The sequence below is a fragment of the Cherax quadricarinatus genome, unplaced genomic scaffold, assembly GCF_038502225.1.
Source record: "Cherax quadricarinatus isolate ZL_2023a unplaced genomic scaffold, ASM3850222v1 Contig172, whole genome shotgun sequence".
In the NCBI taxonomy this organism is placed as follows: domain Eukaryota; kingdom Metazoa; phylum Arthropoda; class Malacostraca; order Decapoda; family Parastacidae; genus Cherax; species Cherax quadricarinatus.
The window spans coordinates 142,518-284,175 of NW_027195198.1; the positions used below are offsets into that span (position 1 = coordinate 142,518).

Here is a 141,658-nt window from a genome sequence, read left to right on the forward strand (position 1 = left end):
AAGGAGAAAGATCTTGGGGTGAGTATAACACCGAGCATGTCTCCGGAAGCACACATCAATCAGATAACTGCTGCAGCAAATGGGCGCCTGGCAAACCTGAGAACAGCATTCCGATACCTTAATAAGGAATCGTTCAAGACACTGTACACCGTGAATGTCAGGCCCATACTGGAGTATGCAGCACCTGTTTGGAACCCACACTTGATAAAGCACGTCAAGAAACTAGAGAAAGTACAAAGGTTTGCGACAAGGTTAGTTCCAGAGCTAAGGGGAATGTCCTATGAAGAAAGATTAAGGGAAATCGGCCTGACGACACCGGAGGGCAGGAGGGTCAGGGGAGACATGATAACGACATATAAAATTCTGCGTGGAATAGACAAGGTGGACAAAGACAGGATGTTCCAGGGAGGGGACACAGAAACAAGAGGCCACAATTGGAAGTTGAAGACACAAATGAGTCAGAGAGATATTAGGAAGTATTTCTTCAGTCATAGAGTTGTCAGGCAGTGGAACAGCCTAGAAAATGGCGTAGTGGAGGCAGGAACCATACACAGTTTTAAGACGAGGTTTGATAAAGCTCATGGAGCGGGGAGAGAGAGGGCCCAGTAGCAACCGGTGAAGAGGCGGGGCCAGGAGCTAAGACTCGACCCCTGCAACCACAAATAGGTGAGTACAAATAGGTTAGTACACAGATACATACACACACACACACACACACACGCACACACACACGCACACACACACACACGCACACACACACACACACACACACATACACACATATATAAAGTAGCTTCGGTGAGAACCTAGAGTTTTCTCTGAGGGTCGTTTATTGTCTTCTCTGAAGATGAGAGTCCCCAGTAAAGTTCTAGAGATGGTACCTCTAGAACTTTCTAGTGGTTGTTTTACATTATATATATATATATATATATATATATATATATATATATATATATATATATATATATATATATATATATATATATATATATATATATATATATATATATATATATATATTTATATATATATATATATATATATATATATATATATATATATATATATATATATGCAAAACAACCACTGTGAAAGAATAGAGAATTCCAAGCGCTTTCGTGACTACTTACATTATCAAGGAACACTGAAAGTAATGCATCAAGGGAAGATATAAAGGGTCTAGCCCACACCTCACTATCACATCCCACAACAAAGCAACACCTGATGCACAACTCATAAGAAATGGAACACTGCAGCAGGCCCGCTGGCCTAACTAGACAGGTCCTTCACACAACCCACCAACAAACTGTTCTACCCAAGAATTAAGAATTTTAAAATTTATTATTTTTCCAATGTATTATTAAATTCTTCCCAAATTCTATTAATTATAAATGGATCTAATTTATATAAACCAAAGGAAATATTCATATTATTGTCAAAACTGCTTTTTATGAAGCAAGATTTAATTATATTCCTGTCAACCATGGACTTGCTTGATACAACTTTCTCAACTTTATCAAAAATCAATTGGATGGTTATAATCTCTCACATGAATAAATAAAGCATTGGAATCTTGTCCAGTTATAATGTTATATTTATGATGTTTTAATCTTCGAGATTTTTACCAGTTTGACCGTAATAAACTTTATCGCAAATTTTACAAGGAATCTTATAGACACATCCGTCAGCATTTTGGGGGGAATTCTTTATCAAAAATTTTTTTACTATATTAAGATTTTTAATTACAACTTTGATATTGAAAGTTAAGACACATGTGCAACATCTGGATATCTTTATTGTAGACGTTTCGCCAACCAGTGGCTTTATCAATACAGATTCTAGGACATAATAGGAAGACAGTAGAACTATATACAAAAGATGAGGTAATCAGTCCCTCGGCCTTGGAGTTAGTGTTCACAGCATCGTGGTGGAGGAGAATCTGGAGAAAAGGATCAGGATCGGACTCACAGGTAAGGACCCACGAGGGGCGAGGGGCAAGTGGGGACAGTGCGAAGAATAGACGGTGAGAGGAATGTCTTGAGTCGAAGAGAGAAGAGTCAGGACTAAACCCAACTGCTAAGCTTGAATGACGATGATGGAAGACGATGTAGACAACAGGAACTCTGCAGGAGCTGACTGCAACTTGCTGGATGGAAGATTTCTGCTTCTTGATGGTGATTGGTGGCTGCAGGCGACAAGGGAGGAGCTCAATGTTGATTGGTCATTTCATAATGGCTTGGTGATTATCTAGACTTGTGGTGTTTTTTTCTGTTTTTCGAAATAACTGAGTGGTGTTCCATTTTCAATACGTCTAAATTGTTGGAGAGGAGTTCTTGAGAGACGAGTTAACGAGTGTCGATATTTAGGGTTTTCGATTAATTTTTCAGCATGCTTAATAAGGTGTGAAAGTTCATTTCCACAAGCAGCTTCAGTTCCACAAGTAGCTTTGGTATCTTCAACAAACTTGACTGTTTTTTGGATGAGGTGAGATTTGAGTTCAGCTGGCTCCATGAATTGAGGATTATTTTCTGTGGTACAGAAAAATATCCCATGCCAATCAAGTAAATCGTCTTCGGGTAGTAGTGTTGGTGCTGGTGAAGGTATATTTTCCACTTCAACTTCTTCTTCTTCTTCTTCTTCATCTTCAATGGACGAATCAGAGTCTCTTTCTGGTGGAAAGGCTTCTGATTGGTCAGTTTCGTTGAGGAGTGGAGGCGATGGAGACTTCTCATTGGACGTTGTTGGAGTGACGTCACTAGTTGTTGATGGTGTTGGAGCTGCAGGTGTAGAGGTGTTGATTAAGTCCTTGGTGAATTTGAGTATTTCTTCCGAAGGTGGAGATGCTGGGAATATGAATGATGGCATATTATTTAGTGCAAATAACTCGTTGATGGTCGAGTTAAAAGATCCAGGTACAGCCATATTCTGCATGTGAGCGTATATGAGACAGTAGTGGATCTTGGTTACGTCACAAGCTGGAGGAGTGATGATGGTGGAGGCTGGCTGAGTAGTAGCTTGAAGTAATTTTGTAGTGTTAGCTTGGATCTTTGCAATTGCTGCATACGTTGGTGTGTTGCTAGTAGGTTTTTTCTTTGCTGCTTCTTGTGTTTTCTTCACAATATCCTTACGTGTAGGACATTTTGCTGCCAGTGTATGGTGGTCGTTGCTCTTACAGTTTAAACACGATGGTTGTGGTGGAGTAGCAATGGTGCAGGAACTGAAGGTGTGTCCCTCACTACCACATGTAGTGCAGAACTTCTTGTCTTTTACTGGACATGCTTTGGTGGTGTGATGGTAAGAATAACAGTTCCAGCAGTGTTGGATGTACTGATATCTCTCTGCTTCGATGTAAGTTGGACTGATGAAGTAGTAGTAAACAGCAAGACCTTCGTTCAGAGCAGTGGCAGCCATGTTAACGTCGGTGAAGGTGACCTTGAGCATGGACGATGCATTCGGGATTTTTGTGATGCTGTCAACAGTAGCCCAAGTATTTTGCGTCTCGATGGATGTCTTGAGTTCTGCAGGTGATTGAGATGTCAGAATCTTGTCTAGTTTTTTAAGGAATACTGATTTCCTGGCCTTGAGGGCAGGAGATGACATAACAGTAAACCCTTGAGCAGTAAGTGTAGTGGTGGCATCTGAAGTGAGTAGCTTCTCTGCTTCAGCATCATCGTGACACACAACAATGAATGCTTCTTTCAGAGACAAAATGGTGTTGAATTTAACTTTCAGTGTTCCTTGAACAACAGTTGCAAGAGCAATCTTCGTTGAATCATCAACGGTACCACTTGTTGGCTTGATCTTGACACGATTTGCGTAGCTCATCGTGCAAGTCAAGGTGAAGACAACGCTGGTAAAGGTTCCCCTCCCCAACGGGGATCGTAGGGAGACAGAGTAAGTAAGGAGAGCTGCTATGACCTGCCAGGGCAAGAGTCAAGAGCAGAATGTCTAAAAACTAAAAAGTCTGGAGAAAAGGCAAGAAGACTGGCGGTTATATACGCGTCAGTGGATAGCGACGGGCAGCAGACGAGGGCAGTCACTGGTAGGCGGGATTCCCCAGTGGAAGTAGGTCCTTCCCAAAGAGATGGGTTAGTTGCAGAAGCCGTGAAGAAGGTCTTGTAGATGTCCTCTGAACCAAGATTCCATGATGTTGCAGTGTCTGACAAGTTGTGCAAGAAAGGTATAAAATACCGACAATATGAAAGTTAAGACACATGTGCAACATCTGGATATCTTTATTGTAGACGTTTCGCCAACCAGTGGCTTTATCAATACAGATTCTAGGACATAATAGGAAGACAGTAGAACTATATACAAAAGATGAGGTAATCAGTCCCTCGGCCTTGGAGTTAGTGTTCACAGCATCGTGGTGGAGGAGAATCTGGAGAAAAGGCAAGAAGACTGGCGGTTATATACGCGTCAGTGGATAGCGACGGGCAGCAGACGAGGGCAGTCACTGGTAGGCGGGATTCCCCAGTGGAAGTAGGTCCTTCCCAAAGAGATGGGAAGGACCTACTTCCACTGGGGAATCCCGCCTACCAGTGACTGCCCTCGTCTGCTGCCCGTCGCTATCCACTGACGCGTATATAACCGCCAGTCTTCTTGCCTTTTCTCCAGATTCTCCTCCACCACGATGCTGTGAACACTAACTCCAAGGCCGAGGGACTGATTACCTCATCTTTTGTATATAGTTCTACTGTCTTCCTATTATGTCCTAGAATCTGTATTGATAAAGCCACTGGTTGGCGAAACGTCTACAATAAAGATATCCAGATGTTGCACATGTGTCTTAACTTTCATATTGTCGGTATTTTATACCTTTCTTGCACAACTTGTCAGACACTGCAACATCATGGAATCTTGGTTCAGAGGACATCTACAAGACCTTCTTCACGGCTTCTGCAACTAACCCATCTCTTTGGGAAGGACCTACTTCCACTGGGGAATCCCGCCTACCAGTGACTGCCCTCGTCTGCTGCCCGTCGCTATCCACTGACGCGTATATAACCGCCAGTCTTCTTGCCTTTTCTCCAGATTCTCCTCCACCACGATGCTGTGAACACTAACTCCAAGGCCGAGGGACTGATTACCTCATCTTTTGTATATAGTTCTACTGTCTTCCTATTATGTCCTAGAATCTGTATTGATAAAGCCACTGGTTGGCGAAACGTCTACAATAAAGATATCCAGATGTTGCACATGTGTCTTAACTTTCATATTGTCGGTATTTTATACCTTTCTTGCACAACTTTGATATTAAAAGTCTTAAGAAGAAAAGGCATATCAACCAAGTTTTCATGGTAAGGGAGAACCAACATATAAGATTGGGACAAGATAGACTGACTTTAGAGTAACTCTGGTCAGATCACTGACAGTGATAAAGATATGTGTAAAATTTTCTATGCCTGCTTCCTCTCAGTTTTTACCCAGGAAAATACTGGGTAAAAATGGTGGCAACGTTTCGCTCTCCATTAGCTTTGTCAAGCTGTTACAAGGAATACAGAGACACAGAGAGTTGAATATAGGAACAGAGTGAGCTGTAAATCATAATATATTTGATGTAGGTAGTAGTAGTACTTGTGATAGAAGTTGTAGTACTTGTGGTAGTAGAACTTGTAGTACTTGTGGTAGTAGTAGTTATAGTTCTTGTGGTAGTAGTAGTTGTTGTTCTTGTGGTAGTAGTAGTTGTAGTATTGTGGTAGAAGTAGTTGTAGTACTTGTGGTAGTAGTAGTTGTACGTTGCCTGGTATACACGGTATACCAGGCAACGTGTATGTCAGAACTGTGACTGACACAGTATACCAGGCAACGTGTATGTCAGAACTGTGACTAACACGGTATACTAGGCAACGTGTATGTCAGAACTGTGACTGACACAGTATACCAGGTAACGTGTATGTCAGAACTGTGACTGACACAGTATACCAGGTAACGTGTATGTCAGAACTGTGACTGACACAGTATACCAGGTAACGTGTATGTCAGAACTGTGACTGACACAGTATACCAGGTAACGTGTATGTCAGAACTGTGACTGACACAGTATACCAGGTAACGTGTATGTCAGAACTGTGACTGACACAGTATACCAGGCAACGTGTATGTCAGAACTGTGACTGACACAGTATACCAGGCAACGTGTATGTCAAAACTGTGACTGACACAGTATACCAGGCAACGTGTATGTCAGAACTGTGACTGACAGAGTGATGTGAAACACGAAGTTTAAAAGATGAAGACCAGACAGAAACTAACAAGGGCAGAGGATATACGGATCAACATAACTTAGCACAAGTAATACATACAAAAGAAGCGAATTTTTGAAAGAGAATACTTTTTCTGGATGAATGGTTCAGACAACCGACACGTTGATAATAATTTATCAGTACATTTTCTGTTTCTAAGGTTGCAACTGTCCGGTATATCAGCAGGTAAGTGCATAAAACTGTCCGGTATATCAGCAGGTAAGTGCATAAAACTGTCCGGTATATCAGCAGGTAAGTGCATAAAACTGTCCGGTATATCAGCAGGTAAGTGCATAAAACTGTCCGGTATATCAGCAGGTAAGTGCATAAAACTGTCCGGCATATCAGCAGGTAAGTGCATAAAACTGCAACATAAGAGGCATATGTAATGAGGTGAATTTGCGAGGTTGTAGGATCAGCTAGTGATTTTTTATGTCAAAAGAGCGAGACTACCATGATGGTCGACTACCATGATGGTCGACTACCATGATGGTCGACTACCATGATGGTCGACTACCATGATGGTCGACTACCATGATGGTCGACTACCATGATGGTCGACTACCATGATGGTTCGACAACCATCATGTGTAAATCTTGTGTGATGGCAAATGTGATACCTATTTTCAAAACAGGTGACAGGTCCTTAGCTTCGAACTATAGACCAATAAGCCTAACCTCCATAGTGGGAAAATTTATGGAATCAATAATTGCCGAGGCAGTTCGTAGCCACCTTGAAAAGCATAAATTAATCAACGAATCTCAGCATGGTTTTACAAAGGGGCGTTCCTGCCTTACGAATTTATTAACTTTTTTCACTAAGGTATTTGAGGAGGTAGATCATGGTAATGAATATGATATTGTGTATATGGACTTCAGTAAGGCTTTTGACAGGGTCCCACATCAGAGACTATTGAGGAAAATTAAAGCACATGGAATAGGAGGAGAAATTTTTTCCTGGATAGAGGCATGGTTGACAAATAGGCAGCAGAGAGTTTGCATAAATGGGGAGAAATCAGAGTGGGGAAGTGTCACGAGCGGTGTTCCACAGGGGTCAGTGTTGGGCCCCCTGCTGTTCACAATCTACATAAACGACATAGATGAGGGCATAAAGAGCGACATCGGCAAGTTTGCCGATGACACCAAAATAGGCCGTCGAATTCATTCTGACGAGGACATTCGAGCACTCCAGGAAGATTTGAATAGACTGATGCAGTGGTCGGAGAAGTGGCAGATGCAGTTTAATATAGACAAATGCAAAGTTCTAAATGTTGGACAGGACAATAACCATGCCACATATAAACTAAATAATGTAGATCTTAATATTACGGATTGCGAAAGGGATTTAGGAGTTCTGGTTAGCAGTAATCTGAAACCAAGACAACAGTGCATAAGTGTTCGCAATAAAGCTAATAGAATCCTTGGCTTCATATCAAGAAGCATAAATAATAGGAGTCCTCAGGTTGTTCTTCAACTCTATACATCCTTGGTTAGGCCTCATTTAGATTATGCTGCACAGTTTTGGTCACCTTATTACAGAATGGATATAAATTCTCTGGAAAATGTACAAAGGAGGATGACAAAGTTGATCCCATGTATCAGAAACCTTCCCTATGAGGATAGACTAAGGGCCCTGAATCTGCACTCTCTAGAAAGACGTAGAATTAGGGGGGATATGATTGAGGTGTATAAATGGAAGACAGGAATAAATAAAGGGGATGTAAATAGTGTGCTGAAAATATCTAGCCTAGACAGGACTCGCAGCAATGGTTTTAAGTTGGAAAAATTCAGATTCAGGAAGGATATAGGAAAGTACTGGTTTGGTAATAGAGTTGTGGATGAGTGGAACAAACTCCCAAGTACCGTTATAGAGGCCAGAACGTTGTGTAGCTTTAAAAATAGGTTGGATAAATACATGAGTAGATGTGGGTGGGTGTGAGTTAGACCTGATAGCTTGTGCTACCAGGTCGGTTGCCGTGTTCCTCCCTTAAGTCAATGTGACCTGACCTGACTAGGTTGGGTGCATTGGCTTAAGCCGGTAGGAGACTTGGACCTGCCTCGCATGGGCCAGTAGGCCTTCTGCAGTGTTCCTTCGTTCTTATGTTCTTATGTTCTTATGTATCAACTTTTCTGTACTTGAACTGAAGAAGCCTACTGTGTAGGCGAAACGTTTCATAATAAAGATACCTAACTGTTGCATATGTGTCTTACCTAACATTGTATACCATTCTTGTACAATGCAATTCTTAGAAAAATGAGTACCCTTGCAGAAAAGACAATCTCTCTTTTCTCTGACTGGTTTCTTATTAACTGTGCTACTCTTAGGAGGGTATTTATTCTTCTTACCTTGTGGAGAATCATTATTTCTGATTTCTGCTACTTGATATGCACCTATGCAACTATTTTTAGGAAATGAATTTTGATTATTACCATTGGGATAATTTTTTCCTTTGTGAAACTTGACAGATACCTCAGAGTTGTTAGGTAAGACACATATGCAACAGTTAGACAACTTTATTCCGAAACGTTTCGCCTACACAGTAGGCTTCTTCAGTCGAATACAGAAAGTAGGCAGGAACAGTAGAGATGTGAAGACGATGTAATCAGTCCATCACCCTTGAAGTCGTAGAATTTGAGGTTGTCAGTCCCTCAGTCTGGAGCAGTTCAGTTCCATAGTCAGGAACTATCTGAAGATCAGGATCAGGATCGGACTCACAGGTAAGTACCCACAAGGGGCGAGGGGCAAGTGGGGACAGTGCGAAGAATAGACGGGGAGAGGAATGTCTTGAGTCGAAGAGAGAAGAGTCAGGACTAAACCCAACTGCTAAGCCTGGATAACAATGACGAAAGACGATGTAGAGACAACAGGAACTCTGTAGGAGCTGACTGCAACTTGCTGGATGGAAGATTACTGCTTCTAGATGGTGATTGGTGGCTGCAGGCGACAAGGGAGGAGCTCAACGTTGATTGGTCTTTTCATAATGGCTTGGTGGTTATCTGGAATTGTGGCGTTTTTTTACGAAGTAATTTTCCGTGGTAAGTGGTGTTCCATTTTCAAGACGTTTAAATTGTTGGAGAGGAATTATCATGAGACGAGTTAACAAGTGTCGATATCGAGGGTGTTTGATTAATTTTTCAGTATGCTTTATAAGTTTTGAAAGTTCAGTTTTACAATCAGTGGCTGCATGTTCAACAAACTTGACTGTTTTTTGGATGAGGTGAGATTTGAGTTCATCTGGCTCCATGTCTTGAGGATAATTTGCTGTGGTACAGAAGGATATTCCACCCCAATCAATATACTTGTCGGCATCTTCATCTGGTACAGTATTGAATCTTGGGTCTTGGGATGGTAGTTTTGGAGCTGGTGAATGTACATTTTCTATTTCTATTTCATCTTCAATGGACGAATGGGAGGATGTTTCTGGTGGAAAGGCTTCTGATTGGTCGGTTTCGTTGAGGAGTGGAGGTGATGGAGGCTTCTCATTGGAAGTTGTTGGAGTGACGTCACTAGTTGTTGATGGTGTTGGAGCTGCAGGCGTAGAGGTGTTGATTAAGTCCTTGGTGAATTTTAGTATTTCTTCCGAAGGTGGAGATGCTGGGAATATAAATGATGGCATATTATTTAGTGCAAATAACTCGTTGATGGTCGAGTTAAAAGATCCAGGTACAGCCATATTTTGCATGTGAGCGTATATGCTGAAGATCAAGCGACAGTGCAGAGACTTAAATACTGTCGGAAGGAGAGGTGCAGAGAGGTAGTAGTAGTGAAAATGTAGCCAGTGAGAGGTCATGTCCCTCTCAGATCCAACCCTTTTTCACTTGAAAAGCTTGTCCAAGGTGTTTTCTGTACCAAGATGCCATGTGTTGCAGTGTCTGACAGGATGAACATCAAAATGGTATACAATACCGACAGGTTGTTAGGTAAGACACATATGCAACAGTTAGACAACTTTATTCCGAAACGTTTCGCCTACACAGTAGGCTTCTTCAGTCGAATACAGAAAGTAGGCAGGAACAGTAGAGATGTGAAGACGATGTAATCAGTCCATCACCCTTGAAGTCGTAGAATTTGAGGTTGTCAGTCCCTCAGTCTGGAGCAGTTCAGTTCCATAGTCAGGAACTATCTGAAGATCAAGCGACAGTGCAGAGACTTAAATACTGTCGGAAGGAGAGGTGCAGAGAGGTAGTAGTAGTGAAAATGTAGCCAGTGAGAGGTCATGTCCCTCTCAGATCCAACCCTTTTTCACTTGAAAAGCTTGTCCAAGGTGTTTTCTGTACCAAGATGCCATGTGTTGCAGTGTCTGGCGAAACGTTTCGGAATAAAGTTGTCTAACTGTTGCATATGTGTCTTACCTAACAACCTGTCGGTATTGTATACCATTTTGATGTTCATCCTGTCAGACACTGCAACACATGGCATCTTGGTACAGAAAACACCTTGGAAAAGCCTTTCAAGTGAAAAAGGGTTGGATCTGAGAGGGACATGACCTCTCACTGGCTACATTTTCACTACTACTACCTCTCTGCACCTCTCCTTCCGACAGTATTTAAGTCTCTGCACTGTCGCTTGATCTTCAGATAGTTCCTGACTATGGAACTGAACTGCTCCAGACTGAGGGACTGACAACCTCAAATTCTACGACTTCAAGGGTGATGGACTGATTACATCGTCTTCACATCTCTACTGTTCCTGCCTACTTTCTGTATTCGACTGAAGAAGCCTACTGTGTAGGCGAAACGTTTCGGAATAAAGTTGTCTAACTGTTGCATATGTGTCTTACCTAACAACCTGTCGGTATTGTATACCATTTTGATGTTCACCTCAGAGTTATTATGTGTTGCTTCTTTAAAATGAGTTGGTTGGCTGGTCTGCAACTGAACAATTAATTCTTGTAGACCTAGTCTTATTTCCTCCAGACCAAAATAAGAACATAAGAATGGAGGAACACTGCAGAAGGCCTACTGGCCCATGCGAGGCAGGTCCTTATCAAAACGACTACTGTTAGGTAAGACACATATGCAACAGTTAGGTATCTTTATTATGAAACGTTTCGCCTACACAGTACGCTTCTTCAGTCGAGTACAGAAAAGTTGATAGAAGCAGAAGATACTTGAAGACGATGTAATCAGTCCATCACCCTTAAAGTTTTGAGGTGGTCAGTCCCTCAGTCTGGAAAAGAGCATTGTTCCATAGCATGAAACAATATGGAGATGAAGTGACAGGATGGAGCTTTATATAGCGCCAAGAGGTGAGACGTAGGTCACTAGAAGAGGTAAGAACTCAGATGTTGAGAGGTCAGGTCCCTCTCAAATCCAGCCGCTCTCACTAGTGGAAGTTGTTGAAGTTGATTGCAGGTCTGTACCAAGATACCCTTGTGTTGCAGTGTCTGACAGATTGAACATTAAAATGGTATAAAATACCGACAGGTTGTTAGGTAAGACACATGCAACAGTTAGGTATCTTTATTATGAAACGTTTCGCCTACACAGTAGGCTTCTTCAGTCGAGTACAGAAAAGTTGATAGAAGCAGAAGATACTTGAAGACGATGTAATCAGTCCATCACCCTTAAAGTTTTGAGGTGGTCAGTCCCTCAGTCTGGAAAAGAGCATTGTTCCATAGTATGAAACAATATGGAGATGAAGTGACAGGATGGAGCTTTATATAGCGCCAAGAGGTGAGACGTAGGTCACTAGAAGAGGTAAGAACTCAGATGTTGAGAGGTCAGGTCCCTCTCAAATCCAGCCGCTCTCACTAGTGGAAGTTGTCGAAGTTGATTGCAGGTCTGTACCAAGATACCCTTGTGTTGCAGTGTCTGACAGATTGAACATTAAAATGGTATAAAATACCGACAGGTTGTTAGGTAAGACACATGCAACAGTTAGGTATCTTTATTATGAAACGTTTCGCCTACACAGTAGGCTTCTTCAGTCGAGTACAGAAAAGTTGATAGAAGCAGAAGATACTTGAAGACGATGTAATCAGTCCATCACCCTTAAAGTTTTGAGGTGGTCAGTCCCTCAGTCTGGAAAAGAGCATTGTTCCATAGTATGAAACAATATGGAGATGAAGTGACAGGATGGAGCTTTATATAGCGCCAAGAGGTGAGACGTAGGTCACTAGAAGAGGTAAGAACTCAGATGTTGAGAGGTCAGGTCCCTCTCAAATCCAGCCGCTCTCACTAGTGGAAGTTGTCGAAGTTGATTGCAGGTCTGTACCAAGATACCCTTGTGTTGCAGTGTCTGACAGATTGAACATTAAAATGGTATAAAATACCGACAGGTTGTTAGGTAAGACACATATGCAACAGTTAGGTATCTTTATTATGAAACGTTTCGCCTACACAGTAGGCTTCTTCAGTCGAGTACAGAAAAGTTGATAGAAGCAGAAGATACTTGAAGACGATGTAATCAGTCCATCACCCATCATCCATCGCCTACTGTGTAGGCGAAACGTTTCATAATAAAGATACCTAACTTTTGTAGATGAATGGTTCAGAGAACCGACATGTTGATAAATTAGACACATGTGCAACTCTTGGGTATCTTTATTGAGGAAACGTTTCGCCACACAGTGGCTTCATCAGTCCATACATAGGAGAAACTTGAAGAACAGGAGGAGAATGAGGTAATCAGTCCCTCAACCTTGAGTCGATGTGTTCAGTCCATCAATCTTGAGTAGAATACGGCAGATGAGCGGAGAAGCAGCTTATAAACCTCTCCTGCCATACGGTTTATAAGCTGCTTCTCCGCTCATCTGCCGTATTCTACTCAAGATTGATGGACTGAACACATCGACTCAAGGTTGAGGGACTGATTACCTCATTCTCCTCCTGTTCTTCAAGTTTCTCCTATGTATGGACTGATGAAGCCACTGTGTGGCGATACGTTTCCTCAATAAAGATACCCAAGAGTTGCACATGTGTCTAATTTATCAAAGATACCTAACTGTTGCATGTGTGTCTTACCTAACAACCTGTCGGTATTTTATACCATTTTAATGTTCAATCTGTCAGACACTGCAACACAAGGGTATCTTGGTACAGACCTGCAATCAACTTCGACAACTTCCACTAGTGAGAGCGGCTGGATTTGAGAGGGACCTGACCTCTCAACATCTGAGTTCTTACCTCTTCTAGTGACCTACGTCTCACCTCTTGGCGCTATATAAAGCTCCATCCTGTCACTTCATCTCCATATTGTTTCATACTATGGAACAATGCTCTTTTCCAGACTGAGGGACTGACCACCTCAAAACTTTAAGGGTGATGGACTGATTACATCGTCTTCAAGTATCTTCTGCTTCTATCAACTTTTCTGTACTCGACTGAAGAAGCCTACTGTGTAGGCGAAACGTTTCATAATAAAGATACCTAACTGTTGCATATGTGTCTTACCTAACAACCTGTCGGTATTTTATACCATTTTAATGTTCAAAACGACTACTACCTAAAGCTACTCAAGAAATAACTCCCGTACCCAATGACACCAATCAAACCCAGCCCCTCCCACTCATATATTTGTCCAGTCTCTTCTTAAAGCTACCCAAGGTCCTAGCCTCTATCACCCCACTGGGAAGACTTTTCCACGCATCTACAACTCTGTTAGAAAACCAGTACTTACCTATGTCCTTTCTAAATCTAAATTTATCCAATTTAAATCCATTATTCCTGGTTCTTACCTGGTTCGACACCCTCAGTACTTTATTAATATCTCCCTTGTTTATGCCCGTCATCCACTTATACACTTCAATGATATCTCCCCTCATTCTACGCCTCTCCAGAGAGTGGAGATTTAAGGCTTTGAGTCTATCTTCATACGGGAGGTTCCTTACACAGTAAATCATTTTAGTTATTCTTCTCTGTATGTTCTCTAATGAGTCTATATCCATCCTGTAGTGATATTTGTTTGAGAACCATTCAAGTGTTTTACAGCTCAATATATTCTGTACCATGGCACTCAATAACCAGTCTGATTCCTTCAGATTATATTTATTACTTAAAGTGTCTCAATCTTCATACATAACAGTAAATGAACATAGATAATTATTATTTATCAGTTTGACAAGTAGGAATTTGGGACACCTAGGTCGCAAAAAAATGTCCCCCTTCGATACCTACCACTGTCATATCCACAAGTTGTTCTGGACCTATTAATTAAATGAATTATACATCACCAGGAATGTTGGTATATGTATAAATTTGTGGACTGTATATTAAAATTAAAAAATGGTTATAGATACACATATACCTGGAGTTTACCTGGAGAGAGTTCCGGGGGTCAACGCCCCCGCGGCCCGGTCTGAGACCAGGCCTCCTGGTGGATCAGAGCCTGATCAACCAGGCTGTTGCTGCTGGCTGCACGCAAACCAACATACGAGCCACAGTCCGGCTGATCCGGAACTGACTTTAGGTGCTTGTCCAGTGCCAGCTTGAAGACTGCCAGGGGTCTGTTGGTAATCCCCCTTATGTGTGCTGGGAGGCAGTTGAACAGTCTCGGGCCCCTGACACTTATTGTATGGTCTCTTAACGTGCTAGTGACACCCCTGCTTTTCATTGGGGGGATGGTGCATCGTCTGCCAAGTCTTTTGCTTTCGTAATGAGTGATTTTCGTGTGCAAGTTCGGTACTAGTCCCTCTAGGATTTTCCAGGTGTATATAATCATGTATCTCTCCCTCCTGCGTTCCAGGGAATACAGGTTTAGGAACCTCAAGCGCTCCCAATAATTGAGGTGTTTTATCTCCGTTATGCGCGCCGTGAAAGTTCTCTGTACATTTTCTAGGTCGGCAATTTCACCTGCCTTGAAAGGTGCTGTTAGTGTGCAGCAATATTCCAGCCTAGATAGAACAAGTGACCTGAAGAGTGTCATCATGGGCTTGGCCTCCCTAGTTTTGAAGGTTCTCATTATCCATCCTGTCATTTTTCTAGCAGATGCGATTGATACAATGTTATGGTCCTTGAAGGTGAGATCCTCCGACATGATCACTCCCAGGTCTTTGACGTTGGTGTTTCGCTCTATTTTGTGGCCAGAATTTGTTTTGTACTCTGATGAAGATTTAATTTCCTCATGTTTACCATATCTGAGTAATTGAAATTTCTCATCGTTGAACTTCATATTGTTTTCTGCAGCCCACTGAAAGATTTGGTTGATGTCTGCCTGGAGCTTTGCAGTGTCTGCAATGGAAGACACTGTCATGCAGATTCGGGTGTCATCTGCAAAGGAAGACACGGTGCTGTGGCTGACATCCTTGTCTATGTCGGATATAAGGATGAGGAACAAGATGGGAGCGAGTACTGTGCCTTGTGGAACAGAGCTTTTCACCGTAGCTGCCTCGGACTTTACTCTGTTGACGACTACTCTCTGTGTTCTGTTAGTGAGGAAATTATAGATCCATCGACCGACTTTTCCTGTTATTCCTTTAGCACGCATTTTGTGCGCTATTACGCCATGGTCACACTTGTCGAAGGCTTTTGCAAAGTCTGTATATATTACATCTGCATTCTTTTTGTCTTCTAGTGCATTTAGGACCTTGTCGTAGTGGTCCATAGCAGAAAGATAATATCTTATTATCACTCACCAATTTGACTGGAGATTAATGTGTATCATACTCAGAAAACCTCACTCTAACTAAATCTATGAAAATAATGCTGGCCAGAATTATACACAATCTAGAGAGCTTATCTGATGAAGCCACTGTGTGGCGAAACGTTTCCTGAATAAAGATTTCCATATGCTGCATAAGTGTCTCAATCTTCAACTTATCTGAGGTTAAACATCAAAATGGTATGTGATGAATGGTTTGAAAAACCGACAAGTTGAAGATTGAGACACTTATGCAGCATATGAGAATCTTTATTCAGGAAACGTTTCGCCACACAGTGGCTTCATCAGTCCAATACAAAGAGGAAGGCGTAAGGAGAGGAGGAGTATGAGGTAATCAGTCCCTCAGCCTGGAGTCGATGTGTTCAGTCCATCAATCTTGTAGAATGTACAGCATAGGGCCGTAGACGTGGCTTATATACTGTAGTGAGGTGAGGTGAAGCAGGCGGAGGCCCTATGCTGTACATTCTACAAGATTGATGGACTGAACACATCGACTCCAGGCTGAGGGACTGATTACCTCATACTCCTCCTCTCCTTACGCCTTCCTCTTTGTATTGGACTGATGAAGCCACTGTGTGGCGAAACGTTTCCTGAATAAAGATTCCCATATGCTGCATAAGTGTCTCAATCTTCATCAAAATGGTATACAATACCGACAGGTTGTTAGGTAAGACACATATGCAACAGTTAGACAACTTTATTCCGAAACGTTTCGCCTACACAGTAGGCTTCTTCAGTCGAATACAGAAAGTAGGCAGGGACAGTAGAGATGTGAAGACGATGTAATCAGTCCATCACCCTTGAAGTCGTAGAATTTGAGGTTGTCAGTCCCTCGGCCTGGAGAAGTTCAGTTCCATGACTATGGAACTGAACTTCTCCAGTGGAAGTAGGTCGTGCCCTAATTCTTGGGCACGACCTACTTCCACATTGAACAAATGTGACACCACCTATGACTGCTGTACCTCTCCTGCCATACGGTTTATAAGCTGCTTCTCTGCTCATATGCCGTATTCTATTCAAGATTGATGGACTGAACACATCGACTCAAGGTTGAGGGACTGATTACCTCATTCTCCTCCTGTTCTTCAAGTTTCTCCTACGTATGGACTGATGAAGCCACTGTGTGGCGAAACGTTTCCTCAATAAAGATACCCAAGAGTTGCACATGTGTCTAATTTATCAAGACTAGGTCTAGCAAATTATTACCCCTGGTAGGCTCTGTTACGCTCTGCTTCAGAAAACAGTCCTGGACTGTTTCCATAAAGTCACTGGACTCTAGATTACCTGTCAAAGAATTCCAGTCAATTTGACTAAAGTTAAAGTCCCCTACTATGACTATGTTATTGTGTCTAGAAGTCCTAACAATTTCGTCCCAAAGAAGTCTCCCTCTATCGTGATCCAAGCCTGGAGGTCGGTATATTACACCTAGAATTAGTTTTTCTTGACCCTCTACGAACTCTACCCAAACAGATTCTGTTACTGCTCCATCTATTTTTATACCTGTTTTTATGCAACAATTAATATTTTCTCGAACATATAATGCAACTCCTCCCCCCTTCCCATTACATCTATCCACATTGAACAACTTAAATCCCTGAATATTACACTCAGCAGTCATATCCCGACTCTTTAAATCATACCACGTTTCAGTTAATGCAATGATATCAAAGTTCCCAGCACATGCTACCAAACGTAGTTCATTAATTTTATTTCTTGCACTTCGACTGTTAGCATAAAATACCATCATATGTTTTTTCTTCTGCACATTTTTCCTATTCATCTTTGTTTTTACACAATTTCTGAAATTATCAATACCCAGAGTTACTCCATGACAGCAGGAATAGGGTGGGAAAAACCAAACTACAAAAGGGGGAACTACTCAGGCTTGAGGAACTTCCTTCAAGACATTCAGTGGGAAAGGGAACTGACAGGAAAACCAGTACAAGAAATGATGGACTACATGGCAACAAAATGCAAGGAGGCTGAGGAGAGGTTTGTTCCCAAGGGAAACAGAAATAATGGGAAGAACAGAACGAGTCCTTGGTTCACCCAAAGGTGTAGGGAGGCAAAAACTAGGTGTACTAGAGAATGGAAAAGGTACAGAAGACAGAGAACTCAGGAAAATAAAGAGATTAGCCAAAGAGCCAGAAACGAATATGCACAGATAAGAAGGGAGGCTCAGCGACAATATGAAAATGACATAGCATCGAAAGTCAAGACTGAGCCGAAGCTGTTATACAGCCACATCAGGAGGAAAACAACAGTCAAGGACCAGGTAATCAGACTGAGGAAGGGTGATGGGGAATTCACAAGAAACGACCGAGAGGTATGTCAGGAGCTCAACACGAGATTTAAAGAAGTATTTACAGTGGAAACCAGAAGGACTCCAGGAAATCAGAACAGGGGGGTACACCAGCAAGTGCTGGATGAGGTACATATAACCAAGGAGGAGGTGAAGAAGCTGCTGTGCGAACTTGACACCTCAAAGGCGGTGGGACCAGACAACATCTCTCCGTGGGTCCTTAAAGAGGGAGCAGAGATATTGTGTGTGCCATTAACAAAGATCTTCAACACATCATTTGAAACTGGGCAACTCCCCGAGGTATGGAAGATGGCAAATGTAGTCCCAATTTTTAAAAAGGGAGACAGACATGAGGCACTAAACTACAGACCTGTATCACTAACGTGTATAGTATGCAAGGTCATGGAGAAGATCATCAGGAGGAGAGTGGTGGAGCACCTGGAAAGAAACAAGTGTATAATTGACAACCAGCACGGTTTCAAGGAAGGAAAATCCTGTGTCACAAACCTACTAGAGTTTTATGACAAGGTGACAGAAGTAAGACAAGAGAGAGAGGGGTGGAAGTATTTCTTCAGTCATAGAGTAGTCAGGCCGTGGAATAGCCTAGAAAGTGACGTAGTGGAGGCGGGAACCATACATAGTTTTAAGGCGAGGTATGATAAAGCTCATGGGGCAGGGAGAGAGAGGACCTAGTAGCAATCAGCGAAGAGGCGTGGCCAGGAGCTATGACTCGACCCCTGCAACCACAAATAGGTGAGTACAAATAGGTGAGTACACACACACACACACACACACACACACACACACACACACACACACATGTGGTAATGCATTATGTACAGCTAGCAAAGTCAGGGTATTTCTCCAGAATGGTCTGTAATATACCACTGTGGATGAAATACCTTGCCATTTCTTGAACATTTCTGAGTGAGTTGTCTCTAAATTCATTAATTTGATCACACTCCAGTACATAATGACGCAGAGTGTGACAATAGTCCATCTGGCAAAGTTTACATTTCGTTTGGTCTACATCTGGTGGTGGTGATTTAAGCTGCCATAGATACTTGTAACCCAGCCAGAGCCGGGCGGTAGTGACATCATGTTGGATGCACCATAGACATGTGGCTCCTCCTGCATGGTGGAATGATGATAGATGGACTGACTTGTGTCAATCTCCCTGAGTCTTAAGTCAATAAAGTTCAATTGAAGTTCTTTTCGTATTATTGGACAAGAACTCACACACACACGAGCTTTTAAATCTCTGCACAAAATTCAATTTAAACCAGCAAATAATAGAGCCTACTAGACTGGAGAATACAATAGACCTCATCTTCACTAACAATGATGATCTGATACGAAACGTCACCATATCAAAAACAATATACTCAGATCACAACATAATCGAGGTTCAGACATGTATGCGCGGAGCCCCAGACCGACATAATGAGATTAGTCACAAGGGAGCCTTCACCAAATTAAACTTCAATAACAAGAACATAAAGTGGGACCAAGTAAACCAAGTCCTAAACGATATAAGCTGGGAAGATAGACTAAGCAACACAGACATCAACTCATGCCTAGAACAGATTAACTCGGTGGCACTCGATGTATGCTCAAGGCTTATTCCTCTAAGAAAAAGGAGGAGTAGATGTAAAATAGAAAGAGACAGGCGCTCCCTTTACAGGCGATGGAAAAGAATAACAGAGCGGCTAAAAGAGGCCAATATATCTGAAATGCGTAGGGAGTCACTGGTCAGAGAAATAGCAAACATCGAACTTCTTAAGTTAAAGGATTCTTATAGGAGTCAGGAATCGCGGGAAGAACTAAAAGCCATAAATGAAATCGAAAGAAGCCCAAAGTATTTCTTTTCTTATGCCAAATCAAAGTCGAGAACAACATCCAGCATTGGGCCCCTACTTAAACAAGATGGGTCCTACACAGATGACAGCAAGGAAATGAGTGAGCTACTCAAGTCCCAATATGACTCAGTTTTTAGCAAGCTGCTTACCAGACTGAGAGTCGAAGATCAAAATTAATTTTTTATGAGAGACCCACAGAATTTGGTTAACACAAGCCTATCTGATGTTATCCTGATGCCAAATGACTTTGAACAGGTGATAAATGACATGCCCATGCACTCTGCCCCAGGGCCAGACTCATGGAACTCCGTGTTCATCAAGAACTGCAAGAAGCCCCTATCACGAGCTTTTACCATCCTATGGAGAGGGAGCATGGACACGGGGGTCGTCCCACAGTTACTAAAAACAACAGACATAGCCCCACTCCACAAAGGGGGCAGTAAAGCAATAGCAAAGAACTACAGACCGATAGCACTAACATCCCATATCATAAAACGCTTTGAAAGAGTCCTAAGAAGCAAGATCGCCACCCATCTAGAAACCCATCAGTTACACAACCCAGGGCAACATGGGTTTAGAGCAGGTGGCTCCTGTCTGTCTCAGCTACTGGATCACTACGACAAGGTCCTAGATGCACTAGAAGACAAAAAGAATGCAGATGTAATATATACAGACTTTGCAAAAGCCTTCGACAAGTGTGACCATGGCGTAATAGCGCACAAAATGCGCGATAAAGGAATAACAGGAAAAGTTGGTAGATGGATCTACAATTTCCTCACAAACAGAACACAAAGAGTAGTAGTCAACAGAGTAAAGTCTGAGGCGGCTACGGTGAAAAGCTCTGTTCCACAAGGCACAGTACTCGCTCCCGTCTTGTTTCTCATCCTCATATCTGACATAGACAAGGATGTCAGCCACAGCACCGTGTCTTCCTTTGCAGATGACACCCGAATCTGCATGACAGTGTCTTCCATTGCAGACACTGCACGGCTCCAGGCGGACATCAACCAAATCTTTCAATGGGCTGCAGAAAACAATATGAAATTCAACGATGAGGAAATTAAAACTTCATCAGAGTACAAAATAAATTCCAGCCACAAAATAGAGCGAAAAACCAATGTCAAAGGCCTGGGAGTGATCATGTCGGAGGATCTCACCTTCAAGAACCATAACATTGTATCAATCGCATCTGCTAGAAAAATGACAAGATGGATAATGAGAACCTTCAAAACTAGGGAGGCCAAGTCCATGATGACACTCTTCAGGTCGCTTGTTCTATCTAGGCTGGAATATTGCTGCACACTAACAGCACCTTTCAAGGCAGGTGAAATTGCTGACCTAGAAAATGTACAGAGAACCTTCACGGCGCACATAACGGAGATAAAACACCTCAATTCCTGGGAGCACTTGAAGTTCCTGAACCTGTATTCCCTGGAGCGCAGACAGGAGAGATACATGATTATATACACCTGGAAAATCCTAGAGGGACTAGTACCGAACTTGCGCACGAAAATCACTCACTACGAAAGCAAAAGACTTGGCAGATGATGCAACATCCCCCCAATGAAAAGCAGGGGTGTCACTAGCACGTTAAGAGACCATACAATAAGTGTCAGGGGCCCGAGACTGTTCAACTGCTTCCCAGCATACATAAGGGGGATTATCAATAGACCCCTGGCAGTCTTCAAGCTGGCACTGGACAAGCACCTAAAGTCGGTACCTGACCAGCCGGGCTGTGGCTCGTACGTTGGTTTGCGTGCAGCCAGCAGTAACAGCCTGGTTGATCAGGCTCTGATCCACCAGGAGGCCTGGTCACAGACCAGGCCGCGGGGGCGTTGATCCCCGGAACTCTCCTCAGGTAAACTCCAAGTGGTGGAGGGGTAGGGATTTAATGTTTGGAGAGGCTATGTTGCGAGCTTTACTGGCGGTGAGGGATCCGGATCGGCTTAAATTGAGGGTTCTTGAGAGGGTGGGGGGTGGGTCTGTGGTGGCGGCATTTGAGGGGGCATACCCTATGTATGCATGGGGGAATATATGGAAATGTCTTCAGCAACTACGTGTAAAACCAGGTGTTAGGGAGGTTATGTTTAGGTTTTTACATGGGATCTTGCCGTCTGGTGTTGTGTTATTTAATAGGAGATTAAGGGAGGGTGGGGAGTGCAAAGCGTGTGGATGTCCGGAAACTATATTTCATGCAGTGTACTTTTGTACTTATTTAGAAGATGTGAGGGTATGGTTAAGTAGGATAGCTAGGTTGGTGGGTGAGGAAGGGTTACAGGTGTTGAGGGTGTTAAGTTTAGATATAGGTGGGTGGAGTCAGATGGTGGTGAATGCGGTTGTGTATGTGGTTACTGATTTTATTTATTCATCTTGGGCCATGAGGGAGGTGGGTGTAGGGGAAAGGATAAAAGTGTTAGGGGCTACAATATATAGAACTAAGTGTCGCAATAGGGATCTTTATGGGGGAAGATGGGAGACAGCATTTACTGAAGGTTATCGTAGATTCAGGTTGAAGGATTTAAGAGATTTAAGTATAAAGTAAGGGGTAGCGGCGGGCTAGTTTCTTGAGTGTGGAAGTGTGTTTAGGTGTTAGCGCGTGAGGTATGTTTGGTAATATAACAAATATGCTTCTTTTGTGGTGTGAGTGTGGTCTGGGTGGTTGTGTAAAATATGTTTTTCACATTGTTTTTAGACGGTTTTGAATAAAATATGTAAGTAGTGTTGTTGCACTACATTATTGTGTGTATAAGGTGTGTGAGGTTGTTTTGTTTATTTAAGTTGCAATAATAAACATGTCTGCTTTTGTATGATTAGTTATCCATTATAGTGTTGTGGATTCTCTATTGAACGGTATGCTTTACATGTATTGCGTTCCACTTAACGTACTTTGCTTATGTTGTTGTCCTGTACACCCGGGGATACCTGGGTTTTGTAGAGGACTCTGTTATTGTGGAAACCAATTTTCCACAGTTATTTTTTATTTTTTATTAACACACTGGCTGATTCCCACCAAGGCAGGGTGGCCCGTAAAAGAAAAACTTTCACCATCATTCACTCCATCACTGTCTTGCCAGAAGGATGCTTTACACTACAGTTTTTAAACTGCAACATTAACACCCCTCCTTCAGAGTGCAGGCACTGTACTACCCATCTCCAGGACTCAAGTCCGGCCTGCCGGTTTCCCTGAATCCCTTCATAAATGTTACTTTGCTCACACTCCAACAGCACGTCAAGTATTAAAACCATTTGTCTCCATTCACTCCTATCAAACACGCTCATGCATGCCTGCTGGAAGTCCAAGCCCCTCGCACACAAAACTTTCTTTACCCCCTCCCTCCAACCTTTCCTAGGCCGACCCCTACCCCGCCTTCCTTCCACTACAGACTGATACACTCTTGAAGTCATTCTGTTTCGCTCCATTCTCTCTACATGTCCGAACCACCTCAACAACCCTTCCTCAGCCCTCTGGACAACAGTTTTCGTAATCCCGCACCTCCTCCTAACTTCCAAACTACGAAGGAGTAGTTACTCCTTCATGATAAAGTTGATATGTTAGCCAAGAAGAGTACCCAGAAGGAGAATGTAGAATATAACTTTGGTATAACTGTGTCTAGCATTAGGAATAATATTAGGAGAGAAGTAAATAATGAAAATGATTGTTATAGGAATGCAGTTAGAAGCTTGAGTAGATCTATAACCCACTATGATAACATGAAAGTAGATAAGTATGTTTATGGAGCAACTTGCAATGTGAAAAGACTGACTGATGTTGTAGTGGCCAGGCTTAGGCTTGGTTACAAATACTTATGGCAGTTTGGGAGACACACAGATGATGATCAAACTAAATGTAAATTATGTGATCAGGCATATGGTCACTGTCTTGAACACTATGTGCTTAATTGTCCACTTATTGAGGAATACAGAGACAGACAGTATAATAACCTATGTGACATGTCAAGATATCTTATTAATGAAAATAAGATACCAGATATACTAAGCAAATTTCCTAAATTTGCTTGTAACAGATAAGTGAACTATAGATATGTAGATATAAATCCATATGTATTCCTGTTAACCCTTTGGGGCCTAGTTCCTGGGCCTTTTGTGTATCCATATGCTCTTGCGCTACCGTCCACATGATGGATATGGGGTGCACAATAAACTAGCAACTTCGGTGGCAAAATCTAAAATCTAATCAAACTACGAATTCTCTGCATTATATTCACACCACACATTGCCTTCTCCTCGCTGCAACATTCATCACCCATGCTTCACACCCATATAAGAGCGTTGGTAAAACTATACTCTCATACATTCCCCTCTTTGCCTCCAAGGACAAAGTTATTTGTCTCCACAGACTCCTAAGTGCACCGCTCACCCTTTTCCCCTCATCAATTCTATGATTCACCTCATCTTTCATAGACCCATCCGCTGACACGTCCACTCCCAAATATCTGAATACATTCACCTCCTCCATACTCTCTCCCTCCAATCTGATATCCAATCTTTCATCACCTAATCTTTTTGTTATCCTCATAACCTTACTCTTTCCTGTATTCAATTTTAATTTTCTTCTTTTGCATACCCTACCAAATTCATCCACCAATCTCTGCAACTTCTCTTCAGAATCTCTCAAGAGCACAGTGTCATCAGCAAAGAGCAGCTGTGACAACTCCCACTTTGTGTGTGATTCTTTATCTTTTAACTCCACGCCTCTTGCCAAGACCCTCGCATTTACTTCTCTTACAACCCCATCTATAAATATATTAAACAACCACGGTGACATCACACATCCTTGTCTAAGGCCTACTTTTACTGGGAAATAATCTCCCTTTTTCCTACATACTCTAACTTGAGCCTCACTATCCTCGTAAAAACTCTTCACTGCTTTCAGTAACCTACCTCCTACACCATACACCTGCAACATCTGCCACATTGTTCCCCTATCCACCCTGTCATACGCCTTTTCCAAATCCATAAATGCCACAAAAACCTCTTTAGCCTTATCTAAATACTGTTCACTTATATGTTTCACTGTAAACACCTGGTCCACACACCCCTACCTTTCCTAAAGCCTCCTTGTTCATCTGCTATCCTATTCTCCGTCTTACTCTTAATTCTTTCAATAATAACTCTACCATACACTTTACCAGGTATACTCAACAGACTTATAACCCTATAATTTTTGCACTCTCTCTTGTCCCCTTTGCCTTTATACAAAGGAACTATGAATGCTCTCTGCCAATCCCTAGGTACCTTACCCTCTTCCATACATTAATTAACCCTTTGAATTTATGTTGTGAGGATATCTGAAGGTTGTCACTGTTATATGTTATGTATAATAAAGTACTGCTTTAAATGCACTATAACGTTTTGGTGGAGTTTTCCCTCATATATATGTGACCTAAAATAGAGCTGTTTTGGTCATTTTATGTAAAGTGTTAGGGTGTGTTTGAATCATGACGAACATTGTAAGTCAGTTCAACAATAAACACACAAGCCACCGACTGTAGCTATGTCCCATTCCCTATCCACCTTTCACATATGTGCTTTCCTACATATTGTTAGTTGTACATGTTTAGGTATACGTGTGTGTTCAGTGTATATGTAGGAAAGCATATATGTGAAAGGTGGATAGGGGATGGGACATGGCTACAGTCGGTGGCTTGTTTACCTGGAGTTTACATGGAGAGAGTTCCGGGGGTCAACGCCCCCGCGGCCCGGTCTGTGACCAGGCCTCCTGGTGGATCAGAGCCTGATCAACCAGGCTGTTACTGCTGGCTGCACGCAAACCAACGTACGAGTCACAGCCCGGCTGATCAGGAACCGACTTTATTGTTGAACTGTTATGTATTTGGTATTGCATTTTGAACTGTTATGACTGTTGGTGTCTTGGCTCCAGTGAACTTATGTATAGCACAATGTATATGCTGTAAATATATAAAAATATATAAAAAAAAAAACCTGCTGTCCTTGTTTAACTAGCAGTAAGCAGGTACCTGGGTGTTAGTCAGCGTACACCTGCTATCCTTGTTCACCTTTCAAGGCAGGTGTAATTGCTGACCTAGAAAATGTACTGAGAACCTTCACGGCGTGCATAACGGAGATAAAACACCTCAATTACTGGGAGCGCTTGAGGTTCCTAAACCTGTATTCCCTGGAACGCAGGAGGGAGAGATACATGATTATATACACCTGGAAAATCAGAGGGACTAGTACCGAACTTGCACACGAAAATCACTCACAATGAAAGCAAAAGACTTGGCAGACGATGCAACATCCCCCCTCCGGATGCAACTACAAGCCTCCGGATGCAACATCCCAGCAATTCCAGGAACAGCTGTTAAAAATTGACCACTGTCTGGAAAATCTTCCAGCTCCTGCACCCAACATCTTGCTCCTGGGGGATTTCAACTTAAGGCACCTAAAATGGAGAGAGATAAGATAAGATAAGATAAGATTTCGTTCGGATTTTTAACCCCGGAGGGTTAGCCACCCAGGATAACCCAAGAAAGTCAGTGCGTCATCGAGGACTGTCTAACTTATTTCCATTGGGGTCCTTAATCTTGTCCCCCAGGATGCGACCCACACCAGTCGACTAACACCCAGGTACCTATTTGCTGCTAGGTGAACAGGACAATAGGTGTAAGGAAACGTGTCGGAATTTCCACCCACCGGGAATCGAACCCGGGCCCTCCGTGTGTGAAGCGGGAGCTTTAGCCACCAGACCACAGGGCCATAATATTGCAGTAATAACACCAGGAGGCAGCTCTGATGAAAACTCACACTCATGCGAGCTTTTAAATCTCTGCACAAAATTCAATTTAAACCAGCAAATAATAGAGCCTACTAGACTGGAGAATACACTAGACCTCATCTTCACTAACAATGATGATCTGATAAGAAATGTCACCATATCAAAAACAATATACTCAGATCACAACATAATTGAGGTTCAGACATGTATGCGTGGAGCCCCAGACCGACAAAATGAGACTAGTCACGAGGGAGCATTCACCAAATTCAACTTCAATAACAAAAACATAAAGTGGGACCAAGTAAACCAAGTCCTAACCGATATAAGCTGGGAAGATATACTAAGCAACACAGACCCCAACTTATATGCCTAGAACAGATTAACTCGGTGGCACTCGATGTATGCACAAGGCTTATTCCTCTAAGAAAAAGGAGGAGTAGATGTAAAATAGAAAGAGACAGGCGCTCCCTTTACAGGCGACGGAAAAGAATAACAGAGCGGCTAAAAGAGGTCAATATATCTGAAATGCGTAGGGAGACACTGGTCAGAGAAATAACAAGCATCGAACTTAAGCTAAAAGAATCCTTTAGGAGTCAGGAATCGCGGGAAGAACTAAAAGCCATAAATGAAATCGAAAGAAACCCAAAGTATTTCTTTTCCTATGCCAAATCAAAATCGAGAACAACGTCCAGTATTGGGCCCCTACTTAAACAAGATGGGTCCTACACAGATGACAGCAAGGAAATGAGTGAGCTACTCAAGTCCCAATATGACTCAGTTTTTAGCAAGCCGCTAACCAGACTGAGAGTCGAAGATCAAAATGAATTTTTATGAGAGAGCCACAAAATTTGATTAATACAAGCCTATCCGATGTTATCCTGACGCCAAATGACTTCGAACAGGCGATAAATGACATGCCCATGCACTCTGCCCCAGGGCCAGACTCATGGAACTCTGTGTTCATCAAGAACTGCAAGAAGCCCCTATCACGAGCCTTTTCCATCCTATGGAGAGGGAGCATGGACACGGGGGTCGTCCCTCAGTTACTAAAAACAACAGACATAGCCCCACTCCACAAAGGGGGCAGTAAAGCAACAGCAAAGAACTACAAACCAATAGCACTAACATCCCATATCATAAAAATCTTTGAAAGGGTCCTAAGAAGCAAGATCACCACCCATCTAGAAACCCATCAGTTACACAACCCAGGGCAACATGGGTTTAGAACAGGTCGCTCCTGTCTGTCTCAACTATTGGATCACTACGACAAGGTCCTAAATGCACTAGAAGACAAAAAGAATGCAGATGTAATATATACAGACTTTGCAAAAGCCTTCGACAAGTGTGACCATGGCGTAATAGCGCACAAAATGCGTGCTAAAGGAATAACAGGAAAAGTCGGTCGATGGATCTATAATTTCCTCACTAACAGAACACAGAGAGTAGTCGTCAACAGAGTAAAGTCCGAGGCAGCTACGGTGAAAAGCTCTGTTCCACAAGGCACAGTACTAGCTCCCATCTTGTTCCTCATCCTCATATCCGACATAGACAAGGATGTCAGCCACAGCACCGTGTCTTCCTTTGCAGATGACACCCGAATCTGCATGACAGTGTCTTCCATTGCAGACACTGCAAAGCTCCAGGCGGACATCAACCAAATCTTTCAGTGGGCTGCAGAAAACAATATGAAGTTCAACGATGAGAAATTTCAATTACTCAGATATGGTAAACATGAGGAAATTAAATCTTCATCAGAGTACAAAACAAATTCTGGCCACAAAATAGAGCGAAACACCAACGTCAAAGACCTGGGAGTGATTATGTCGGAGGATCTCACCTTCAAGGACCATAACATTGTATCAATCGCATCTGCTAGAAAAATGACAGGATGGATAATGAGAACCTTCAAAACTAGGGAGGCCATGCCCATGATGACACTCTTCAGGTCACTTGTTCTATCTAGGCTGGAATATTGCTGCACTCTAACAGCACCTTTCAAGGCAGGTGAAATTGCCGACCTAGAAAATGTACAGAGAACTTTCACGGCGCGCATAACGGAGATAAAACACCTCAATTACTGGGAGCGCTTGAGGTTTCTAAACCTGTATTCCCTGGAACGCAGGAGGGAGAGATACGTGATTATATACACCCGGAAAATCCTAGAGGGACTAGTACCGAACTTGCACACGAAAATCACTCACTACGAAAGCAAAAGACTTGGCAGACGATGCACCATCCCCCCAATGAAAAGCAGGGGTGTCACTAGCACGTTAAGAGACCATACAATAAGTGTCAGGGGCCCGAGACTGTTCAACTGCCTCCCAGCACACATAAGGGGGATTACCAACAGACCCCTGGCAGTCTTCAAGCTGGCACTGGACAAGCACCTAAAGTCAGTTCCTGATCAGCCGGGCTGTGGCTCGTATGTTGGTTTGCGTGCAGCCAGCAGCAACAGCCTGGTTGATCAGGCGCTGATCCACCAGGAGGCCTGGTCACAGACCGGGCCGCGGGGGCGTTGACCCCCGAAACTCTCTCCAGGTAAACTCCAGGTAATGAAAAGCAGGGGTGTCACTAGCATGTTAAGAGACCATACAATAAGTGTCAGGGGACCGAGACTGTTCAACTGCCTCCCAGCATACATAAGGGGGATTACCAATAGACCACTGACAGTCTTCAAGCTGGCACTGGACAAGCACCTAAAATCGGTACCTGACCAGCCAGGCTGTGGCTCGTACTTTGGATTGCGTGCAGCCAGCAGTAACAGCCTGGTTGATCAGACTCTGATCCACCAGGAGGCCTGGTCACAGACCGGGCCGCGGGGGCGCTGACCCCCGGAACTCTCTCCAGTTAAACTCCAGTTAAACCTAGTAGTAAGTAGGTACCTGGATCTTAGTCGCCATACACCTGCTGTCCATGTTTAACTAGCAATAAGTAGGTACCTGGGTGTTAGTCACCGTACACCTGCTATCCTTGTTCACCTAGTAGTAAGTATGTACCTGGGCGTTAGTCACCGTACGCCTGCTATCCTTGTTTAACTAGCAGTAAGTAGGTACCTGGGTGTTAGTCACCATACACCTGCTATCCTTGTTTAACTAGCAGTAAGTAGGTACCTGGGTGTTAGTCACCGTACACCTGCTGTCCTTGTTCACCTAGTAGTAAGTAGGTACCTGGGTGTTAGCTACCGTACACCTGTTGTCCTTGTTCACCTAGCAGTAAGTAGGTGCTGGGTGTTAGTCACCATACACCTGCTATCCTTGTTCACCTAGTAGTAAGCAGGTACCTGGGTGTAAGTCACCATACACCTGGTATCCTTGTTCACCTAGTAGTAAGCAGGTACCTGGGTGTTAGTCACCATACACCTGGTACCCTTGTTCACCTAGTAGTAAGTAGGTACCTGGGTGTTAGTCACTGTACACCTGCTATCCTTGTTTACCTAGTAGTAAGTAGGTACCTGGGTGTTAGTCACCATACACCTGCTATCCTTGTTCACCTAGTAGTAAGTAGGTACCTGGATCTTAGTCACCATACACCTGCTGTCCTTGTTTAACTAGCAGTAAGTAGGTACCTGGGTGTTAGTAACGGTACACCTGTTGTCCTTGTTCACCTAGTAGTAAGTAGGTACCTGGATGTTAGCCAACTTACACCTGCTGTCCCTGAATTTGTTGGTAAATGATTATTGTGGAAGATGTTTGTGATAAATGTTCATTGATCAGTGAAACTGGTTCATTTGTAAGTGAAAATAATATGTCAAATATTGAAAATAACTCATTGATTAGTGAATGTATTAATATATTTAGCAGTGACATAAATTATCATAGCACGTCTCTGTTAGTTAACACTGAGTGTTGAGTCGTGTCAGTGGCAGCACAGTGTCAGTCAACACTGAGTGTTGAGTCGTGTCAGTGGCAGCACAGTGTCAGTCAACACTGAGTGTTGAGTCGTGTCAGTGGCAGGTCAGTGTCAGTCAACACTGAGTGTTGAGTCGTGTCAGTGGCAGGTCAGTGTCAGTCATCACTGAGTGTTGAGTCGTGTCAGTGGCAGCACAATGTCAGTCAACACTGAGTGTTGAGTCGTGTCAGTGGCAGCACAGTGTCAATCAACACTGAGTGTTGAGTCGTGTCAGTGGCAGCACAGTGTCAGTCAACACTGAGTGTTGAGTCGTGTCAGTGGCAGGTCAGTGTCAACACTGAGTGTTGAGTCGTGTCAGTGGCAGCACAGTGTCAGTCAACACTGAGTGTTGAGTCGTGTCAGTGGCAGCACAGTGTCAGTCAACACTGAGTGTTGAGTCGTGTCAGTGGCAGCACAGTGTCAGTCAACACTGAGTGTTGAGTCGTGTCAGTGGCAGCACAGTGTCAGTCAACACTGAGTGTTGAGTCGTGTCAGTGGCAGCACAGTGTCAGTCAACACTGAGTGTTGAGTCGTGTCAGTGGCAGCACAGTGTCAGTCAACACTGAGTGTTGAGTCGTGTCAGTGGCAGCACAGTGTCAGTCAACACTGAGTGTTGAGTCGTGTCAGTGGCAGCACAGTGTCAGTCAACACTGAGTGTTGAGTCGTGTCAGTGGCAGCACAGTGTCAGTCAACACTGAGTGTTGAGTCGTGTCAGTGGCAGCACAGTGTCAGTCAACACTGAGTGTTGAGTCGTGTCAGTGGCAGCACAGTGTCAGTCAACACTGAGTGTTGAGTCGTGTCAGTGGCAGCACAGTGTCAGTCAACACTGAGTGTTGAGTCGTGTCAGTGGCAGCACAGTGTCAGTCAACACTGAGTGTTGAGTCGTGTCAGTGGCAGCACAGTGTCAGTCAACACTGAGTGTTGAGTCGTGTCAGTGGCAGCACAGTGTCAGTCAACACTGAGTGTTGACTCGTGTCAGTGGCAGCACAGTGTCAGTCAACACTGAGTGTTGACTCGTGTCAGTGGCAGCACAGTGTCAGTCAACACTAGACTGTTGTAAGTTTATATAGGTACAGCTACGCAAGTATAATTATCATAACTTAGTAATGTATAAATTACCTACCAGGATAACTTAGGAATAACATCAAGTTATTTTAGCTTAGGTGGGTTTGCTAGGTTTGGTTAATTTTTTGTTTTTTTCTTATCATTGACACAACAAAACATTTTAACCTGAAAACCAGCATGATGGAGGTCAGTTATTATATTATTTCTGGGCCAGGAGCTGTAACTATTACCAACTAGTCACAATAAATATCCATAACACTGTGAAAAACACTTTATCTGTTATGTAAAGTTTTCTCTACCAACTTATTTACCACTGCAGTAATACTATTAATAGTAATAGTAGTTGTAGTAATAATAGTAATGATAATGAAGCAGTGACCCAGTATGTGGGTGGCTGTCTTGCTAGTATACTATCCCCACCATTACCCTCTACTATCCCCACCATCACCCTCTACTATCCCCACCATCACCCTCTACTATCCCCACCATCACCCTCTACTATCCCCACCATCACCCTCTACTATCCCCACCATCACCCTCTACTATCCCCACCATCACCCTCTACTGTCCCCACCATCACCCTCTACTGTCCCCACCATCACCCTCTACTATCCCCACCATAACCCTCTACTATCTCCACCATAACCCTCTACTATCTCCACCATAACCCTCTACTATCCCCACCATCACCCTCTACTATCCCCACCATCACCCTCTACTATCCCCACCATCACCCTCTACTATCCCCACCGTTACCCTCTACTATCTTCACAATCACCCTCTACTATCCTCACCATCACCTTCTATCGCCACCATTACCCACTACTGTCCCCACCATCACCTACTATCCTCACCATCACGTTCTACTGTCCCCACCATCACCCTGTACTATCCCCACCATCACCATCTATTATCCCCACCATCACCCTCTACTATCCCCACCATCACCCTCTACTATCTACTGTCCCCACCATCACCATCTATTATCCCCACCATCATCCTCTACTATCCCCACCATCACCCTCTACTATCCCCACCATCACACCCTGTACTAATTACTATCTCCATTACCCTCTACAATCTACTATGTTCACCATCACCCTTTACTATTCCCACCATCACCCACTACTATCTACTATGTCCACCATCACCCTCTACTATCCCCACCATCACCCTGTACTATCTACTATCTCCACCATCACCCTGTACTATCTACTATCCCCACCATCACCCTGTACAATCTACTATCTCCACCATCACCCTCTACAATCTACTATGTCCACCATCACCCCTTACTATCCCCACCATCACCCTTTACTATCCCCACCATCACCCTCTACTATCTACTATGTCCTACTGATCCACCAGGAGGCCTGGTCACAGACCGGGCTGTGGGGGCATTGACCCCCGGAACTCTCTTCAGGTAAACTCCAGGTAAACATCATTTGAGGCATTTAGCAGTTCTGTGCAAACAAGTGACTCTGCAATGTACAGGCCAACCCCCCCCCCCCCCCCAATTTGCCTGTTCACTCTGTCGCATCTGTGTAGGTTGTAACCTGGGATCCATATTTCGTTGTCCAAGTGATCCTTTATGTGGGTCTCGGTGAAAGCCGCGAACATTGCCTTTGCCTCTGCAAGCAGTCCACGGATGAAAGGTATTTTGTTATTTGTTGCTGGCTTTAGACCCTGTATATTTGCAAAGAAGAATGTCATCGGACTGGTGGTAATGTTGGTACTGGGGGGGGGGGGATTTTTTTTCCGGCATTAGTATCTGTATCTGTTGGTTTGGAGTGGAGGCCATCGACTGTGGTTCCACTCCAGGAATGACTGGATTTGGTGTACGATTTCTGCCATTTCCTGCCAGTTTTTTTTCCTTCCTGGCACTAAAAAACCTCTCCCTCTTGAGTGGCTGTGTCTACCCAGGTTTTCCCATGGCCTGGATGTTTTGTATCTTTTTGTCCCCTTTAGATGGTATGCCTGGCAATTTAAGTTATAGCACAGTCTTTCCTGTACTGAAGAGGTACACATTTCAGGGTGAAAAAGCTTACAGGAAGGGAGTTTGCATTTTCCTGTTTGTCATATGGGCACGGCATTTTCTAGGGTGGTCATAGTTGCACGTCCCATCTGTTTTTCCAGATTTCCCATGCCTGCAGATACCAAGTGCATAGTATGTGCACAGGCTTGGTTTCCGTTTGCCTTGGATTTTTGACTGTATTCTCTGTTGGTGCATGTTTACCTGTCTTATTCCTATCCTCCCTAGCACCAACAATGGAACTCCCACCAATTGTTTTTGGTAATATATCCTCACTATTGCTAGTGGAGTCCTCTTGTTTGCTATTTCCTGTGGTATTTCTAGTTTGCAATGTTGGTTTTATCTTATCTTTGACTACACTTGATTCCCCACTACGGCTCCTGTCTCCCATGAGGTCATTTATATGCATTCCTTCCTGCGTATAATTCCCGACTACCTGGACAAAATCTCCAGCTTCACCATTACTTTCTCCTAGGACAGCACTATCAGCCCCACATTTACTGACTACCAGGACATCACCTCCAGCCTTACAGTTTCTGACTACATGGCCAGCATCAAGGGCAGTACCATTCAGCCCAGACTTTTTATGTTCCCATCTGTTGTAGAAAGCTTCCAGGTTGTCTATGAAAGCAGCTTTGATGTTATCCTCTTTTAATACCATGTGATTTTAGTCCATAGATTTATCTCATTTGGGCATACCCAAAAACACTTCCCTGTTTTAATACTGCTTGTAGCTAGTTCTTGGATATCTGCACAAGGGGCGTGACACCAATTTCCACAAAAATGGCAATTTGTTAGGTTAAGTTCATTATAAAATATGTTAAGTTTATTGTACAGTATGTTAGGTATTATACAGTATGTTAGGTATTATACAGTGTGTTAGGTTAAGTTCCTTATACAGTATGTTAGGTATTATACGGTGTGTTAGGTTAAGTTCCTTATACAGTATGTTAGGTTAAGTTTATTATACAGTTTGTTTGGTTAAGTTTATTATACAGTATGTTAGGTAAAGTTTATTATACAGTATGGTTAGTTAAGGTCATTAACAGTATGTTAGGTTAAGTTTGTTATACAGTATGTTAGGTAAAGTTTCTCATACATTATGTAAGGTTAAACTCATTATACGTAGAGTGTTAGGGTAAGTTCATGATGCAGTATTTTTTTCTTTTTTATATTTTATTTATAACATACAATATATTAACAAAAGCATACAGTATGAGAGCATCGACAGACAATATAAATTCATCAATTTCTATACACTGCAATATGCAGTAATATGTCATGCAGCTGATAGGTGAATACTGCCATATACATAATTCATTACTACAAAATATAACTATTCAAGTAATACAAAATAAAGAATCCTCTTACTCCTTCCCGACTGCTAATTTCAATATTCACACACAATAATTACATGCCGCAAAAATGCAAGCAGTATAACCCCCCCCCCCCCTATTTACCGCAGCTCACCAAAATGTACAGCATTTCACCGTTGTTTATTTAACTCATAAACTAACCATACTAAATTAAACTTAAGAACATATTATATTGAAAACAATAACAACTCTACAGTAGTGAAAACGCCAGCTGCTGTCCTAATATTATTTATATATACTATACATTAGAAACTGAATTAGTTTACAATGGGAGTCAAATCCTATCTTTATTGCTGTCCCATGCAGCATTCTCAGACTTCTACTTTTATACTCTACTACGATAGCCTTCAGCAGAAGGCATTAATTAACAATATTAAATAACTACTAAGAATGCATGAACTCAGCACTCCCATGCACATCCCAATTACACACAATCGTTCTCTCTTGCACTTATCACTCACCCAGGCACATGCACACCAAACCAACATCTTTCGTTTGGCAAGCCCGTTTGGTACCCCCCGTTTTTTTATCGAATGCTTTACACAACAATCTAAACCCACTTCCCCCCCCCCCTCACAACTCTAGCAACTCCCCAACAGTTATGGACCTGTAACCCTCAGTGAAAGCTCCCTCCCATCTCCTCCCATAAATTTCCCGATTCCTATTCATTGTCCTACAAAAAATCCTCGCTAAAACTCGTTTCCTCGTCTCCCCATTATCCACCCCTCTCATTCCCCACGATATGTACACGAAATCCACCACGATATAAGCTACTCCCCGTGCCACATTCTCCCCCACCCCCCCTATATCAAGACTCAGCGCTTTCAACACTGACACCCAAGTTCCTCCTATCCTCCTGACCACTTTCCCCAGCCATTCCCTCACACTCCCCAAATAATCGCAAAAGTATACCACGTGATAGGCTGTTTCCAACTCCCCACATAACCCACACCAACCCTCCTCTACCACACGTCTGTTTCTGAGGACTGATCCAGTAGGCAGAATCCCGTGTAAAAATTTAAACATGATCTCTCGCACCCTGGGCCCTAGCTTTAGTTTACCGAACAGACTCCATATAGCTCCCCATGCATACATCGGGAACAGCCCCTCAACTGGGGCCGTCTCCTCTACCCTCAATATTCGATATAAATCCCTCACCTTTAATTTGTCTGGCTCGCGCGCCCACAAAAGTGCCCTCAACAAAATCTCACACTCCCTCCATTCCCCACCCACATACATTCCCCTCAAAATATCATGTAACCTTTGCATGCATGTCCCCCTCTGTCCCCCTAATCTTTTCCACTCCCACCTGACGAAAATGCATTTCACCCTCCTTCCCAGGTCCAACAAACCTAAACCTCCCTTCCTCACCGGCAAAGTCACCACCTCCCTCTTCATCCATTCACATCCTGAGCCCCATAAGAACCTAAAAACACTTCTAAGGATACGAGTAATCTCAGCCCTCAGCAATGGAAAAACTGCTGCTACATACCATACCTTACTGTACAGCAATACGTTAATAACAATCGCCCGTTGCAACAATGTCAAGTGATAAGGCCGTAACATCCCCAACCGATGTTCCACGCGTTCCACCATTCTCAACGAATTCGCCTCCCTAGCCTCCCGTATGGTCGCTCTATACGAAATGCCACATATTAATAACTGCCCTTCCTGCCTTCTCACCACATCACAGTCCCAATCAACTCTGTCTCTCCACTCCCCTAGCCCCATGATCTTTGTTTTCTCAACGTTTACCGTCATGCCTGTCGCCCCTCCAAACATGCCAACCACCCCTCCCAACTCTCTCAATCTTGTTCCCTTCCGGACTAGGAGTGTCGTGTCATCCACGTAACCTACCACATGATGCCTAATCAAGCCCTCCCTCGACCCCTCCCCACCACACACTCTGGTCTCAACCAACCTATAAAATGGATCTTGCACACATGCAAATAATAACTGTGATAGCGGGCAACCCTGCCTCAAGCCCCTATCCATGTTCACCACACCTCCCACACGTCCATTGATCTGAATTCTCGCTTTTGCCCCTTTATACAACGTTTCAACCCACCCCACAATCTCATCCCCAAAACCTTGTTTGCTAAGGATCTGTCTTAAACCCTCCCTTTCCACCTGATCATAAGCACCCTGCCAATCAATCGCCACCATACCCCCTCCTTCCTGCGTCCCCTCAAAACTCTCAACAAACCCCTTTAGAATTCCGTGCCCCATGACCATCGACCGTCCTGGCAACCCTAGTTGACCTTTTGAAACTACACGTCCCACTACACATTTTAACCTATTCCCCAAAATCTTCGCGAACAATTTATAGTCCGCACACATGAGAGTAATCGCCCTGTAATCCTTAAGTGTACTCTGCCCCTTACCCTTGGGCACAAGCACTACGACCCCTGTACTTTGCTTCTCGCCCAATTCTCCCCCATCTTTCATTCTATTGAACAGCGTTACTAAAAAACCCCTTAACAGATCCCAATGTTTTAAGTAAAATTCACTTGGTAGTCCATCAATACCTGGTGCTTTGCCTCTGCACATGTCTACAAGCGCTCTCCATATCTCCCCCTCTTCAATCTCACCACCCAAAGCTTCCCTGTCCTTACTCCCCAGAGCTACGGGCTCTACAGCACACACCCCATCAAGATCCTCCCTATTAACTCCTTTACTTTTCCAATAATGCCCATACCACGCATCCGCGAACATACTCATCACCTCCGTTGTTTTTAACACCTGCCCCTCCCTAAACCCTTTCACCTCAGTGTGCACTTCCAAATCTGCTATTGTGGTCGCTGTCCTCCTCTGCTGTTGTCTCCTCAACACACATGCCGATGGCTTGTCCCCCCAAAGCACTTCCTCCACACCCGCCTGCACCCGCACCGCATGAAATCTCTCCTCCTGCACCTCTCTTATCCTGCTCTTCAGATCATCTATTGCCTCTGTTTGGAATACCCCTCCCACTACTCCTTGTTCATGATAGTATCCTATTCTACTTTCCAAATAATTTGTTAATCCATACTTCAGTCGATTTATCCGCTTCCCCTCACCCACGTAAAACCTACGAATCCTCTCCTTGGCCACACTGTCCCACCAACGTACAACATTATCAACCCTTTTTGCCTCCTCACTTAGCTTCCTCCACAGCGAAGCAAACCCCTCCTCCACTTCCTCATCCTCAAGGAGTCGCGTGTTTAATTTCCAGTAGCTTTCAAACCGTTTCACTAACGAGTCCCATGCTACCCCCACCACCACTGCCCTGTGATCTGAATAAATTGCTTCTATAGTGTTAAAAGACTCCACTGAAACCCCTTGCGTTATATAGATCCTATCCAGTCTAGCTGCGTATTCCCTCCTTACATACGTATGTTGCACTTCACCTATTCCACCCCAAAATGCATCTCGTACCCCAATATCTCTACACAGGTCTCGCAACACGTTTGAAAAATATCCCGCCCCCGCTGGCATCACATCAAATCTCCGTATTATACAATTCCAATCTCCCCCAATCAATGCAACCCTGGGCAGTGCTCTCAAGAAATACACCAGATCATCCCTTACAAATGCCGATTTTACCCTCGCATCGTTCTCCGCCGGAGCATACACTCCAACAAAGGACACGCGTTCACGCATCCACCACCCGTCCACTCTCATTATTCTTCCCTCGCCCCCCCCTCAAACCTTTGCAAAACAAACGGGCTTGCCTCACGAATTAAAACACCTACTCCACCTTTTAAACGTGTCGTTGGAGTTACAAAAGCCCTATATCCATCCACCTCCAGCAATTTTCCTATTTTCAAGTTATGCTCTTGTATAAAGGCAACATCTACCTTGTAACGATACAGCAGTCCTCGCAACCATACACACTTACCACTCTTACATAAACCATTAACATTAATTGTCATACACCTTAGGCCTGCTTACGTTTTCCACCCACTTTTCCCCACCACATTTTTCCGCTGTCCAGTAGCCTCATACACACCGTCCTTGGCACTCACCCCATCCCCTCCACTCCTAACCCCTTGCTGGCGTTTCTTTTTCTCTGTGCCTCTACACACACCTTCAATCCCCGCCTTTTTCCCTGGTCTTTGTGCTGGAGTGAGGACGTCATCCGAGTCAGACGTGACAGCTGCCCGCTTCCTCGACACTTCCTCTTCCGCCATGCTAGTCTCCTGACCTTCCTCATTGTGCACCTCCACCTCTATCACCTCATTCCCCTTCTCACTACTTGGCCAAGCCGACATTACATTCCTTTCTTCAGACCCGCATGCTTCCCCTTGTCCCTGTACCTGGTCTCCCGTCGTTACCTCTGTCAAGGCTTCCTCCAATTTAGGGAACATCTCCTGCAAAACTGTCTCAAGCACTACGTCAATTTCTACGTCATTTGGTACGTCCTTGTCCGCCTCGTGCATCACATCCTCTGCAGACGCACTCAGTTGCTGCACTGCACCCTCATGCTCCACCTCACGTTGCATTTCCTCCACTTCCTCACTCCACAACCGACCACGCCTACGTCCATCCTGGCGGTTCTGATCTGTCACTGTAGGTCCTCGCCTCGTAATGTCACTCCTTGGTATTCCCTGGCCAGTCCTCCGCCGCACACATTCAGCCGCTATGTGATCATAACCATCACACAGTCTACAAGTTCTACGTTGGCCAGCGTAAGTTACGAGTATTTGTGTCCTAAATTCCTCTAAGAACACATACGAAGGTATAGGTTGCCTCAGAGTCATCTTTAGGCTAAAACTACCTTCTGGATAACCCACATAAGCCCCTGCCGTCCACTTGCCTTGTTGAGCTACGTGTACAGTTCCAAACTTCCCGAACACACTACGTAGGTCAGCTTCATTTGCCTCGAAAGGCACATTACGTAACTTTACATACGTAAATTGACTCGAAACATCGACCATCTTTACCAGGATGCCCTCGTTAACCTCGATAGCAACATCCTGATATTGAGCAAGTAGATCCTCATACACGTGTGATGACAGCAGTTTCACGAACATTCGGTAGTTTCCATTTAAGGCTACACCGTAAAGGTCGCAATCCTCAATCCCATATGTCTCTCGAATAATCAGAGGCAACAACGTCAACGCCGAATCTTGATTAATTGTACCTCTCAGTAATTCTATGCCGACAGTGTTAATTCTGCGTCGCACCCCAACCACCATTGTGACAGCCTGGCTAGCACTTGCGCCTGTCAGAGAGGAGTAGCAAAACGTCCACCCTCACCGGCAGCTGGGCGAGGAATAGGCCTGGAGGTTGATCCCACAGTACGGCTGGGAAACACTGACAAGTTTCCTTAAAATGCATGCTTTCCATGTTCACCCATCAGTAAAATGGGTACCTGGGTGTTAGTCAACTGGTGTGGGTCACATCCTGGGCTGAAATTGACCTAATTTTTCCTGAATGCTTCGCATAGCAAGAGGCTTTTTGTGTAGTAATATGTCATTGATGTCAGCTAGGCCTGTATACCTTGTACATGTACTTGTAGAAATAAAGATATTATTATTTTATTATTATTATTATTATTATTATTATTATTATTATTATTATTATTATTTTTATTATTATTTTTATTTCATAAGTTTATTATACAGTACGTAAGGTTGGGATACTTATTTTTTTTTTTACATTTTCACAAAAGCTGCTGTTTTAGACATCCCATATGCATTGTGTGGGTAGTAGTCAAAAGATTGCAGAAGCACATATGTCCAGGGACTGTGTTTCAACATTCAGAAGCACATAATGGGTCCAGAGACTGTGCCTCAACATTACAGAAGCACATAATGGGTCCAGGGACTGTACCTTAACATTACAGAAGCATGTAATTTTATTTCTTTGCATAGTTTACAATGTGTAATTACAATTTTGATTTGCTAAGTACAAAGAAAGCCACTATCGTACCGGGGCATTTTGGGCAGACTAAACCTAATGCTTGTCAGGCTACTTAATACCAGGCATATATATCATAGTTGGTTTGACTTGAACATCATTTTTTATATTTCAACAGAGGTAGTTAGTGGTTTAGTAGTAATTGACTTAACGATTGAAATGAATTGATTAATAGGTTACAGCATTATATTTTGGCACATTTTGCATAATGAAATTGAAACCATTTTAATTTTGAAGTAATCTTAAAATATTTAGGAATTTTTGAATCGGTGGTGGTGATAATATATAGTATTTGTGTGGTTAATTTTGGGAGATGAGGTGATTTCTAAGCAGAGCCTTGAATTGGCGTGCAGGCAGGGGCCCTTTTGTATGCTCAGGCAATGAATTCCAGATCTTAGGGCCCTTTATGCGCATAGCATTTTTGCTTAGGGAGAGATGGATACCAGGGATATCGAAGAGTGCATTCTGTTGTAGTTCTCAAGAAGGAGTTTGAGAGGAGGGTTAATATTGAATAATGTTCTGTGTATGTAGTAGGCACAATAATATAAGAACATAAGAACGAAGGAACACTGCAGAAGGCCTACTGGCCCATGTGAGGCAGGTCCAAGTCTCCTACCGGCTTAAGCCAATGCACCCAACCTAGTCAGGTCAGGTCACATTGACTTAAGGGAGGAACACGGCAACCGACCTGGTAGCACAAGCTATCAGGTCCAACTCACACCCACCCACATCCACTCATGTATTTATCCAACCTATTTTTAAAGCTACACAACGTTCTGGCCTCTATAACTGTACTCGGGAGTTTGTTCCACTCATCCACAACTCTATTACCAAACCAGTACTTTCCTATATCCTTCCTGAATCTGAATTTTTCCAACTTAAAACCATTGCTGCGAGTCCTATCTAGGCTAGATATTTTCAGCACACTATTTACATCCCCTTTATTTATTCCTGTCTTCCATTTATACACCTCAATCATATCCCCCCTAATTCTACGTCTTTCTAGAGAGTGCAGATTCAGGGCCCTTAGTCTATCCTCATAGGGAAGGTTTCTGATACATGGGATCAACTTTGTCATCCTCCTTTGTACATTTTCCAGAGAATTTATATCCATTCTGTAATACGGTGACCAAAACTGTGCAGCATAATCTAAATGAGGCCTAACCAAGGATGTATAGAGTTGAAGAACAACCTGAGGACTCCTATTATTTATGTTTCTTGATATGAAGCCAAGGATTCTATTAGCTTTATTGCAAACACTTATGCACTGTTGTCTTGGTTTCAGATTACTGCTAACCAGAACTCCTAAATCTTTTTTGTATGTTAAGCAAGTTCAAGCTCTTAAATAGTGGTGGGGTGTGTTGCCTGGCACAGGAGTTTGTAATCAATCTTTCAGCAGCTTTTTCTTGGATTATTAACCCTTTGACTGTTTCAGGCCCCTCTCTGAAACTGTCATTCTATGTCGCTCAATTTTTGAAAAAAAAAAAATTATTTTTTCTTATGAAATGATAGAGAATCTTTTCCCGATGGTAATGACACCAAAAGTTCGAAATTTGGTCGAAAACTCGTGGAATTATGATCCCGCGAAGTTAGCGGTCTCGGCGACATATGCGTATCGGCGATTTCGCCGACTTTGAGCCCAATTTTCAGCCAATTCCATTGTTCCAGTTGACCAAACTCATAGCTATTTCTTTAGAACTCCATTTTATCTATCAGCTGAGTACAAGAAACCTCCCATTTACTAATTTGGACTACCCAATATGGTGGTCAGAAATTGGCAATTTGGCCAATTTCACGCAAAATAAAAAAGATGCCAATTTCAAAATAGGGTCCAGAATAAACAAGGTAGACATTCGTGGCACTAAAATAACATATGCTCTGTTCATTAGTCACATCTCTAGGCCCCTCTTATATTATTATTGCTTTCTATTTTGATTTTTTATTCATACAAAAAAATACAAAATTTACTGTTATGCAGACGACTGCATTATTGTAAAAATGGTATAAATAATATCAGTGCACTAGTGAAAGAATATTAGACTCCCTAGTTGACGTGTATTGGACGTGTGGTGTGATTTATTTACTCTTCAACATTGGTAAAAATCGAACATTTTCGCTACTTTGAGCTTAGTTTCAAGGTCGTTTTCATCGTAAAAGTAATGAAAATCATCTCTATTTCTGTAATATGTTTTCCATTTTATCACCTAAGACCATGAAAACGCGAATACAATGATAAATACTATACGAAAATACACCTCAAAGTCGGCGTTTTATTCCAAAAAAACGATCAGAGTTTTTTTTTCCTCATTACGCAATGTGTGCTGCAGGATTTTTTTTATGTGGTGCACACTGACCACACAGACCCATTCTCTCACATGTGGGCCTACCAGCTTTCTCCCACTTGATTTGAAGCCGCTAGAATTATTGAGTATATATACGTCAGAAACATTGGCTCGTAAGACGTATTTATACGTCGAAAACAGTCAAAGGGTTAAAGGTTTAAGTGATTTGCTCTGGTTAAACCCCATGCACAAACACCATAGGTGAGGTAAGGGTTGATGAGATAGTGGTAAAGAGCAAGAAGTACCGTTAGGGGTACATAGTATTGTATCTAAGAAAGGATGCCTACTGTTTTGGAGATTTTTTTTTGGAAATATGCTGTATGTGGGTCTGAAATTTAAGACAGCAGTCAGTGTGGAGCCCTAGAAATTTGCCATCAGTCTGTCTTGAAATGGGGGAACCATTTATCGATATGTTTAGCTGAATATTTGCATCTGTTTCCAAACAGTATGAAGTAGGTTTTGTCAATATTGAGACTAGGTTTGTTGGTCGTCATCCAAGTGGATATTTTTAGTAGCTCATCATTTATAGTGTTTCTAAGTATGGTTTGGTTTGGGTGAGAGAAAATATTGGGGAAGTTACTGATGTAAATGAGAAAGAGTAGTGGTCCAAAAACACTGCCCTGGGGGACTCCAACAAGAACAAGTTCTGATAAATTAGTCACATGTGCAACTCTTGGGTATCTTTATTGAGGATACGTTTCACCACACAGTGGCTTCATCAGTCCATACAAAGGAGAAACATGAAGAACAGGAGGAGAATGAGGTAATCAGTCCCTCAGCCTTGAGTCGATGTGATCAGTCCATCAATCTTGAATAGAATACAGCATATCTGCGGAGAAGTAGCTTATATACCATAGGCAGGAGAGGTGCAGCAGTCGTAGGTGGTGTGACATTTGTCCAGTGTGGAAGTAGGTCATGCCCAAGGGTTAGGCAAGCGAAGAATTCCCAAGTATTAAGATCCCAAGAAGTTGCAGTGTCTGACAGGATTGTAGATGAATGGTTCAGAGAACCGACATGTTGATAAATTAGACACATGTGCAATTCTTGGGTGTCTTTATTGAGGAAATGTTTCGCCACACAGTGGCTTCATCAGTTCATACAAAGGAAAACGTGAAGAACAGGAGGAGAATGAAGTAATCAGTCCCTCAACCTTGAGTCGATGTGGTCAGTCCGTCAATCTTGAATAGAATATAGCATGTCTGCGGAGAAGTAGCTTATATACCGTAGGCAGGAGAGGTGCAGCAGTCGTAGGTGGTGTGACATTTGTCCAATGTGGAAGTAGGTCATGCCCAAGGGTTAGGCAAACGAAGAATTCCCAAGTATTAAGATCCCAAGAAGTTGCAGTGTCTGACAGAATTGTAGATGAATGGTTCGGAAAACCGACATGTTGATAAATTAGACACATGTGCAACTCTTAGGTATACAGTGAACCCCCTGCCTTACAAACACATCACGTTATGTTAAATCCGCCATACGAAGCATTTGAACGCAAAAATTTTGCCTCGCCTCACGATAAAATACTCAACTTGCGTGATTCATCCGTGACGCATCCCACGTGTGGCCTCAGCTGCCCCGTGGGTGCCAGTGTTTACAAGCCAACCAGTGCGGTCGCATCTAAGCATACATTCTGTACATTTCATATTATCAGTGTTTTTAGTGCTTATAACTGCAAAATAAGTCACCATGGGCCCCAAGAAAGCTTCTAGTGCCAGCCCTGTGGTAAAAAGGGTGAAAATTACTATGGAAATGAAGAAAGAGATAATTGCTAAGTACGAAAGTGGAGTGCGTGTCTCGGAGCTGGCCAGGTTGTATAAGAAACCCCAATCAACCATCGCTACTATCTTGGCCAACAAAATGGCAATCAAGGAAGCTGTTCTTGCAAAAGATGCAAGTTTGTTTTCGAAACAGAGATCGCAAGTGATCGAAGATGTTGAGAGACTGTTATTGGTGTGGATAAACGAAAAACAGATAGCAGGAGATAGCATCTCTCAAGCGATCATATGTGAAAAGACTAGGAAGTTGCATGACTATTTAATTAGAAAAATGCCTGCAACTAATGGTGATGTGAGTGAATTTAAGGGCAGCAAAGGTTGGTTTGAGAGATTTAAGAATCGTAGTGGCATACATAGTGTGATAAGGCATGGTGAGGCTGCCAGTTCAGACCAAAAAGCAGCTGAAAAATATGTGAAGGAATTCAAGGAGTACATAGACATTGAAGAATTGAAACCTGAGCAAGTGTTTAATTTTGACGAAACAGGCCTGTTTTGGAAGAAAATGCCAAGCAAGGCCTACATTACTCAGGAGGAAAAGGCACTCCCAGGACATAAGCCTATGAAAGACAGGCTTACTCTTTTTATGTGTGCTAATGCTAGTGGTGATTGCAAATCAAGCCTTTATTGGTGTATCACTCTGAAACTCCCAGAGCGTTCAGGCAAAACAATGTCCTCAAGGCTAATTTGTGTGTGCTGTGGAGGGCAAACAGTAAGGCATGGGTCACTAGGTACTTTTTCTATGACTGGTTACACCATGCATTTGCCCCCACTGAAAAATTACCTAATGGAAAAGAAATTGGACCTTAAGTGCCTCCTGGTATTAGACAGTGCTACTGGTCATCCTTCAGACTTGGCAGAGTGACTTTCTGGGGACATGAGCTTCATTAAGGTCAAGTTTTTGCCTTCTAATACCACTCCTTTCCTGCAGCCCATGGACCAGCAGCTCATTTCAAACTTCAAAAAACTCTACACAAAAGCTATGTTTCAAAAGTGCTTTGAAGTGACCTCAGACACTTGATTGACTCTAAGAGAGTTTTGGAAAGATCACTTTAGTATCCTCACTTGTGTAAACCTTATAGGTAAGGCTTGGGAGGGAGTGACTAAGAGGACCTTGAATTCTGCTTGGAAAAATCTGTGGCCACAATGTGTAAAAGAAAAGGGTTTTGAAGGGTTTGGGGCTAACCTTGAGAAGCGTATGCCAGTTGTGGAATCCATTGTGGCATTGGGGAAGTCCTTGGGGTTGGAGGTTAGTGGGGAGGATGTGGAAAAGTTGATGGAGGAGGACAATGAAGAACTAACCACTGATGAGCTGCAAGATCATCTTCAACAGCAAGAGGCCAGACCTGAGGAAACTGCTTCAGAAGAAGGGAGAGAGAAATTGAGGAAGTTGCCTACTTCAAAGATTAAGGAAATGTGTGCAAAGTGGGTTGAACTGCAAACCTTTACAGATGAAAATCACCCTGACACAGCTACTGAAAGCCATGTTGGCAATCTGTACAATGACAATGTGGTCGCCCATTTTAGGAAAGTCTTAACGGAATGGGAGGTACAGAGCTCTATGGACAAATATGTTGTGCGACAGAAGTCCTAGTGGGTTTCCCGTTCTAAACAATAACTTGCACACACTCCGCTCCTCCCATCCCATCAATCATCACCAGATCTTCAATAAAGGTAAGTGTCATGTATTCTAATCTTAGTAGAGTAGTAATTGTGCATGTCTTCTTCAGTTTGTGTGTATTAAAATTGATATTTCATGTGGTAAATTTTTTTTTCCATGCTTTGGGGTGTCAAGAATGGATTAATTTGATTTCCATTATTTCTTATGGGGAAAATTAATTCGGCTAATGATAATTTCGGCTTACGATGAGCTCTCAGGAACAGATTAATATCGTAAGGCGGGGGTCCACTGTATAAGCTACTTCTCCGCAGATATGCTGTATTCTATTCGAGAGATGGACTGACCACATTGATTCAAGGTTGAGGGACTGATTACCTCATTCTCCTCCTGTTCTTCACATTTCTCCTTTATATGGACTAATGAAGCCACTGTGTGGCAAAATGTTTCCTCAATAATGATACCCAAGAGTTGCACATGTGTCTAATATATCAATGTGTCGGTTCTCTGAACCATTTATCTACAAGAACAAGTTCTGTGGTGGAGGCAACACCATTTGTGTATTCAGCCTCTCCTCACTTACTGACGACTCAGACTTACGACGGGCTCTCTGATCAGTATGCATACCTAAATAATGTATATAAGAGCTGATTTCTTTTGTTATGTTTATTGTATATACAGTGGTCCCTCGATAATCATCGGGCTCGATAGTCGTCCTTTTCGGAAATTGTCGCGTTATTTTTGTCCAAACATTGGCTCGCAACTGGTCGGTTGACTCGCTAATCGTCGTTCGTCCTGGATGCGTACTCACAGCTCTGAGCCGCCTCGGCCTCCCTTCCCAGCCAGTGTACCATTGTTTATCAGTGAGTGACGGTCCCCTCACTTGTTCATATGAAATATTTCATAATATTCCATTCATTTTAGTGCTTGCAAGTGCTAACTAAGCTACCATGGCTCCAAAGAAAGCTCCTTTGGTAAAGAAGGTGAAAAATACATTTGAATTTAAGAAAAACATCATTGAACAATATGAAAGTGCTATACGTGTGGTCGAACTGGCCAGGATGTATAACAAATCCCGTACAACCATATCTTCCATTGTGGCCAAAAAAAGGAAATCAAGGATGCTGTTGTTGCAAATGGGGTAAATATCCTGACAAAAATGAGATCAGTACTCAAAGAGGTTGAGAAGTTATTATTGGTGTAGATAAACGAGAAACAATTAGCAGGAGATACTCTTATGACTTCGATTATTTGTGAAAAGGCTAGGCAGTTGCATGACGATCTGGTAAAGAAATTACCTGCAACGAATACTGATATTTGTGAATTTAAGGCCAGCAAAGGTTGGTTTGAGAGATTTAAGAACCATAGTGGCATACTCAGTGTGATAAGGCATGGTGAGGCTGACAGTTTGGACAAAATTGCAGCTGCAAAATTCGTAAGTGAATTCAAGGAGTACATAGAGGCTGAAGGACTGAAACCTGAACAAGTGTTCAAGTGTGACGAAACAGGCCTCTTTTGGAAGAAATTGCCAAAGAGGACCTACATTACTCAGGAGGAAAAGGGACTGCCAGGACACAAGCCTATGAAAGATAGGCTGATGCTCATGTTTTGTGCTAATGATAGTGGGGATTTCAAAGTGAAGCCGTTACTAGTGTACCATTCTGAAAATCCCAGAGTGTTCAAGAAAAACAATGTTATGAAGAGTAAATTGTGTGTGTTTTGGAGATCATGGGTCACGAGGGAAATTTTCGTTGAGTGGTTCAATGTGAAGAGTTATCTCCTGGAAAAGAAATTGGATCTCAAGTGCCTCCTAGTAATGGACAATGCACCTGCTCATCCTCCAAACTTGGATGACCTAATTCTGCAGGAGTTTGGGTTCATCACAGTAAAGTTCTTGCCCTCGAATACCACTCCTCTCCTCCAGCCCATGGACCAGCAGGTCATTTCAAACTTTAAAAAACTCTACACCAAAGCAATGTTTCAAAGGTGCTTTAATGTGACCTCAGACACTCACTTGACCCTAAGAGAGTTTTGAAAAGAACACTTCAGTATCCTCCATTGCATAAGCCTTATAGGTAAGGCTTGGGAGGAAGTGACTACCAGGACTTTGAACTCTGTTTGGAGAAAATTGTGGCCAGATTGTGTCCACAAGAGGGATTTTGAAGGGTTTGTGGCTGACCCTGATGAGCCTATGTCAGTTGTGAACTCCATTGTGGCATTGGGGAGTTCCATGTGGTTGGATGTGAGTTTGGAGGATGTGGAAGAGTTGGTGGAGGACCACAACGAAGAGCTAACCGCTGAGGAGCTGCAAGAGCTTCAGCAGGAACAGCAACAGATCGCAGCTCAGAATCTTGCTGCAGAGGAGGAGGAAGAGAGATGGAAGAAGGTTCTTTCTTCAGAAATTAAGGAGATTTTTGAAATGTGGGGTAGGATGGAAAGATTTATGGAGAAACATCACCCTGAGAAGGATGTTGCAAGCCATATTGGCAACTTGTACAGTGACAGAGTCTTGGCCTATTTTAGGGAAGTTTTAAAGAGATGCCAGAAACAGAGCTCTCTGGACACCTTTTTTTGCAAGACAGGACTCCAGTGACTCTCAAGCTGGTCCTAGTGGCATTAAGAAACAGAGAAGTAACCCCAGAAAAGGACTTGGTACCTGAGGTGTTGATGGAAGGGGATTCCCCTTCCAAACAGTAACTAATCCAATCTCTCTCCTCCTCCAGTCTTCCATACACTAAGAAGAATCGCCAATAAAGGTAAGTGTTATGCTGTTAATGTTTCATTCATCATGTCCCATTGTATTATTTATGTACTACATCTATATTTCATGTAAAAAATGTTTTTGTTTTAATACTTCTTGGTGTCAGGAACGGATTAATTGTATTTACATTATTTCTTATGGGGAAAATTGATTTAAAAATCGTCTATTTCGATAATTGTCGCACTTCCAGGAACGGATTAACGACGATAAATGAGGGACCACTGTATATTGGTAGAATTACCGATAATATGTAAAGTAAAAGTACACAAGTGCAACTAATGTCCATGTGTTGTTTGTAATGAGTTGACAAAGCTCCTGGAGAGCAAAACATTGCCACAATGAAATGTCACATTAGTTGCACTTGTGTCCTTTTACTTTACATTCTGTTTATTACAATATACAGTACACTACTTATAAACATTTAAAAATATACCAGAAATGTTATAAATGTCATAGTCTTAATTGTGTTTAACATCTACAGAATCTGTCTCCTTTTTTTACAACTTACTACATCACTGTTCTATCTTATTTTATTATAACCTAACCATAACTTGTCCTCAATAATTGTACCTCACTTTAAGAAATACTCAATTGCCCAATTTTATTCTAAAATCCCTATTATTGCCCAATTTTGCTTTAAACTATATTGACCAAACTTATTGTAAACTTCTTTTTTTGCCCATTTTTATTCTATACTTTTTTAAACTAGTATTTTCAACTACAACTTTTATATTATCCTGTCTACCATCTTACTAGCATATTATAACCAAGTCATTGCCATTTTTATTTTTATAATTTTTTTCATTATTCTTTTGCTACCTTAACTTGTGTATTTTATCTTGTCAGTTTAAATCTAGTTATACTCTAATTCTTGTAAACAACTTATATAAGACCTTAGTGCAATTACAATTGAGAGTCTTGTGCCTTATTTATATAATTTGATTAAACTCAGTTGTACTATGGCTCATTCTAGCTCAATACATAGTCAATACCAAATTCACTATATTAGACCATAGTGCAATTACTAGTGAGAGACTGGTGCTATTTTTAATTTGTATTTTTATATTATTAGATTAAACCTAGTTGTACTATAGCTCATTCTAGCTCAAAACAGACTACACAAAAGTCATTATATTAGACCCTAGTGCAATTACAAGTGAGAGTCTTGTTCTATTTTTAATTTGTTTTTTTATACTATTAGTTTCTACCTAGTTGTACTTTAGTTCATTCCAGCACAACACATAAACAACATCAACTTCATTATGTGTATTAGTGACTATACTCTATATGACCAAAATACTCTAGCTATATACTTGTCCAAACTTCCCACCACTACAGATATCAGTACTAGAACTCAACATACAACTCAGGATATAAATAACCATAATTCAAACCTAGAAGATGATTGATCATGTTGACCCTGATCTAAACCTCCATAATCTGACACCCAATCAAAACCTATTGGAAAGTAACTGCCTTTATTACACAGCATCACAAGCCAGCACTATCCTAAACAATGCTAAAAGTCTATCAGTACTTAACTACAACATCAGGTCCTTAAGCAAACACTATGATGACCTCCTGGCACTCCTTGAATCACTAAAGACACCCTTCTCCTGCATTATTCTTACTGAGACCTGGCTTAAGCAGGACACAATAGATATCTACCCTCTACCAGGATACACAGCAATTCAGAACTGCAGACCAAACCAAGTTGGGGTGGTATTGCAATCTATTACTCTAACCAATTATCTTGTATTAGCACCATTTGCTTTAGTGATGAATATGGGGAATACATTTTTGCTAATTTTACTGTAAAAAACCTTAAGACACCTATAACAATCGGTGCCATTTACTGGATACCCCACACAAACATCCCAAATTTCAGTGAGAAATTAAAGTCACAAATAACAAACAGACAAATGAATAAGCACCACCTTCTCTTAGCTGGAGACTTCAACATCAACCTTGGCTTACTAGATGATCAGCCTGTAACTGATTTCATCAACAATATGAACAACACACTTCTCATACCAACAATAACTAAACCAACCAGGCTCACTGAGACAAGTGCAACCATAATAGACCACATATGGACCAATATACTAGCCCCCCTTAAATCAGGGATAATCACAGACAGCACTACAGACCACTAATCTACCTTCCTCTTGACAAACATACGTAAACCACCACTTGAATACAACAAAGTCTCATTTAGACTCCATGACGAGGCCTCAATAAGGAAGTTCACAGCTGACCTAGAGAATGTTGACTGGCCTACAGAATTCTCCGTCAGTGGTATTGATGACTGGACAGACATTTTTCTTAACAAATTACTTAAACTATACAACAAACATTGTCCTTTAAAAACGAAACAGATCACAAACAAACGGCTTGGTTGCCCATGGCTAACCAGCACCATTCTGAAATCCATTGATAAGAAACACCAATATGAAAAGCAATATAGACAGGGCTTAATACACAAAGATATTCTTAAACACTATTCATCAGTTCTCACCAAAGTAATAAAGAAAGCCAAACAACTATACTACTCCAGTAGATTCACAGACACTAGAGGAGATATAAAAAAGACCTGGAAAACACTCAGATTCTAGGGACCCACAAACTGAAAAAAAACAAGAATATTGTCCTAACTAAACCTAATGAGACACCACTACATCCCACTGACACAGCTAACAAGATAAACGACTTCTTCTCAACCATAGGATCTAATCTCGTCAGTAAAATCCCACATACCAATGCCCATGCCGGGGACTACCTTGATGGGAATTTCCCAAATTCCTTCTATCTTGCATCAACTGAGCCCACGGAAGTCACCGAGATTATAAAGTCACTTAAAAATAACTCAGGGAATCTGTCTCATGTCCCACCATTATTGTACAAGCGAGCGGCCCATGTCCTTTCGCATGCTATTTCATTACTTTTTAACAAGTCACTAGAAACTAGCACCTTCCTGAAACTACTCAAGATGGCAAGGGTTACACCAATACATAAAGGTGGTGACCCTACAGACTTAAACAACTATAGGCCAATATCAAACTTGCCATTGCTATCCAAAATCTTTGAGAAACTCGTGCACAGGAGACTATATTAATTTATAATGGCACAAAACATACTCAACCCCTGCCAATTTGGATTCAAGAAAAATAAAAGCACTAATGATACAATCATAAAAATGCTAGATCTGCTTTTCACAGCATTGGAAAATAAGGAATATCCACTAGGAATTTTTATTGACCTAAGAAAAGCTTTTGACACAGTTGACCACGGCATCCTACTCCACAAACTTGACCATTACGGTATAAGAGGCCATGCGCTTGCATATCTCAAATCTTGCCTTACTAATAGGTATCAGTATGTCACCATTAAAGACACAGCATCAACAACACGGCCACTTGATACTGGAGTTCCACAGGGAAGTGTCCTTGGTCCCCTGCTCTTCCTCATATACATCAGTGATCTTCCAAACGTATCCCAACACCTGAAACCCATTCTCTTTGCTGACGACACGACTTATGTCATCTCTCACCCTAATCTTGCCACCCTCAACATCATTGTTAACGAGGAGCTGATCAAAATATCGACTTGAATGACAGCCAATAAACTTAAGCTTAACACTGACAAAACCTACTATATTATGTTTGGTAGCAGAGCAGGAGATGCACAAATTAAAATTAAGATTGACAACACTCTAATTACCAGGCATAATGAGGGCAAATTCCTAGGCCTATACCTTGACAACAACCTGAATTTCAGCACCCATATCCAACACATAACCAAAAAAGTATCCAAAACGGTTGGGATCCTCTCCAAGATACGATACTACGTGCCACAAAATGCCCTTCTCACACTATACCACTCACTTATTTATTCATACCTCACCTATGCTATTTGTGCTTGGGGATCAACTGCAGCAACACACCTAAAGCCAATAATAACCCAACAAAAAGCCTCAGTAAGAATAATCACTAAATCCCATCCCTGGCAACACACCCCCCACTCTTCATAGATCTAAACTTACTCCCTGTTCAGTACATCCACACTTACTACTGTGCAATCTACATCTACAGGACCTTAAATTCCAATATTAACCTTGACCTAAAACTCTTTCTTGATAGTTGTGACAGAACCCACAGGCATAACACCAGACACAAACATCTCTACGACATTTCCCGTGTCCGACTAAACCTTTACAAAAATTCAATGTATGTCAAAGGCCCTAAAATCTGGAACACCTTACCTGAAAACTCTAGAACTGCAGACACATTCATCACCTTCAAAACTACCATTAGAAAATATCTTATCTCCCTGATACACCCCGTCAACTAACTACACGAATACCACCTGGTGGTTCACACTTTCACTCACCCATTTGACCATAAACAGAAATATTAATCTCAATCTTAAAATAATGAATCCTAACTAGTCATAAGTTGGCCTGTGATACTCCAATACTGAAACTATGTACTGTGCCAAAACAAAAGCATTCACATTGCTAAACCCACAAACTAGTATTTAGTCACTTTAGCCATAATACCAACTTTCCTCATAATTTGTAATATTTTAAAATTAAGAATTGAACTAAGTCTGCCTGAAATGCCTAGCCATGCTAGTTGTTCTAGTGGCCCCCTCTGTAATTATTATTTTACTACATGTAAACCACACAATAACCAAATTATGTAAACTCAGCATTGTAATCCTTATTGAGAATAAACTTTGAATTTGAATTGAATTGAATTGAATTGAATAAAATATATAAGGTGGTTGACACATACCCACTACCATTATAGTATGCTCCTCACTTAGTGACGAATTTGTGTACCGACGTCTTAGGAATGGAACTCCATCGTTAAGTGAGGAGAGGCTGTACATACTTTTGTCTATTGCTATGATATGATTTTAGGTAATCGAGTGAGTGTCCTCTGACCATAGGCAGTGTGCCTCATTGTGCTCCGTGTTTTCTCATGTTTTCACGGTCTTGCTTACGTGCTAGAACTTTAAATTGTGCCAGCGATTTTATATGATACATCCCTCCAGAGTGTGGAACCAATCTTGGGGAGAAAATAGTATATACCAACTCAAAAAAGGAGAATTATTGTGCAATACCTAGCAGAGTATACTCCCAAAGGGGAACTATAGGCCTAGTGTGCCATGTGCAAAATAATAATAGAACTTTTCTTTGTCAGAGGAAAGAAAGTCTCGCTGATAATATTGTGTATACGTAGTGTTATAGTGTATACCACAGTGGCACCATAGTATATAGATAATAAATACTAAAGTGTCATTTAAAACAGGTGTAATTGTAACTGAAGCGATAGGCTTAACCCCTTGACTGTCGCAACCCCCAATCCTGAGGTGTCTCCTGGTGTCACAAAATTTAAAAAAAAAAAAATTATTTTTTTCTTATGAAATGATAGAGAATCTTTTCACGATTGTAATGACACCAAAAAATCGAAATTTGATGGAAAACTGACGGAATTATGCTCTCACAAAGTTAGTGACCTCGGCGATATTTACAAATCGGCGATTTCGCCCAGTTTGAGCCCTATTTTTGGCTAATTCCGTTGTTCCAGTCGACCAAACTCATAGCTATTTCTTTAGACCTCCATTTTTTTATCGATTGAGTACAAGAAACTGCCCATTTACCGATTTCAGCTACCCAATATCATGGTCAGAAATTTACAATTTGGCCAATTTCATGAAAATTAAAGAATATGACAATTTCAAAATAAGGTCTAGAATGAACAATGCAGACATTCCTGGCTCTAAAATAACATTTTCTTTGTTCATCAGTCATATCTCCAGGCCTCTGATATTACTCTTGCTTTCTATTTTGAATTTTTATTCAAACAAAAAATAGAAGATTTACTGTTATGCAGACTACTGCAATATTGTAATAATTGTACAAATAATGTCAACCCATTCATGACTGCATATTAGAATAGCTAGTTGGACATTTATTGGACAATGACATCATTTGTTTACTTTTGAACATAGCAAAAATCAAACATTTCCTCTACTTTGAGCTCCATTTCCAGGTTCTTTTTATAGTAAAACCAATCAAAATCACCTCTATTCCTATAATATGTTTTCCATTCTATCAAACAAGACCAAGAAAACGAGAATAGACCAATAAATACTATACGAAAATAGACCACAGATTTGTTATTTTAATTAAAAAAAAGGTCGGATTTTTTTTCTCTTTATGCACTGCATGCTCCAGGACTTTTTTTATATGGTGCACACATAGACCCATTCCCTCACATGTGGGCCTACCAGCTTTCTCCTGCTGATTTGAAGCTGCTAGAATTTATGAGTATATATACGTTAAACACTGTACCTCGTAAGACGTATATATACGACCAAAACAGTCAAAGGGTTAAAGAGGCAGGTGCCAGCAGTCACCAGAAACCTACCACACAGGTCAGCTGTTTTAATAATCTTCCTAGCCTGCTAGTGTACCTCGCCTGTAATCTAGTGATACTATCGGGGAAAATTTTCCTCTAAATTACGATAAGTTGCAAAATCTTGAGGAAATACGAAACGTGTACAGTTTTGTAAAAATATGATATCAGTGAAGGTTTACAACAATAAGACCATTTATCATCCACAGTGGTGTAGTAGCAAATAACCAGTAACAATATGGTTCTTAGTGGAGTGGAGTGACCATCATTAGTTTTTTCTTCATTCTTGAAATACAGTGGACCCCCGCTTAACGATCACCTCCCAATGCGACCAATTATGTAAGTGTATTTATGTAAGTGCGTTTGTATGTGTATGTTTGGGGGTCTGAAATGGACTAATCTACTTCACAATATTCCTTATGGGAACAAATTCGGTCAGTACTGGCACCTGAACATGTTTCTGGAATGAAAAAATATCGTTAACCGGGGGTCCACTGTACTAGACATATACAGTGGAAATTCATATAACCTGTAGTTAGCAGCAGTTGCAATATACACAACGAAAAGCAAATATTACTCCAGCAAAAGCGACTTTCCTCCAATAATCTTCACCAGCCAACTATATTGATAACATAGCATCTGTTGTGGTGGAGATGGAAAAAATCTAGAAAAGCTAAATACACTGATTTATAAACCTTCAGGCTGTAAATAAGGGTTGAGGTTGACCGTTCATCATTGTAGGAGCTGCCAGCAGTCACCGGTTCTCCAACACGCAAGTTATACTTTTGTATCAAACTAATCACATATTACTTGGTTAAATAATTTCCAGTAGTTCCTTCATGTGTTAACCCAAATCACCGACCAGATATATTTTAATAAGTGATCCACTGATCAGATCTGACTGGTTCCGAACCCTTGACCGGTTTCAAATGGATTCGTTGGATAATAAAATGGACTGTAAACAGATGGGGTTTTAGGTGCCCTTATCAGACACACAAACAACTATAAAGCAGTAACTTAGAGCAGTAAGCTTGTCCAACTATACAAGTACAGTTAGAAATAGAAATACAAATACGTGTAGACAGATCTTCACTTTAAGGAGGTTATTAGTAGAATTACAGCAAATCAACCATTAAAATCACATTATGAAATCCTGTGTAGTCTGCAACAAATCAAACAAATGGGCTTCCACATGGATTACATGCCACTTTTGTGGAAATTGGTGTCATGCCCCTTGTGCAGATATCCAAGAATTATCTACAAGTGGTATTAAATCAGGGAAGTGCTTTTGGGTATGCCCAAATGAGATCAATCTGTGGACTAAAATCACATTGGTATTAAGATAAGATAAGATAAGATTTCGTTCGGATTTTTAACCCCGGAGGGATAGCCACCCAGGATAACCCAAGAAAGTCAGTGCGTCATCGAGGACTGTCTAACTTATTTCCATTGGGGTCCTTAATCTTGTCCCCCAGGATGCGACCCACACCAGTCGACTAACACCCAGGTACCTATTTGCTGCTAGGTGAACAGGACAACAGGTGTAAGGAAACGTGTCGAAATGTTTCCACCCGCCGGGAATCAAACCCGGGCCCTCCGTGTGTGAAGCGGGAGCTTTAGCCACCAGGCCACCGGGCCACCAAAGAGGATAACATCAAAGCAGCCTTCATAGAAAACCTGGAAGCATTCTATAACAGTTGGGAAAATAAAAAATCTGGGCTGGATGGTGCTATCGCCCTTGGTGCGGATGCTGTCCTGGCCGACAGTAACTGTATGACTGGAGGTGCTGGCCATGTAGTCAGAAACTGTGAGGCTGGAAGTACTGTCCTGGTAAGCAGTAACGGTGAGGCTGGAGGTACTGTCATGGTAGACAGTAACTGTATGCATGAGGGAATGCACACTAACCCTTTCAGAGTGTGTGCCATAGGTCTACGGCTTTACGTTCAGGGTCCAAGCCGTAGATCTACGCCATGAGCTCAGCTCATTCTGATAAGATGTGAGCAGTAAATTTGTGCCTAGATATGAGAGAATACATCTATGTGGTATGTGTACACCCCATAAAACAAATCCTGCAGCACACAGTGCATAATGAGAAAAAAAAAACGCTGTAATTTTCAATTAAAATAGCGACTTTACAGTGTTTTTTTGTATGTTTTTTATAGTTGTATTTGCAATTTCTTGGTCTCATTTGATAGAATGGAAGATATACTACAGAAATAGAGATGATTTTGATTAGTTTTAGTACTGGAAATGGCTTGCAACTGAGCTCATAGTAGCAGAAATGTTAAATTTTTGCTGATGTTCAAGAGTAAATAAATGACCTCACAAGTCTAATACATGACAGCTGGTGGGTCTAATATACATTCACAAATGTGGTGGTATTATTTATACAATTATTACAGTATTGCATAACAGTAAATCTTCTATATTTTGGTTTGAATAAAAAATCATTATGTGAATAAAAAATATAAGTGGAATTCATTTGTGAAGCCTGAAAACATAACTAATGAACAGAGGAAATGTTAGTTTAGTTTCAGGAATGCCTGCATTGTTTATTCTGGACCCTATATTGAAATTGGAATATTTTGAACTTTGCATTAAATTGACCAAATTACCAATTTCCAGTCACTTTATTTTGTTGTTGAAACAGTTGACTTGGTGATTTCTTGTGCTCAATCAATAGAATAGAAGTAATGCTAGTGAAATAGCTAGGTATTTGGTTGACTGGAATAATGTAATTGGCCTAAAATGGGAGTCAAAGTTGGCAAAATCGCCAATGCGTAAATATCGCCGACACATCAAAATTCGCAAGAGCATAATTTTGTCAATTTTCCATAAAATTTCATACTTTTTGTTTTATTACCTTCAGAAAATATTCTCTACCATTTCATAACAATTATTTTTTGAAAATTCTTGGATCGTGGTGCACACTTTAAAATTTGCCCTCTGGACCCTGAAAGGGTTAATGGTCTCTAGTGAGACAGGAGCTGTAGTTGGGAAACAAGTGTAGTCAAGGACAAGATAAAGCCAATATTACAAACTAGTAATACCACAGGAGATAACAAACAAGGGGACTCCACTAGTAATAGTGAGGATATTTTACCAGAAACAACTGGTGAGAGCTCCATTGTTAGTACTAGTGAGGATAGGAATGAGACAGGAAAACATGCACCAATAGGGAATACAGTCATAAAACTCCAAGGCAAATGGAAACCAAGCCTGTGCACATACTATGCACTTGGTATCTGCAGGCATGGGATATCTAGAAAAACAGATGGGACGTGCAACTTTGACCACCCTAGAAATGCCGTGCCCATATGACAACAGGAAAATGCAAACTCACTCCCTGTAAGCTTTTTCTCCCTGAAATGTGTCCCTCTTCAGGACAGGAAAGACAGTGCTATAACTTAAATTGCCAGGCATACCATCTAAAGGGGACAAAAAGATACAAAACATCCAGACCATGGGGAAAACCTGGGTAGCCACAGATCACTCAAAAGGGAGGTTTTTTAGTGCCAGGAAGGAAAGAAAAATGGCAGGAAATGGCAGAAATCGTACACCAAATCCAGTCATTTCTGGGGTGGAATCACAGTCGATGGCCTCCATTCCAAACCAACAGATACAGATATTAGTGCTGAAAAAAAAAAGTCCTCCCCAGTACCACCAATACCGCCAATCCAATGACATTCTTCTTTGCAAATACACCTACCATCCGACTTACGACCTGCTCGACATACGTCCACTCGACTTACGACCGTGCATCTGGCAGCTGGGCTGGGCCGGCTGATGCACACCTTCGCTTCTTTCGCTTCTGATGACCAGAGCTTTGGTAAGATGGGTAAGGAAGAAGGATGGGTAAGGATGGAAATATTGGAAAAGGGTGGGAGGGGGGGGAGAGGTAGGATATAAAAGGTAAGTGGCCCAACCACTTTGGTGCAATTTAAAAGTGTATGTGAATTGATAAGATATTCTTTAAGGGGTATAATACTAACCCATCATAGTCACATAGATATAATAGGTATATAACTACATGACTCTGAATTGGTAGTAGTTATACAAGTTGCAATTGCTTTTTTTTTTTTTTTTTTCGCGATTGCACAACGGATATTTATACGACAGGAAAGGCAATAATTTTCTGGCCAGTTTATAAGTTCGTGACAATAGCTTCTTAATGGTGGTGTCCAACAATAGTCAATAGCATAATTTTACATTAGAAAGTTATTTAAGATGTCTCCCTAATTGGGGGCGATGATTTTCAGTATACATAGAAGGGTTCTGGTGGTATCCAATCTTCTTCATCAGGTAAGTTGCTCAAAATCATGGGTCGAGGGTAATCATCTTTATGAATAAAACGACGAACCCTCTGTGGGAGAGTCATTCTTTGAGTCCTGTGAGGCGAAGTATTGATGGTGTAATCGGTGGTATTTATCGCTTGTATAGGATGTTCTCTATCTGGCATGTATAGTTCTTGCATTGTATAAAGTTGTTTCTTTTTTAGGGTGTCAAGGCGTACATTTATGGCAGTAATATTTGTTGTGTGTGTAAATCTGCCATTTTAACTCTGTCTCTCCTCCTGGTATCAGTAATAAAGCGAAGAGCTCTATTCTGGACCCTTTGTAACCGTAGCATGTTGGTCTTTGTTGTTAATGACATTGGGACACAAGGGTATTCGAGTATAGGTCTTATTATCATTTTATACAGATGTTTTTTGACATGTTGAGGGGCTTGATTGAATCGAAAGAGTCTGCTAAGACCGGCTTTGGCTGTGTTGATCTTTTTAGTTACATGAGATGTTGAGTGGAGCAGCCTGTCTATTTCATATCCCAAGATCTTGTTAGGGTTTCTAATGGCTACAGGTGTACCTCTGATGGAGATACCCCCTTTATCTTCGATGGTTGATGCAAAACATCCTATCGTGCTAACAAGGACCTTGTCAGGATTAGTCGTAATTCTCCATTTCTTCTCCCAATTAAATGTTCGACGAAGTTCAATATTCATTTTTTTTATGACTCTCTCGTACTTGTATTTTCCTGTTACTGGAGTTGATGAGACAACATGAATAACATCATCTGCAAACTGTGTCACAATTGTGTCATTAAACTCTGGTTGAGGAAGGTCATTCACATAAATGTTAAACAGAAGTGGACTGAGACAAGAACCTTGTGGGACACCAGCCGTTGGTATAAAAGGTTCTGTTGACTTGCCATGAAAGGTGGGAATGATTTTTCTTTGAGTTAAGAAATTATAAATTACTCTGAGAAAAGTCCAGTTATGGTCTGGTAGGTCAATGAGTTTGTATATAAGGCCATCGTGCCATAAGCTATCAAAAGCTTTATGAACATCTCTGGTGGCAATTAAGGCAAGATTGCCCTGCTGTTTTAGACTTGCTACAGTGTCAAAAATAACATTTATTGCATGATTGGTACTTCTATGTGTTCTAAAGCCAAATTGTTTTTCAGTAAACAAGTGATTAAACTCCATATAGTAATTCAATCTGTTGGAAATGACTTTCTCAAGAACTTTTCCAGTGACTTCAAGTAAAGATATAGGTCTATAGTTCCCAGGTTGGTGGATGTCTTTATTGGGCTTAGCAAGAAAGATCATCCTAGCAGTCTTAAAAACAACTGGAAAATGTCCTGAGGCCAAGATGGCATTAAAGATATTTACCAAGGACTGTTTGCAATTTCTAGGTAGGTACTTTATTTGTTTCATTGTTATTCCAGAGAGGCCAGGGGCTCTATTTCTCATTCTTCCAATAACCTGACTTATCTCTAGTAATGTAATAGGTCTATTAAGCGGGTGGGTATCTTCAAGAGTTGATGTATCGATGGTAGATAGTGGTTGTAGATCATCAAAGTTCTCATCTCTCCATTCATTTACTAACTGATAATGATTATTATTAAATTGGCGACTGTTATTGTGAGAGAGAATTTTCTCCCATACATCACCCATCAAATTAGCCTGGTCCTGTGGATCGTCAAGTTTAATTTCAACATCTTCATCATCCTCATCAGTGAAGGTATGAACTAGGTAGTTAGGAGCCTTGTGCTTTGCCCCTAAAAGTTGTCGGATCTTACTCCAAAATTTTGCTGGTTCACGTTTATATTGAATAGCTTGAAGAACTAGAAATTTCCATATGTCTCGTTTGTGTTGACTAATCATGTTAATTAATTCGTGCCTTAATCGGTGCAGTGTAGCTGCTGGTGGTTGTCGCGTTTGAAGATGCCTTTGACATTCTGCTTGATAATTTCTTAAAGTGTCTCTAATTTCTCTAGTAGGTTTATATTGTTGATATATCTTTGTGGGAGCTAATTGGCAAGTTGCATTGGTAGCTTCAATTATTCGATTGTGCAGGGACCTGATTGCATCATCAATTGCACTGGAAGGTAGATTTTCCAAAGACACAATTTCATCATCACCCAGATATGCCCTGAAGGGGTCAAATCCTAGGGTGTTAAGATTGGGTTTTGGAGTTACAGGTATTCTAAATGGAGAAGTTTGTAGTTGTATTATAACAGGGATATGGTCAGATCCTACATTTCCACCAGGAGATATACGACAGTGAAAGATGTCACAGTCTCTATTTGTCAGTACTATATCTGGTGTTCCTGGATGAGGTCCAATGTACGATTTGAAGAATGGGCCTTGAAATGACAAGTTTCTAGCTGTCATGATATTAAATAGTTGTTTTCCTTTTAAGTCACCCAGTGGAATACCAGCTCCACCGTTGAACAGGGCAGGGTGATGAGCATTAAAATCACCAGCCAGAATTGTTGGAATATTTCTGCTTAATATCCTATGTAGAGGAATTGACTCTATATATGGCTGTCTTGGGGGAAAATATCCAGTTCCTATCACTATTTGTCCATGTGACGTTGTTAGTTCTATTGCAAGAATGTTATCTTCATCAACATGAATATTTTTAAATGTATATTCTAATTTAACCAAGATGGTTACACCACTAAAGGGTCCTCTCGATTTCTCCACAGTACAGTATCCACGTAATTTAATATGTTGATCAACTCTTGCAGCTGTCTCGTTCAAAAGTATAACATCGGGATTGTAGTTATGTAGTTCAACCTCAAGAAGGTAACGGTTATTAAAGAAATGTTGAACATTAAGTTGGAAAATTGTAATCCCCATTATTGCTTTTTCTTCGCTCGTACACTGCGTTCTGAACGCCTGCAAGTAATGTCATGTGTTGTATCTACACTATCCCTGCTGGACTCGTCAAGGGGAAGAGGGAACTTTTGCGTGGATGCTTGTGTATTAAAAATGCCATCATCTTCACTAGAGGCAGTAATATTAACAGACTCATTAGAATCGTTAGAGTCGTTAGAGTCATCATCATAAAACTGAGGTATGCTATTCTCAGTTTCAGGAAGCAGAGGCTCGTGAGAGTTAATGGGAGACTGTGTAGGCTCCAAGGGAATATTAGATAGGCAAGGTGAGTTACCTTGGGAAAGTTCCTGTTCAACAGGATCAGCTACAATAGCGGGAGAGTAGGCGCCACTTTCTGGGGCATTGTTATGTTCAGGTGTTGACTTATCGGGTTGAGAGGAGTTGACAGCCTGGGTTTGCGGGGAGGGCGATCCCTGGGCCAGGGATGACTTAGGCTTATTTTTAGATGTAGAGTATGGTACATACTTCTTGTTATGAGAAGGCTGGGTCATAATAGCTTTCACATTTTCAGGGATAGTGATGGGAGTGATCCCATTCTCCATTAACAGATCATTTAAAACCTGAGAGCAGAGTTGAATGTCACCACCTGCTATGTCTTTGGCCAACAAGTACATTAGTTGTGCTCTCGTTATATCCCCGTCTGTGGATACCCGAGACATATGAGATGCGACTGAACCTTGTTGTTGTGTCTGTTGTAAGTGAGGGTTAGATTGGGGCGCTCCAAGAGGGGCAGAATTCCAAACATTGGAACCATTGGTAGAGACCTGAGGAATCCCATTTGATCCAGGCAGAGCTGGGAAGGAAGCTTGGGACATGGTTGGCGGTGCCTGGGGAGTGGTCTTCTTAGAAGTGGATAGTTTCTTGGCGTCAAGAATTTTCTGCATTTCCTTTTTTCTTTCAGGACAAATAGCAGAAACAGCATGATGTTTTCCATTACAGAGGACACATTTAGGTGTATTTTTATTGGTACAATCACGATACGAATGTTGGCCAGAGCAAATGCTACAAATTTGCCCTTGTGTACTGCATTTGTTGTTGTTATGACCAAAGGCATAACACTTGAAACATTGTGTCACACTGACAAAGCGTTCCATAGAAATTTGGTCAGATGTACATCTGGTACTGAAACATTTGAAGCCATTTTGACACACAAGTTTGGCCTCCTCAGGTGTCTCGAGTATTAATTTTAAAGTTACCTTATTGTTGTTGGTATTCGAGAATTTATGTGCTTCTACAGCCCTAAGGTCAGAATTCTCGGTATTAATGTTATCAACAATTTCATTAACAGTGCTGTGTTTCATAAAACTGTTGATTCTGGCCACAAACACAGTCCTCTGAGCTTGATAGCTGTCAGGTGCAACTGGGGTAACACCAGAAGTCTTCAGTTTATCCAAGACATCATGCTTTAGTAGTTGAAGTAACTCTTCTTCTGAAGAGAGGAGAAGTACTGCTCCAGCGTGGGTTTGAAAAACATCCACTGGAGCAACAGTTGAGTTCGAGCAAATACATTTGAGAATGTCTTTCATGGACATTTGATTTCCATCAATACGTAATCTTACACGAATCCTCGCCATGATGCCTGGGAAGGTGCATCTGGCAGAGGAGTTGCTTAACAAAAAGGTATCTTTCCTTAATGTTAGCCTAACATCCTATTTCAGCTGACTTATGAAGGTCAGCCCCTAAGATAGCCTACCCTCGAGTAGTGAGGGGAAAGGGCCCAAGGCAAAGATCGGCTGGATTTTAAAAAACCACACGGGCTACCAGATGGTCAAAATGCCTTGTGTTAACTCGCCAAAGCGAAGTTGCCGAAAAAGAAGAAGATAGGACAGTCAGAAGGATAGCAATGTATGTAGTGTGTTAAGTGTGTGGGCCAGTGTTGATGTATGGGTGAGGGGAGGATGGGGAAGGATGGGGGGATGGGGATGAGAGGGGTGAACAAGCAAGCAAGTCACCGCCTTACCCTCTTGATGGGATGGGGCTCGAAGTGACTGCAAGCAAGTCTCCTCTCAGCTCTGGTGAAGAACTACTCAGGATAACCCAAGTAAATTCTCGAGCAACAGTGTTCAGAGTTGCTCAGCTGAAGAGCAGGAACGACGACGTCTTCTCTCCACGGTGGCTGGGCTGCAACTCTCGAATTTCGAATTTGTCATTTGTCGATGCACACCGCTGTACAATATTTGACAATACTCGCGGCGGCAATGTGTCATGCAGGCAGCATCAGTTTGAGTAACCCTGCTCTATCAGCAGCATCATACTGTATTAACTGTACTAACTGGACAGTAAATTTCACCATGGCCCCTAAGATGAAGTCTGAATCTTGCACTGGAGATTGTGGCAAGGAAGGCTCTTACTCTCGAACTCTCTATTTTCCACTGTTGCACATAAACCTGTCTGTATCTGTCTGCCTGTATATCTGTCTGTCGACTAGTGTGTCTGTCTTTCTGTCTACCTGTGTGTCTTTGTCTACCTGTGTGTCTTTATGTCTACCTGTGTGTCTGTCTTTCTGTCTACCTGTGTGTCTTTCTGTCTACCTGTGTCTGTCTTTATGACTACCTGTGTCTGTCTTTATGTCTGCCTGTGTCTGTCTTTATGTCTGCCTGTGTCTGTCTTTATGTCTACCTGTGTCTGTCTTTATGTCTATCTGTGTCTGTGTCTACCTGTGTGTCTGTCTTTCTGTCTACCTGTGTGTCTGTCTTTGTCTACTTGTCTGTCTCAGAGCCACTCATTAAGAGTGTACTTGGTCTTGAAGACACCATATTAATAATGATAATAACACTAATAATCACTGAGGTGCATTAAATGTGAATAAAACGTTAATATAGACATTTTGCTTAATCCATCTATGATTTTTTTTCAAAATTATATAATAAACATGCTACATAACATATAAATTAACAAATATGAGATGTTTTTCTGGTCAGCTTGACTGAACAGGAATCATTCGTGTCCGGGCTGGTAACAACAACAACAACAACAACAACGTTTGTTTACATAACTTGTGAGCATTCTACATTCTCATTCTCTCTCATTTATTCATTTAATCTTGTTTACTCACCTCTCACTCTACATTAAAACTACAGATATTTTAAGGTAAGTAATGAGTGGACACGATTATTATATTGCTTAATAATAATAATAATATTAATATTAGTACATATGTATTATTGTAATAATAATGATTATTAATATTATTATAAATTTAGGGCACTGGAGCACAGATCCACTGTATAGCACTTTGTCTGGATTTTTTGGGTTATCCTAGGTAATTTATAATATGTATGATAACTTGACTTACGTGTACCAGTGAGAGAGAGAGAGAGAGAGAGAGAGAGAGATAGATACAGAGAGAGATACAGATACAGAGAGAGATACAGAGAGAGAGATACAAAGAGACAGCCACATTCGGTCAGCCAGTCAGCCATCTACCCAGCCACCCACCCATCCAGCCACCCAGCCACCCACCCATCCAGCCACCCACCCACCCATCCAGCCACCCACCCACCCATCCAGCCACCCACCCATCCAGCCACCCACCCAGCCATTCAGCCACCCACCCACCCATCCAGCCACCCACCCACCTACCCACTCACCCACCCACCCATCCAGCCAGCCAGCCACCCACCCACCCATCCAGCCAGCCACCCACCCACCCGGCCAACCACAGACCCGGCCACCCAGCCAGCCAGCCGGATACGTATTACACATACTCCAGAGTTGTTTCTCTTTACTTAGGGTATAGGTTACACAACATTCTGGCAGGATGACACTACCAGTGGTATTCTCCCATTCCACTGTGTCGACAATACATAAAGATAATAGTAACATATGATACTGTATGCGATGTAAAATTTACAATACATATCACTACCATGTATACATTATATACAGTACATAAATAATTAAAATACAACAATAGAAGTAAATTATGGTAAAAAGAATGAAATAATGATGGTACATTATATTACAGTATTTTGTAGGTAGTTTATATAGGAAAGTTTTGACATTATGCCCTACCCAATATGTCGGCAATTTTCAAATGTTCGACTTACGTCCATTTTGACTTACGACCGGTTGGTCGGAGCCAAGCTTGGTCGTAAGTCGGATGGTAGGTGTATACAGGGTCTAAAGCCAGCAATGAACAACAAAATACCTTTCATCCGTGGACTGCTTGCAGAGGCAAATGCAATGTTCGTGGCTTTCACAGAAATCCATATTAACCCTTTGAGGGTCGACAGGCCCTCTCCGAAACTCGTTCTCAGGGTCGGCCAAATTTAAAAAAAAAAAAAAATTATTTTCTCTTATGAAAAGATAGAGAATCTTTTCCCGATCATAAAGACACCAAAAGTTTGAAATTTGATAGAAAACTTATGGAATTATGCTCTCGCAAAGTTAACGGTCTCGGCGATGTTTACGCATCGGCGATTTTGCCCACTTTGAGCCCCATTTTCGGCCAATTTCACTGTACTAGTCGACAAAAAACATGAATATTTCGCTAGAACTCCATTTTTTCTATCGAATGGGTGCAAGAAACCACTCATTTATGAAAGTCAACTATCCAATACAGTGGTCAGAATATAGCAATTTTGCCAATTTCACACAAATTTCAAAAGATGCCAATTTCCGAATAGGGTCCAGAATAAACAAGAAAGACATTCCTGGCACTAAAATGACATTTCCTCTAGTCATTAGTCACGTCTCAAGGCCCCTCTTATATTCTTTTGCTTTCCACTTTGAATTTTTATTCTCACAAAAAATTGAAGATTTACTGTTATGCAGACTACTGCATTAGTGTAAGAAATGGTATAAATATTATTGGTGCACTTGTGAAAGAATATTAGACTCACCAGTTGACGTGTATTGCACGCTTGGCACAATTTGTTTACTTTTGAAGTTTGGTAAAAATCGAACATTTCTGCTACTTTGAGCTCAATTTCTAGGCACTTTTCTTTGTAAAACCAGTCAAAATCATCTCAATTTCTGTAATATGTCTTCCATTCTATAAAATGAGACCAAGAAAACTAGAATACAACAATAAATACCATACGAAAATACACTGCAAAGTCGCTGATTTATTAAAAAAAAATGGTCAAAGTTTTTTTTTTCTCATTATGCACTGTGTGCTGCAGGATTTTTTTTAGACTGTGCACACTGACCACATAGACCCATTCTTTCATATGAAGGCCTACCAGCTTTCTCCCACTAGATTTGAGGCTGCTAGAATTTATGAGTACTAGTACGTCAAAAACCCCTACACGTAAGACGTACTAGTACGACGAAAACCCTCAAAGGGTTAAGGATCACTTGGACAACGAAATATAGATCCCAGGTTACAACCCATACAGATGCGACAGAGTGAACAGGCAAAAGGGGAGGGTTGGCCTATATAGTGCAGAGTCACTTATTTGCACAGAACTGCTCAATGCTTCAAATGATGTAGTGGAGGTTTTAGCAGTAAAGATCGAGAACCAAAATCTAGTCATTGTGGTAGTCTACAAGCCTCCAGATGCAACATCCCAACAACTCCAGGAACAGCTGTTGAAAATTGACCACTGTCTGGAAAATCTTCCAGCTCCTGCCCCCAACATCTTGCTCCTGGGGGATATCAACCTAAGGCACCTAAAATGGAGGAATATAGCAAATGTTGTTGCAGTGATAACACCAGGAGGCAGCTAAGACGAGAACTCACACACACACGAGCTTTTAAATCTCTGCACAAAATTCAACTTAAACCAGCAAATAATAGAGCCTACTAGACTGAAGAATTCACTGGACCTCATCTTCACTAACAGTGATGATCTGATATGAAATGTCACCATATCAAAAACAAACAAAAAAATATACTCGGATCACAACATAATTGAGGTTCAGACATGTATGTGCAGAGCTCCGGTCCGACAAAATGAGATCAGTCACGAGGGAGCCTTCACCAAATTCAACTTCAATAACAAGAACATAAAGTAGAACCAAGTAAACCAAGTCTTAAACGATATATGCTGGGAAGATAGACTAAGCAACACAGACCCCCAACTTATGCCTCTGAACAGATTAACTCTGTGGCACTCGATGTATGCTCAAGGCATATTCCTTTAAGAAAAAGGAGATGTAAAATAGAAAGAGACAGGTGCTCCCTTTACAGGTGACGGGAAAGAACAACAGAGCGGCTAAGAGAGGCCAATGTATCTGAAATGCGTAGGGAGACATTGGTCAGAGAAATAGCAAACATCGAATTCAAGCTAATGGAATCTTATAGAAGTCAGGAATCGCGGGAAGAGCTAAAAGCCATAAATGAAATCGAAAGAAACCCAAAATATTTCTTTTCTTATGCCAAATCAAAGTCGAGAACAACATCCAGGATTGGGCCTCTACTTAAACAAGATGGGACCTACATAGATGACAGCAAGGAAGTGAGTTAGCTACTCGAAGTCCCAATATGACTCAGTTTTTAGCGAGCCACTAACCTGACTAAGAGTTGAAGATCTAAATGATTTTTTTATGAGAGAACCACAGAATTTGGTAAACACAAGCCTATCTGATGTTATCCTGATGCTAAATGACTCTGAACAGGCGATAAATGACATGGCCATGCATTCTGCCCCAGGGCCAGACTCATGGAACTCCGTGTTCATCAAGAATTGCAAGAAGCCCCTATCGCATGCTTTTAACATCCTATGGAGAGGAAGCATGGACACTGGGGTCGTCCGACAGTTACTAAAAACAACAGACATAGCCCCACTCCACAAAAGGGGCAGTAAAGCAATAGCAAAGAACTATAGACCGATAGCACTAACATCCCATATCATAAAAATCTTTGAAAGGGTCCTGAGAAGCAAGATCGCCACCCATCTAGATACCCATCAGTTACACAACCCAGGACAACATGGGTTTAGAGCAGGTCGCTCCAGTCTGTCCCAACTACTGAATCACTACGACAAGGTCCAAGATGCACTAGAAGACAAAAAGAATGCAGATGTAATATACACAGACTTTGCAAAAGCCTTCGAGAAGTGTGACCATGGCGTACTAGCGCACAAAATGCATGCTAACGGACTAACAGGGAAAGTTGGTAGATGGATCTATAATTTCCTCACAAACAGAACACAAGAGTAGTAGTCAACAGAGTAAAGTCTAAGGCGGCTACGGTGAAAAGCTCTGTTCCACAAGGCACAATACTCTTTCCCATCTTGTTTCTCATCCTCATATCTGACATAGACAAGGATGTCAGCCATAGCTCCATGTCTTCCTTTGCAGATGACACCCGAATCTGCATGACAGTGTCTTCCATTGCAGACACTTCAAGGCTCCAGGCGGACATCAACAAAATCTTTCAGTGGGCTGCAGAAAACAATATGAAGTTCAACGATGAGAAATTTCATTTACTCCGATATGGTAAGCATGAGGAAATTAAAACTTCATCAGAATATAAAATAAATTCCAGCCACAAAATAGAGTGAAAAACTAATGTCAAAGACCTGGGAGTGATCATGTCGGAGGATCTCACCTTCAAGGACCATAACATTGTATCAATTGCATCTACTAGAAAAATGACAGGATGGATAATGAGAATCTTCAAAACTAGGGATGCCAAGCCCATGATGACACTCTTCAGGTCACTTGTTCTATCTAGGCTGGAATGTTGCTGCACACTAACAGCATCTTTCAAGGCAGGTGAAATTGCTGACCTAGAAAATGTACAGAGAACCTTCACTGCATGCATAACGGAGATAAAACACCTCAGTTACTGGGAGCACTTGAAGTTCTTGAACCTGTACTCCCTGGAATGCAGGTTGGAGAGATACATGAATATATACACCTGGAAAATCCTAGAGGGACTAGTACCAAACTTGCACACGAGAATCACTCACTACGAAAGCAAAAGACTCGGCAGGTGATGCAACATCCCCCCAATGAAATGCAGGGGTGTCACTAGCACATTAAGAGACAATACAATAAGTGTCAGGGGCCCGAGACTGTTCAACTGCCTCCCAGCATACATAAGGGGGATTACCAATAGACCCCTGGCTGTCTTCAAGCAGGCACTGGACAAGCACCTAAAGTCTGTACCTGACCAGCCAGGCTGTGGCTTGTATGTTGGATTGCATGCAGCCAGCAGTAACAGCCTGGTTGATCAGGCCCTGATTCACCATGAGGCCTGGTCACAGACCGGGCCATGGGGGCGTTGACCCCTGGAACTCTCTCCCTGCTTTTCATAGGTTTATGAAGATAAGATTTCATTCGGATTTTTAACCCCGGAGGGTTAGCCACCCAGGATAACTCAAGAAAGTCAGTGCGTCATCGAGAACTGTCTAACGTATTTCCATTGGGGTCCTTAATCTTGTCCCTCAGGATGCGACCCACACCAGTTGACTAACACCCAGGTACCTATCTGCTGCTAGGTGAACAGGACAACAGGTGTAAGGAAACATGTCGAAGTGTTTCCACCCACCGGGAATCGAACCCGGGCTCTCCATGTGTGAAGCGGGAGCTTTAGCCACAAGGCACTGAAGTTACCGGGAGTCCTTATGGAGGGGGATTCCTCTTCCAAACAATAACTTCTCTTCCCTCTCCTTTCCTTCCTGTCTTCCATCCATTAACCCTTAAACAGTCCAAACGTATATATACGTTCACACGCGTAGCGCCCCAAACGTATATATACATTTTCTTTGTCATTCATTCAACATTGCCACAATAAGCCTGAGTCACCTAGACATGAGAGAATGGGGGTGTGCACTCACTGTGTGCCATATTAAAATAATTGGGGATACCTGGGTACCATATGCTCTTTTTTCCTTTTAAAAGAAAAGATTTTTTTTTTCCTCAAAAAATTTGGGGCGCTATGCGAGTGAACGTATATATACGCTTGGACCGTTTAACCCTTTGACTGTTTCAGGCCCCTCTCTGAAACTGTCATTCTATGTCGCCAAATATTCAAAAAAAAAAAATTATTTTTTCTTATGAAAATGTTAAGATTATTTTTCTGAGTGTTTTAGTCCAAAAAAAAAATTTTTGCCATCGGTACTTACCGAGATATAGAGCCGTGAAGTTTGCAGAAAATGAGCCGCGTATGGCAACAGCGGCGACTGCCGCTCACCCGGTAAACTTTAGTTTACTTGTAATTGAAGGTTTTTTGTTTTTTTCACTATTTTATTTTTTCACATAACTTATGTGGCCTATGAGACCAAAGGTGCAATGTATATATATACACTCGTTGTATACAACACAATAAGCACACAAACATAATTATCAATATATTGTTTACAAAACTTGTTTACAAAAACAAACAAAATCATCATCATCATCATCATCATCATCATCATCATCATCATCATCATCATCATCATCATCATCATCATCATCATCATCATCATCATCATCATCATCATCATCATCATCATCATCATCATCATCATCATCATCATCATCATCATCATCATCATCATCATCATCATCATCATCATCATCATCATCATCATCATCATCATCATCATCATCATCATCATCATCATCATCATCATCATCATCATCATCATCATCATCATCATCATCATCATCATCATCATCATCATCATCATCATCATCATCATCATCATCATCATCATCATCATCATCATCATCATCATCATCATCATCATCATCATCATCATCATCATCATCATCATCATCATCATCATCATCATCATCATCATCATCATCATCATCATCATCATCATCATCATCATCATCATCATCTTCATCATCATCATCATCATCATCATCTTCTTCTTCTTCTTCTTCTTCTTCTTCTTCTTCTTCTTCTTCTTCTTCTTCTTCTTCTTCTTCTTCTTCTTCTTCTTCTTCTTCTTCTTCTTCTTCTTCTTCTTCTTCTTCTTCTTCTTCTTCTTCTTCTTCTTCTTCTTCTTCTTCTTCTTCTTCTTCTTCTTCCTCCTTGTCTTGTGTGGGAGTGTGTGGCTTATAATTGTTTTGAGTCAGAAGTCGGCAGCTGTCAAAGTGACATATTGTCTCATTAGTCACTACCCCTACGGCCTGTCAAAACAATGGGGTCGGATGCTGCTTCCCCTCCTCCATTCTATCTAATTATCTTTCTCCCTCATTCTATATCTTTCAATCTGTCTCTCTTTCTATCTGTCTGCCTATCTCTGTCTCACAGGTACACATAAATACAAGTATACATAGTGTAAATTACCTAGGATAACCCAAGAAATCCAGACAAAGTGCTATACTCTGCTTGAAGATGTGAGTAAACGTGATGACACAGTCTTGTGGCTCTCTCTGAGACAGAGAGCTAGATGGACAGACAGGGAGCTTGACAGACAGACAAATAGACAGACAGACAAATGTTTGTGTACCAGCAAAAACAAAGGGAGGGCGATGGTCATGTAATATTACCCTCCTTTACGCTCATCAAAGTCAGCTCTTATCAGATGTTATCTCCCCTTATCTTGTCACTGTCATGGGGTGGACTTTTTTTTTTCTTGCTTCAAGGGAACAATATTATTACATCTTCTTCTTCCTCCTCCTCCTCCTCCTCTTCTCCTCCTCTTCTCCTCCTCCTCCTCCTCCTCCTCCTCCTCCTCCTCTTCCTTTCTTCCCTCCTCCTCCTCCTCCTCCTCCTCCTCCTCTTCCTCCCCTCCTCCCCCTCCTCCTCCTCCATTGCTTTTGGTCTCAAACTCCTCCAAATCATGAAATTGATCTTCACTGACACTTCCATCTGTGTTAGAGCATCACTTGGGAAGAGAAGAGTCCCAGATTTGCTGGGGAATCACATATTTCTTACCGCTAGACATGCTGAAAAAGGACAACTGAAATGGCATTCCCACAATGCACCACTGGCTCCCCGATTTTTTTTATATGGTGCACACTGACCATGGAGACCCATTCTCTCACATGTGGGCCTACCAGCTTTCTCCTGCTTGATTTGAAGCTGCTAGAATTTATGCGTATAAATACGTCAGAAACATTGGCTCGTAAGACGTATTTATATGTCGGAAACAGTCAAAGGGTTAAGGGTTAACAACAGCCTTCAATAAAGGTAAGTGTCATTTGTAATGTTCATTCTTTTGTGCATGTAAATCTATCTAAGGTAAAAAATTTTTTTTTTTGTTGATACTTCTGGGTGTTTACCTGGAGTTTACCTGGAGAGAGTTTCGGGGGTCAACGCCCCCGTGGCCCGGTCTGTGACCAGGCCTCCTGGTGGATCAGAGCCTGATCAACCAGGCTGTTGCTGCTGGCTGCACGCAAACCAACGTACGAGCCACAGCCCGGCTGATCAGGAACTGACTTTAGGTGCTTGTCCAGTGCCAGCTTGAAGACTGCCAGGGGTCTGTTGGTAATCCCCCTTATGTGTGCTGGGAGGCAGTTGAACAGTCTCGGGCCCCTGACACTTATTTTATGGTCTCTTAACGTGCTAGTGACACCCCTGCTTTTCATTGGGGGGATGGTGCATCGTCTGCCAAGTCTTTTGCTTTCGTAGTGAGTGATTTTCGTGTGCAAGTTCGGTACTAGTCCCTCTAGGATTTTCTAGGTGTATATAATCATGTATCTCTCCCTCCTGCGTTCCAGGGAATACAGGTTTAGGAACCTCAAGCGCTCTCAGTAATTGAGGTGTTTTATCTCCGTTATGCGCGCCATGAAAGTTCTCTGTACATTTTCTAGGTCGGCAATTTCACCTGCCTTGAAAGGTGCTGTTAGTGTGCAGCAATATTCCAGCCTAGATAGAACAAGTGACCTGAAGAGTGTCATCATGGGCTTGGCCTCCCTAGTTTTGAAGGTTCTCATTATCCATCCTGTCATTTTTCTAGCAGATGCGATTGATACAATGTTATGGTCCTTGAAGGTGAGATCCTCCGACATGATCACTCCCAGGTCTTTGACGTTGGTGTTTCGCTCTATTTTGTGGCCAGAATTTGTTTTGTACTCTGATGAAGATTTAATTTCCTCATGTTTACCATATCTGAGTAATTGAAATTTCTCATCGTTGAACTTCATATTGTTTTCTGCAGCCCACTGAAAGATTAGGTTGATGTCCGCCTGGAGCCTTGCAGTGTCTGCAATGGAAGACACTGTCATGCAGATTCGGGTGTCATCTGCAAAGGAAGACATGGTGCTGTGGCTGACATCCTTGTCTATGTCGGATATGAGGATGAGGAACAAGATGGGAGCGAGTACTGTGCCTTGTGGAACAGAGCTTTTCACTGGAACAGAGATTTTCACTCTGGAACAGATTAATTCTGTCTGGAACAGATTAATTCATTTACATTATTTCTTATGGGAAAATGGTTTTGGTTATGGTCGATTTCAGTTTTAGCCGATGGCTCTGGAATGAGTTAAACATGAAAACCGAGGGTCCATTGTACATGCTTTCAAATGTAAAAAAAATGTAATCTGTGTTCGGAGCACTAGCTGTGCAAACGTAGATCTACGTTTGGACAGTTTAAGGGTTAAGGTCATATGCTGTCTCTTGTCTAATACCTATTTTCTTCATTAATTCTAAGACTTAAACACTTATACATTTTCTTGCCACTTGCAGCAATACTAGTATTCCTGCTGGGTGCTACGATTACTTGGCATATACAAGATATGGCAATTAGCAGATCAAAACAATTCACAAACACTGCTAGCTTCTAAGACAGTGGAACTGAACACATCAAGGTTGGGATAGGAGTGGTGGGAGTGTCGAGGGTGTCAGCCCCCACAAACAGAACTGTGCTAAGATAATTTTATGAAATGTATAAAATTGTGTCACAATTTTTCAGTAGTGCAGTAACCAAAACGTGACAAATAAATCCGTGTAATATAATGGTCTTCTGTATTCAGATATTTGGGAGTGAACCTGGCAGCAGATGGGTCTATGAGAAACGAGGTGACTCAGAATTGATCAACAGCGGCTCGTAATACCAGTAATACCTATACTACCGTACCACATCAAACTTCTATTTTTAATAATTTTTTTATCTTGTTTCAACAAAATTAAAAATTCACTTATAAATACACAGTACACCATCGTTATGGTCCTGAAAATGCCGTGTTAGGCAAAACCATGTTAGACAAACTGAAGAACTTATGGGAAAAATAGGGTTACATTCCTGGGAGCCCCCAAAAAGCCTAACAACTTTTTTATAGACCAATAGATCTCACAAAAATAAAAGTGAATATGTAATTGTAGTTCATTGTCGTGATATGTTGTTTTTACTACTTAAGATTACAAATGCAACAGGAATAATAGTATTTCTTACCTTAACCCTTAACCCTTTGACTGTTTATGTTGTATAAATACGTCTTATGCGCCACTGTTTCTGACGTATTAATACGCATAAATTCAAGCAGCTTCAAATCAAGCAGGAGAAAGCTGGTAGGCCCACATGTGAGAGAATGGGTCTCCATGGTCAGTGTGCACCATATAAAAAAAATCGGGGAGCCAGTGGTGCATTGTGGGAATGCCATTTCAGTCGTCCTTTTTCAGCATGCTTAGCGGTAAGAAATATGTGACTCCCCAGCAAATTTGGGACTCTTCTCTTCCCAAGTGATGCTCTGTCACAGATGGAAGTGTCAGTGAAGATCAATTTCATTATTTTGAGGAGTTTGAGACCAAAAGTAATGGAGGAGGAGGAAGAGGAAGAGGAGAAAGAGGAGGAGGAGGAAGAGGAGGAGGAAGAGGAGGAGGAAGAGGAGGAGGAAGAGGAGGAGGAGGAGGAGGAGGAAGAGGAGGAGGAGGAAGAGGAGGAGGAGGAAGAGGAAGAAGATGATGATGATGATGATGATGTAATAATATTGAAGCAAGAAAAAAAAAAAGGTCCACCCCATGACAGTGACAAGATAAGAGGAGATAACATCTGATAAGAGCTGATGTTTGATGAGCATAAATGAGAGAGGGAGGTTGCAGCTGATAAGAAAAGATTAGACGACCATCGCCCTCCCTTTGTTTTTGCTGGTACACAAACATTTCTGTCTGTATTTGGCTGTTTGCCAAGCTCCCTGTCTATCTGTCTATCAGTCTAGCTCTCTGTCTCAGAGAGAGCCACAAGACTGTGTCATTATCATGTTTACTCACATCTTCAAGCAGAGTATAGCACTTTGTCTGGATTTTTTGGGTTATCCTAGGTAATTTACACTATGTATACTTGTATTTATGTGTACCTGTGAGACAGAGAGAGAGAGAGATTGAAAGAGATAGAATGAGGGAGAAAGATAATTAGATAGAATGAGGGAGAAAGATAATTAGATAGAATGAGGGAGAAAGATAATTAGATAGAATGAGGGAGAAAGATAATTAGATAGAATGAGGGAGAAAGATAATTAGATAGAATGAGGGAGAAAGATAATTAGATAGAATGGAGGGGAAGCAGCATCCGACCCCATTGTTTTGACAGGCAGTAGGGGGAGTGAGTAATGAGATAATATGTCATTTTGACAGCTGCCGACTCCTGACTCAAAACAGTTATAAGCCACACACTCGCACACAAGACAGGCTTGCTGAATGAAGATAATAGCAGTTATATGAAAGTATCTAGTGACTATATATGTGTATATATATTATAGAAACCAGAAGGAAGGAAGAATGGAAGGCAGGATTGAAGGAAGGACGAGATGAAAGGAAGGAAAAAAGTAAGGAAAGATGAAGGAATGTAGGAGGGAAGGTAGGAAAGGAATGCAGGAAGGTAGGTAGAAAAGGATTGCAGGAAGGTACGAAAGGATTGCAGGAAGGTAGGAAAGGAATGAAGGAAGGAAGGTAGGAAAGGAATGGAGGAAGGTAGGAAAGAAGGTAGGAAGGTAGGAAAGGAATGCAGGAGGGTAGGAAGGAAGGTAGGAAACGTATGCAGGAAGGAAGGAATGATGATACACGACCATTTACCTAGAATAACTACGTAACACAACTGCCTGGTAATACTTTGAAGAAAACTGCTCAGACGAGGTGTTTTGTCTTTGCACATAAAAAAAAAGTCCACAAAAATGCACACACACTGGCTTTATGTGTGAGGAATGTAAAACACCATTGTGTATGAAAACATGTTTCAAAGAGTTCCACAAGCTGCAGAACTTCTAGGAATATGTTCAGTGACTGTACATTGGTATATATATTATAGAACAACAGTAATGAACAATTTTTTGTATTTTGTTTTTGTAAACAAGTTTTGTAAGCAATATATTGATAATTATGTTTGTGTGCTTATTGTGTTGTATACAACGAGTGTATATATGTACATTGCACCTTACTTTGGTCTCACAGGCCACATAAGTTATGTGAAAAAATAAAATAGTGAAAAAAAAACAAACCTTCAAATACAAGTAAACCAAAGTTTACCAGGTGAGCGGCAGTCGCCGCTGTTGCCATATGCGGCTCATTTTCTGCAAACTTCACGCCTCTATACCTTGGTAAGTACTGATGGCAAAAAAGTTTGTTTTGGACTAAAACACTCAGAAAAATAATCTTAACATTTTCATAAGAAAAAATAATTTTTTTTTTTCGAATATTTTGCGACAGAATGACAGTTTCAGAAAGGGGCCTGTGACAGTCAAAGGGTTAAACTGTCCAAACGTAGATCTACATTCACCTGCGTGGCACTCTGAATATTTTGAAAAAAAAAAAATATTTTTTTGTTTTTAACCTGTAAACGGTCCAAACATATACAGTGGTCTCTCGTTTTTCGTAGTTAATCCATTCCTGGAGTTGCTACTATTATCGAAATCTACGATTTTCGAATCGATTTTCCCCATAAGAAATAATGTAAATACGATTAATCCGTTCCTGACACCCAGCAGTATTAAAACAAAAAAAATTTTTACATGAAATATAGATGTAGTACATAAACAATACAATGGGAAATGATGAATGAAACATTAACAGCATAACACTTACCTTTATTGGAGATTCTTCTTAGTGTATGGGAGACTGGAGGAGGAGAGAGATTGGATTGTTTACAGTTTGGAAGGGGAATCCCCTTCCATCAACACCTCGGTTACCAATTGCTTTTCTGGGGTTGCTTCTCTTGTCCATTTCTTAATGCCACTAGGACCACCTTGAGAGTCACTGGAGTCCTGTCTCGCAAAATAACTGTGGAGAGTGCTCTGTTTCTGGCATCTCTTTAACACTTCCCTAAAATGGCCCAAGACTTTGTCACTGTACATGTTGCCAACATGGCTTGCAACAACCTTGTCAGGGTGATGTTTCTCCATATAGCTTTCCATCTTACCCGACATAGCAAAAATCTCTTTAATTTCTGAAGGCACCTTCTTCCATCTCTCTTCCTCCCCCTCTGCAGCAAGATTCTGAGCTGCAATCTGTTGCTGTTCCTGCTGATGTTTTTTTTTTTTAAATTTAATCATATTTCTTACCTTCTTTACCACAGGCTTGGCACTAGGAGCTTTCTTTGGAGCCATGGTAGCTTATTTAGTACTTGCAAGCACTAAAATGAGTGGAATATTATGAAATATTTCGTAGGAGCACGTGAGGGGACCTTCGCTCACTGGTAAACAATGCCAGACTGGCTGAGTAGGGAGGCCGCCCCGGCTCACACCGTGCGTACGCGTCCCGGACGAACCACTTCGCGGGTCAACCTATGATTAGTGAGCCCACGTTTATATGAAAATATCCCTATGATTTCCGAATCTATGATTCCCGAGAACTACGAAAAACGAGGGACCACTGTACATACGTTTTTGCCGCTAGTGCCCCAAACGTATATATACGTTTTATTTTTCCTGCCTTCAAATTTGGCATTATTGGCCTGAGATGCCTTGTCAGCATAGAATGGGTCCTAACACTCAGTGTGCGTGGTATTAATAAAATCTGGGGCCACTTAGTACCTTGTGGGAGCACCAGTTCAAATGAGCGCCAGCTAGAGCAAACAGCGCAGCAATCACCTGGACTTCACTGATGTAATTTAGTATTACCACTCCCATTTTATGAGGAAAGTGATTTTGACCCTGAGTTTGGTGGCTTTGATGTGAATGTGGCCACAAGTGGTCGAGGAGTGAATGACTTGACTTACTGAGTGACTTGACCGACTGAATGACTTAGACACTCCAGTACAACCATCGACTTCAGTATCAGAACCTCTACCATCCACCTCAGCCCAGTAGGGCCAAAGCATAATTCGCCAGTCTCTTCACAATCATCCACAAACACCAGCACCCACAATTTAAGGTAAAAAATACTATTGTATCTGTTACATTTGTAGTCTTAAGCAGTAAAAACAACATAATACATCACAGTGAACTACAACTACATATTACTTTTATTTTCGTAAGATGTGGAGGCCTAAAAAAAATTTGTTTGGCTGTTTGGGGGCTCCCAGGTACATAACCCTATTTTTCCCATAAGTTCTTCAGTTCATCTTACACGATTTTTATACCTAACACGGCATTTTCAGGAACGTAACTACCGTGCTAAATGACAGTCTATTTTAGTAACTTGTAATAATAATTTGTAATAATAATAATAATAATTTGTCAGAGCATCATTCCTTCTAAAAACTGCATGAGAATGGATGTGTCGATCTTTATTCTGCTGCACCACTGTGGAGACAACTTGTACACAATTTTAGGTGTTTGTATGACTGTTTATGAACCATAACCAGACACTTCATCTGTTTGTTTACATGGTGGGGTGGCTGGGCTGGCTTCCCTATACTTCCCTACCTACCATACAACTTTCTACAAATAAATACTTTTCACCTTTCACCTTACATTAAGACTACAAATATAATATGCATTTTATCGCTCTGGGATTCCTAAATGTTATAGAATATTATGTGTAGGTGGGGTGGCCTGGTATGGTAGCCCAGCTGGCTACCATACATACCACACTTGATTTCTTACAATAAATACTACTTGTCTCATCCTAGATTAAGACTACAAATATTTTAAGGTAAGTAATGAGTGTACTATATGTGTATTTTACTTTTTCATTGTTTTTTAATGCCTAGTTGTACTGCTAACCCCAATGAAAATAAGTCACTCTGTCTGACTTTTTTGGATTATCCTAGGTACTTTACACATATGCTGCTATGTATGATAATCTATGTAACTGCATTTGTATATATCTGAATAAACTTACTAACTTAATATATGTTAGTGTAAACTTGTTATCTAGTATTTGTATGCATTTATAAGTGTAAAAAAGAGGTGCTCCACTTTACCGTGATTTCCACTTTACGGCGGTAGCCTGGAACCTAACCTGCCATATAAGTGGGGCCCTACTGTATTACCATGTGGTACAATGTTACTTAATGTATCATTGTACCTTATGGTACCATTGCACCATTTGGTACCATTGCACCATTTGGTATCATTGTACCATATGGTACCTTGTACCATATGGTACATATTGTACATACAGTGGAACCTCAAATTTCGAACATATCGCTTATTGAACTCTTCAAAAATAAAACCCTTTTTTCGAACCAACTTTGTCCCTTTTATCGAACTCGCCCCTATTTTCGAACCGCCGGGTACAGAACCTGTATGGCAGCCCGCTCTGTCCGTGTCCCCACACAGGCGCCATGAGTCAGTCTGGTTTTGTTGCTGCTTGAGTGAACACTAACCTGCGATCTCATTCAAACATTTTACGATTATTTCATTGTTTAGTGCTTGTGGGACTGTGAAATATGCTACAATGGGAGCAATGAAACTTGCTAGTGGTACTCCTAGTGGTACCATAGATGTGAGGAAGGAAATAATACAGAAGTGGTATGATGTCCAAGTGGAATGATGTCCAAATGTTTGTGGTGAAGTACCACCCTGAGCAAGCTGAAACAAGCCATCTTTGCAACAAGTTCAGTGACAGAACCATGTCCTATTTCAGAGAAATCTTGAAGAGGCACCAGAAACAGAGGACTGTGGACAGCTATTTTGTGAGACAGGGGTCCAGTGACTCTCAAGCTGGTCCTAGTGGCATTAAAAGACAGAAGGGAAGTAACCTCAGAGAAGGCTTTGATACCTGAAGTCCTCGTGGAGGAATATTCTCCTCCCAAACACTAACCCCAACTCCCTTTCTCCTTCTCCCTATCTTCCAGATGCCATCATCAATCTTCAGTAAAGGTAAGTAAAAATGTTATTTTATATATTTATTTAAATTTATTAATACATAATTGAACACTATATTTGTTGTGTGCATGTAAAACTATAATTAATCTCTAAAAAATGTATTTTTTTGTGAATATTTTTGGGTTTCTGGAACAGATTAACCCTTTGACTGTTTCCGACGTATAAATACGTCTTACGAGCCAATGTTTCTGACGTATTTATACGCACAAATTCTAGCGGCTTCAAATCAAGCGCCAAAGGCCTGGTAGGCCTACACGGGAGAGAATGGGTCTCAGTGGTCGGTGTGCACCCTGTGAAAAAAATCTGGGACCCAGCGGTGCATTCTGGGAACGCCATGTTGTCAGTCCATTTTCACCATGCCTCTCGGTAAGAAATTCCTCACTCCTCGGCGGATTGGAGGTCTTTTATTCCCAAGTGATAGCTCTAACAGCAATGAAAATGTCAGTGACAGTGAATTCCAGGGTTTTGAAGTGGGTGTTACCGAAAAAAGTGCCCAGGATAACGTAAATAGTGACGAAAACCCAGATGACCCACAACCTTCGACCTCTGGTGCTGTGCTGGCTTGTTCATGTTCACGTTCGCCTGTACCAGGACGAAAGGGGAAACTTTGGTCGTGTACAACACCCAGATGATAGCAGTGATAGTGATAGTGATTTCAAGGTCATTGAAAGCAGTTCTAGTGACAGTGAGAGTGAATATTCCCCAGTGAAGCGCCAGTATGTACGACGTAGCATGCGGTCTGGTAGTGTTTCATATGTTGTTCCAAGGGGAAGGAGAAACTCTGGGAGCACATCCCGTGGCCCTACACCACGACCTGATAGTGAAGATGACGATATTGTAACGATGGGTATGAATGGTGACAGTGAGGGAGGAGGCAGTGGTGGTGATAGTGAGGGTGGCACGGCCCATGTGGCACCATCACCGGGCCACGCTACTACCCACGCGGCTGACTCAGCAGAACAACCAGCCTCACCCTACCCCACACTCCCACAACCTGCACCACCACAACCTGCACAACCACAACCACGGTACAATATCCAGACCCCACCAGCAGACCGCATCTGGGATTGGCAGGACGGTGACAAGTTTGTTCCCAGTCCCCATTACTTTGATGAAACACAAAGTGGAATAAAGCCATCTTGTCCACTTGGGAACAATGCCAGTGAACTGGACTGCTTTGAGTTATTCTTCGATGAACCCCTGATGGACATCATTGTCAGGGAAACAAACACATACTCTGATTACACCATGGCAAATACAATTCTCTCACCAAAATCACGGCTACACAAGTGGAAGGAGACAACTGTGGCAGAGATGTACCTGTTTTTTGCCACAATAATGCTTATGCCACATGTGTATAAGCACACTGTCACCACATACTGGACAACAGATCGCCTGATTTCAACTCTAGGTTTTAGTGACATTATAGGTGTCAATCATTTCCTGATACTGTTACGTATGTTACACTTTTCAGACAAAACCAGGCCTGACAGAAGCGACAGGTTATATAAGATAAGAAATGTGTTTATGTACCTGAAACAAAAGTGCTGCATGTATTTTTATCCCTTCAGGAAGCTTGTTATTGATGAGTCCTTGATTTTATTCAAAGGAAGACTCTCATTCAAGCAATATATACCAAGCAAGAGGAAACGCTTTGGTATAAAGCTATTTGTACTGTGTGATTGCAGAAGTGGTCTTGTTTTAGATATTATTGTGTACACTGGCAGTAATACTTTGAGAGATACCATGAAGTTATTGGGTATCTCTGGTGATGTGGTTCGAACAATGATGGAACCATATCTTGGTAAGGGGCATATGTTATTTACTGATAACTGGTACACAAGCCCCTTACTCAGTGATTTCTTGCGAGTGAACTTGACAGACGTGTGTGGCACAGTGCGTGGTAATCGCAAACATATGCCAAGGTTCGACGCTGGCACTCGCAGAGGTGAGGTGCAAGCCTTTGCTGCCAATGACATCATGGCATTTCGGTGGCATGACAAACGTGATGTCACATTGTTGACATCAGTTCACAGAAACGAAATGGTACCCAGTGGCAGGGACAACAGAGAGACCAATGAACCCATTCTAAAGCCTGCAGCTGTCATGGACTACAACCTCAATATGCGCTTAGTGGACAAATGTGACATGCAGATTGGGTTTGCAGACTGTGTACGCAAGAGTTATAAGTGGTATATCAAACTTTTTTTCCATCTTGTTGATATCTCTATGCTAAATGCTTATAACATATACAAGTTGAAGAGCAACAAAACACCAAAATATGGTGAATTTAGCCTGTCAGTAATCAGACAAATAATTGCAAAGTACCAAGGAGCAACTCCTGCAATAGACCAGCGCCCACAGACGTCATCTCGTATGAGGCCTGGTGATCACTACCCCATACAACTGCCTCCTACTACTGCCAAGAAAAATGCTCAGAAGAGGTGTTATGTATGTATGCATACCACAAAACGCCCACAAACACGCAGAGACACTCATTTTATGTGTGAGGAGTGTGAAGTGCCCCTCTGCATATACCCATGTTTCAAAGAGTTCCACAAGCTGCAGCAGTTCTAGGAACGTGGTTAGTGACTGTACATATGTATATATATTATGGAACAATAGTGATAAACATTGTTTTGTATTGTTTGTTTGTGTAAACAAAGTGTATACACAAACTAATAGTGATAAAGTTTGTTCTGTTATTGTGTTGTAAATAATGAGTGTATATTTGAACAATGCACCTTATATTGGTCTCACACGCCACATAAGTTACCTGGAAAAGAAAAATATTGAAAAATGCAAGAAACCTTTGAATTAGAGTAAATAAAAGAATACCGGGTGGGCGGCAGTCGCCGCTGTTGCCGTATGCACGTCAATTTCTGCAAACTTTGCAGCTCTATATCTCGGTAAGTACTGATGGCAAAAAAATTTTTTTAGGCTTAAAACACTAGTAAAAATATTCCTAACATTTTCATAAGAAATAATAATTTTTATTTTTTTCGAATATTTGGCGACATAGAATGACAGTTTCAGAGAGGGGCCTGAAACAGTCAAAGGGTTAATTGTATTTCCATTATTTCTTATGGGAAATATTGCTTCGCTTTTCAGTCTTTTCGAATTTAGAGCTAACTCCTGGAACGGATTAAGTTTGATATTTGAAGTTCCACTGTATAGTACATATTGTATGTATTGTTTATTGTAAACAAAATAATGATGAAAATATTAGTGTGGTTGTGTTGAGTACAAATAGGAAGTGCTTCTGTCTCTAAGCAGACAGAGGATCAAGCCTCCATGACTTGTTGCTCTTAATGACCTACATGGGTTTAGTGCTTAACATGAAGTACCATATGGTACCATTGCACTCTATGGTACATTGTACCATATGGTACCATTGCACCCTATGGTACCATTGCACCCTATGGTACCATTGTACCATTGCACCCTATGGTACCATTGTACCATATGGTACTATATGGTACTGTTGTACTCAACACAGCCACACTAATATTTTCATCATTATTTTGTTTACAATAAACTTATAAACAAGTTTTGTAAGCAATATAATGATAAACAAATTAGTGCAATTACTGTGTTGAATACAGTAAGTGTACAATTATACATTATATTGGTCTCACAGGCCACAAAAGTTATTGGAAAAAAAATATTAGAAAAGAAAAGAAAAAAGTAACAAAAGCCTAAAATAAAATAATGAGACTTAACAGAAGTCGCTGATGTTACTGCCACCAAGTCATTGAGGGGCAACTTTATGCCCCTATATCTCATTAACTACTGATCAAATTTTTGTTTTGTTTTATTACCTACAGAAAAATTATTATCTTTAATTCTGTAAGATTTTTTTTTTTTTTCAAAATTCTTGGGCCCTGGTGCACCCTTTAAGATTTGGCCTCTGGATCCTGGAAGGGTTAAGCAGTTAAAATGTGTTTAGTAATCCCAGCATACACTTTAGGGTCACTGTATTCATTGGGGTTTTCTTAACTAATGTTTCATGTACACAGAATGAGTACTAGCTTCTGGCCTAATATTCAAGGGATAGTTACTTAGCAGTCATGGCTTTGGCCTGCTCCTAACTGCAAGCTAACTATTCTCATGCTTTCCCCAGTTATTGGTGGCCACCTACATGGGAAAAATACTGAAATGAGTCTCACAAATGGGTCTGGCACAGATATGTCCACTGTCCATCGGGAGACCTCTGTCTATCTTGCTGGCTGCCAGACTGAGTATTTTGTAGACAGCATGGGCTACTGAGCTTGGAGCTCTTTTGAGCTGGTTTCCCGATTGCTGGTGATGTCAGAAGAGGGACTCTGTCATTAGTGAACCCCCATTTCTTCTCGCTTGTACAAAGATGCTGGTTACTGTTGTATGTCTGATCTCCTTACCTTATATAATAATGTATTAGTGTTTAAGGCTACATCATTAATTCTAATATTATTTACTAACAATTAAAGCCTATCTGAATCATTCTTAAAGCCTAAATTTATCAAATAATATATTATTCTTAAAGTTAACTTGTGTATCTAGAGGTGTGTTAGTGGGCTTTAAGTGCTAGATCTGATTCTTACCATCCCAGTGACTATGATCCTAAAATATTTACTAATGAACCTGGCAGTGGGAATTTTGGGTACTATTAAATTTCCACACTTCACATGTTTTTATCAACTGTACATAATGATTTATTTTTTTTGTAGGGGTCAATGTAGCATTTTTTGCTGAGCCAGCACACACCATCATGGCTGAGGCAGCACACCCCAGGGTGACTACTGAGCCACCACACCCCAGGATGAATGAGCCACCACACCCCAGCAACCCTCATGTCCTCAGCACAGATGATGAATCACTGGAACCAGTAAGTTATGCCATGATATATTTTTGAAACTGTAGTAGTGTACCCTCCAGACCGTCAGGAGATCCTTGCTTGTACCTGCACATTCTTGCTGGCTTTAGGGTGCATTGGAGACATGTAATATGCATAGTTATTAGTCAACTTCCTTCCACTTTAGGTTGAGGTCTCTTTTCCGGGCACTGGAAGGCAGGGCTCAATAAAGCATATGTTGTCAGTGGCCTTATAAACCCCAACAACAACAACAACAACAACAACAACAACAACAACAACAACTGCTATAGTGTATAGTACCATATGCAAATTTTGAAGCAGCTGTAATGTATAGTACTGTACAATGCATCTTATTGAAGCTGCTGTAGTGTATAGTACTGAACAGTGTATATTATTGAAGCTGCTGTACTGTATAGTACTGTACAGTACATGTATATTATTGAAGCTGGTCTAGTATATGTATACAGTAGGGCCCCGCTTTATGGCATTTCATTTTATGGTGTTCTCCTAATATGGAGATTTCAATTTATGACCCAAACTTGCTATATTGCTCCCCCCACCTGACTTTCTAATACAGTCACTGCGTCCTACCTGGTTTGTTTGCATTCTCCGTGAGCTTCATGAGCACTGTCTTTCTCCATTATGTCTGGAAACCTTCCAAAATTTCAAGTGTTTTAAAGTTATTTCATGTTTTATATATCTTTTCTTTCTTTCAACACACCGGCCACATCCCACCGAGGCGGGGTGGCCCAAAAGGAAAAACAAATAACTGATTGCCGGACTTGTGATGGCAGACCTGTACTAGTGAAATAGCTAAGAATTTGGTTGACTGGAATAATGTAATTTGCCTAAAATGGGAATCAAAGTTGGCAGAATCGCCCATGCATAAATATTACTGACGTGTCAAAATTTGCGAGGGCATAATTTCGTCATTTTCCATCAAATTTCATACTTTTTGTTTTATTACCTTCAGAAAAAGATTCTCTACCATCTCATAAGAAAAAATTAAATTATTTTCTGAAAATTCTTGGACCCTGGTGCACACTTTGAAATTTGGCCTCTGGACCCTGAAAGGGTTAAGCCTCTCCACTAAGTGGCACCAGTCACTGGATGAAGCCAGGGTCAGCTGTGTAGTAGCATTGGACATTGCTTGTAGTTTCAACTGAGTATGGCACCAGGGACTGTTGGCAAAATTGCAAGCACTAGGAGTCATCAGTTCTGCACTATGCTTCCTCAGTGATTACCTTCAAGGTAGATCTCTAAGTATAGTTCTGAATGGGACAGAGTCAACAAGACACTATTGGTGCAAGTGTTCCATAGGGAAGTGAGATTTGGCCATTGTTATGGAATATCTACTTTAATGACCTCCTTCATCTCGCCCCAAAATCCCAGACATATACAGATGATTGACATTTACTTATCTAAACGAGGAAGTGGCAATTGCTCTAAGTTATGTCATTTACCAGCTTACAGCTATATCAGCCTCAGAAAAGCAATGGCAGGTCACATTTCCTCCGAGAAAACACATATTTACCTGGACCTGGAGAGAGTTTCGGGGGTCAATGCCCCCGCGGCCCGGTCTGTGACCAGGCCTCCTGGTGGATCAGCGCCTGATCAACCAGGCTGTTGCTGCTGGCTGCACGCAAACCAACGTACGAGCCACAGCCCGGCTGATCAGGAACTGACTTTAGGTGCTTGTCCAGTGCCAGCTTGAAGACTGCCAGGGGTCTGTTGGTAATCCCCCTTATGTGTGCTGGGAGGCAGTTGAACAGTCTCGGGCCCCTGACACTTATTGTATGGTCTCTTAACGTGCTAGTGACACCCCTGCTTTTCATTGGGGGGATGGTGCATCGTCTGCCAAGTCTTTTGCTTTCGTAGTGAGTGATTTTCGTGTGCAAGTTCGGTACTAGTCCCTCTAGGATTTTCCAGGTGTATATAATCATGTATCTCTCCCTGCGTTCCAGGTCTCTATGCTCCATGATGGTAATGCTGGAACAATGGTAATAATGAAGTGCATTGGTATCCAGGGATGAGGTTGATATCCTTGGGTGAAATTTGACTCCGAACTGACCATGAAGAACCATGTTGTAAATCTTGCAAAATGGCCAGGAAGTTTACAGTACTTAGACATAACTCACATCTGCTCAAAAGTAGAGGTTGCAAGATTCTGTGTGAGGTAAAAGTACATTCATATCTTGAGTAATCTCCACTTTCTTGGAATGTCTGCCCTCCATCTCATCTGTGACTTCTTGACTGAATAGAGAACAGAGCAAGATAACTCCTCTCTTGCCTGGACCCAGCCTGGATAGATCTGTCATTTCAGCAGAGCCTTCAACACAGGAGGGATGTGCATGGCCTTACTGTTATGTACAAGGCCAGTAGTCAATGTACCACACTTGGCTCCACTCCAAGGGCAGCAAGAAGTGAGCTTCTGCACAACAAGACGGACAGCAAACAGCAACTACACTGTACCCTTCCTAGAATGACTCGAGTCTGGAACATGTTTGTACAGCGTAATGAGATCTCTGAAATAAAGTCAGTTGACCACATGAAATTGGTGGCCCACAGATGGCTCCAACTTCGTCCTGTTCCCTATTTGTTTAACTCCAAACAATGAAAAGTCTTTCAAATGAGCTATTGTAGGTAACAGCTCTTAGCTTGTAAATAAAGTTAGGAACCTTAAACCTAACCTAGTCAAACCCTGTGATAAAAAAAAGATGCATTCTTGCAGTAGTTTTATCTTTGTATGTGTGGCAGTGGTGTCATCAATACAGCAGACAGAATATATTTTATTGGACCTTTGTCTATGTGTAGTAGTTGATTGATTAAGTATACTATGTCCACTTAATTGAAACCTTCAATATAATTGAGTTTTTGGTAAATTGGACCCATCCCCAGTTAGTCTGTTTTATTGAACTTATAATGTATTGTCTTGTAAAAATTTGTGTAAAATACTATAGAGGTAAGTTAGGTATAAGCTTGCCTGAAATGTTCTGCCAAACTTAAAAGGCTTTCCATGTGAGAGATGTATTGTTCTCCAATGTTTAACAAACCAATTATCATGTGGAATTTGATGGATTGATACCAGCTGCAACTATTTGAATAATATAATGAGGTAATTGTTAATGTTTCAGGCAGGTGGTTGTGAGTTTATTGCCCGATCCTACCAGCTGGAACTGTTTGAACAAGCCAAGAAACAAAACTCCATTCTTGTTCTTGGTACAGGTTCTGGCAAGACCTTCATATCTGTTCTTCTTATCAAGGAACTTGCTGAACAGGTAATATTGATTCCATTGTTATGACAACCTTAATGTTCTGTTATTGTTATGACAACCTTAACCCTTTCAGGGTCCAAGGCCAAAATCTGAAGTCACGCACCAGTGTCCAAGAAATTTTGAAAAAAAAAAAAATGATTTTTTCTTACAGAATTAAAGAGCATATTTTTGTGAAGGTAATAAAACAAAAAAAAATTAGAATCTGATCAGTACTTACCGAGATACAGTGCCAAGAAGTTTGTAGAAAATGATGTGGTGGCGGCAACATCGACGAATTCCACATACGCGTATTATATTATTTTGTTGTTTTAGTTGTTTTTTCTTTTCTTTTCCATTTTTTTTCTATTCCTACTAACATTTGGGGCCTGAGAGACCAATACTGTATATAATTGATATATATATACTCACTGTATTGAACACAATAACCGCACTAAAGTTATTATCATATTATTGTTTACCACTGTTGTTTATTACAATAAACATGCACAAATATTGTATAATACTAATGTTCTATCATATATTTACATATTTACAATCACTGGACATGGTTTTAGAACTGCTGGAGCTTGTGGAACTCCTTGAAACAAGGCACCATGCACAGAGGCACCTTACATTCCTCACACATAAACCGAGTGTCTTTGCGTCTTTGTTGCCGTCGTTTTGTTTGTGCACAGACAATGCATCTCTTCTGAGCAAATTTCTTTTGAGTTGAAGGTAGCTGTATTATGAAATGATCACCTTCTCTTCTCAAACGCTTGGGTATATTGTGATGAATTCGAGGACCATGTTGTATTGCAGGTGTTGTTACCTGGTACTTCATTATGAGTTGTCTGACAACAGACAAACAAAATTCACCATACGGTGGTCTGTTACCAGTCTTTATTTGGTACATATTATATGCATTCAGCATTGAAATGTCCATGAGATGGAAGAAAAGTTTCATGTACCACTTGTAACTCTTACGAACACAGTCAACAAAACCAATCTGCATGTCACACTTGTCAACCAAGCGCATGTTTTGTGTATAATCAATCACTGTCACTGGTTTTCGAATACGTTCATTAGTCACTCGATCAACTTTGCCACTGTCTTGCATTTCATTACGGTGAATGGTTGTCAACAATGTGACATCTCGTTTGTCATGCCACCGTAATGCCATGATGTCATTGGCAGTAAACACCTGCACGTCATCACCACGAACACCTGCGTTGAGCCTGGGCATATGTTTACGATTAGAACGCACTGTGCCACACACATCTGTCTTGTTCACTCGCATGAAATCACTGAGTAATGGGCTTGTGTACCAGTTATCGGTATATAATGTATGGCCCTTACCAAGATAAGGTGCCATCATGTTTCTCACTACGTCACCTGATATACCCAATAACATCTTGGTATCTTTCAATGTTTTACTACCCGTGTATACAACAATATCCAACACCAGGCCACTGTCACAATCACAGAGTACAAACAATTTTATACCAAAGCGGTTCCTCTTGCTCAGTATATACTGCTTGAATGACAGTCTACCTTTGAACAAAATCAAAGACTCGTCAATTACAAGATTCTTGAATGGATAAAAGTATATCCTGAACTTTTGTTTGAGATACAGTAGGGCCCCACTTATACGGCGGGTTAGGTTCCAGGCTACCGCCGTAAAGCGGAAATCGCCGTAAAGTGGAACACCCTTTTTTTCCACTTATAAATGCATACAAACACTAGATAACAAGTTTACACTAACATATATTAAGTTAGCAATAGAACCAGGCATCAAAAAACAATAAAAAGGTACAATACACACATAGTGCACTCATTACTTACCTTAAAATATTTATAGTCTTAATCTAGGGTGAGACAAGTAGTATTTATTGTAAGAAATCAAGTGTGGTATGTATTGTAATAGCCTCACCAGGCCACCCCACCCACACATACTATTCTATGATATTTAAGCATCCCAGAGCGATAAAATGTATATACAGTTCACTCATTACTTACCTTAAAATATTTGTAGTCTTAATGTAGGGTCAGGAGTAAGTAAATGAGATAAAACGAATAAATGAGAGAAAGAATGAGTATATGAGAGGGGGCAGGCGCAGTTATGTAAACAAACCAGGGGAAGGTAAGTTTTGTAAACAAACGAAATGTACACATCTGGTTTGTGTACAAGTTACATTGTGTACAGGTTGTCTCTACATTGATACGGTAGAATTAATAAAGAAGAACACTCCCATTCTCATGTAACATCATTTTGAGAAGAAATGAAGCTCTGAGTGAAGGCAATGGAAATAAGTCACACTGACTTTTTTGGGTTATCCTAGGTTCTCTACACGTATGTTGTTATGTATGATAATCTATGTAACTGTATTTGTGTATACCTGAATAAACTTACTTACATACATACGAAAGGAATAATTTTCTACAGTTACCCCCAGTAACACATTTACTCTTATGTTAGATTAGAGAAAATGTTATTCTTGCCGTCACTTGTACAAGTTATGTGGCTCCCACATCTTATATTTATGTTTATTTATTCTATTGTGGGGTGTATTTATCATCTTTTTATGTTATGTATCGTGTTTATTATATAATTTTGAAAAAAATATCATGGATGGATTAATGAAAATGTGTATATTACCGTAATATACGACATTTAATGAGACTCGGTATTGTTATTATCACCACTTGTGCAAGTCGTCTGCTACGACATCTCACATTTGTTTATTTATTCTACTGTGGGGTGTATTTATCTTATTTATATGTTATGTATCGTGTTTATTATATAATTTTGAAAAAAATATCATGGATGGATTAATGAAAATGTGTATATTACCGTAATATACGACATTTAATGAGACTCGGTATTGTTATTATCACCACTTGTGCAAGTCGTCTGCTACGACATCTCACATTTGTTTATTTATTCTACTGTGGGGTGTATTTATCTTATTTATATGTTATGCATCGTGTTTATTATATAATTTTGAAAAAAATATCATGGATGGATTAATGAAAATGTGTATATTACCGTAATATACGACATTTAATGAGACTCAGTATTGTTATTATCACCACTTGTGGAAGCGTCTGCTACACAGCTCACATTTATGTTTATTTATTCTACTGTGGGGTGTATTTATCTTATTTATATGTTATGCATCGTGTTTATTATATAATTTTGAAAAAAATATCATGGATAGATTAATGAAAATGTGTATATTAACGTAATATACGACATTTAAATGACTCGATGTATGTAAGTTTATTTAGGTACAGGTATACATAAGTATAATTATCAGAGTATATATAAAATATGAAATAACTTTTAAAAACATTTGAAATTTTGGAGTTTCCAGACAAAATGGAGAGACTTAGTGCTTACTGAGCTCATGGAGAATGTAAACAAACAGGGTGGGGCACGGTGACCGTATTAGAAAGTCAGGTGGGGGGAGCCGTATAGTGAGTTTTGGTCATAATTTGAAATGTCCGTATTAGCGGAACGCCGTAAAGCGGAACGCCGTAAAGCGGGGCCCTCCTGTACATGAAAACATTTCTAATCTTGTATAACCTGTCACTTCTGTCAGGCCTGGTTTTGTCAGAGAAGTGCAACATACGTAACAGTAAGATAAACCTGTTCACTGGTATTATTTCACTGAAGGATGGGGTACAAATTAGCCGATCTGTGGACCAGTATGCTTTTATATTATGCTTATAGACGTGAGGCATAAGCATTATTGTTGCAAAAAGCAAATACATTTCTGCAACAGTCGTCTCTTTCCACCTGTGTAGTCTTGACTGTGGTGATAAGATCGTATTTGCCATGGTGTACTGAAAATACTTATTACTTTCCCTGACAATAATTTCCATCAATGGCTGGTCAAAGAATAATTCAAAGAATTCCAGTTCATTGGCCGTGGTTCCAAGGGGACAGGTAGGTAGAATTCCACTTTGAGAGTCATCAAAGTGGTGAGGGCTGGGAACAAAATTGGGATTTTGCTGCCAATCCCAGATACGGTTTGCTGGTGGATACTGGACATCATAGGCTGGTTGTACGGGTGGTTGTGGCGGGCTGGTGGGTGACGCTCCGCTTTGTCCTTGAACTGACGAGTCAGCAGCGTGGGTCCCCGCGTGGCACAGCGAGTCACGCATGGCGGTGCCACTACCACCACCAGCCCCACTAACACCATCCACTGATGTCTGTGGCCCATCCATGCCAAGTGTAGCCACATCATCCTCACTATCACTACCTAAAACGGGTGTAGGGCCACGGGATGTACTCCGGGATGTACTCCGGGATGTACTCCGGGATGTACTCCGTCCCCTGGGCACAGCATAGGGTACACTACCCGAGCGCATGCGGCGGCGAACATACCGACGCTTCACTGGTGAATATGTTTCCTCACTATCACTACTCGAATGATCGTCGAGCGCAATAAAATCACAATCCACGTCAGAATCATCGTCATTACTGAAGTCAGAGGCCTGGCCACGGGAAAATATTAGTTTTCTCTTACGTTTAGGAACACCCGACCGCGAGTCACGAGTGCCCACACCAGAGGTAGAAGGTCGAGGATCGTCGGGGTTTTCTGCACTATTATCGATATCCTGGTCATTATTTTCGGTCACTAACTTATCAAAGCCGTAGAATTCATCTTCATTTCCACTTCCATCAGTGTCAGAACTATCAGACAGGAAGAGGAGAGTCCCAATTTTCCGGGGAGTGAGAGCTGACTTGCAACGAGGCATGGTGAACAAGGGTGACTGAGCCGGCGTTCCCACAATGCTATGCAGGCGCCTAGATTTTTTGTTTATGGCGCACACCCACGGCGCAGACCCATTCTCTCATATGTAGGCCTATGAGCGCTTTCGCGCTAAATTTGATGGCGCTAGAATTTTGGCGTAGATCTATGGTTTGGACACTCACCGACCAGCCGTAGATCTACGGGACGGACCCTGAAAGGGTTAAGGGACCGACAAGCATAATTATTATTTTTTTTATTTTGGTCCAATTTCAATGGAATTTTTACTCTGAATTAAGCAGCATTTGAAACCTAGACACTGTGTTTTTAGTGACTTTTTTCCTTACAGTTAGAAAAAATAAATAGTGCCCTATTTTAAGGGGGGAAAACTATCCGTCCACTACAAAATTGGTAAGACTTACAATGTTCTAGTTGACATCAGATGAAAGATAACAAGTTAGGTAATCTTTAGGTTAGGTTAGGTTAGGAACTGGATATTTTCCCCTGAGACAACAATATATAGAGTCAATTCCTCTACATAGGATATTAAGCAGGAATATTCCAACAATTCTAGCGGGAGATTTTAATGCTCATCACCCTGCCCTCTTCAACTGTGGAGCTGGTATTCCACTGGGTGACTTAAAAGGAAAACAACTCTTTAATATCATGACAGCTAGAAACTTGTCATTTCAAGGCCCATTCTTTAAATCGTACATTGGACCTCATCCAGGGACACCAGATATAGTACTGACAAACAGAGAGAGACTGTGACATCTTTCACTGTCGTATATCTCCTGGTGGAAATGTAGGATCTGACCATATCCCTGTTATAATACAACTACAAACTTCTCCATTTAGAATACCTGTACCTCCTAAACCCAATCTTAACACCCTAGGATTTGACCCCTTCAGGGCATTTCTGGGTGACGATGAAATTGTGTCATTGGAAAATCTACCTTCCACTTCAATTGATGATGCAATCAGGTCCCTGCATAATGGAATAATTGAAGCTACTAATGCAACTTGTCAATTAGCTTCCACAAAGATTTACCAACAATATAAACCTACTAGGGAAATTAGAGACAATTTAAGAAATTATCAAGCAGAATGTTGAAGGCATCTTCAAACGCGACAACCACCAGCAGCTACACTGCACCGATTAAGGCAAGAATTAATTAACATGATTAGTCATCACAAACGGGACTTATGGAAAGTGCTAGTTCTTCAAGCTAATCAGTACAAACGTGAACCAGCAAAATTTTGGAGTAAGATCCGACAACTTTTAGGGGCAAAGCACAAGGCTCCTAACTACCTAGTTCATACCTTCACTGATGAGGATGATGAAGATGTTGAAATTAAACTTGACGATCCACAGGACCAGGCTAATTTGATGGGTGATGTATGGGAGAAAATTCTCTCCCACAATAACAGTCGTCAATTTAACAATAATCATTATCAGTTGGTAAATGAATGGAGAGATGAGAACTTGGATGATCTACAACCACTACCTTCCATTGATACTTCAACTCTTGAAGATACCCACCCGCTTACTAGACCTATTACATTACTAGAGATGAGTCAGGTTATTGGAAGAATGCGCAATAGAGCCCCTGGCCCCTCTGGAATAACAATGAAACAAATAAAGTTCCTCCCCAGAAATTGTAAACAGTCTTTGGTAAATATCTTTAATGCCATCTTGGCCTCAGGACATTTTCCAGTGGTTTTTAAGACTGCTAGGATGATCTTTTTAGGTAAGCCCAATAAAGACATTCACCAACCTGGGAACTATAGACCTATATCTCTACTTGAAGTCACTGGAAAAGTTCTTGAGAAGGTCATTTCCAACAGATTGAACTACTATATGGAGATTAATCACTTTTTTACTGAAAAACAATTTGGCTTTAGAACACATAGAGGTACCAATCATGCAATAAATGTTATTTTCGATACTGTAGCAAGTCTAGAGCATCAGGGGAATCTTGCCTTAATTGCCACCAGAGATGTTCATAAAGCTTTTGATAGCTTATGGCATGATGGCCTTATATACAAACTCATTGACCTACCAGACCATAACTGGACTTTTCTCAGAGTAATATATAATTTCTTAACTCAAAGAAAAATCATTCCCACCTTTCATGGCAGGTCGGCAGAGCCTTTTATACCGACAGCTGGTGTCCCACAAGGTTCTTGTCTCAGTCCACTTCTGTTCAACATTTATGTGAATGACCTTCCTCAACCAGAGTTTAATGATACAATTGTGACACAGTTTGCAGATGATGTTATTCATGTCGTCTCATCAACTCCGGTAACAGGAAAATACAAGTATGAGAGAGTCATAGAAAAAATGAATATTGAACTTCGTCGAACATCTAATTGGGAGAAGAAATGGAGAATTACGACTAATCCTGACAAGGTCCTTGTTAGCACGATAGGATGTTTTGCATCAACAATTGAAGATAAAGGGGGTATCTCCATCAGAGGTACACCATTAGAAACCCTAACAAGATTTTGGGATATGAAATAGACAGGCTGCTCCACTCAACATCTCATGTAACTAAAAAGATCAACATAGCCAAAGCCGGTCTCTTTCGATTCAATCAAGCCCCTCAACATGTCAAAAAACATCTGTATAAAATGATAATAAGACTAATACTCGAATACCCTTGTGTCCCAATGTCATTAACAACAAAGACCAACATGCTACGGCTACAAAGGGTCCAGAATAGAGCTCTTCGCTTCATTACCGATACCAGGAGGAGAGACAGAGTTAAAATGGCAGATTTACACATACAACAAGATATTACTGCCATAAATGTACGCCTCGACACTCTAAAAAAGAAACAACTCTATTCAATGCAAGAACTATACATGCCAGATAGAGAACATCCTATACAAGTGGTAAATACCATGGATTATATAATCAATACTCCTCCTCACAGGACTCAAAGAATGACTCTCCCACAGAGGGTCCGTCGTTTTATACATAAAGATGATTACCATCGACCCATGATATTGAGCAACCTCCCTGATGAAGAAGATTGGGTAGCACCAGAACCCTTCTATGTATACTAAGAAAATCATCGCCCCCAATTTGGGAGACATCTTATATAACAATCTAATGTAAAAATTATGCTACTTACCATGGCTGGACACCACCTGTAAGAAGCCATTGTCGCGTAATTCCATAAACTGGCCAGAAAATTATTGCCTTCATTGTCGCATAAATATCCGTTGTGCAATCGCAAAAAAAAAAAAAAAGCAATTGCAACTTGTATAATTACTACCAATTCAAAGTCATGTACTTATATATATGTTATATCTATGTGACTCTGATGGGTTAATATTATACCCCTTAAAGAATATCTTATCATTTCACATACACTTTTTAAATTACACCAAAGTGGTTGGGCCACTTACCTTTTATATCCTACCTCTCTCCCCCCTCCCACCCTTTTCCAATATTTCCATCCTTACCCATCCTTCTTCCTTACCCATCTTACCAAAGCTCTGGTCATCATCATCAGAAGAAGGTAATCTAATTACACAGATGTTTGAGTGAAATGTCAATAGATTGCATTATGCAAAATGTTGAAATATGTGTTTTTTTTTAAGGACTTTTTTTGGGAGAAAAAATTCAATGAAAACAAATTGGTTAAATATATCACAAACTTTCTATGCTAATTCAATAGAACAATCATTCCTCAATAACGTGTAAAAAAATCATGATGCTCCTATAAATACTCTTCGCATGAGAGGGAAAATAATGTCAAAACTTATTTCTGAGTTATACATACAGTGGACCCCCGGATTAAGATGTCATTGGATTAAGTAATATTCGTAATAAGTAAAGTTTTTGCGTCAAAATATTGGCTCGAACGTCATGGAACTCGGTTTAAATAATTCGTGTTGGGGCCTGAGCAGTCCAGTGCGCCATTGTTTACCAGCCAGTGAGGACGATCCCACACGTTCATATGATACATTTTGTATTATTCCATTCTTTTTAGTGCTTGTAACTACTAAATAAACCACCATGGGCCCAAAGAAAGTTTCTAGTGCCAGCCAGCCCTTTGATAAAGGGCTGAGAGAGAGGAGAGAATATGCCTTTTTCAGTGATTCTTGAATATGTACGATATTAAAGCAGTAGGAGTCTATAAAGGCTTTAGGTCCAGCCAGCGATAAAGTGTAGCATTAACAGTGTAGCAAGTAAGTTAAGCGATTACTCGATAGAAAAAGGACAGCACGAAACTGACTCCTCCATTGTTGTTGGAAGTATATAGGGCTACTGACTAACACCGCTGCCTCTGCTGCCATCTTCACCACCACTATGTAAGACTTGTCTTTCAGTGGCCCTTATACACCCAACAACAAACAACACACCACCACTCTTGACATTCTTAATGCCATATTTTATTCATTCTAGAGTACGTATATATCATGTTTCTATGTTATTAATATTGTTTATTATGTCATATTAGATGAATTGTGCTAAATAAATAAGCCGTTCTAGGTAGTAGGTTGGTAGACAGCAACCGCCCAGGGATGTACTACCGTCCTGCCAAGTGTTGCAACCCCTGAATGGGTTGCAGTATATATAATGTATATTATGATTTTGAATATAATGTATATTACCTTTTCATATAATTTTATATTGCTTATATTTGCGATACTAGCTAAATCGTAAATATATGACTTTATATTATTATTTGACTTAGTCATGTTAGGTAGGATGTAACATAGTACATGTATATGCTCAGTTCAAGTCTTGATTGTCTAACTACTGTAATTATCGCTCTTTGCTTGTTACTCTGCCGGCTTCTGTTGCTAGACGACAGCTGTCCACGGAGCTATCACGTGATGGAGGGGGGGAGGTGTCCTCACCTCGCCTGAAGTATTCAGTCTGGTCTAGACTCTCTTGGTGGTTGGACGTATCCCTGACAAGTGCCTAAATCTCCCTTATAGGCCCTTGTTGGAAGATCGTCTCTGTAGCTGTCTTTGTTAGTTCTGTAGAACTCTGTTCACAGAACATTGTATAGACTTAGTGATTTTCGACGTTGTACTGAGGTTGTGTGTCGCAAAGATACTCTGAGCAACTCAGGTCCTGAGCTGTAGCTTCTGACCTAACTTGTACTGGTATCTGTGTACTATCACAGTCGGGTATTTTCTTATGCTGAACTTAGATTCAGCAGTATGGGAGATGTGTGACTTTTGTGGAGGATCTGCAGATGGTCCCTACTTAGTGTCGTTATATTATCTCTTAGATCCTGATTGTGTCACTTTTGCTTGTTGTATTGCTATTGGGCTTAGCATTCTTTTTATTGTTCAAGCAGACTGTTCTGACTGCCAGTTGGTCAAGAAGTTAGTTTATTTGAGGACTTTGTCAGTCACTTGTTTAAGTCTAGTCGAGTCGTGAGACATAACGAACTACTTGGAGCACTTACACACATACACAAACTTGTACAGATTTGTAATATCTTATTAAATGATAATGTACCAGACGGTACTTAAGACATAATATGTGATATGTGCTTTCAGCACAATACTGCTGTACTCCAGAGAAGTTATTATTATTTTGATTATTATTAATTTAATTTAATTTGATGATATACCTCTAGACGATACTTAATAAATTTATTAAATTTTAATTTCTCTAGTTAGTAGCCTACCAGTTGTAATCCTGAAGCACTATTGAATCATACTGAATTCTAATGGATAATTGGACAAGGATCAGCCGGGCTGTGGCTCGTACGTTGGTTTGCGTGCAGCCAGCAGCAACAGCCTGGTTGATCAGGCTCTGATCCACCAGGAGGCCTGGTCACAGACCGGGCCACGGGGGCGTTGACCCCCGGAACTCTCTCCAGGTAAACTCCAGGTAAGGATACTGACTACTTGTTACGAAAACCCAGTAACAGGCTGGATGCTAGAAGGGCAGTCCTTTCTAGTATTCAATGGAGATCTCTAAGCCTTTAGAATCGCGTTTTTTGTAACATCAAGTGAGTGTAAAACGGAAACCTGTAATTGTTTTACATGATGGTAGGATTGCTGGTGTCTTTTTTCTGTCTCATAAACATGCAAGATTTCAGGTACGTCTTGCTACTTCTATTCACACTTAGGTCACACTACATATACATGTACAAGCATATTTATACACACCTCTCTGGGTTTTCTCCTAATTTCTTAATAGTTCTTGTTCTTGTTTATTTCCTCTTATCTCCATGGGGAAGTGGAACAGAATTCTTCCTCCGTAAGCCATGCTTTTTGTAAGAGGCGACTAAAATGCCAGGAGCAAGGGGCTAGTAACCCCTTCTCCTGTATAAATTACTAAATTTAAAAAGAGAAACTTTTGTTTTTCTTTTTGGGCCACCCTGCGTTTGTGGGATACGGCCGGTTTGTTGAAAAAAAAAAAAATAAGCCGTAGAGCTGATATTAATGTCATATTGAAGGACTATCTTGTCCTGTCTCCCAACACAATTCCTAACATATGCCAGAAACAGACCTTTCTGGAACACTTTTTTGAGTGACAGGGGTCCAGTGACTCTCAAGCTGTTCCTAGTGGCATTAAAAAACAAAGGAGGGAAGTAACCCAGGATAAGGACTTGGTACCTGAAGTCTTTATGGAAGGGGATTCCCCTTTCAAACAATTGTAAACTCTTCCATCCTCTCCCCTCCTCCCGTCTTCCATACATCACCATGTCTTCAATAAAGGCAAGTGTGATGTTAACTAATTATCTACATTTCCTCCTGATAACAGCAAGAACAAAAAAAAATTACATTTTTGGACAAACATACTTAGAAATATGATAGAGACAAGCTGATTGCATCAAGCTGATTGAACATCAGCATAGACCCCAAAAGGGTCCATGCCGTTGTTCAATCAGCCATGGTACAGGTCGGCCATCACTACTTCGGCAATCAGTAATCTTGTTCCATTAGTAATCTGGCACTAATGTTGGGAAGCATAATATCAAATTTCGTGGGTTGCCACACCAACCTGCCACTACTGTTTGGTGGTGCTACTTGCTGCATAAGTTATTCCAATTACTTTTTCTCTATTTATTGTTATAACCTGCTCACTTTTAGCTCTAGCCATGGTTCCAACAGATAAAAGAAATGCTTCTCGTTGTGTAAAGCACATACACACTACATTGTCCGTGAAAGATAAGGTGGCTTTGAAGCAACTGTCCGTCACCATGAGCTCAGCTCATTCAAATAAGCTGGGACCTGTAAATTTGGGCTTACATATGAGAGAATAGGTCTGTGTGGTAAGTGTGCACTAACCAGACTGAGAGTCGAAGATCAAAATGAATTTTTTATGAGAGAGCCACATACTTTGGTTAACACAAGCCTATCTGATGTTGTCCTGACGCCAAATGACTTCGAACAGGCGATAAATGACATGCCCATGCACTCTGCCCCAGGGCCAGACTCATGGAACTCCGTGTTCATCAAGAACTGCAAGAAGCCCCTATCACAAGCTTTTACCATCCTATGGAGAGGGAGCATGGACACGGGGGTCGTCCCACAGTTACTAAAAACAACAGACATAGCCCCACTCCACAAAGGGGGCAGTAAAGCAATAGCAAAGAACTACAGACCGATAGCACTAACATCCCATATCATAAAAATCTTTGAAAGGGTCCTAAGAAGCAAGATCACCACCCATCAAGAAACCTATCAGTTACACAACCCAGGGCAACATGGGTTTAGAACAGGTCGCTCCTGTCTGTCTCAACTATTGGATCACTACGACAAGGTCCTAGATGCACTAGAAGACAAAAACAATGCAGATGTAATATATACAGACTTTGCAAAAGCCTTCGACAAGTGTGACCATGGCGTAATAGCGCACAAAATGCGTGCTAAAGGAATAACAGGAAAGGTTGGTCGATGGATCTATAATTTCCTCACTAACAGAACACAGAGAGTAGTAGTCAACAGAGTAAAGTCTGAGGCAGCTACGGTGAAAAGCTCTGTTCCACAAGGCACAGTACTCGCTCCCATTTTGTTTCTCATCCTCATATCTGACATAGACAAGGATGTCAGCCACAGCACCGTGTCTTCTTTTGCAGATAACACCCAAATCTGCATGACAGTGTCTTCCATTGCAGACACTGCAAGGCTCCAGGCGGACATCAATCAAATCTTCCAGTGGGCTGCAGAAAACAATATGAAGTTCAACGATGAGAAATTTCATTTACTCAGATATGGTAAACACGAGGAAATTAAATCTTCATCAGAGTACAAAACAAATTCTGGCAACAAAATAGAGTGAAACACCAATGTCAAAGACCTGGCAGTGATCATGTCGGAGGATCTCGCCTTCAAGGACCATAACATTGTATCAATCGCATCTGCTAGAAAAATGACAGGATGGATAATGAGAACCTTCAAAACTAGGGAGGCAAAGCCCATGATGACACTCTTCAGGTCACTTGTTCTATCTAGGCTGGAATATTGCTGCACACTAACAGCACCTTTCAAGGCAGGTGAAATTGCTGACCTAGAAAATGTACAGAGAACCTTCACTGCGCGCATAACGGAGATAAAACACCCCAATTACTGGGAGCGCTTGAGGTTCCTGAACCTGTATTCCCTGGAACGCAGGCGGGAGAGATACATGATTATATACACCTGGAAAATCCTAGAGGGACTAGTACCGAACTTGCACACGAAAATCACTCAGTACGAAAGCAAAAGACTTGGCAGATGATGCAACATCCCCCCAATGAAAAGCAGGGGTGTCACTAGCACGTTAAGAGACCATACAATAAGTGTCAGGGGCCCGAGACTGTTCAACTGCCTCCCAGCATACGTAAGGGGGATTACCAACAGACCTCTGGCAGTCTTCAAGCTGGCACTAGACAAGCGCATAAAGTCGGTACCTGACCAGCCGGGCTGTGGCTCGTATGTTGGTTTGCGTGCAGCCAGCAGTAACAGCCTGGTTGTTCAGGCTCTGATCCACCAGGAGGCCTGGTGACAGACCGGGCTGTGGGGGCGTTGACCTCCGGAACTCTCTCCAGGTAAACTCCAGGTATACAGTGGACCCCCGATATTCGATGGCATTGGTATTCGTTAAATCCAGTATTCGATACATTTAAATGCAAAAATTTTGCCTCGCCACTCGTTAAAAAACCCGCCACATGCGATTCGTCCGAGACGTGTCCACATGTGGCTTGAACTGCCCCGTGCGTGCCAGTGTTTACAAGCCAGCCAGTGTGCTTGCATCTAAGGATACATTCGGTACATTCCATATTATCACAGTGTTTTTGGTGCTTGTTTCTGCATGGGCCCCAAGAAAGCTTCTAGTGCCAACCCTTTGAGAAAAAAGGTGCTAATGACTATTGAAATGAAGAAAGAGATAATTGCAAAGTACGAAAGTGGAGTGCGTGTGTTGGAACTGGCCAGGTTGTATATAAAACCCCAGTCAACCATCGCTACTATAGTGACCAGGAAAACGGCAATCAAGGAAGCTTTTGTTGCAAAAGGTGCAACTGTGTTTTCGAAACAGAGACCGCAAGTGTTAGAAGATGTTGAAAGACTGTTATTGGTGTGGATAAATGAAAAACAGATAGCAGGAGATAGCATCTCTCAAGCGATCATTTGTGAAAAGGCTACGAAGTTGCATGAGGATTTAATTAGAAAAATGCCTGCAACTAGTGGTGATGTGAGTGAATTTAAGGCCAGCAAGGGTTGGATTGAAAGATTTAAGAATCGTAGTGGTATACATAGTGTGATTAGGCATGGTGAGGCTGCCAGTTTGGACCACAAAGCAGCTGAAAAATTTGTGAAGGAATTCAAGGATTACGTAGACAGTGAAGAATTGAAACCTGAACAAGTGTTTAATTGTCACGAAACAGGCCTGTTTTGGAAGAAATTGCCAAGCAGGACCTACATTACTCAGGAGGAAAAGGCACTCCCAGGACATAAGCCTTTGAAAGACAGGCTTACTCTTCTGATATGTGCCAATGCTAGTGGTGATTGCAAAGTGAAGCTTTTCTTGGTGTATCACTCAGAAACTCCCAGAGGGTTCAGGCAAAAGAATATCGTCAAGGCTAATTTGTGTGTGCTGTGGAGGGCAAACAGTAAGGCATGGGTCACTAGGGACTTTTTCTATGACTGGTTACACCATGCATTTGCCCCCAATGTGAAAAACTACCTGATTGAAAAGAAATTAGACCTTAAGTGCCTCCTGGTATTAGACAATGCCCATGGTCATCCTACAGACTTGGCAGAGTGACTTTCTGGGGACACGAACTTCATTAAGGTCAAGTTTTTGCCTCCTAATACCACTCCTCTCCTGCAGCCCATGGACCAGCAGGTCATTTCCAACTTCAAGAAACTGTACACAAAAGCTATGTTTCAAAAGTGCTTTGAAGTGACCACAGACACTCGATTGACTCTAAGAGAGTTTTGGAAGGATCACTTTAATATCCTCAATTGTGTAAACCTTATAGGTAAGGCTTGGGAGGGAGTGACTAAGAGGACCTTGAACTCTGCTTGGAAAAAAACTGTGGCCAGAAAGTGTAGACAAAAGGGATTTTGAAGGGTTTGAGGCTAATCCTGGGAATCCTATGCCAATTGAGGAATCCATTGTGGCATTGGGGAAGTCCTTGGGGTTGGAGGTTAGTGGGGAGGATGTGGAAGAGTTGGTGGAAGAGGACAATGATGAACTAACCACTGATGAGCTGCTAGATCATCTTCAACAGCAAGAGGCCAGACCTGAGGAAACTGCTCTGGAGGAGGGGAGAGAGAAATTGAAGAAGTTCCCTACTTCACAGATTAAAGAAATGTGTACAGTGTGGACAAAGGTGAAAACCTTTATTGATGACAATCACCCTCACACTGCTATTGCAAGCTGTGCTGGTGACTATTACAATGACAATGTTGTGAACCACTTTAGAAAAGTCATAAAGGAACGAGAGGTACAGGCCTCTATGGACAGATATGTTGTGTGACAGAAGTCCAGTGACTCTCAAGCTGGTCCTAGTGGCATTAAAAGAAGAAGGGAAGTAATCCCAGAAAAGGACTTGCTACCTCAAGTCCTAATGGAAGGGGATTCCTCTTCTAAACAATAAGTTCGACACTCTCCCCTCCTCCCATCCCATCAATCATCACCAGATCTTCATTAAAGGTAAGTGTCATGTATTCCATTGTTAGTAGAGTACTACAAACTGTGCATGTCTTCTTTAGTTTGTGTGCATTAAACTTAATATTTCATGTGGTAAAATTTTTTTTTTCATTCTTTTGGGTGTCTTGCACAGATTAATTTGATTTCCATTATTTCTTATGGGAAAAATTAATTCGCCGTTCGATAATTTTGGCATACGATGAGCTCTCAGGAACGGATTAATATCGAATACCGGGGGTCCACTGTATAAAAAAAATTCTGCAGCAAGCAGTGCATAATGAGAAAAAACTGCGACAGTGTTTTTGGGGTTAAACAGTGATTGCAGTGTACAGTGGAACCCCGGTTCACGTTATTAATCCGTTCCTGAGAGCTCATCGTAAAGCAAAATTATCGGAAAGCGAATCAATTTTCCCCATAAGAAATAATGGAAATCAAATTAATCCGTGCAAGACACCCAAAAGTATGAAAAAAAACTTTTATCACATGAAATATTAAGTTTAATGCAATAGAATACAGTGGACCCCCGGTTAACAATATTTTTTCATTCCAGAAGTATGTTCAGGTGCCAGTACTGACTGAATTTGTTCCCATAAGGAATATTGTGAAGTAGATTAGTCCATTTCAGACCCCCAAACATACACGTACAAACGCACTTACATAAATACACTTACATAATTGGTCGCATTGGGAGGTGATCGTTAAGCGGGGGTCCACTGTAATTACAATAACAATAATAACAATAGAATAATCGTAATAGAATAATTGACACCTACCTTTAATGAAGATCTGGTGATGACTGATGGGATGGGAGGAGGGGAGAGTGCCTAGCCTTTTCACAAATGATTGCTTGAGAGATGCTATCTCCTGCTATCTGTTTTTCATTTATCCACACCAATAACAGTCTCTCAACATTTTCTAACACTTGCGATCGCTGTTTTGTAATCACAGTTGCACCTTTTACAAGAACAGCTTCCTTGATTGCCGTTTTCCTGTTCACTATAGTAGAGATGGTTGATTGGGATTTACTATACAACTTGGCCAGGTCCGACACACACACTCCACTTTCATACTTTGCAATTATCTCTTTCTTCATTTCAATAGTCATTAGCACCCTTGGTCTCGATGGGTTGGCACTAGAAGCTTTCTTGGGGCCCATGGTGACTTATTTTGCAGAAAAAAGCACCAAAAACAGCGATAATATGGAATGTACCGAATGTATCCTTCGATGCACGCACATTGGCTGCCTTGTAAACACTGGCACACACGGGGCAGTTCAGGCCACACGTGGACACGTCTCGTACAAATCGTATCACATACCGGGTTTTGTAATGGGAACCGAGGCAAATTTTTTGCGATATAATGCTTCGGATACCGGATTTATCGGATACCGATGACTTTGTGAACCGGGGGTCCACTGTATTTTCATATGGTTTTTATGGTTGTGTTCTCGTCTTTTTGGTCTCATATGATAGAATGGAAGATATAGAAATGGATATGATTTTGATTGAGCTCGAAGGAGTAGAAATGTTTGATTTTTGCCATTGTTCAAGAGTAAAGAAATAGCGTCGCCATCCAATATACCGTGAACTCCCGGTTCGCGATATTAATCCATTCCTGAGAGTTCATCATAAACCAAAATTATCGGAAAGCGAATCAATTTTCCTCATAAGAAATAATGGAAATCAAATTAATCCGTGCAAGACACCCAAAATTATGAAAAAAAAAAACTTTTACCACATGAAATATTAAGTTTAATGCAATAAAATAATTACAATAACAACAATAACAATAGAATAATTGACACTTAACTTTAATGAAGATCTGGTGATGATTGATGGGATGGGAGGAGGGGAGAGTGTTAAACCTATTGTTTAGAAGCGGAATCCCCCTCCATTAGGACTTGAGGTTTCAAGTCTTCACTGTCTATGTAATCCTTGAATTCTTTCACATATTTTTCAGCTGCTTTTTGGTCTGAACTGGCAGCCTCACCATGCCTAATCACACTATGTATGCCACTACGATTCTTAAATCTTTCAAACCAACGTTTGCTGGCCTTAAATTCACTCACATCACCAGGCAATTTCTTTACCAAATCGTCATGCAACGCCTAGCCTTTTCGCAAATGACCGCTTGAGAGATGCTATCTCTGCTATCTGTTTCTCATTTATCCACACCAATAACAGTCTCTCAACATTTTCTAACACTTCCGGTCGCTGTTTCGTAATCACAGTTGCACCTTTTGCAAGACCAGCTTCCTTGATTGCTGTTTTCCTGCTCACTATAGTAGAGATGGTTGATTGGGGTTTACTATACAACTTGGCCAGCTCCGACACACGTACTCCACTTTCATACTTTGTAACTATCTCTTTCTTCATTTCAGTAGTCATTAGCACCCTTGGTCTCGAAGGGTAGGCACTAGAAGCTTTCTTGGGGCCCATGGTGACTTATTTTGCAGAAACAAGCACCAAAAACAGTGATAATAAGGAATGTACCGAATGTATCCTTAGATGTGCGCACACTGGCTGGCTTGTAAACACTGGTATACAGGGGCAGTTCAGGCCACACGTAGACATGTCTCGTACGAATCGCATCGCATACCAGGTTTTGTAACAGGAACCGAGGCAAATTTTTTGCAATATAATGCATCGGATACCAGATTTATCGGATACTGATAGCATCACGAACCGGGGGTCCACTGTATATACAACTTGCTGGTCGAATATTTATACAAGTACAGTACCTCGAGTTATGAACTTAATCATTCCAGAAGGCTGTTCGAGTGCCGATACTGAACGAATTTGTTCCCATGAGGAATAATTTACGTTAGATTAGTCCATTTCAGACCCCCAAAAATACACTTACAAAAGACTTACAAAAATAGACTTACATAATTGTTCGAGTTGGGAGCTGTTCGAAACTCGAGTACCACTGTATTACAATAACAGTAAATCCTCTATTTTTTGTGTGAATAAATATTCAAAATGGAAAGCAAGTGTAACATAAGAGGGGCCTGGAGACATGACCGATGAACAGAGAAAATGTTATTTTAGTGCCAGGAATGACTGCATTGTTTATTCTAGACCCTGTTTTGAAATTAACATTTCTTGTGAAAGTTGGCCAAATTACTGATTTCCGACCACTATTGGGCATTTGAAATAGGTAAATGGGCATTTTCAGTTTGGTAGACTGGAACAGTGGAATGGGCCAGAAATAGGACGTAAAGTGGGTGAAATCTCCGATGCCTAAATATCGCCTTTGGGTAAAGTGTATTCTAACCTAATCACTAATCCAGCACCCAACAGGTCCATACACAAATAACCCGCACATAACAGGTCCTGATGATGCCAGATTAGTGATGGTCAGCCTGTACTATGTGATGAGCTCAGCTCACTCAGATAAGCTGTGAGTGGTAAATTTGGACCTAGATATGAAAGAATGGGTCTATATGGTAAGTGTGCCTGGAGTTTACCTGGAGAGAGCTCCGGGGATCAACGCTCCCGCGGCCTGGTCTGTGACCAGGCCTCCTGGTGGATCAGAGCCTGATCAATCAGGCTGTTACTGCTGGCCGCAAGCAATCCAACATACGAACCACAGCCCGGCTGGTCAGGTACTGACTTTAGGTGCTTGTCCAGTGCCAGCTTGAAGACAGCCAGGGGTCTATTGGTAATCCCCCTTATGTATGCTGGGAGGCAATTGAACAGTCTCAGGCCCCTGACACTTATTGTATTGTCTCTTAACGTGCTAGTGACACCCCTGCTTTTCATTGGGGGATGTTGCATCGTCTGCCGAGTCTTTTGCTTTCGTTGTGAGTTATTTTCGTGTGCAAGTTTGGTACTAGTTCCTCTAGGATTTTCCAGGTGTATATAATCATATATCTCTCCCACCTGCGTTCCAGGGAGTAGAGGTTCAGGAACTTCAAGCGCTCCCAGTAATTGAGGTGTTTTATCTCCGTTATGCGTGCCGTGAAGGTTCTCTGTACATTTTCTAGGTCAGCAACTTACTCACCTGCCTTGAAAGGTGCTGTTAGTGTGCAGCAATATTCCAGCCTAGATAGACCAAGCAACCTGAAGAGTGTCATCATGGGTTTGGCATCCCTAGTTTTGAAAGTTCTCATTATCCATCCTGTCATTTTTCTAGCAGTTGCGATTGATACAATATTATGGTCCTTGAAGGTGAGATCCTCCGACATGATCACTGCCAGGTCTTTGACGTTGATTTTTCACTCTATTTTGTGGAAGGAATTTGTTTTGTACTCTGATGAAGATTTAATTTCCTCATGTTTACCATATCGGAGTAATTGAAATTTCTCATCGTTGAACTTCATATTGTTTTCTGCAGCCCACTGAAAGATTTGGTTGATGTCTGCCTTGCAGTGTCTGCAATGGAAGACACTGTCATGCAGATGTGCACCATATAAAAAAAAAATCCTGCAGCACTCAGTGCATAATCATTGAGGAAAAAATTTCGACCGTGTTTTTGGTTTAAAACGGCGACTTTGCAGTGTAGTTTCCTATGATTTTATTATTGTATTCACGGTTTCTTGGTCTCATTTGATAGAATGTAAGATACGTTACAGAAACAGAGATCATTTCAGTTGGGTTTATGACTGAAAATAGTTTGAAACTGAGCAGAAAGTAGCGTAATACACGCATCCAATACACATCAACTGCTGGGTTTAACATGCGTTCACAAATGTACTGATATTATTTATACAATTATTACAATATTAACCCTTAAACTGTCCAAACATAGATCTACGTTTGTTCACGAAGCGCTCCAAACGTAGCTCTACGTTTTTTTTTTTTACATTCTTTCTTGTGGAGAAAATCAAAGGTTAAATAACAGAAAATCTTCTATTTTTGGTGTGAATAAAAAATCATTTTGTGAATAAAAAATCAAAATAGAACTCATGTGTAAAGCTTGAAAACATAACTAATGAACAGAGCAAATGTTATTTTAGTGTCAGGAATACCTGCATTGTTTATTCTGGACTCTATTTTGAAATGGTTCGGACATGTAGAGAGAATGGAGCGAAACAGAGTGACTTCAAGAGTGTGTCAGTCTGTAGTGGAAGGAAGGCGGGGTAGGGGTCGGCCTAGGAAAGGTTGGAGGGAGGGGGTAAAGGAGGTTTTGTGTGCGAGGGGCTTGGACTTCCAGCAGGCATGCGTGAGCGTGTTTGATAGGAGTGAATGGAGACAAATGGTTTTTAATACTTGACGTGCTGTTGGAGTGTGAGCAAAGTAACATTTATGAAGGGGTTCAGGGAAACCGGCAGGCCGGACTTGAGTCCTGGAGATGGGAAGTACAGTGCCTGCACTCTGAAGGAGGGGTGTTAATGTTGCAGTTTAAAAACTGTAGTGTAAAGCACCCTTCTGACAAGACAGTAATGGAGTGAATGATGGTGAAAGCTTTTCTTTTTCGGGCCACCCTGCCTTGGTGGGAATCGGCCAGTGTGATAATAAAAAAAAATATTTTGAAATTTGTCTGAAATTGGCCAAGTTACCAATTTCTGATTTGGTAGTTGAAATAGTTGATATGGCAGTTTCTTGTTGTCAATCAATAAAATATCAGGCACACTAGTGAAATAACTAAGAATATGGTTGACTGGAGCAAAGTAATTGGCCTAAAATAGGACTCAAAGTGGGTAAAATCACACTATGGTGACTTTTACTTCACAGCAGTAGCCTAGAACCTAACCTGCTATATAAGCAGATCCCTCCTGTATTTCATGAAAAAATTACTAGGCACTTATATGACAGGTGGGACGTTTATATTACAGGAGGGACACTACTATTACAGGAGGGACACTTGTATTACAGTAGGGGGCACAACAACAACTTTGATACCTTTGATATACCTTTGATGAATTCTGAGAGTCTACTCCCAGAGCCTGGCCATGGGCCAGACTTGTCTGGTGTTAGCCTTGGCAACCAAGCTCTTGCTGTAAAGTAAAAGGACACAAGTGCAACTAATGTGACATTTATTGTGGCAACGTTTCGCTCTCCAGGAGCTTTATCAAGCCATATCAAGCTTTATCAAGTAATGGCTTGATAAAGCTCCTGGAGAGCGAAACGTTGCCACAATAAATGTCACATTAGTTGCACTTGTGTCCTTTTACTTTACATATTGTCGGTAATTCTACCAACTTTATTACAAGCTCTTGCTGCTGGAGGCCACTGCCCAACATATCCATCATAGCCTGGTTGGCCTGGCACCTTTTGCCTTTGACCTTTGATGAGTTTCAAGAGTCTTTCTACTCCTGGTGGTGGAATTTATGGTAGTGGTAGTAGAGGTAGTAGTGGTGGTGGTGGTGGTAGATATAGATTCATGGTACCTTTACCATACCTTTGATGAGTTTCAAGAGTCTTTCTGCTCCCAGAGCCCAGCCATGGGTCAGGCACATATGGTGCTAGCCTGGTCAACCAGACTAGTGTTGCTGGAGCCCCACTGTCCCACATATCCATCACAGCCTGGTTGACCTGGTACCTGATGAAGATACTTGTCCAGTTTCCTCTTGAAGACTTCTACACTTGTTTCAGCAGTGTTTTCTGTTCCGTGTGTTTAGGAACCCGAAAATCCATATGTTCCCCTTCTCCGTAATGCCTATGGCCCTCATTTTGTGTGTGATCACTTCATGATCACATTTGCCAAATGTCTTTGCAGAATCTGTGTATAATTATTTTGCGTAAACTAGTAAGGGTGAATTTTAATATTTAATTTTTGTCAAGGAAAAACTATTTCAATATAGCAACTACCTTCATGGTAGCTGCTATATTCATGATAGCTACCTTCATGGTAATTACATTCATGGTAGGCACTATATTCATGATATCTACCATCATGGTAACTACCTTCATGGTAGCCACTATATTCATGATAACTGCCATCATAGTAATTACCTTCATGGTAGCCACTATATTCATGATAACCACCATCATGGTAACTACCTTCATGGTAACTACTATATTCATGATAACTATCATGTGAATATCTGTACCAGAACAGTTGTTGTATTTGTGTGCTATAAGTTATAATATCTGTGCCAGAACAATTGTTTCTTGGTTGTATTTGAGTGTTACAAGTTAGCTTGTTTTATTTTCTAGATCCGTGGATCACTGTCAAGTGGCAGCAAGCGTACAGTGTTTGTGGTCAACACTGTACCTCTCGTCTACCAGCAAGCATTGTCCATAGAAACTCATACTGGACTACGAGTGGGCAAGTATGAAGGTTCCATGGCAGTGGACTATTGGACTGTTGATCAGGTGAGTTACTACTGTAACACTGCTGGTATGAAAGTTGAGTTACTACTGTAACACTACTGGTATGAAGGTGAATTAGTACTGTAACACTACTGGTATGAAGGTTACATGACTGTGGACTACAGTAGCACCTTGCTATGTACTGCTCCTCTCTCTCGCTGCTGAAAGAGCCTTGTTGTACCTCTTCTTAAATCTATGTATAGATCCTTTCTCTTCCACTGCACTCTCCAGATTGTTCCACTTCCTAACAACTTTAACGCTGAAGAAAGACTTCCTAACATCCCTATGATTTGTCTGAATTTTTAACTTCCAGTTGTAGTTTGTGTGTGTGTACTTATCTAATTGTGGTTGCAGGGGTCGAATCATAGCTCCTGGCCCCGCCTCTTCTCTGGTCGCTACTAGGTCACTTTCTCCCTGCTCTGTGAGCTCTATCATACCTCATCTTAAAGCTGTGTATAGATCCTGCCTCCACTACATCACTTTCCAAACTATTCCACTTCCTGACCACTGTGACTACAGAAGTACTTCCTAACATTTCTGTGACTGTTGGGTAGACTTCAGGATGTACATGGTTATAGAGGGGCCACATATACATGTATATCAGATCACTTTTTAGTTGTAGCTACAGTGAAAGTAAAAGGTAGATGGGATACAAGGAAAATAGAAACAAGAAGTCAGAAAGTGAGGTGAGGGTTTATGAACTAAGGAAGGAGGCAGTTAGAGTGAGATATAAACAACTATTGGAAGATAGATGGGCTAGTGAGAGTATAGGGAATGGGGTCGAAGAGGTATGGGGTAGGTTTAAGAATGAAGTGTGTGTTCAGCAGAAGTTTGTGGTTACAGGAAAGTGGGTGTGGGAGAGAAGAAGAGCAGTTGGTGAAATGATGATGTAAAGAGTAGTAAGGGAGAAAAGGTTAGTATGTGAGAGGTTTTTACAAAATAGAAGTGATGCAAGGAGGGAGGGGTATATGGAGAGGAAAAGAGAGGTTACGAGAGTGGTGAAGCAATGTAAAAAGAGAGCAAATGAGAAAGTGGGTGAGATGTTATCAACAAATTTTATTGAAAATAAGAAAAAGTTTAGGGGTGAGATTAATAAGCTTAGGAAGCCTTGGGAATGAATGGATTTGATAGTTAAAAATAAAAAAGAAGAGTTATTAAATGGAGAGTTAGAAGTATTGGGAAGATCAAATAAAATCAAAACAAAGTTTATTCTCTATAAGGATTACAATGTGGGGTTTACAGATTTTGGTTATTGTGTAGTTTACATGTAATAAAATACTATTTACAGAGGGGGCGACTAGAACACCTAGCATGGCTAGGCATTTTGGGCAAACTTAGATTAATTCTTAACCCTAAATTATTACAAATTGTGGAGTAAGTTGACTAAATACTAAGTGACTAAATACTAGTTTGTGAGATTAGCAACGTGAATGCTTTTGTTTTCGCACAATACATAGTTTCTATATTGGAGTATCACAGGCAAACTTGTGACTAGTTAGGAATCATTATTTTAAGATTAAGATACATATTTCTGTGCTTATAGTCAAATGGGTGAGTGAGTGAGTGTAAGTGTGAACCACCAGGTGGTTTTTATATAGTTAGTTGATGGGGTGTATCAGGGAGATAAGATGTTTTCTAACGTTAGTTTTGAAGGTGATGAATGTGTCTGCAGTTCTAGAGTTTTCAGGTAGAGTGTTCCAGATTTTAGGGCCTTTGACATGCATTGAATTTTTCTAAAGGTTTAGTCGGACACGGGGAATGTCGTAGAGATGTTTGTGTCTGGTGTTATGCTTGTGGGTCCTGTCACAACTATCAAGAAAACATTTCAGGTCAAGGTTAATATTGGATTTTAAGGTCCTGTATATGTAGATTGCAGAGTAGTAAGTGTGGATCTATGGAGAGGGGGGGGGGGTGTTACCAGGGATGGGATTTAGTGATTATTCTTACTGCGGCTTTTTGTTGAGTTATTATTGGCTTTAGGTGTATTGCTGCAGTTGATCCCCAAGCACAAATAGCATAGGTGAGGTATGGATAAATGAGTGAATGGTATAGTGTGAAAAGGGCATTTTGCAGTAAGTAGTATCGTATCTTGGAGAGGATCCCAACTGTTTTGGATGCTTTTTTTGATATGTGTTGGATATCGGTGCTGAAATTCAGGTTGTTGTCGAAGTATAGGCCTAGGAATTTTCCCTCATTATGTCTGGCAATTAGAGTGCTGTTAATCTTAATGTTTAGTTGTGCAGCACCTGCTCTGCTACCAAACATAATATAGTAGGTTTTGTCAGTTTTGAGTGTAAGTTTATTGGCTGTCATCTAAGTTGATATTTTGAGCAGCTCTTCATTAACAATGGTGTTGAGGGTGGCAAGATTAGGGTGAGAGATGACATAAGTCGTGTTGTCAGCAAAGAGAATGGGTTTCAGGTGTTGGGATACGTTTGGAAGATCATTGATGTAAATGAGGAAGAGCAGGGGTCCAAGGACACTTCCCTGCGGAACTCCAGTATCAAGTGGCCGTGTTGATGAGGCTGTGTCTTTTAATGGTGACATACTGATGCCTATTAGTAAGGTAGGATTTGAAATATGCAAGTGCATGGCCTCTTATACCATAATGGTCAAGTCTGTGGAGTAGGATGTCATGATCTACTGTGTCAAAAGCTTTTCTTAGGTCAATAAAATTTCCTAGCGGATATTCCATATTTTCCAATGCTGTGTAAAGCAGATATAGCATTTTTACAATTGCATCATTGGTGCTTTTATTTTTTCTGAATCCAAATTGGCAGGGGTTGAGTATGTTTTGTGCCGTTATAAATGAATACAGCCTCCTGTGCACGAGTTTGTCAAAGATTTTGGATAGCAATGGTAAGTTTGATATTGGCCTGTAGTTGTTAAAATCTGTAGGGTCACCACCTTTATTTATTGGTGTAACCCTTGCTGTCTTGAGTAGTTTCGGGAAGGTGCTAGTTTCTAGTGACTTGTTAAAAAGTAATGAAATAGCATGCGAAAGGACATGGGCCGCTCGCTTGTACAATAATGGTGGGACATGAGACAGGTTCCCTGAGTTATTTTTAAGTGATTTTATAATCTCAGTGACTTTGATGGGCTCAGTTGGTACAAGATAGAAGGAATTTGGGAAATTCCCATCTAGATAGTCCCCGGCATGGGCATTGGTACGTGGGATTTTACTGGCAAGATTAGATCCCATGGTTGAGAAGAAGTTGTTTATCTTGTTAGCTGTTTCAGTGGGATGCAGTGGTGTTTCATTAGGTTTGGTTAGGACAATATTCTTGTTTTTTTTCAGTTTGTGGGTGCCCAGAATCTGAGAGAGTGTTTTCCTGGTCTTTTTTATATCTCCTCTTGTGTCAGGGAATCTGTTAGAGTAGTACAGTTGTTTGGCTTTCTTTATTACTTTGGTGAGAACTGATGAATAGTGTTTGAGAATATCTTTGTGTATTAAGCCCCATCTATATTGCTTTTCATATTGGTGTTTCTTATCAATGGATTTCAGAATGGTGCTGGTTAGCCATGGGCAACCTAGCCGTTTATTCGTGATCTTTTTCGTTTTTATATGACATTGTTTGTTGTATAGTCTAAGTAATTTGTTAAGAATAATGTCTGTCCAATTGTCAATATCATTGGCCTTGGAGAATTCTGTAGGCCAGTCAACAGTCTCTAGGTCTGCTGTGAACTTCCTTATTGAGGCCTCGTCATGGAGTCTAAATGAAACTTTGTTGTATTCCAGTGGTGGTTTACTAATGTTTGTTAAGAGGAAGGTAGGGTAGTGGTCTGTAGTCTGTCTGTGATTATCCCTGATTTAAGTGAGGGTAGTATATTGGTCTATATGTGGTCTGTTATGGTTGCACTTGTCTCAGTGAGCCTGGTTGGTTTAGTTTATTATTGGTATGAGAAGTGTGTTGTTCATATTGTTGATGAAATCAGTTACAGGCTGATCATCTTGTAGGCCAAGGTTGATATTGAAATCTCCAGCTAAGAGAGGATGGTGCTTGTTCATTTGTCTGTTTGTTATTAGTGCCTTTAATTTCTCACTGAAATTTGGGATGTTTGTGTGGGGTATCCGGTAAATGACACCGATTGTTATAGGCGTCTTAAGTTTTTTTACAGTAAAATTAGCAAAAATGTATTCCCCATATTCATCACTAAAGCAAGTGGTGCTAATACAAGATAGTTGGTTGGAGTAATAGATTGCAATACCACCCCCAATTTGGTATGGTCTGCAGTTGTGGATTGCTGTGTAACCTGGTAGTGGGTAGATATCTATTGTGTCCTGCTTAAGCCAGGTCTCAGTAAGAATAATGCAGGAGGGAATATTTTGAGAAATTGTTAAATGTTGATGAAGATAGAGAAGTTGTGATTTTTATGTATAGGGCATGGAGGAATAACATCCTGCAGGAATGAGGAAGAGCCAGTTTTGAGTGTGGGGGAAGTTTGTGAGGCAGTGGGTAGAATGAAAAGGGGTAAGGCAGCTGGGATTGATGGGATTAAGATATAAATGTTAAAAGCAGGTGGGGGATATAGTTTTTGGCGTTGTTGGTGCTTTTATTTAATAAATGTGTAGAAGAGGGTAAGGTACCTAGGGATTGGCAGAGAGCATGCATAGTTCCTTTGTATAAAGGCAAAGGGGAGAAAAGAGAGTGCAAAAATTATAGGGGAATAAGTCTGTTGAGTATACCTGGTAAAGTGTATGGTAGAGTTATTATTGAAAGAATTAAGGATGGCAGATGAACAAGGAGGCTTTAGGAAAGGTAGGGGGTGTGTAGACCAAGTGTTTACAGTGAAACATATAGGTAAACATTATTTAGATAAGGGTAAAGAGGTTTTTGTGGCATTTATGGATTTGGAAAAGGCATATGACAGGGTGGATAGGGGGAGTGTGGCAGAAGTAGGTTACTGAAAGCAGTGAAGAGTTTTTACAGGGATAGTGAGGCTCAGGTTAGAGTATGTAGGAGAGAGGGAGATTATTTCCCAGTAAAAGTAGACCTTAGACAAGGATGTGTGATGTCACCATGGTTGTTCAACATAATTATAGATGGAGTTGTAAGAGAAGTGAATGTGCAGGTATTGGCAAGAGGTGTGGGGTTAAAAGATATGGAATCGATCACAAAGTGGGAGTTGTCACAGTTGCTTTTTGGTGGTGAGACTGTGCTTTTGGGAGATTCTGAAGAGAAGTTGCAGAAGTTGGTGGATGAGTTTGGTAGGTTATGTAAAAGAAGGAAATTAAAAATAAATATTGGAACGAGTAAGGTGATGAGGATAACAAAAAAATTAGGTCATGAATGATTGGATGTCACATTGGAGGGAGAGAATATGGAGGAGAAAATATTCAGATAATTAGGAGTGGACGTGTCAGCAGATGGGTCTATGAAAGATGAGGTGAGTCATGGAATTGGTGAGGGGGGAAAAAGGTGAGTGGCACATTTAGGAGTCTGTGGAGACAAAGAACTCTGTCCATGTAGATGAAGAGTTCAGAGAACCAACAAGTTGATAAATTAGACACATTTGCAACACTTGGGTATCTTTAATGAGGAAACATTTCACCATACAGTAGCTTCATCAGCTCATACAAAGGAGAATGGTAAGGAACAGAAGGAGTTTGAGGTAATCAGTCCCTCAGCCTTGAGTCGATGTAATCAGTCCATCAATCTTGAAAAGAATACAGCATATGTGCGAAGAATTGGCTTATATACTGTAATCAAATGTGATACCAACTACAACTGTTTCACCTCACCTGCCTACAGTATATAAGCCACGCCTTTGCATATATGCTGTATTCTTTTCAAGATTGATGGACTGATTACATCGATTCAAGGCTGAAGGACTGATTACCACAAAATTATGAAAATAAATGGCATAAAATACCGACACAATGGAAACATAAACACATATGCAGTTTAATGTGATCCTTTATTGACAGATCTGTGTGTGACTTGAAAAAGCCCACTGTGTGGGCGAAATGTTGTCAATAAAGGATCACATTCAACTGCATATGTGTTTATGTTACCACAAACTTATCCAGTTCTTCACCATTCTCCTTTGCAAAGAGGGGAATGTATGAGAGTATAATTTTACCAATGCTCTTATATGGGTGTGAAGCATTGGTGGTGAATGTTGTAACAATGAGAAGGCTGGAGGCAGTGGAGATATCATGTCTGAAGGCAGTGTGTGGTGTGAATACAGTGCAAAGAATTCGTAGTTTGGAAATTAGGAGGAGGTGCGGGATTACCAGCTGATTACCAGCTAACTACCCCTCCTCACCCCTCTGGGTGAGAAGGGGTTATTGAGGTGGTTCAGACATATAGAGAGGATGGAACAAAATAGAAAGACTTTGAGGCAGTATAAATCTGTAGTGTAGGGAAGGCAGGGTAAGGGTTGGCCTAGGGAAGGTTGGAGGGAGGGGGTAAAGGAGGTTTTGTGTGTGAGGTGCTTGGACTCCCAGCAAGCATGCATGAGCATGTTAAAAGTGAATGGAGGTACTACCATCCTACCAAATGAGTGTGAAACACAAGCCTGTAATTGGTTTGCATGATGGTAGGATTGTTGGTGTCTTTTTCTGTCTGATAAAAATGCAAGGTTGCAGGTATGTCTTGCTACTTTTACTTACACTTAGGTCACACTACACATGCATGTACTAGCATGTACAGTGGTCCCTCAATAATCGTCTGGCCTGAAAGTCGTCCATTTCGGAAATAGTCCTATTTTTTCGTCTAAATATTGGCTCGCAAATGGTCCGTTAACTCGCTAATCGTCCTTCGTCCGGGACGGGTACTCATGCTCTGAGCCGCCTGGGCCTGCCTTCCCAGCCAGTGTGCCATTGTTTACCAGTGAGTGATGGTCCCTTCACATGCTCCTACGACATATTTCATATTATTCCATTGATTTTAGTGCTTGCAAGTGCTAAATAAGCTACCATGGCTCCAAAGAAAGCTTCTAGTGCCAGCCCTTTGGTAAAGAATGTGAGAAACACATAATTTATGAAAAAGTTTGTAGAAAAATACAAAGATGGTGGTGGTAGAGTGGAAGCAGTTGTGATAGTGGTTGATGAACATAAGAACATAAGAAAGGAGGATCACTGCAGCAGGCCTGTTGGCCCATGCTCGGCAGGGTCTTTACAATTCATCTCACTAACGAAACATTTTCCCAACCCAGTCCTCAATGCTACCCAAGAAATAAGCTCTGATAACTCTATCCACTCATTTGCAAGTCCCGAATGAGTGGATAGAGTTATCAGAGCTTATTTCTTGGGTAGCATTGAGGACTGGGTCGGGAAAATGTTTCGTTAGTGGGATGAATTGTAAAGACCCTGCCGAGCATGGACCAACAGGCCTGCTGCAGTGATCCTCCTTTCTTATGTTCTTATGTTCATCAACCACTATCACAACTGCTTCCACTCTACCACCACCATCTTTGTATTTTTCTACAAACTTTTTCATAAATTATGTGTTTCTCACATTCTTTCTTTGGTGGTAGTGATGGTGGTAGAAGGTAGTAGTGATGGTGGTAACAGTTGTAACAGTGGTAGAAGGTCATAGTGATGGTGGTACAGGGTTCCTTCTTTAGTGATTCAGCGATTCTACCGACTCCTCCAATGTTCTGGCACTAGAAGCTTTCTTTGGTGGTAGTGATGGTGGTAGAAGGTAGTAGTGATGGTGGTAGAAGGTAGTAGTGATGGTGGTAACAGTTGTAACAGTGGTAGAAGGTCATAGTGATGGTGGTTCCTTCTTTAGTGATTCAGCAATTCTACCGACTCCTCCAATGTTCTCAAACGAACATGATTTCTCTACCTTCCTTAGAAAAGCTGACATTTCTTTAACAGATTAGATAAGTGCCCTTAATACATATATACGTGTGGTGCATATAGTGTTCGTTACTATTATATTGTACATTATTATTTTTATTATTTTTCATCACTAGCTAATGAAATACCTCCAATACTCTATACTTCTTTCTTACTGCTATTAATTGCTCATAATTTTAAATTACAAGTCAAATCTTACTCCAAATTAATAATATTCATTATTCTTACCTGTCCATTTAATTTTGTTTATCACAACTTTTTTTTAGTCACTTTTCATTGTGTATGCAATTAGTGTATATTCCAATTACTTTTTTGCAAGTACCAAAACTATCTTACTAGCTAGTACCAACTACCTCATTTTTTTTACTTTTATTGTGCAATAAACTGCTCAATTTATTTAATATTACAAATCAGATCTTACTCCTAAACCAATATTATTTCATAGTGACCACCTGTCCATTTAACTTTGTTTACCATTACTTAATTTTAGTCCCTTATATATTTTCTCCTTTATTTTAGCTTTATATAACAACCCTAGTTTATATATTCACAATTGTTAAAATAATCAAGGTGCTATTCTCAGGTGCTAAAGTAGAATAAGTTCACAATTTTGCCATTATATTCCAAAGCTCATTTATTTGATTACCACTTTATTGTTCACCACAACTTATATTAGTCCCTTTTATATTATTATTTTATACTATAATTCTAACTTTAAAGAATTACCTTTATAGTACTACCTACTATCATATTCCCAAGCTCCATTATTTGATCATCACTTTATTTGTATTAGTCCCTTTTATATTGTCTCCTTTATTTTAGCTTAAAAAAAAAAAAAAAAACTACCTTAGCTCATTATTTTACATTTGTTAAATAATTCAGGTGCTATTTTTTAGCTTAAGACTATTTACTTTGTTTTATACTTAATTCCAACTATAGATTCACTACAAATCTTATGATTACAAGCATTGATCCTGATACCAACCTCTTATTTAATGACTTAAATGAATCAAACAGTTACTGTAATTACTACACTGCAGAACAATCAAAGGCACTTCTCAGTGCCAACAACAACATAACTATCTTTAACTACAATATCAGATCTTTAAGCAAGCATTACGATGACCTCATAGCATTACTAAATTCCTTACATGCCAATATGTCCATCATTACACTAACTGAAACCTGGCTAAAGCCTGATAGTACAGATGTCTATGCCATTCCTGGTTACACAGCCATACACAACTGTAGGCCAGACCAACAAGGGGGTGGCACAGCCATATACTACTCAGACCAACTAGAATGTATCACTAATACTTGCACAAGGGATGAACATGGGGAATATATAATAGCCAAATTCAAATCCAAATACCTACAAAAACCTCTCACATTGATAAACATCTACAGAGTTCCACAGTCAAACATTAGCCAATTTAGGCAAAACCTAGGAAGTATGATAACTGATGCACGCATGAACAAAGATCACTTACTACTCTCAGGTGACTTCAATATAAATCTCCTGCAAGACCAGGACCCACACGTTACTGAATTCACAAACACAGTGAGTAACTGTATGCTGCTACCAACAGTAACAAAACCTACAAGAGTTACAGAGACTAGTGTTTCCCTACTTGACCACATCTGGACCAACACCATATCCCCTTTAAAATCAGGCATAATTACAGATAATACCACAGACCACTACCCTACTTTTCTCATAACAACTCTTGGTAAATTACCCCAAGACACTACTAAAGTCACCTTCAGACTTCACAATGAGGCAGCCATTAATAACTTCACAACAGCAGTAGCAAACATTGACTGGCACACTGAGCTAGAAATCTATACAGATATTGACGAATGTATTAATAATTTTCTAAAAAAGACCCAATACCTCTATAACAAGCACTGCCCTAAAAAAACTAAACAGATGACAGCTAAGAGACTGAACAGTCCCTGGCTAACACCCAGCATTCTCAAATCCATAAATACAAAACACCAATATGAAAAACAGTACAGAATGGGTCACATAACCAGAGACCAAACAAAACATTACTCGTCAATCCTAACCAGCCTGATAAGAAGGGCAAAAAAATTGTATTATGAGAACAGATTATCCAACTTACGAGGTGATATAAAAAAGACCTGGAAAACCCTATCAGAAATTCTAGGATCAAAAAAGATATCACGAAATAGCGAAATAAAATTAGCAAAATCAGATGAACCCCAACTCCCACCAACAGAAACAGCAAACAGACTCAATGACTTCTTCTCCACTATAGGACAAAACCTTGCCAATAAAATCCCAAGCTCAGATACCCCACCAAATGACTACCTCACCGGCAACTACCCGAACACACTGTTCCTAGCTCCGACTAACCCATACGAAGTCTCCCTTATTATCAACACACTAAAAAACAAGGCAGGAGATTTAAATACCTTACCACCCTTTATATACAAAAAAGTGTCACAAGTGCTATCACCAATCATTGCAACACTCTTTAACAAATCCATTGAATCCTCCACCTTCCCTACAGTACTCAAAATAGCAAGGGTCACCCCGATCCACAAAGGAGGAGACCAAACAGAGTTGAATAACTATAGGCCAATATCCAACTTACACCCTCTCTCAAAAATCTTTGAAAAATTAATTCATAAACGAATCTACTCCTACCTTATCTCTCAAAACATACTCAACCCCTGCCAATTTGGATTCAGGCCTAATAAAAATACTAATGATGCTATTATACACATGCTAGAACATATATACACTGCAATAGAGAAAAAAGAAGTCCCACTGGGGATCTTCATTGACTTACGTAAAGCTTTTGATACAGTTAACCATGACTTGCTCCACGTAAAATTGTCACACTATGGTATAAGAGGGCACTCCCTCAACTACCTCAAGTCATACCTCAGCAACAGAAGCCAATATGTGTATGCAAATGGGGCAAACTCTTCTGCACAACCAATTACAGTTGGTGTCCCACAGGGAAGTGTCCTTGGCCCTCTTCTCTTTCTCCTATACATAAATGACCTACCAAATGCTTCGCAATTACTCAAACCCACACTATTTGCAGATGACACTACATACGTCTTCTCCCACCCGAGCCCAGTCACGCTAGCCAATACTGTAAATACCGAATTACAGAAAATATCTACCTGGATGAGGACTAACAAACTTACACTAAACATTGACAAAACCTACTTCATTCAGTTTGGTAACAGAGCTACAGATGTCCCTCTTAACATAATGATAAACGGATCACCTATCACAAAGCTAACAGAGGGAAAATTCTTAGGAATCCACCTTGATAATAGACTCAAATTTCATACACATATACAACAAATTTCTAAGAAAATTTCCAAGACTGTAGGCATACTATCGAAGATACGGTACTATGCTCCACAGTCAGCCCTCCTGCCCCTATATCACTATCTTATTTACCCCTATCTCACCTATGGAATTTGTGCATGGGGCTCAACAACAAGTAACCATCTCAGACCACTAATTACCCAACAAAAGGCTGCAGTTAGAATGATAACAAATTCTCACTAAAGGCAGCACACTCCACCAATATTCAATACACTAAACCTACTCACCATACAAAACATCCATACTTATTACTGCACCTATTACATACATAGAACACTTAACTCTGATATTAACCCTCCCCTCAAACATCTCCTTGCCAACCTCAACAGAACACATGACCATAACACAAGGCACAGATCACTCTTTGATGTTCCTCGTGTCCATCTCACACTATGCAAAAACTCAATGCACATAAAAGGCCCTAAAATCTGGAATTCATTACCTGTAAATATAAAAGAAACACTACCTGTTTATAAATTCAAGTCTCTTCTCAAAGATCACTTACTCACCCAGAACCAAATAAATACTGAATAACTGAACCTTATAAATTGTATATCTTAAATGTTTCTCACAATTATATCACATAAATGTTAAACCTAAAACCCAATCTAACTTTATTATTTTTTAAATACACTACCTAACAGAATACTCCATTCTACTGAATGTACAACAATGCATACAACCATATGACCTGTCTTTGTAATACTCACTTGTGCTTTATAGTAATCTGTTTACATTAAAGTTTTATCACTGATTTCATCATTGCTTAGTTAATCTTAAGTTAATTTTAAGCCAGCCCGTAATGCTATGCATAGTATAAGTGGCTTTGGCATGCTGCTCTTATCTGTATTTTTTGTACCTCTGTATGTGTGCTCAAATTTTTAAATAAATAAAAAAAAATAAATAAATTCTTTACCAAAGGGCTGGCACTAGAAGCTTTCTTTGGTGGTAGTGATGGTGGTAGAAGGTAGTAGTGATGGTGGTAGAAGGTAGTAGTGATGGTGGTAACAATTGTAACAGTGGTAGAAGGTCATAGTGATGGTGGTACAGGGTTCCTTCTTTAGTGATTCAGCGATTCTACCGACTCCTCCAATGTTTTTGGAGTTATATAGGGCTACAAAAACCACCGCCGCCTCAGCTGCTGCTTCACCACCATTATGGACGGCTTGAATGAACGAACAAAAGTTCAGGTAAGATCCAAAATGGGATGAGCGGGGAAGATGGGACAGATGAAGAATAGTGCTGGAGAGGAGTGTTCTTGGTTGTAGAAATAGAGCCAGGGCTTAACCCAGCAGCTAAGTCGATCGTGGGACAGACATTGAGAACACACATAGCAGGCTCTCCTGTTGGGACTCCAGTGGGTGAGTGGGGAAGTGTGGACAGACAAAGAATAGTCGGTGAGAGGAAGATCTTGAGTTGCAGATGAAAGAGCCAGGGCTTAACCCAGCTGTGTGGCACTGCGAGGCAGTGTAGAGAGGGCATGTTGAGGACATAGAGGAGAGAGCAGACTGCAGACAGTGCTTGCTGGCTGATATCCTTCAGGCTGAGGTGAAGAGCTGGTTTGGACGTGAGGTGTCGGGAGGCTCACGTTATGTGTTGTGGAAGTGTGTTGCGTGTTTGGCTACACTTCGCTGGTGATGGTGCCACTCTTGAGTCTTTTGAAGTCTCTCTTGGACATGTGAAATAGTTGCATTCTGAGGTTGGAGCAGTTCAGATTTGTCACGAGGTAAGATAGTGCGTTTTCAAAAGGAATTTGGTGAGGTTTGGTGCAGGTGTACTTAACAGCTCCTTCTTTCATTAAGTGGAGCATATCGGCTGTGCTCATTTCGGTTGGGAGGTTGGGGGTGGTGTAGAAGGTTAGAGACCCATTAAAGGCTTGGCTTAGGTAACGGTTGCCTGTGGTTTCTTCTTGAGTTACTTCTTCGACTACTACTTCGTCGTTGTCCGAGGGTTGTTCATAATGTTCTGGTTCTATTTCGTCTTCTGTGACTGTGTTGAGAGGAAGCAGGGAGTGTTGGTCGATTGTGGTTTGTTGGGCTGGTGGTGGGTGGTGAAAGGTGGCAGTAGACGGTGGTGTTAGTTCTGGAGTAGAGTCTTGGTCAGAGATACGAGTAGGACCAGGGGTTGAGGTGAAGTTAACAATGTCTGGAATTAGCTTGAGGAGGAATTGTGATGGTGGCGAGTCTGAAAAGTTGAAGTTTGGCATGTTGTTAAGGCAAAACAGTTCATTGATTGTTGTGTTGAATGAGCCAGGGTTTGCAGCATTAGTGAGGTGTGCATACATCATACAGTATAGCACCTTGGATGGAGCAGCGTCAGGAAGAGCATAGAGGGACTGGCTGGGTGGAGATGATTGTTGTGTAGCTTGAAGGAGTTCGGTGGTATCTGATTGAATTTTTGCAATGGCGGCATATGTTGGCAATTTAGGGTTGCTCTTCTTGGTTTCTTCAATGATTATCTTAGACAGGTCTTCTTTACGTAGAGGGCAATTTGCTGCAAGGGTGTGGTGAGTACCTTTGCAGTTGAGGCCGGTAGGAGAGGTAGTGGTAGTAGAACATTCCTTGAAGTCATGGCCGTCTTTACCACAGTTTGTGCAGTACTTCTTCCCTTTCAGAGGACAGTCAGGCATTGAGTGGTGATAGGAGTAGCAGGTCCAACATGGTGAGATGTGGGCGAAACGTTCGGGTTCTATGTGACTTGGCTGGATATGATAGTAGGAGATAGCTAGGCCATCAGACAGTGCTCTAGTAGCCATCTCGATGTTGGAGAAGGTTAGCTTGATCATTGTAGAGGCGTTGGGGATTTTGGTGATATGTTCAATCGACGCCCAGGTATTTTGTTCCTCGATAGAGGTCTTGAGATCCTCAGTCGATAAAGAAGTGACGAGTTTGTCCAGCCGTTTGACGAAAACGGAACGTTTTGCCAGCAAAAAAGGTGAAGGGGAGATGGTGAACTGTCGGTCTCTGAGGGTTTTCATAGAAGTGTTGGCGATCAGCTTTGAGGCTTCATAATCGTCAGTACAGACGGCAATGAATGAGTCTTTCATCGAGTGGATGGCTGTAAATTTAACTTGTAGGCAAGTCTTTACAGCGGCAGCAAGGGCAAGTTTAGTAGAGTCATTTATTACTCCACTGTTGGGTTTGATCCTTACACGGTTTGCAAGCATCATGAAGGAGTAAGGCAGGCGCTGGTACGATGATTATAGGTTCCCCTCCCTGACGGGGATCGAAGGAACACTTCTTGAGGTGAGGAGCGACTGTGTCTTACGATGATCCGAGTTGAAGTTGGACGGCTTACACTCAGTGGCCCTTATATACCCAACAACAACACAACACAACACCTCTCGTGACATACGTAATGACTTATTTTATTCATTCTAGAGTATATTCCATGTTTCTATGTTATTAATATTGTTTATTATGTCATATTAGTTGAATTGTGATAGATAAATAAGCCATAGAGTTGATGTTAGTGTCATATTCTCCAACAATAAACTTGCCATCCCTCCCTCACACAAACACTTGCCAATAAGAACATAACAATGGAAAAACACTGCAGGTCTACTGGCCCATACAAGGCAGGTCCTTATCAAAATGACCTCTACCCAAAGCTACCCAAGAATTTACTCCCGTACCCAATGACACAAATCAAACTCAGCTCCTCCAACTCATATATTTGTCCAATCTCTTCTTAAAGCTACCCAAGGTCCTAGCCTCGATCACCCTACTGGTAAGTGTGATGTTAAATAAGAACTTAAGAAAGTAGGAACACTGGAACAGGCCTGCTGGCCCAACCCACTAACAGAACAAATGCTACCCAAGCAATAAACTCAGGTGCAAGTCGGACTGAAATCCAACCCCTTTCACTCGTGTATTTATCCAACCTAAATTTGAAACTACCCAAGCCATAGCTTTTAGAACATTGGAAAGGAGGAACACTGCAATAAGCCTGTTGGCCCATACTAGGCCGGTCCTTCACAAATCCAACCCACTAACAGAACAAATGCTGGTCCTTCACAAATCCAACCCACTAACAGAACAAATGCTACCCAAGCAATAAGCTTGGGTGCAAGTCCGACTCAAATCCAACCCCTCTCACTCGTGTATTTATCCAACCTAAATTTGAAACTACCCAATGTTTTAGCTTCGATCACCCTACTAGGCAGACTGTTCCACTCATCAACTACCCCTATTACCAATGTTCATTTATACATTTTATTAGTGCCCTAGAGTCCTTATGGAGGGGGATTTCCCTTCCAAATAACCTCTCTTCCCTCTCTCCTCCTCCCTGTCTTCCATTCATCAACAACAGCCTTCAATAAAGGTAACTGTCATGTTGAATGTTCATTCTATTGCTGCACACTAACAGCACCTTTCAAGGCAGGTGAAATTGCTGACCTAGAAAATGTACAGAGAACCTTCACGGCACGCATAATGGAGATAAAACACCTCAATTACTGGGAGCGCTTGAGGTTCCTAAACCTGTATTCCCTGGAACGCAGGTGGGAGAGATACATGATTATATACATCTGGAAAATCCTAGAGGGACTAGTACCGAACTTGCACACGAAAATCACTCACTACGAAAGCAAAAGACTTGGCAGACGATGCACCATCCCCCCAATGAAAAGCAGGGGTGTCACTAGCACGTTAAGAGACCATACAATAAGTGTCAGGGGCCCGAGACTGTTCAACTGCCTCCCAGCATACATAAGGGGGATTACCAACAGACCCCTGGCAGTCTTCAAGCTGGCACTGGACAAGCACCTAAAGTCGGTTCCTGACCAGCCGGGCTGTGGCTCGTACGTTGGTTTGCATGCAGCCAGCAGCAACAGCCTGGTTGATCAGGCTCTGATCCACCAGGAGGCCTGGTCACAGACCGGGCCACGGGGGCATTGACCCCCGGAACTCTCTCCAGGTAAACTCCAGGTAATAGGTAAAAAAAAAAATTGTTGTTGATACTTCTGGGTGTCTGGAACGAATTAATTGGATTTACATTATTTCTTATGGGGAAAATTGATTCGAAAATCGACCATTTCGATAATAGTCCCACTTCCAGGAACGGATTATGGACGATTATTGAGGGACCACTGTATATACTAAACCCTCTAGGTTTTCTTCTATTTTCTTCCTAGTTTTTGTTCTTGTTTGTTTCTGCTTATTCCCATGGGGAAGTGGGGAAGAATTCTTCCATAAGCATTGAGTGTCATAGGAGGCAACTAAATGCTTGGAGCATTTATAAACTACTAAAAACAAGGAAAAGAAAAACTATAAAATTGGGGTGTTTGAATGTGCACGGACATAGTTTGGATGATAAAGAAATGATTGCTAATGTTATGAATGGAAAGAAGTTAGATGTCCTAGCCCTAAGCAAAAGAAAGCTGAAAGGGGTAGAGGAGTTTCAGTGGGGAGAAATAATTGGGATTATGTCAGGAGTACCTGAGAGAGTTAGAGCTAAGGAAGGGGTAGGAATAAGATTGAAGGATCGGTTATGGATAGAGAAGAGGGAATATAAATGAATAAATTAAAGGATTATATAGATTAAAATAAGGGTTGGATATGAAAAGTAGGTCATGAAAAGTGTGTATGCACCTGGAGGAGAGAGTAAGAGAGATTGAGAGAGAGAGATTGAGAGAGGGAGATTGAGAGAGAGAGATTGAGAGAGAGAGATTGAGAGAGAGAGATTGAGAGAGAGAGATTGAGAGAGAGAGATTGAGAGAGATTGAGAGAGAGTGAGAGAGAGAGATTGAGAGAGAGTGAGAGAGAGAGATTGAGAGAGAGAGAGAGAGAGAGAGAGAGAGAGAGAGAGAGAGAGAGAGAGAGAGAGAGAGAGATTGAGAGAGAGAGAGAGAGAGATTGAGAGAGAGAGATTGAGAGAGAGAGATTGAGAGAGAGAGAGAGATTGAGAGAGAGAGAGAGATTGAGAGAGAGAGAGATTGAGAGAGAGAGAGAGTGAGAGAGAGAGAGAGAGAGATTGAGAGATTGAGAGAGAGAGATTGAGAGAGAGAGAGATTGAGAGAGAGAGAGAGAGATTGAGAGAGAGAGAGAGATTGAGAGAGAGAGAGAGATTGAGAGAGAGATTGAGAGAGAGAGAGAGAGATTGAGAGAGAGAGATTGAGAGAGAGAGAGATTGAGAGAGAGAGAGAGATTGAGAGAGAGAGAGAGAGATTGAGAGAGAGAGAGAGAGCTTGAGAGAGAGAGAGATTGAGAGAGAGAGAGATTGAGAGAGAGAGAGAGAGAGAGAGAGAGATTGAGAGAGAGAGAGAGATTGAGAGAGAGATTGAGAGAGAGATTGAGAGAGAGATTGAGAGAGAGAGAGAGAGAGAGAGAGAGAGAGAGAGAGAGAGAGAGAGAGAGAGAGAGAGAGAGAGAGAGAGAGAGAGAGAGAGAGAGAGAGAGAGATTGAGAGATTGATTTTAGGAGATGTTAAGTGAATGTATACAAACTTTTGAACCAAATGAGAGAGTAATTGTGGTAGGGGACCTAAATGTTACATTAGGAGAAGCATTCAGAAAGGGTGTGGTAGGTAAGTTTGGGGTGCCATGTGTAAATGATAATGGGGGCATTTGATTGAACTTTGTATAGAAAGAGGTTTGGTTATAGGTAACACATATTTTAAGAACAAGAGGATAAATAAATATACAAGATATGATATAGGGCATAATGACAGTACAGTAGTTTGTTGGACTAAGTATTGGTAGATAGAAGACTGTTGGGTAGACTTCAGGATATACATGTTTATAGAGAGGCCACTTATATATCAGATCACATTTTAGTTGTAGCTACAGTGTGAGTAAAAAGTAGATGAGAGACAAGGAAAATGGAAGCAGCACGTTAAAGAGAGGTGGAGGTTTATAAACTGAAGGAGGAGGCAGTTAGCGTAAGATTTAAACAACTGTTGGAGGACAGATGGGTTAGTGTGAGTATAGGCACTAGGGTAGAAGATGTATGGGGAAAGTTTAAGAATATAGCATTAGTGCTCAGCAGAAGTTTGTGGTTACAGGAAAGTGGGTGCAGGAGGGAAGAAGAGTGATTGGTGGAATGATGAGGTAAAGAAAGTAGTAAGGGAGAAAAAGTTAACATATGAGAGGTTTTCACAAAGTAGAAGTGATGCAAGGAGGGAGGAGTATATATAGAGAAAAAGAGAGGTTAAGATAATGGTGAAGCAGTGTAAAAAGAGAGCAAATGAGAGAGTGGGTGAGATGTTATCAACAAATTTTGTTGACAGTAAGAAAAAGTTATGGAGTGAGACTAATAAGTTGAGAAAGCCTAGGAAATGAATGGATTTGTTAGTCAGAAATAGGAGAGGAGAGTTATTAACCTTTTCACTGTCGATATCATTGCTCACAAATTTGCTCTCAATGTCGAAGAATTTAAAAAAAAATGATTATTTTTTCTTATAAAATGTGAGAAAATCTTTTTCTGATGGTAATGACACCAAAAGTACAAAATTTGACGGAAAACTTGTGGAATTATGCTCTCATGAAGTTAGCGATCATGGCCATATATATGCACCAGTGATTTTGTCCACTTTGAGCCCTATTTTCAGCCAGTTTTATTGTTCCATTTGATTAAACTCATAGCTGTTTTGCTAGAAGTCCATTTGTTCTAACGATTGAGTACAGTGGTCCCTCGATAATTGTAAGGCTTGACATTCATAATTTTCAAAAAAGTAACGTTATTTTCGTCAAAACATTGGCTTGCAAATCGCCATTTGACTCGTGAATTGACGTTCATCCCGGACACGTACACATGGCTTCGAGCCACCTCACCCTCCCTTCCCAGCCAGTGTGCCATTGTCTTCCAGTGAGTGACGGTCCCCTCACTTGTTCATACAAAATATTTCATAATATTCCATTCATTTTAGTGCTTGCAACTGCTAAATAAGCTACCATGGCTCCAGAAAAAGCTCCTAGTGCCAAGCCTTTGGTAAAGAAGGTGAGAAATACAACTGAATTCAAGAAAAACATCATTGAGCAATATGAAAGTGGCATGTGTGTGGCCAAACTGGCCAGGATGTATAACAAACCCTATACAACCATAGCTTCCATCATGGCCAAGAAAAAGGAAATCAAGGAAGTTGTTATTTATTTATTTATTTATTTCCAATTTGAGCACACATACAGAGGTACAAAAAAATACAGATAAGAGCAGCATGCCAAAGCCACTTATACTATGCATAGCATTACGGGCTGGCTTAAAATTAACTTAAGATTAGCTGCAAAGGGGGTAAATATGCTTACAAAAATGCAGCTACAAAATTCGTAAGTGCATTCAAGGAGTACATAGAGGCTTTCTTTCTTCTTTCAACACACCAGCCATATCCCACCAAGGCAGGGTGGCCCAAAAAGAAAAACGAAAGCTTCTTTTTTAAATTTAGTAGTTTATACAGGAGAAGGGGTTACTAGCCCCTTGCTCCCGGCATTTTAGTCGCCCCTTACAACACGCATGGCTTACGGAGGAAGAATTCTGTTCCACTTCCCCATGGAAATAAGAGGAAATAAACAAGAACAAGAGATAGAAAGAAAATAGAAGAATACCCAGAGGGGTGTGTATATATATGCTTGTACACGTATGTGTAGTGTGACCTAAGTGCAAGTAGAAGTAGCAAGGCATACCTGAAATCTTGCATGTTTATGAGACAGACAAAAGACACCAGCAATCCTACCATCATGTAAAACAGTTACAGGTTTTCGTTGTACACTCACTTGGCAGGACGGTAGTACCTCCCTGGGCAGTTGCTGTTTACCAACCTACTACCTAGGTACATAGAGGCTGAAGGATTGAAACCTGAACATGTGTTCAATTGTGACGAAACAGGCCTCTTTTGGAAGAAAATGCCAAAGAGGACCTACATTACTCAGGAGGAAAAGGGACTGCCAGGACACAGGCCTATGAAAGACAGGCTGATGCTCATGTTCTGTGCTAATGCTAGTGGGGATTTCAGAGTGAAGCCATTACTAGTGTACCATTCTGAAAATCCCAGAGTGTTCAGGAAAAACAGAGTAAATTGTGTGTTTTGGAAATCTAATAATAAGGCATGGGTCACGAGGGAAATTTTCGTCGAGTGGTTCAATGAAGTGTTTGGCCCTAGTATGAAGAATTACCTCCTGGAAAAGAAATTGGATCTTGAGTGCCTCCTAGTAATGGACAGTGCACCAGCTCATCCTCCAAACTTGGATGACCTAATTCTGCAGGAGTTTGGATTCATCACAGTAAAGTTCTTGCCCCCTAATACTACTACTCTCCTCCAGCCCATGGACCAGCAGGTCATTTCAAACCTTAAAAAACTCTACACCAAAGCAATGTTTCAAAGGTGTTTTAATGTGACCTCAGACACTCACTTGACCCTAAGAGAGTTTTGGAAAGAACCTTCAGACTTCACAATGAGGCAGCCATTAATAACTTCACAACAGCAGTAACAAACATTGACTGGCACACTGAGCTAGAAATCTATACAGATATTGACGAATGTTTTAATAATTTTCTAAAAAAGACCCAATACCTCTATAACAAGCACTGCCCTAAAAAAACTAAACAGATGACAGCTAAGAGACTGAACAGTCCCTGGCTAACACCCAGCATTCTCAAATCCATAAATACAAAACACCGATATGAAAAACAGTACAGAATGGGTCACATAACCAGAGACCAAACAAAACGTTACTCGTCAATCCTAACCAGCCTGATAAGAAGGGCAAAAAAACTGTATTATGAGAACAGATTATCCAACTTACGAGGTGATACAAAAAAGACCTGGAAGACCCTATCAGAAATTCTGGGAACAAAAAAGATATCATGAAATAGCGAAATAAAATTAGCAAAATCAGATGAACCCCAACTCCCACCAACAGAAACAGCAAACAGACTCAATGATTTCTTCTCCACTATAGGACAAAACCTTGCCAATAAAATCCCAAGCTCAGATACCCCACCAAATGATTACCTCACTGGCAACTACCCGAACACACTGTTCCTAGCTCCGACTAACCCATACGAAGTCTCCCTTATTATCAACACACTAAAAAACAAGGCAGGAGATTTAAATACCTTACCACCCTTTATATACAAAAAAGTGTCACAAGTACTATCACCAATCATTGCAACACTCTTTAACAAATCCATTGAATCCTCCACCTTCCCTACAGCTCTCAAAATAGCAAGGGTCACCCCGATCCATAAAGGAGGAGACCAAACAGAGTTGAATAACTATAGGCCAATATCCAATTTACACCCTCTCTCAAAAATCTTTGAAAAATTAATTCATAAACGAATCTACTCCTACCTCATCTCCCAAAACATTCTCAACCCCTGCCAATTTGGATTCAGGCCTAATAAAAATACTAATGATGCTATTATACACATGCTAGAACATATATACACTGCAATAGAGAAAAAAGAAGTCCCACTGGGGATCTTCATTGACTTACGTAAAGCTTTTGATACAGTTGACCATGACTTGCTCCACGTAAAATTGTCACACTATGGTATTAGAGGGCACTCCCTCAACTACCTCAAGTCATACCTCAGCAACAGAAGCCAATATGTGTATGCAAATGGGGCAAACTCTTCTGCACAACCAATTACAGTTGGTGTCCCACAGGGAAGTGTCCTTGGCCCTCTTCTCTTTCTCCTATACATAAATGACCTACCAAATGCTTCGCAATTACTCAAACCCACACTTTTTGCAGATGACACTACATACGTCTTCTCTCACCCGAGCCCAGTCACGCTAGCCAATACTGTAAACACCGAATTACAGAAAATATCTACCTGGATGAGGACTAACAAACTTACACTAAACATTGACAAAACCTACTTCATTCAGTTTGGTAAGAGCTACAGATGTACCTCTTAACATAACGATAAACAGATCACCTATCACAAAGCTAACAGAGGGAAAATTCATAGGAATCCACCTTGATAATAGACTCAAATTTCATACACATATACAACAAATTTCTAAGAAAATTTCCAAGACTGTAGGCATACTATCTAAGATACGGTACTAAGTTCCACAGTCAGCCCTCCTGGCCCTTTATCACTCTCTTATTTACCCCTATCTCACCTATGGAATTTGTGCATGGGGCTCAACAACAATTAGCCATCTCAGACCACTAATTACCCAACAAAAGGCTGCAGTTAGAATGATAACAAATTCTCACTACAGGCAGCACACTCCACCAATATTCAAAACACTCAACCTACTCACCATACAAAACATCCATACTTATTACTGCACCTATTACATACATAGAACACTTAACTCTGATATTAACCCTCCCCTCAAACATCTCCTTGCCAACCTCAACAGAACACATGACCATAACACAAGGCACAGATCACTCTTTGATGTTCCTCGTGTCCATCTCATGCTATGCAAAAACTCAATGCACATAAAAGGCCCTAAAATCTGGAATTCATTACCTGTAAATATAAAAGAAACACTACCTGTTTATAAATTCAAGTCTCTTCTCAAAGATCACTTACTCACTCAAAACCAAATAAATACTGAATAACTGAACCTTATAAATTGTATATCCTATATGTTACTCACAATTATATCACACAAATGTTAAACCTAGGACCCAATCTAACTTTGTTATTTTTTTAAATACACTACCTAACAGAATACTGCATTCGACTGAATGTACAGCAATGCATGCAACCATATGACCTGTCTTTGTAATACTCATTTGTGCTTTATAGTTATCTGTTTACAATAATGTTTTATCACTGATTTCATCATTGCTTAGTTAATCTTAAGTTAATTTTAAGCCAGCCCGTAATGCTATGCATATAAGTGGCTTTGGCATGCTGCTCTTACCTGTATTTTTTGTACCTCTGTATGTATGCTTAAATTACTAAATAAATAAATAAATAAATAAATAAATAAATAAATAAAGAACACTTAAGTATCCTCCATTGCATAAGCCTTGTAGGTAAGGCTTGGGAGGGAGTGACTACCAGGACTTTGAACTCTGCTTGGAGAAAATTGTGGCTAGATTGTGTCCACAAGAGGGATTTTGAAGGGTTTGGGGCTGACCCTGATGAGCCTATGTCAGTTGGGAAATCTATTGTGGCACTGGGGAGTTCCATGGGGTTGGATGTGAGTTTCAAGGATGTGGAAGAGTTGGTAGAGGACCACAATGAAGAGCTAGTCACTGAGGAGCTGCTGCAGAGAAGGAGGAAGAAATGGAAGAAGCTGCCTTCTTCAGAAATTAAGGAGTTTTTTGAAATGTGGGGTAGGATGGAAAGATTTATGGAGAAGCATCACCCTGACAAGGCTGTTGCAAGCCATGTCAGCAACTTGTACAGTGACAAAGTCTTGGCCCATTTTAAGGAAGTTTTAAAGAGACGTCAGAAACAGAGCTCTCTGGACAAGTATTTAGTGCCACAGGTGTACAGTGACTCAAGCTGGTCCTAGTGGCATTAAGAAACAGAGAAGAGAAGTAACCCCAGAAAAGCACTTAGTACCTGAGGTGTTTATGGAAGGGGATTTCCCTTCCAAACAGTAACTAATCCAATCTCTCTCCTCCTCCAGTCTTCCATACACTAAGAAGAATTGCCAATAAAGGTAAGTGTTATGCTGTTAATGTTTCATTCATCATGTCCCATTGTATTGTGTATGTACTACATCTATATTTCATGTAAAAAATTTTTTTGTTTTAATACCTCTGGGTGTCTGGAACGGATTAATTGTATTTACATTATTTCTTATGGGGAAAATGGGTTCGAAAATCGTCAATTTCGATAATAGTCACACTTCCAGGAACGAAAAACAAGGGACCATTGTACAAGAAACTGCCCCATTTACCGATCTCAACTACCCAATAAAGTGGTCAGAAATTCTCACAAATTCAAAAGATGCCAATTTCAAAATAGGGTTCAGAATAAACAGTGTAGACATTCTTGGCAATAAAATAACATTTTCTCTGTTCATTAGTCATGTCTCCAGGCCCCTTTTATATTACTCTTGCTTTCCATTTTGAATTTTTATTCACAAAAAATAGAAGATTTACTGTTAGACTACTGCATTATTGTAATAATTGTACAGTGGAACCTCAAATTTTGAACTTAATCCATTCTAGGAGCTAGTTCTAAATTCAAAAAGTTTAAAAGGCAAAGCAATATTTCCATAAGAAATAGGGGAAATACAATGAATCCGTTCCAGAAACCCAAAAATATTCACAAAAAAGTACATTTTATAGATAGTATTGCATTATAGTTTTACTTACACTCAACAGATATAGTGTACAATTATTAATAAATTTAAATAAACATGTAAAATAACATTTTTACTTACCTTTATTGAAGATTGGTGATGGCATCTGGAAGATAGGGAGGAGAGAGGGAGTTAGGGTTAGTATTTGGAAAGGGAATCCCCGTCCATAAGGACTTCAGGTATCAAAGCCCTCTCTGGGGTTACTTCCCTTCTCTGTCGTTTAATGCCACTAGGACCAGCTTGAGAGTCACTGGACCCCTGTCTCACAAAATAACTGTCCACAGTCCTCTGTTCTGGTGCCTCTTTAAGATTTCCCTAAAATGGGACATGGTTCTGTCACTGAACTTATTGCAAAGATGGCTTGTTTCAGTTTGCTTAGGGTGGTACTTCTCCACAAACATATGGACATCATTCCACTTGGCACAAATCTCCTTAACCCCTTCAGGGTCCAAGGCCAAAATCTGAAGTGGTGCTCAGGTGTCCAAGAAATTTTGAAAAAAAAAAAAAAAAATTATTTTTTCTTACAGAATTAAAGAGCATATATTTGTGAAGGTAATAAGACAAAAAAAAAATTTCTGATCAGTACTTACCGAGATTCAGTGCCGAGAAGTTTGTCCAAAACGATGTGGTGGCAGCAACATTGACGATTTCCACATACGTGCATTACTTTATTTAGCAGTTCTTGTAGTTTTTTTCTTTTCTTTTCCAATTTTTTTCTTTTCCTACTAACATTTGGGGCCTGAGAGACCAATACTGTATATAATGTATATACATGTATATATAAACTCACTGTATTGAACACAATAACCGCACTAAAGTTATTATCATATTATTGTTTACCACTGTTGTTTATTACAATAAACATGCACAAATCTTATATAATACTAATGTTCTATCATATATTTACACATTTACAATCACTAGACATGGTTTTAGAACTGCTGGAGCTTGTGGGACTCCTTGAAACAAGACACCATACACAGAGGCACCTTACATTCCTCACACATAAACCGAGTGTCTTTGCGTCTTTGTTGCCGTCGTTTTGTTTGTGCACAGACGATGCATCTCTTCTGAGCAAATTTCTTCTGAGTTGAAGGGAGCTGTATTATGAAATGATCACCTTCCCTCCTCAAATGCTTGGGTATATCCTGAGGAATTTGAGAACCTTGTTGTATAGCAGGTGTTGTTACCTGGTACTTCATTATGAGTTGTCTGACAACAGACAAACAAAATTCACCATATGGTGGTCTGTTACCAGTCTTTATTTGGTACATATTATATGCATTGAGCATTGAAATGTCAATGAGATGGAAGAAAAGTTTCATGTACCACTTGTAACTCTTACGAACACAATCAACAAAACCAATCTGCATGTCACATTTGTCAAGGAAGTGCATGTTTTGTGTATAATCACTCACTATCATTGGTTTTTGAATATGTTCATTAGTCACTCGATCAACTTTGCCACTGTCTTGCATTTCATTACGGTGAATGGTTGTCAACAATGTGACATCTCGTTTGTCATGCCACCGTAATGCCATGATGTCATTGACTAAACACCTGCACGTCATCACCACGAGCACCTGCGTTGAGCCTGGGCATATGTTTACGATTAGAACGCACTGTGCCACACACATCTGTCTTGTTCACTCGCATGAAATCACTGAGTAATGGGCTTGTGTACCAGTTATCGGTATACAGGTCTCCCTCAATATTCGCGTTTTCAACTTTCGCGGGCTTCACGCATTCGCGAATTCTCAACCGCCAAATTTCCAACCTCCAAATTCCCAGCCACCAAATCATATTTAAGTTTCCCGCCGCCTGCGAGTCCCTACTACCCTCCCTCCAACCCTCACAACTGGCAGCCAGTCCTCCCACCACTGTGGTGAGTGTTTTGTTTGTTCATTATTTGCTATTAAACTACAGTATAAATAATGTAAACCCATTCATAACTGCATATTGGAATGGCTATTCAGACAGGTATTGGATGGTGACATCATGTGTTTACTCTTGAACACAGCAAAGAATTAAACATTTCTGCTACTGCTAATAATAACAATAGTAATAATAATAATAATAATAAATATGATAGAATTGAAGAAGGAAATTGCACACAAATAGGAGGGAGTAGTTGACATATCGTCAGTGTGGCTTTCTTTATGCTGGAGTGAGCATTAGACTCCATGCTCTTCCAAACATTTCATAATAATTCAATGTGTATGGTGTTTGTAGATTGAGTGCGACTGGAGTGGTAGAGGCAGTGGTTGAGGAAGTGGTTGAGGCAGTGGGTGAGGCAGTGGGTGAGGCAGTGGGTGAGGCAGTGGGTGAGGCAGTGGGTGAGGCAGTGGGTGAGGCAGTGGGTGAGGCAGTGGTTGAGGCAGTGGGTGAGGCAGCGGGTGAGGCAGTGGTTGAGGCAATGGGTGAGGCAGTGGGTGAGGTAGTGGGTGAGGCAGTGGGTGAGGCAGCGGTTGAGGCAGTGGGTGAGGCAGTAGGTGAGGCAGTGGTATTTAATAACATACATGTTAATAATAATAATAATAATAATAATAATAATAATAATAATAATAATTTTTTTTTTCAACAAGTCGGCCATCTCCCACCGAGGCAGGGTGACCCAACAAAGAAAGAAAATCCCCAAAAAGAAAATACTTTCATCATCATTCAACACTTTCACTACACTCGCACATTATCACTGTTTTTGCAGAGGTGCTCAGAATACAACAGTTTAGAAGCATACACATATAAAGATACACAACATATCCCTCCAAACTGCCAATATCCCAAACCCCTCCTTTAAAGTGCAGGCATTGTACTTCCCATTTCCAGGACTCAAGTCCGACTATATGAAAATAACCGGTTTCCCTGAATCCCTTCACTAAACATTACCCTGCTCACACTCCAACAGATCGTCAGGTCCCAAGTACCATTCGTCTCCATTCACTCCTATCTAACACGCTCACGCACGCTTGCTGGAAGTCCAAGCCCCTTGCCCACAAAGCCTCCTTTACCCCCTCTCTCCAACCCTTTCGAGGATGACCCCTACCCCGCCTTCATTCCCTTATAGATTTATATGCTTTCCATGTCATTCTACTTTGATCCATTCTCTCTAAATGACCAAACCACCTCAACAACCCCTCTTCTGCCCTCTGACTAATACTTTTATTAACTCCACACCTTTTCCTAATTTCCACACTCCGAATTTTCTGCATAATATTTACACCACACATTGCCCTTAACCCCTTCAGGGTCCGAGGCCCAAATCTGAAGTGGTGCTCCAGTGTCCAAGAATTTAAAAAAAAAAAAAATTTCTATTTCTTTCTTATGAAATGGTAGAGAATCTTTTTGTGAAGGTAATAAAACAAAAAGTTCGAAATTTGATGGAAAATTGACGAAATTATGCTCTCTCGAATTTTGATGTGTCAGCGATATTTACGAATCGGCGATTTTACCGACTTTGACTCCAATTTTAGGCCAATTACATTATTCCAGTCGACAAAATTCTTAGCTATTTCACTAGTATTACTTCTATTCTATCGATTGAGCACAAGAAATAGCCAAGTCAACTGTTTCAACTACAAATTAAAGTGATCGGAAATTGTTAATTTGGCCAATTTAACACAAAGTTCAAAATATTCCAATTTCAAAATAGGGTCCAGAATAAACAATGTAGGTATTCCTGGAACTAAACTAACATTTCCTCTGTTCATTAGTTACGTTTTGAGGCTTTACAAATAAATTCCATTTTGATTTTTTATTCACATAATGAATTTTTATTCACACCAAAAAATAGAAGATTTACTGTTATGCAATACTGTAATAATTGTATAAATATCATCA

General features: G+C 41.0%; 1 protein-coding gene across 2 annotated transcripts; it reads left to right on the forward strand.

Moving 5' to 3' along the window:
- The first annotated feature begins 31,555 nt into the window (after nt 1–31,555).
- On the forward strand, nt 31,556–113,529 carry LOC138851242 (endoribonuclease Dicer-like). 2 transcript variants are annotated; one of them, XM_070080147.1, is made up of 4 exons: nt 31,556–31,708; nt 86,871–87,028; nt 90,151–90,294; nt 113,256–113,525. In XM_070080147.1, the coding sequence occupies exons 2-4, from the start codon at nt 86,912–86,914 to the stop codon at nt 113,463–113,465; spliced, it is 471 nt and encodes a 156-aa protein (XP_069936248.1). In that variant the 5' UTR covers nt 31,556–31,708; nt 86,871–86,911; the 3' UTR covers nt 113,466–113,525. The 2 variants fall into 2 exon arrangements, with proteins under 2 accessions (XP_069936248.1, XP_069936247.1); XM_070080146.1 differs by lacking the exon at nt 31,556–31,708 and adding an exon at nt 33,246–33,372 and having other exon boundaries at nt 113,256–113,529.
- The last annotated feature ends 28,129 nt before the right edge of the window (nt 113,530–141,658 follow it).

What these genes read in the sequence shown, in the direction of transcription:
- LOC138851242 (XM_070080146.1), top strand. Translation starts at nt 33,309, where the DNA reads ATGTGGGTCTCGGTGAAAGCCGCGAACATTGCCTTTGCCTCTGCAAGC. An exon ending in ATGATGAATCACTGGAACCA is followed by an intron (nt 87,029 to 90,150) that starts GTAAGTTATGCC and finishes TTAATGTTTCAG; the next exon opens with GCAGGTGGTTGTGAGTTTAT. An exon ending in TCAAGGAACTTGCTGAACAG is followed by an intron (nt 90,295 to 113,255) that starts GTAATATTGATT and finishes TTTATTTTCTAG; the next exon opens with ATCCGTGGATCACTGTCAAG.